Source organism: Lynx rufus, unplaced genomic scaffold (assembly GCF_022079265.1).
Source record: "Lynx rufus isolate CCGP_SWC_20201006 ecotype Redwood Valley unplaced genomic scaffold, mLynRuf1.p SCAF_3, whole genome shotgun sequence".
NCBI lineage: Eukaryota > Metazoa > Chordata > Mammalia > Carnivora > Felidae > Lynx > Lynx rufus.
In genome coordinates this window covers 127,225,584-127,369,762 of record NW_025814845.1, presented here as the reverse complement: position 1 = coordinate 127,369,762, position 144,179 = coordinate 127,225,584, and positions in this window count along the sequence as shown.

Genomic DNA, 144,179 nt, shown 5'->3' with positions numbered 1-144,179 from the left:
GCTCTGGAAAAGAAGGGAGAGTTTGCCTTTGGGCTGGGAAAAAACGGTTTTTCCACTCTTTAGATTCAGTAGAGCTAGTCGCTGTTATGGGCCCAGGGACATGGACTCTTGGAGAAACAAAACATGGAAATGTCAATAAGCTTCCTGTGGGCAACTGCATATGTGCTTAGTATCTCCTCACACAGCCTCTGAGACTCAGAGATACTCAATGCTTGTCAACTGAATGAGTGATTTGAAATATCATTAGTGTTAGAAGAATTCTGTTACGGAAGATAAGTGTTTACTGCTCATCCACACCACAGGAAATACTCAGGCAAGCCAACAGCCCTCCTCTTCTTGGACCCTCCAGCTTTGCCTACACTAGAGGAACTGCTTCCTTGACTTTTCAGTCCTGGAGAGGAAAGACCTTAAGAGAAAGGAAAGCCTGGGAAGCAGACGTGCCTGAAAGGTTGTAAGGGAACAGGTTGTAAGCAGACTCTAGGTATGGTGGGGAGATCTGGGGTAGAAGTCAAGCCTCAAATGTAACCTCCTCTTTGACGTTTCTCATGTTTTTGGACAATATTAAATCTTCTTTCTGTTTGCTTCTACAGTATTTTGTATATAACTTTATTAGCTCTGGATATTTGTCTCCAGGTATCTCTCTTCTCCATGAGACTATGTACTCTGAAGGGTGAATTTTATTTATCTTGATTTGTCTTATGCCTGGCACATAGTAGATATTTTAAAGGGTTCTGCTAAATGACAATGATGGCACCAAGCATCGAGAACGCACGGTGGAAAGAGTGCTGGCAGGGCCGCTCTGTACAATTGTGTGGGTTGTGCACTGTACATCTGCATGCATGACTCATTTCTGGATCCCTGACAGCTGGGTGGAGAGATGGGGAACTTTGAGCTTAGGAAATGGATCATCTCAGAGCCTTTTCTGTCCCTTTTCACCTAGTTCACAGGGCTCTAAAATGATGTAAGTTCTGAAGTATAACAAGTTTTCCAGACAAGAGGACTTCCTTATTTCCCCTCAAATCTTCCCAATCTGTGACTCATGTCTCAGTTTCCCTCAGTAGATATCTTACTCTTTCATTTCTCCGATAAATAAATACCTAGGAGTAGTTTGGTATCTTTTAAATTGAGAGTCATATTGAGACCGGATCCTTTCTGCTGGGATCGTTTGAAGAGACTGGAAAAGAGGAAATCATTATGCTGGGTGGGAACGGAGGTGGGGGTGGGATGCAGATGGGAAAAATTGCGGAGAGGACCTGCCCTATTAACTGTGTTTGAGTAGAAAATAAATTAACATATGCAGGAGAACCGGAGGGGCAGCCAAGTTTTAACCACAGAGGGAAGGAGGCTGAGGTTGTGGGTGGTTGAGTTTAGAGGGTAAAGCTATGCTTTGCAGGATGGCTTTGCCCTTTGAGAACCTTTTTTACTTGTCCCATGGTCTGGCTGTAAGCTAATTATCTCATAGTTCACACTGCTTTCTCTGAGATTGGTTTATCCTATTAACAACCATCAAAGCAACACATCACCTTAAGACCTCTTACCATCTTTAATGAAGACTGTTGGAAAAACTCCCTTTTTGGAGAAGGTACTCAGAGGGACAGCAGTCACCCCAGCCTGGTCTTTCTGTGTGGCACTTGAAGAATGGCACTTGCTGGTCTTCTCTGGGCATCCAAAGCCTCTGGAGTGTGACTGTTCTCCTGGAACCAAGGAGCCCTTTGACAGTGAAGGAGGTCAAGTTCCTTCCACAGGGGAGGCTGCATTCTTGGTGGCTCTTCCCAAAGCCAGGCCTTGCCCATCTGAACATGGGGACTCCTGGAGGTAAATGAAAAAGTCTATCTCACCAGGCGGAGAGTCAGTGGTAGTAAAAAAAAAAAAAAAAAAAAAAAAAAAAAAAAAAAAAAAGAAGAAGAAAAGAAGAGAAAAGAAAAGAAAATCTCCTGTAAGAATCAGGACAGAGGGTGGGCCTGGGCACATTGACAATGGCAAGAGCTGGTGAGAGGGGTTCAGGAAGAGAAGAGGCGCTCAGAGGCAAGGGCAGGTGGGAAGCATGCCCCCCAGTATGCTCTGGTGTTGCTCTTAATAATGCAAAGCCAGGAAAACACTAATCAGATTTAGTAAGCAGATACAGCTGATTTACCTTATAATGATCAGTGAATCAGGCAAGTCTGAGTCTACTTATTCACGGGCTCCTTCCTCCCTGTCAGTCCAATTCTCCAATAAGGACACAGCCAGGCAGGGCCCTGCCACCACCGGCACCCCACATTGTCATTAGATGCTACCCGTGGGGAAAATGATCTTGTTTAATCAGATAATAGGACCAGCCTATGGGCTACATGCCGTTATCATCCCCATCATACAGATGAAGAAACTGATGCAGAATCAAGGTCGCACAGGCCGTAAGAGACAGAACAGGAATCTGAATCCAGGGAGTGTGACTTCAGAGCCTGAGCTCTTGTTGACAGCACTAGCCCACCTCGCCATTTTCAAGGAAACCTTGCCTTCCCCCCCCCACCCCCGCCCGCCACCGACTTCCATTGAGATATAATTGACGTGTAGTATTCTATTCATTTTAGTCACACGAAATATGTACATAGTGCAAAATGATTGCCACAATAAGTCTAGGTAACAACCATCCCTTCATATAGGTACAATGTCTTTTTTCCTGTGATGAGAGCTTTCAAGATCTACTGTCTTAGCAACTTTTCAAATACACAATACAGTACTGACTAGAGTCACCATGCTGTACATTCCGTCCCCAGGACTTACTCGTCTCGTAATTGGCAGTTTGTACCTTCACCCAATCTAAACCTAAACCTGTTTGATGAGAGTCCATCTGGATTCTGGGGTCTTTTCACTGACCCTCAGGTCTGGGTGCCTGTGCCCTGACTTACTGAGGAGGAAGAAAAGGGCTTCAGCCTTCTGTCTGGGGTGGCGCTGGTGGTGGGAACCAGGGGTGAAGCCCCTCGGCGGGGGCTATGCCTCTGCCACTAGGAAGCACGAGTCCTCCTAGCCTTGTCTATTCCCCCACCGGGGTCTGTCTCCCAAGTGCCTACTTCTCATTTCGCATACCGACCATCTGCTGGCTATTGATTTCTCTGACAATCTAAAAAAATGCCCAGTGCTAAAAGGAATGCTGGGCCTTTCAATCTGCTCTCTCCTTCCCTATTTTCTTTACTGTCTTCTCCTCTTACTTTCTTGAGAAAAAAGTATTCCATTGCAAAAATACTAGTAACGGTTAGTTCTTCTCATCTCCTGAGCATCTGTCAAAGAAGAACACATCAAACCGTCCCAGCCCTGTCAGCAGGACCATGACCACGTGAGTGATGAAACGCCTGAGTTAAGTGAGGGGGAATGCCACCAAGAGGGGGGGGGGGAGCACTGGAGGAACAGGTCATGCCACACCCTCGGCAGCATGACACGCACCTGAGAGATTTTGAGGCTCCCCGAGCCCAGGCTACTCTCAGGCCTATGACAGCAGAATCTCTGGGCAACCAAGTTGCCCATGTGATTTCATCTCAGGCTTCTGACGGCTGCGTCATATTATTTACGCAAAAGACGCGTGCAACCCCAGCCCAGCACTTCTTTTTTTTTTTTTTTTTTTTAATTTTTTTTTTTCAATGTTTATTTATTTTTGGGACAGAGAGAGACAGAGCATGAACGGGGGAGGGGCAGAGAGAGAGGGAGTCACAGAGTCGGAAACAGGCTCCAGGCTCTGAGCCATCAGCCCAGAGCCCGACGCGGGGCTCGAACTCACGGACCGCGAGATCGTGACCTGGCTGAAGTCGGACGCTTAACCGACTGCGCCACCCAGGCGCCCCCCAGCCCAGCACTTCTTACGGGAGTGGCCTCGTATAGGAAAATGGTCTTGCCAGCCAGCTCACACACGCACTCCCAGAGAAGGTGCCTTGAGGCCTCTACCTCAGGTTCCAGTGACATCTGATACCCACGGGATATTAGTTATCTATCCCTGCATAACAAAGTATCCCCTACTTATCCCCTTAAAACAACCAACATTTATTATCCCATAGTTTCCGTGGGTCAGCAATGTGAAAGTAGCGTCACTGGGTGATTCTGGCTGAGAATCGCCCGTGCGTTTGTGGCCAAGATGTTGGCTGGGGCTGCAGTGCCCTGAAGGCTTGACTCAGGCTGGAAGATCCACTGGCGAGCTGACTCCTTCACATGACTGTTGGCAGGAGGCCTCAGTTCTTACCAGGTGGCTCCCTCAGAAGGCTGCGTGAGCGTCCTCATGACAAGGCACGGGGTGATTCAAGCGAGAGAACAAGGAGGAGGCCACAATGCCTTTTACTCCCTAATCTCGACTGTCTTGTACCTTCCCTTCTACCACCTTCTATGTGCTAGAAGTCACTACATACAGCCCACCGGTAAGGAGAGGGGAATTCGATTCCACCTGCTACAGGGAGACAGAGGAAAGAATTCATGGACGTATTTTAAAACCATCACAATGAGTATTGGGAATTAGTGTCTCTTCTCATTTTATTCATCTTTTTCCCAGGCAGAGGCCTTAATTCTGGATTCCAGAGATGCATCAGGTAGCCAAATGCACAGCTGGCACAGAGATGTGTCCCCTGGGCCAACTCTTCTTCTCTTTCATTCTGGTCCTTGACTCATTTGGTCTAGCAACCCCACAGTCACCTGCTCAGCTCTTGCTCTGTCTTGTCTGGCTCAGTGTGGACCCTCAGTTTCCGCTCCGTGAGGGTCTGCTGCTGGGGGTGGACATGGCGGGTAAGGAATGCTTTGGACTGGGAGGGCGGGGGTGGAGGGAAAGAGATGCCCTCTGTGTGGTCTGCTCCCCCAGTCAGCACTTTCCCTGCATGAGTCATAGTCTCCCAGGAGCACATCTCCTATTATGCTAACGGAGTGTTTGTCTTATTGCCAGACCTGAATGATGTTAGGCCGGGTCTGGCTTTGAGCTCTTGGAAACTGGAGTCAGAGCAGGAGGGAAGGATCTTGTCTACCACATTTGAAACCTGGATTTTAAGCTAATTATACATAACTAGCATAACTGAATTACACTTAGGACAGACGTGTTCAAAGCGTGTTCTGAGGAACCTAGGATTCCGTGGAGATCTTTGGGGAATTTTGCAAATATTCTATTTGCAATCTATTTAAAAATTTAAAATGCCATATGTTTTTAATTGTAAACAAGTAATATGTACCAACTTTTAACAATCAGCCCATTGGCTTGTGCCAGCCAAGCTAACTTTGTGTGTTTGCGCCTGTATTGGAGTAAAGCTTTTCCTGCTATCTCTTTTAACAGAGAAGTGTCTTGAGTTTGCAAAGCCAATGATTTTTTTTTCTTTCCCAAAAACCATTACCATTTGCAGCTACTCATTTGGGGGAATCAGACTCTCCTCACTATTATACAATCAAAACAAAGTCCTAAAATAAATTGGATGCTTAGACTGATATGACATCAGTTTACATCCCTAACTCCCCATTTTAAATTGTCTGCTACAAAGATTCCTTTCACCATTATCTCCTTGATTGACTTCTAATACATAAAAGTTATTAGTGAAATTTAGCCTATAAAACATATGTTTCACAATAATTTGTCAATTTTGATCTTTGTATACATTAGTGTATTTGAATGCTTGTTGTTGCAAATTACAGAAAACCCTTGTCAAAATGGCTTAAGCAATAAGAGGGTTTATCATCTTACATAAAAAGAAATTCCAGGGTTGGTCAAGTTGATGCTTCGGTGACATCACTGAAGGCCCAGGTTCCTCTCCTTTTCTGTTTTGCTTTCCTTGGGGTGTTGTCTTTGGACTAACTCCGCTCAAGATAGCAAGATGGTTGCCAGAGTCCTAAACATCTCGTGTGCACATGGGACATACCCAGTGAGAGAAAAGGGCGAAATGTCTCTTCTTAGGAGCCAGTGATTTTTTTCCAGAGGCCGCTAAACAGGCCTTCCCTGGCATTTCATTGTGCAGGACTTGTTTACAGCAGTCATGGCAAGGCAAGGCCCACCATAATTGGCCCTTCCCGAATTGTGAAAGGGACCCTGAATAAAACCTCACCTGAGCCATCATGAGAAGAAGAGGGAACAGCTCTTGGGACTCTACTAACAGTATCTGCTAGAATTTGGGTTCCTTATATGAGTCATTCGATAAAACTATTTCAGTACTAAAAATAAATTGGTTGGAAAAACTTCTGGGTGCATTGAGAACTCTTCGTGGGCCAGGCCTTGGGATTGCTTTTACTGCCAGCCAGTTTTCTTGGGAGGGAAGCGAGAGGCCCTGCCTACACTAACCTTAGGGCTAAGCCTGCTTTTAAGCACACTTCCTCTCCTCAGTGACACTGGCTGATCTTTGCATGGAGATCCACAGTTTACAAGGTGCTTTTTTTTTTTTTTTCAACGTTTATTTATTTTTGGGACAGAGAGAGACAGAGCATGAACAGGGGAGGGGCAGAGAGAGAGGGAGACACAGAATCGGAAACAGGCTCCAGGCTCCGAGCCATCAGCCCAGAGCCTGACGCGGGGCTCGAACTCACGGACCGCGAGATCGTGACCTGGCTGAAGTCGGACGCTTAACCGACTGCGCCACCCAGGCGCCCCTACAAGGTGCTTTTCTATATTGACCTCATTTATCCTCAAGCTATGATGTTGGCTAAGGACTCCAAAAATCTAGTTGGCCCTCCGACCACCCCCATCGTCTGGGAGCATCTTGAACAAAGGAGAGTCAGAGGTCTCACCTTGGACCCACCTTGAACCTCCTAATGTATTTTTACCCCCCAAGCTCTTTGGGTGTTTCTGCTATCATGGGAAACTGAGAGGTTTGACATGTCTGGAGAGTTGGTGTAGCTGGACAAGAGGCTGCAGACGTGGGCAGCGGTCAGGTGAAGCTGGGGCTCCGAGTTAGGGCTGGGACTTTGGCCTGTGGGACACAATCAGATGAGCACGTTGCAATTACCAGGTGGGTCATGGCTGACAGGTGATGGACATTAAGCCAAAGCAACGGGGACAGAAGATAGGAAAGGGCATGCGTGCGAGAGGCCAAGAACAGTCTACGGGACTTAGTTTCTAATTAAACTGAGAGACGGAAAGACCCGAAGTGGCTCCCGGGTGTCTAGCTAGACTCTTTCTCTCTCAGCAGGTTGCTTTTCTCTGTCACTGGTTTTCTAGCTGAGGAAGACAACCATGCCTGAAAGACCCTCAACTCTTTCACCTCGGTCGAAATTTTCTTGACCTCCCTTTTCTTCCACCCCCAACTTGTTCCTCTGAAAGCTGAACCTCCAGCACTGCCCGCGCTCAGGGCTTCGGAATCCTCCTACATAAACCAACCTGACCATTCATCTTTCATCACCAAAGAACAGTCATAAACAACCAGGCTTCCACCAAACTGATACGTGATAGATTTTGTCCACAGGAAAAAACAAATAAATCCACTCCAGCTAAGCTGGAAAGGAGAAATCCCTATACACCCTAAGTGAGGAGAGGGGCAGTGTGGGGGCTAATTTTGGTTTAAATAAAATGTTAATGTTCAAATGAGGAGAACAGTGAAAAGTGTATTCTGAGAAATCTGGACCAAGCCCAAAGATACTTGAAATCTTGAATTGTGTTATTGATAACTTGTATTCATTCTTTCGCCTTGTGTTCTAAATAAAATAAATTCTAATGTTTTGCTGAAACGCTAATGGAAAATATGAGAGACCAGTGGGAGGGTTAAAATGAAAATCCTTGAATTTCCTGAATGCTAGGAGTTTAAGAAGTTTTCTAAAACCACTCGTGAAAAGCTCTGGCAAATTTCCTTTTTTTCCCCCCAGGAAATGTTTTAGGAGCATTATCTCCCTCCACACGACCACTTCTGTTCTCCTAAGATCTCTAGGCTAACGCATGCTCGGTTCCTCTCATCTGCATACAAAAATCCCTACATATCCCTCTCATTGCTCTATTCCCTAAAAACCTCACTTGTGGCTCAGCTGCTGACAAGTCTTGGATGGACACCAGAAACCCATTTCTTTGCCACTGAAACAAAACACGTTAAAGGGAGCCATTTCACCTATAAGAGGGTGAAGAACTCTCATGATGGCATACTCCACCATTCATTCGCTTAAGAGCAGGTGGCAACAATGTTTAAAAAAGAAACATGTTTGGACGAGTTAATAAAAAAATAGTGGTAGATCTGTCCAGTGGAATTTTCTTCAACTACAACAAAAATCAGCCAATATATTGATGTGTGCAAATACATGGATGAATTGCAAGATAATTTTGTTAGGTAGAAGAAGCCAGACCCCGCCCCCCCCCAAAAAATGGATGCATATAGCACATGATTCCATTTTTATAAAATTTTATAAAATCCAAATTAATCTGTAATGACACAACAACAACAACAACAACAACCCATATTGTGGTTGCCTAGGGATGATGGATGGGAAGCCCAAAGCACAAAGGAGTATCAGGGAACTTCCGGAGTGCGTAGACACGTGGCTCATCTTGATGGTGGTGAGAGTCTCGCAAGCATGTCAAATGTCAAATCTCATCAAATACGCACTCTACGTACGTGCGGTTTGCTGTGCCTCAATGCTACGTAAATAAAGCTGTACAAAAAACCAGGGAGACAAAAAGATGAAACCTTCCCAACTGAAAATTTTCCGTACGGAAATCCTAGCCATCTTTCTGTAAGGTAATTTTTCTTTGTCATTGTACAGTTGATTTGCAGATTTATGTTTCCACACTAACCCTGCAAGTCATGTCGGGAGGTCCTTTCTATTTACCAGACACGCGGGCATAATGAGGCTTCCAGAGGCACAGGCTGGCGAAGATGCACAACGCGTCGTTTCTGTGTCACTCTGTGCCACTTGCAGCTCTTGGTTGTTTCAAGGGTTCCAACTCCCAGCTAGCGCTCAGGCAGGAGCTCCCTCAGCGCCTGTGCAGGGCCCCTCACTAGCTGCCCTTTCTCCTCTCTCCGGCACTGGAAGCTCCATGGAAGTGAGTGGCAGCTGTGTATGTGGAGAAGGTGAGCAAGAGTTCAGGTGGTGGGGAGGAGACTGGCTCCCTTGGGGAGAAGCTGCATACAGAGACCTAATGCCTTAGCTGAAGAGAAGCATGAAAGAGAAATCTGAGCAGGGAGGGGGTGAAACTGAGGGCACCCTGCGGGGAGAAGGGGCTGTTGCAGCCGGTTTTGGGTCCCTGAAAGGGAGGGCTTATGGAGGTGAGGTCCCAAAGGCCCTCTTTCTTCCACATCTTTCCCTGTCTGCCTTTGCCATTAACAGACGTCACTGTGGCACTTGTAGCAATGGTGTCTCAGATCTCCAGGAACAAGCCTGCTCCACGCAGACCCCAGAACTGATGTACTTAGAATGTGGGCTAAGGCTTATCAGTTGATACCTTAATGGTAGGCTGACATTTGTGCTCAAGGAGATGCGAATTAACAGCCAGAATCACTTCTCCCATTGGCCATGACTCCAGTGTTATTGTATGTATTGAAAATAGTTGCGATAATTCATGGAGGGGCTACTAATAAACAGACACTGCAACAAGTGCTTATACACATTGTCTATTTAAATTCATACAATAACCCTGCAAGGGAGTTATTGTGATCCGTGTTCTTATTTTATTTTATTTTTATTTATTCTGAGAGATAGAGAGCAAGCAGGGGAGAGGTAGAGAGAGAGAATCCCAGGCAGGCTCGCTGCTGTCAGCCCAGAGCCCAAAGCCGGCTCAAACTCACAAACCATGAGATCATGACCTGAGCCGAAATCAAGAGTTGGACGCTTAAGCAACTGAGCCACCGAGGTGCCCCGTGATCCACATTCTACAGATGAGAACCCTGAAGCTCAAAGCAATAGTGACTTCCCCAATACCATGTACTTATTAAATAGAGCTGCTGGGACTCAAACCTCGGTAAGCCTAGCTCTAAACCCAGCTCCTTTTCTTCCTTACCGCATTTTTCGTTTTTTGTTTCTTAACTTTTTAATGTTTATTTTTGAGAGAGAGACAGAGACAGAGAGCAAGTGGGGGAGGAACAGAGAAAGACAGAGAGACAGACAGACAGAATCTGAAGCAGGCTTCAGGCTCTTAGCCTGACGTGGGGCTTGAACTCACAAACTGTGAGATCATGACCTGAGCCGCAGTCGGACTCTTAATGGACTGAGCCACCCAGGCGCCCCCCCCCACCCTGCCCCAACCGTGTTTTGTTGGACACAATTGCCCCCAATCACATCTCTTCTTTCTGCGTTCTACTCTGAGTTTCGCATGCCCTCACATTCCAGCCTCTGAACAGGTTGTAAAAGGAGTTCAGCTTACATATAACACCCCATTCTCAGGACAGAAGCGAGGAGATAAAAAAGTAGTCTGGAGATCGGTGAATGAATCAGGAAGACTCTGGGGTCAATGGTACACAGCACGGCTGCATTTCCGTGCGCATCCTAAATCTCTTCTTCTGATCCTGGGAGATACCACTGACCTCTGAGCTTCTTCTCAAAGCAGTCCTAAGCGATCTCACCGTCAAGGGGACAGTTTTGAGGTGGGAGGGGCATGGGTGGGCTCCCGAGTAGGATGTCTCAGGGTTACACAGGTGGACGCTGATGCCAGGCCTCCCCTCTGTTCGTGGAGCCAGACATATCTGCCCCGAGGGGCTTGTGGCGTTATTTGCTTCCCTTCCCTGGTCTGCCAGGGCCTCATAAAAAAGCAAGGGCCAAGGGAGTGCAGAACAGAGAAACAAGAGGAAATGAAAGCTCTTTGGGGAAAGGCAACTGTGACAAATTGAAAGAGTGGAGAAAATACTAACACAAACAAAAGAAGGGAGAATAGGCTGTGGGAGAGTAAGCAAAAGAGGTCTGTGTCTGTAGCCCTGGGACCAGCAGAGTGCTGATTTGTTTTCTATAAAAAGAGATGTGTTATTCCCTCCCTCCCACCGCCCCCCCCCCCCCCGCCTCTTGGCAAATAATGACAAGGAAGAATGGTTGTGGAGTTTACTGAAATGGAATAGTCTGCGGGGTATTCTGAGTGAATGAAATGTGCTCTCAGATATCTTATCATGTTCCCCACCAACTTGTTTTTATTTCAAATTGCCTACAACAGGTGCCAGAGTCTGGGCAAAGTATAATACCGTACCTTGCAACAGCTGTGCGTAGAGCGCACATAGAAATAGTCAAGAAAGGTTACACAATGTGACTGGTCTCATATGGCTCAGAGCAGCTCTAGAATTTAAAACATTTCCTTGTCCTCTAGTTAAATTGGGCCCCCGTGATATATGTTCTGTAACTTAATATGAAAGGCTGCTGATGGATGGGTTGATAGCATGGCCACCAAAGCCGGTGGTAGGCACCTGCAGGGAACATGCGTGCTCTTGAGTGGACCCGGTTCTGCAAATACAGGCTCTCTGAAATGGTGTCTGCTCAGTTGTGTGCAAGTGAGCACTCCCCCCACGCATGGGAAAGATGCTACGTAGTTTAATGCAGATATCACCTGCCCCCGGGACACTTCTTCAGCTGCTGCCCAAATAGAATGAGCTGTAGTTTATATTAAAAAAAAATTCAGCACCCAAGTTCTATTCTTTTTCTCCCACTCAAGAAAGCACTTGCGAAGGGAGTGACAGTGGTGCCACTAAACTTGTTCTGATTTGAGAGAAAAACAAAATTCCTAAGCTTCAGTTCATAGAGAGGCACCACCTATAGTTGATGATACTGTATGAATCAGTACTGCAGCTGAGAACCACTGGTTAAGGGGATCTTCTTCATTTGGGAAAATATGTAAGGGCCATAGAGGACATCATCCAGTTTTTCTCCAGGTATTTTTCTGTGATTTGAAATCGAAGAGAACGCTCTCAGAGGGCAGAAGTCGAACTATGTGTATCAGTCAGGATTCGGAGTTGCGAGCAACAGAAACAGATGCTGTTTAAGCAGAATTTAAGGCCAACTTAAGCAGAGAAGGAACGTACTAAAGCTATAATGTTTAGCTCAGAGCTGCTGAAGCTCCACAGGGCCTGCAGATTCAGAATAATGTGCCCAGTCACGCTACAGAGCTGAGCCCTAGATGCTGCGGCCGGGCCTCCCCAGACCACCAGCTCCAGCACTGCCAATCCAGCAGCTCTCTCTATCTTTTTGCAAACCCTGCCACTACCAGAGGGCATGCCTCATGGTCCCTGAGCCCATGAGGAGGAAGCCCCAGATGACTGGCCAAGTGGAAGGCATGGATTGGGATCCCAGAAAGGATTTTGGGGTTGATGTATTATGAAGGAAATCAGCGGATAATCTTCATGCTGACATCTTGCTAGACCGTGAGCAGGACCATCATGTGTCTTGTTTACATCTCTATTCCCAGGCCCTAGCATATTACCTGGCATGTAGAAAGGGCTCAATAAGCCTCTGTTGAAATGAATTAAAATTGAATTTAAATTTAGAATCACCCTTTCCAAGGGCCGACTGCCAGTCACTATTGCAAATTAGTTCTGGTAAATCAGAGTAAATTAGAAAAGCAATCAAAAATAGGCTCTCTGAGCCCAGCAGTTGTATACACTTAAGTACCACAGAATTTCCCTTAAACCTATGGGTTAGCAGTTGGTTGGTTGGTTTGTTTGTTTGTACGCTCAATGTCAGCTTTACTTTTTCTAGTACTAACTGTATTTGCCTGTGTCTGTTCATCCATGTGAGCATATTGACTAAAGGTTATTCTGCTATCAAGAAATGAAACTATCATCAACCTCTATCTGAAGGCCAGAGTATTTCCAGAGTATTTGCTCCTGTTTTGTGAGACTCCTTTCTTGGATGGGGGAGGAAAGGAGGAAGGATGTTTCTCTCTAGGCAAAAAAAAAAAAAAAAAAATATATATATATATATATATATGTGTGTGTGTGTGTGTATAATATGTATATATATATATATATTTTTCAAAGACTTATTTGCAGTGCCTGGACCATTACATGGTCCACACATTATGTTCCTATTAAATTACCCCAGATGTTTTGCCCTGTTCATTTCTTCCTAGTCTTTTGCAGAATTCCCAGGTACAAGACTGGAGAGTAGAAAGCACTGTAGAAGATTATTCTTCAAGTAGATTCAAGGAGATGTTCAGTATTAACACACAATGATACAATTAGTGTTGGGGCTGTGCTAGAAGACAAAAATATGGGCGCGTCTGGGTGGCTTGGTCAGTGAAGCGTCCAACTCTTGATTTCTGCTCAGGTCATGATCTCATGGTCGTAAGATCAAACCTTGTATTGGGCTCCCAGCTGCGTGTGGAGCTTGCTTGAGATTCTCTCCCTCTCTTCTTCTGCCCCTTTCCCACTCTCTCTCTCTTTCTCTCTCAAAAAAAATCATAAAAAAATATACCAATATGGATTACTTCCCATAGTATACATGCCAAAAAAAATTTATTTTATTTTTAAAAAAATTTTTTTTAACATTTATTTTTGAGAGAGAGAAAGAGACAGAGCATGAGTGGGGGACGGGCAGAGAAAGAAGGAGACACAGAACCCAAAGCAGGCTCCAGGCTCTGAACTGTCAGCACAGAGCCTGATGCGGGGCTCGAACCCAGGAACCCGAGATCATGACCTGAGCCGAAGTTGGATGCTTAACCGACTGAGCCACCCAGGTGCCCCCATGCCAAGAAAATTTTAATTGATTCTGGATGAATCATAAATTTTCATGCCCTTGATTCAGAAAAATGCCTTTAAAGTTTAAAGGCCTAAAATCTCATTGGGTTTGAAAAATTGAGAAGTGCTTAAAAATAATCATGAACTAGAGTCCATCTGTTTTAACTTCAGTTGGATTAAAGTATTGACATGCTTATTCTCTCCCATAAAGAGTTATTTTCTTGGGGTAGGAGGGTTATTTTTGGGCACACGTGTGTGTGTGTGTGTGTGTGTGTGTGTGTGTGTGTGTGTGTAAGTTTCTCTACATGTATTCTCTCCCTCATTGGTGCAGAATTTTTTTTTTAAATGGTTTTCATTGTCCAGTTTTGAAAAATGTAGCATCATAATTCCAATTATGCTTAAAATAAATATATGTGAATTGAAAATGATCTCTGAATGAGATAGTTATTGGTTATTGAAGTTTTTTCCTTTTCCTTTTCTGCAGTTTCAACTTTTCGATAATGGGCATGTATTGCTTTCATGATTAGAAAAAAAACATACAACAGGCATTTTTTGTGGTACTACCATACTTGAAATATAAAAACTATCCTCCTGTAAAATCATGTATCAAAAATAACAGAGCTTATGGGGAAAAATAACATTGGGATAGATCACTCAAACCTATGGAAGTTTGAAACAAGATTATTAATAAAAATCAAAAGCAATTCTAATAAAAATAGTGGCATAAGCAAATATACAGGAATATGAAGCCTGGAACTCATCTTCCTCTCTTGAAATATATGTCATGGAGGACATTCATTTCTGATAGAGAACATTTCATCAATATTAAAACTTGGATTTGGGGTATAGCCTTCTTCATTAATCCATTGTCTTAACACAGAGCATAATAGCTTTGCAGCTGCTTTGTCTTCACGCTCAGTTTGCCCAGAATAACTTAAGATAGTGGAAACATAGGGTCCTGGATGCCACTAAACCATATAATACATGTATGACATAAAAATTAAGACTATAAATTTTTAGTTTTTTCTGAAGTTTGGCAAACATTTGTAAGGCTTAACTTTTAATTTTGAGAAAGCTTATCTCGGATTGTTTCAAAGTGTTAACATGTTGGTGGAAATTATATAAGAACCATCACAACTTCTGCATTATACTGACCTCATCCCCTACTTGCTGGTCACTTGTAAGCTAACATATATTAGAGAAATATGTATTGTCACAGAACAGTATTAAAATTTTTAGGTCTGGTAAATGTGGTATCTAGACTGTAGATAGGTGGAAAGAGAAACAAGAAGAAAAATCTGGACAAACTGCTAAATTAAAACTTTTCTTGAACCATGGGCAGCTGAGGTTACAGAACATCCAAAAGCCTAAAATCTATGGAAAGATGGGCTTCTTCTAAAGAGGAGCATGACTGGGTCACCTATGGCAGAGCATGGGAGAAAAATTTGTTACATGCTGTACTCATGGGTAAGAAGAGTTGCTGAAATTTTTTGAATTGCCAAAAATGAGGTGGAGGGCTGGTGTGAGAACATAGAATCCAAAGAACCATAAACATGAGACATTGCATCCACTTCTAGGATTTTTGAAACTTTTCTGGATGCTCACGAGTAAGATTGTGGGCAGGGTGGGAGAGACAGAGAGCAGTCCTGGAGGAAGGAGCAACTGCTACTGCAGGAGAGGGACAAATCCTACAGGAGAGGGACGATCCTACTGCAGGAGAGGGATGATTCTACACCAATACCTTGAGAGAGCTCCTACAGCTGGGCAAGGGCAGGAAGCTTCTTCTTCACAAGAGCCACCAAAGATACAGGCAGAATTTGGCTGCCATTTGGGGGAAGGCAAGAATCACAGAGAAAACCCAAGACTGATACTGAGGACATAGACCCTGGGTAAGACTGGGTGAGCCAGAACAACAAAGACACCACCCCCTCTCACTATCCACCACCACAGTAGCAAACCCCAAGTAATAAGCAACAGCTGTCTCCTATTGGATGAGAAGGAAGAACAATGAAATATACCCTCTTTGAGTTCCAGGTACATAAGGAAAGCTGAAAAATGAGGGTAGAGTTCCCAACACCCTAAACATAAGGCAAAGTTCTCAACCTTGTCACTACTGACATTTTGGACCATGTAATTCTTTGCTGTGGGGGATTGTTCTGTGCACTGCAGGATATTTAGTAGAATTTTTGACCTCTACCCACTGAATTCCAGTGTGATCCCCTTCCCCAGGTTGTGACAATCAGAAACATTTCCAGACATTGGTATATGTCTTCTGGGGGAAAAAAATCACCCCTGGTTGAGAACTACTGCATTAGGGAAATCTGAAGCTAGTAGTGCACCAAAGGTGACTATCAGAACAAGACTCAAATCCACCTCACCTTCTGACTAGATTGACTCAACCTCAACACTAAAGACCTAACATAAGAAAAGGTACGTCCATTTCCAGACATAAATAATATTTACCTCAGTCTCTACTAGTGTACCCTTGATGTCTAGCATTCAACAAACATTGTGAGATAGACAAAAAAGTAAGAAAAATCACTTCATTTTTAAGAGACAGAATTATCACCAGAATCAAACTGAGAGATGACCTGAATGTTGTTACTATAGCACAGAAAATAACTCTGATTAATATTTAAGAGCTCTGGTGAGCTAATGGACAACATGCATGAACAGATGGAGAATTTGAGCAGAGGGATGGAAACTATATGAAAAAGTCAAATGAAAATGCCAAAAGTCAAAAATAAGGTAATAGTGATGAAGCATTCCTTTCAGGGCTCACAAATAGAATTGACACAGCTGAGGATCAGTGAACTTGAAAACAGGTCAAAGGAAATTTCCCAAACTGAAATACCAAAAAGAAAAAAAAGAGAGAGAGAGAAACAGAATAGAATTGTGGGGCAATATACAATGGTCTGATGTAATTGTAATTGAAATTCCAAGTGAAAAAGAGAACAGGGCAGACAAACAAAACAAAACAACAACAAAAACAAAAATTAAACAAACAAACAAAACCTAAAGAGATAATGGCAGAGTTTTCCAAAAATTAAAAAACAAAAAATAAAAAACAAAAGAACACACATAAATTGACAGATCTAAGAAGCTCAGAGTACCCTAAGCAGGAGGAATACAAGGAGGAGAGTGGGGAGCAAGAGGAGTAGGAAGAAAAGGAGAAGGAAAAGGAAACAAATACACCTGACACATCATATGAAAACTCCTGAAAACTGAAGATAAAGAAAAAAGATAAGATTTACAACTGATTTCTATTCTAAAACTACACAATCTAGAAGGCAATAGAATTAAAATTTTTAATTAAAAATTAAAGTAATAGAATTAAAAATTTAAAGAAGAAAAACCCTGTCAACTCAGAATTCTATACCTAGCAAGATGATCTTTCAAAATGAAGATGAAACAAATACTTATTTAGAAAAGCAAATGCTGAGAGAACTTATTACCAGTAACTTTGCACTTCAAGAAACATTAAAGAAATCTCTTCCAGGAGAATAAATATGATCCCCAACAAAAACATAGACCTACTCCTTCCTGAATTAAAGATCTCTGGAAATGGTTAAAATGAAAGGAAAATTATTTTTTCCTATGTTTAATCATTCCCTACAACAAAAGATATTGACTTTCTAAAACAAAACTAGTAGGAACATATTATGGGTTTACTGTACCTGTAAAACTAAAATATATGACAATAATAGAATGAAACACAGGAGGTAGGAATTGGAAGTTTACTGTTATAAGGTCCTTACACTATACATGAAGCCTTATAATGTTATTTGGAAGTAGAATGTAATTAATGAAGGTGTATATTATAAACCTTAGGGCATCCATTTAAGTTTTTTTTTTAAAAGAGATATAAATTATAAGCCAATATTAGAGATAAAATGTATTCAATGTAAAAGCAAGCAGAAAGGGGCACCTGGGTGGCTCAATCGGTTGAGCATCTGACTCTTGATTTTGGCTCAGGTCATGATCCCAAGGTCAATGGATCAAGTCCCACATCAGCCTCTGTGCTGAGCATGGGGCCTGCTTAAGATTCTCTCTCTCTCTCTCTCTCTCTCTCTCTCTCTCTCTCCCTCTATGCTCCTCTCTCCTGTTTGCATTCTCTCTCTCTCAAATTAAAAAAATAATACTAATAGCTTTTAAAAAAATAAATGAAAGCAAGCAGAAAAAAAAGGAGCCAAGAGACAAAAAATGGAATGAATAAAAAACAAGTAGCAAAATGATAGATTTAAGCTCAACCATATCAATAATTACATTAAGCATAAATGACTAAACACATCAATTAAAAGATAGAAATTGTTGGATTGGATAAAAAGCAATATCCAACTAGTAGTCTTTATAAGAAACCCACTTTTAATATGAAAATGTCTTATTAAGGAAATTTAACCTATAGTAAAAGCCTTCCTATAAAAAACCCTCAAGCCTAAGAGGTTTTATTGCAAAATTGTACTAGATGATTTTGAAAAACAACAATACCAATATTATACAATTTTTCCCTAGAAAATAGAAAAGGAGCAGTCATTTCTTAACTTTTTATGCTAGCATCACTCTGATACCAAAAACAAAGATCCTGCATGAAAAGAAAATTACACACATACCCCTCATGAACATAAATGCAAAATTCATCAACTGAATATTAGAAAATTGAACCCAACAATATATAAAAGGGATAATACATCACAATCAAACTGGGTTTATTCCAGGAATGCAAGATTCATTTAACATTTTAAAAACTGGTCAATGTAACTCACCATATAAACAGATTAAAGAAGAAAAACTATATGATCTCTTCTTAATATATTCAGAAAAGGCATTTGATGAAATTGGAAGTCTCTACATGATTTTTAAAAAAATCTTAGAAAATAAGTCATAATAGGAGGTAACATTCTTAATCTGATAAATGGCATTTATAAAAAAAAATCAAAGCTAACATTATACTTAATGATGAGTGACTAGTCTTCCCCTAAGATTGGAAAAAAGGTAAGGATGTCCATTCTCACCACTTTTATTAAAAGTTATTCTGGAAGTCTTGACTGTGTAACAAGGCAAGAAAAAAAAATTAAAAACATACAGGTTAGAAAAGAAGAAATAAAACTGTCTCCATTTATAAATAGCAAAATAGTCTATATAGAAAATCTTAAGAATCTATGAAGAAAATCTACTATAATTAGTGAGCACGGATGAAGGATACAAGATCAATATACCAAAAGCAATTGTACTTCTTTACATTAGCAATAAAAATTTGTGAATTGAAATTCAATAAACACCATTTAAAATAAAGTGCCATTATTTAGGTTAAAATCTAACAAAATTTATGCAAAATCTATACTCTGAAAACAAGAAACTTTGATGAAAAAAATTGAGTAAGACCTAAATAAGTGGAGAAGTATACTGTGTTTATAAATTGGAAGTATCAGTATTGTTAAGATGATAAATCTCCCTAAACTGATCTATAGATTCAATGCAATCTCAAATAAAATCTCAAATAAAAACCTAACAAGATTTATTAAATAAAAATCAATAAGCAAATTCCACATATGATGAAATCATATTATATCTGTCTTTCTCTGACTGACTTATTTCACTTAGCATAATATTCTCTAGTTCCATTGTGGAATGGGAGAAGTTCAACATGTGAACATAGGGGAAGGGAAGGAAAAATAAGATAAAAAAGGGAGGGAGGCAAATCATAAAAGACCGTTAAGTACAGAGAACAACCTGAGGGTTGTTGGAGTGGAGGTGGGCGAGGAGACGAGTTAAATGGGTGGTAGGCAGTAAGGAGGGCACTTTTTGGGATGAGCATTGGGTGTCATATGTACAAGATGAATCACTGGGTTCTACTCCTGAAGCCATAAGAAACTTCCAAACTGTCTTCCTGAAATGGCTGTACCATTTTGTTCCCACCAACAAATGTAGTAGTAGCCAAGTGTAGCCAAGACTACACTATATGTTAACTAACTTGAATTAAAAAAAAAAATCAATAAGGAGATTCTAAAATGTAAATAGAAACTAGAATAGCCAAACCAATTTTTTAAAAAAAGTTTAAGAGCCCAGTGCTACCTTCTTTAAAGCTCATTATAAGTTACCATAATCGGGGCAACTGGGTGGCTCAGTTGGTTAAGCATCTGACTTTGTCTCAGGTCATGATCTCACATCTCATGGGTCGAGCCCCACATTGGGCTCTGTGCCAACAGCTTGAAGTCTGAAGCCTGCCTGCTTCAGATTCTGCGTCTCCCTCTCTCTCTCTGCCCCTCCACTACTCACATTCTCTCTCTCTCTCTTTCTCTCTCTCTCAAAAATGAATAAACATTAAAAAAAACTTAAAGCTACAATAATCAAGGTAGTCTTTTGTTGGTGAAAGGATAAACACATAGACCAACTGAACATGATAGAGCATTAAGTCCAAAAATATAACCATATATCACCAATTTAGTTTCAACAAAGATGGAAAGGCAATCCAATGGAGAAAGGATAGGCTTTTAATGAAGGGTGCTGGAAGATTTAGACTCTTACATAACAACAATAACAACAGCAGCACTGATAACATTCATCCATACGTCTGTAACACTTCAAAGAAAACACAGAGAAAAATCTCTGATCTTGAGTTAAGCAATGAGTTCTTAATGCCCAAACCAAATAATAAGTTAATGCCCAACCAAAAACACAATCCAACTGATAAGCTGGACTTTACAAAAATCAAAAACTTTTACCCTTTGGAAGACTGTGTTATCAAATGCAAAAAACAAACCACAGATTGGGAGAAAATATTTGCAAAGCACATAGCTGATAAATGGCTTATATGAAGAATATATAGAAATAGAAATCTCACAACTCCATTATAAGAAAACAAACAACCTCATAAAATATGGGCAAAAAATTTTAACAGACATGTCACCGAAGAAGCTACACAGATGGCAAATAAGCACATGAAAAGATATTCAATATCATTAATCACTATAGAAATGCAAACTAGAACCATAATGAGATACAACTGTGTACCTATTAGAATGGCTAAAACAAAACAAGACATAACAAAATAATAAAATAAAATAAAATAAAATAAAATAAAATAAAGTCTGACAACAACGAGTGCTGATGTGGATGTGAAACAACTGGAAGTCTCATACATTGTTGGTGGGAACAAAATGGTACAGCCATTTCAGGAAGACAGTTTGGAAGTTTCTTATGAAGTTAAGTATCCACTTCCCAGATGACCCAACAATCTCAGTCTTAGGTACTTACCAGAGAGAAACAAAAACTCATGGTCACACAAAAATCTGCATTTGAGTGTTTACAGCAACCTTATTAATAATAACAAAAAATGGAAATAATCTAGATGTCCATCAACTGGTTAATGGGTAATAAACTGTGGTATATTCATACATTGGAATCGTTCCCAGCAATACAAAGGAACAAGCTACAGATACGTGCAGCGGCACTGCTGTATCTATCTGAAGTGAATCATGCTAAGCGAAAGAAGTCAGAATATAAGGCTACATGCTGTATAATTCCAACTCTACGACATTCTGGAAAAGGCAAAACTATTGGGACAGAAACCAGCTCAGTGGTTGCCAGGGGCCAGAGCTGAGCCATCGGGATGGACAGCAATGGGGCCTGAGGGAACTTTTAGGGATGATAGAAGTGCTTTATATTTTTATTGTGATGAGAGTTACTTGACTGTATGTGTTTGTTTAAACTGATAGAAATGTACATTAAAGAGGGTAACTTTACTGTTTATAAATTACACCCCAAATAAGATGTAAATCTGGAAATAACTAAAATGTTTATAATCAACAGTGAAAACCCAAACTCGTCCCCCAGTGCCCCAAGTGATCTGACATCTACATCTGATGAAGAGTGTGTGCTGTTTCCTGGGTGGGAAAATGTTTGGCATCCAAAGGGCTCAGGGTCAGACAGCCTTTCTCCAAAGCAGACACAGGATGGGCTTTTTTTGGGCTCAGACTCTGGGGCAGGCAGTTTTCTGGGCTCTGACTCTGCTTCCCTCACCAATGTCTTCAGACCAAGGCCCAGTGGGAGCGGAGTTCCCTCCTGACCGATTTCTCCAGCTATCCCTGATACGGGGGATTCTCAGCAGCCTTCTGGTGCGCCTGTGAGGTGCCCGTGGTGAACCTGTCATCGGTCTCCAAACCCAGGAGTGCAGCTCTGGTTGACCCCTCGTTGTTCCTCGAGGCAAAGGCTCTGTGTATGTGAAAGGGTCCCCGGGGCAGCCAGAGGGGTGTCGGGTGACAGCTTAAACCGTTTTTGCAGCCTGGACTTTCAGGGACCCAGGCCAGGAGTTAAGACTCCTGTTGTTAACAGTCACTTTATCCTCTCCGCCCACTCGGTGGAGCCTGGCAGGAAGGCAGTCAGAGCAGCGGGTCAACAGATGTACACAGGCTGCTGAGTAGAGGCCCAGCAGGGAGGATGAAGGCGGTGGAAAAGGCCACTCTGCCCAGAACTCTGAATTTCCCGGCCTCCTCGGGGCTAAGCCTCACCCTGCTTGCTCTGTGGAGCCCTTCTTCCTCTGCATTTATAAACCTTTATTCATGCATTGATTCCATTTAACTGCCAGGTAACTAGCTAGAACTGAAAATGTAACCTTTAATTTGAAGGCCTATACTTTAAGAAATTGCCTGTCTGTGTTGCTGAGGTTCCAGGAAGGTAGCAATGGGGAGGAGGGGAAGAGAAAAAAAAGAATGGAGCAGTCCCAGATTAAAAGAAGGGAGTCTCGGGGCGCCTGGGTGGCGCAGTCGGTTGGGCGTCCGACTTCAGCCAGGTCACGATCTTGCGGTCCGTGAGTTCGAGCCCCGCGTCGGGCTCTGGGCTGATGGCTCAGAGCCTGGAGCCTGTTTCCGATTCTGTGTCTCCCTCTCTCTCTGCCCCTCCCCCGTTCATGCTCTGTCTCTCTCTGTCCCAAAAATAAATAAACGTTGAAAAAAAAAAATTAAAAAAAAAATAAATAAATAAAAAAAAAATAAATAAAAGAAGGGAGTCTCAGCTAAAGAACCGGATCCAGTTCTGCGCCCTCTAATGTGTAATCTTGGCTTTCCAGCTGCCCCCAGGCCCTGACTTGGCTAAAATTATTTGGCCCTTCCCAGCCACCCTTCGAAATGTTTGGCTGGGACGTCTTGATTGGACTGAGGGGCAACGGGTAATTTAAGAGACCTGCACTCCAGGAATGAGGTGTGTGTTCAAAGCTCACAGCTCCCCCGTTCTTCCATTTCCACCCCATCCGATGACAGAGGGAAGGCTTCCCAAGCTTTCGACAGAAGAAACCTGTTGGCGAGGCAAAGATCAGCTGGCCCCCGGCCAAGCCGAGCCGAGATGCTGCTCGGGAGAGACAAGTCGGTGAGCATTTGTGCAGGCTCCGGTACCTGGAACAAAAAATATGCTGAGCCGCAAATTATGGCTTTCAGATGTCACCGCTGCCATCTGACATTGCGTTTCAGCTGTTCACGTCTTCATTACGGTGCTGCAGCCTCCCGTTTAGGCTGTGACTGTGCGTGAGACAGATTTATGTTACGTGGGTTACTGTGCACCAGGAGCAACAATGCTCACCGAGGGGTGTCAGGCCGACTGCCAGAACCCTAGGGTGGAGAAGCCCGGCGCCTATCGGTTGCATCGTCGGTGTCTGTGTGTGCGCGCGCCTGTGCCCGTGCACATGCCCGTACGTGCACAGCCCTCCTCCGGGCCCCACCTTGCAACAGCTGAAAGGAATCGGCCTCCCCGTGACAGGAACTTGTTCCCGGTGTGGTTTTCTCATCTCCCTTTGCTTCCGTAGGCCTCTCTCCTGGCCCATCTGCCAGATCCTTCCTCTCCCCCTCTCTCCTGCTCCTCTTTGAGGTGGTAACTAGACCAACACGGCAATGCCCTTGCGGCTCCCTTTTCAGACTCTCAGCCTCTCTCAGATTAATGGAACAGAAACATGTGCTTGCATCTGATGCCAGTAATCATATCCTGAGTGACCACAGAGAGGGGGATTAAGCAGAGGTACTGGCCTGGCCCCGGGGGATACGGTTACAGGAAGAAAGCGTTTCTTGACGGCGGCAGCCCTGGCTGCTTCTCACTTGCCCCTCCTCCTTTGCCAGCGACCCGTTAAGTCCCTTGAATATTTTCCATAAGATTCATTAAGGTCTATGCAGCCATGGTCTGAGTCACTCAAGAACGGGATTTTGATCTACTTTTTGATTTGCACCCATGGCTGTGAATGGAGCATATTTCCATATTCCTGACTTTGAGGTAGTGATGTTCTACTCTGAGCATGTATTTTCAAATAGTGAAAGTAAACAAGTGTATGGGTATCTAGCCCGATGACTTAATTCGACAAATATCAACCCTGAGAAAATCACTCATCGAGTAGGACAAAATCCCTCCTCAAGTGGCCCTAGTGGTGGCCCTAGTGGAGGCGATGATGCATGTACTCAAAATGCAGTGACGTGAATTCAAATATGGTGAGCGTGGTGAGAGAAGCACAGTGAACCCAGGGAGCAGAGGGAAGCGAAAGCACTCCTGGCTGGCGAAATCCAGGGAGGCTGCAGGGAGGAAGTGGCATTTCAGATGAACCTTGAAAAGAAGGTAGGATTTTGATAGAAACAAGTAAAAAGGAAAGGCATTAGATGAGAAAGATCCAGCTTGAGCAAAAGCCCCGAGATGAAAAGGCACCAAGTAAGTATTCAGAGAAGAGTGGGAATCTGAGCTAAAATGCAGAAATGTGTACTTAGAGAAGAAGTGACAAGATGTGGATCTGGAGAGCCTTGAGTTATGAAGACTTTAATGTCAGGCTTAAGAGTTGGGAATTTATCCTCTCAGCAATGGGAGCCATTGGAGGTTTTAGAGCAGGGGAGTGACAAGATCATACCTTCTCGATTGAACTTTAGGAAGAGTGTTTTGAAGAAGCACAGAATGTAGGAGTGTGGGAGGAGAAGGTAAAGATGCATCAGTTAGGCAGGCATTGCAACACTCTGAGAAAGAGTGGGAAAGAAGCACGTGACGGGACTAGAAAGGTGATGACGTAGAGGGTGCAAGAGGGAATCTGGCAAACGGTTAAATTTGGGAGGCGAGGCAGATGGGGAGGCCAGAAGCGATGCTTGGATTTGAGACGGATACTGGAAAGGTGGTGGTGCCATGGAGAGAGGGGGATATGAAGGGAGGAACAGATTTGGAGCAGTGAATGCCCAGTTCTTTTTGGGATATTCAGACGTCCAGGAGAGGCACCCAGACGCCCTGCAGGTGTTGACGGGAGAGACTGGATGTGAGACCATCTGCAAAGAGGTGCCAGGTGAGGCCCCAGGGCGGGGCATATGGCAGAGGAGACACCACAGAGAGTTAGCGCAGCTCCTTGGGGAATGGCACATTAAGAGGATAGGAAACAGGCAGAGTTTCCTGTCACAGAAACCAAGAGGGGAGGGGTTTCCTGTTAGATGCTGAACCCCCGAGGATGATGAGGAGGTCCCTGGGGTCCTTCCTGAGGCTCCATCAGGAGCGAGGTGGGGGGAAGCCAGATCAGAAGCCAGTGAAGAGCGAGTGGGTGGAGGGGAAGTGTAGGCAGCAAGTGTATTTCCTGGAGGGCTTTTAAAAATAGGAATGGGGGCCATTATTTGGGGATGGTTTAAGGGCCTCCTGCCTGGTATCCAGGAGACAGATCGTACAGGCTTCAAGGAGCCAAAAGCTGAGATCTCTGTGGGTACTTATCTCTTTCCCTCTGAAGCCAGAAACCTGGTGTGTGTCCTTACTGTAGCAGGTGAGGAGTTGGTTGTATTTGTGTGTCAGGGGGCACTTGGGAGTCAGAAACCAGGCCCCTCCTTCAGCAAGGCCCGGGGCAAGTTACCCCACGGAGCCGAGCCCTGACTTGGTGGCTTCTAAGTCTGGAAGTCTTGTGTTCTCTTCTTCTTTTTTTTTTTTTTTTTTAATTTTTTTTAATGTTTATTTTTGGAGAGAGGGAGAGCACACAAGTGGGTGAGGGGCAGAGAGAGCAGAGACACAGAATCCGAAGCAAACTCCAGGCTCCCAGCTGTCAGCATAGAGCCTGACGTGGGGCTTGAACTCAGGAACTGTGAGATTATGACCTGAGCCGAAGTCGGATGCTTAACTGACTGAGCCACCCAGTCGGCCCCCCCTTTCTAAAAATATTTATTTACTTTTGAGAGAGAGCATGAGGGAGGGAGGGGCAGAGAGAGAGGAGGACAGAGGATCTGAAGCAGGCTCTGTACTGACAGCAGAGAGCCTGATGCGGGGCTCGAACCCACGTACCATGAGATCATGACCTGAGCCAAAGTCAGATGCTTAACCAACTGAGCCACCCAGGTGCCCCTGGAAGTCTTGTGTCTTCTTGAGTCCAGTTTCAGGGACCACCCTGGGGTGACTGTAAGGAAGCATCGCTTCTCCAGGACCCTGATAGAGGAGAATGAAGAATAAACAAAGGGAAATGTCAGCTCCAGGGTCTCTTTTCCATTCCTCAGAAGAAAAAAGAGTCTTTCCTTTTAAAGACAGGCTTGAGGTTAATTGATCTTTCCTCAGGAGAGGCTACAAAGAGAAAAAAAATCCTGTCCATGATGTGACAGTGCCCTAGGGAGGCAGCCAATTATCTTGGTTCGGGAAGAGCTGGGACTCGACTGCCTGCCATGGAAATGTCTCCCCTGGCTCCTCACGGGTGACCCCGGCTGGCACAGCTTCACCATCCCAGGCTGCTCTACTCCATCCCTTATGATAGCCACGCCTCCAAGATGTTTCTAGATCTGCCCATGTATGGTTTTAAAACATGTGCCCTGGCTTTGACCGGCTCCTGGCCTGAGGAGAAACTTCCAGAGTCCAGATTTTAGGTGTGTGGGTAAGTTACCTGTTACCAAGGGAGGTGAGTGAGTTTCTGCCACTATTTTGGGAATGAGGCCACCCTACACTGATATATGTTGCAGCTATTTATAGAGTTTCTGATTTCTGGCATCCAGTCCTTTCAATCAGGAATAATTCTTCAGTGAGTACTATCTGAAAGGGTCTCGATGTCCTGCCTCCCACTCTGGAAGCCAAAGCTGAGGTGAGGGAAGTGGGGTGGGCCCGTGACTCAGGCTGAATCAACCACACAAGACTCTGAATTTTGCAAAAGAGGCAGAAGGAAAGAGGTATGGTTTACAAATTGTTGGCATTTATTGAGGGTCTGGGGCAGCAGCACTGAATGTCCAGTGTAGAGACATCTTACTGTGGTGCCCTGGCCACTTCTTCCCACAGTGACCGGGGCTCTGGCTCCAGCTCCCTGGCCTCCTTTGCTTTCTGTGTTTCCTGGGCTGAGCCTGGCCCCCCAGGCATTTTGTCTTCCAATGAATTGGCCTTTCACTCAAGTTAGTCTGACTAGGTTTCTGTTGCTCACAACCAAGAACCTCAACACAATGTAGAAGAGCTATGCTAGCAGGGCCTTGGAAATGGGCTTATCCGGATCTGAGGGGCAAACAACCTCCAGCAAGAACTCAGAATGTCACTCTTTTAGTGGGACAGAGAATAAACAAACAAGCAAATATTTGCACACACGACATGCATACACATTTGAGATGGTGATGAGAGAAAAAGCACAGTAAGGGAGTAGAGAGTTGAGTGGGCTCTATATTAGGTAGGATGGTCAAGGAAGACTGCTTGGAGGAGACAGCATTGAGCAGAGGTCTGAATGTAGTGAGAGAGCAGCTGAGAAAGACATTTAGGAGAAAAGCCTTCCAGGTCAAGGGAACCCCAAGCACAGAGAGCTTGAGGAAAACAAAAAAATCATCACCTCTTTATCTCTCCCACTGGCATAGCTTCCTGAGAGCAGGGATTCTGTCTTATTGGTTCACTCCTGAATCCATCACGTCTAGAACATTTTTGGGCACATAATTATTTGTAAGGAATGGGAAGATGAATGAATGCCCAAGTGGCAAACAGGGCTCACTTTTTCACATCATTTGCAGTCCTTCCCTATGTGCCTCCCCCCGGGGGCAGGGGGTAGGGTTGGAAGGGATGAGTCAGGAGCAGGTTTAGGATGTGGGGCCTTGGGCGGGGCAGGACAGGTTACCTTACTCCTGATGTCTCCTGATGTCAGAGGATTAAATTGCTTGATATCTGTAAAGCTCTTAGCGTCAAGGGCATAGAGTACACTTAAAAGTTGGCGATTATTAATATTAATACTTTCCTCAATCAAAAAATAAACTATAAATCTATATATTCCCACTTGGACTTGGCCTATTATTCTCTGGACTAAATTTAAATCACCTATCAAATATTCATGTTTTTTATTTGCCAAGGCACAAATATAAGCAGCCTCGTTCATAATTATATTACCCTTTAGTTTATTTGGTGGGACCCTAGAACCTCAAACCTCTTTTCTTTTTTTAAAAATTTTATTTATTTATTTTGAGGGAGAGAGAGAGAGAGCACAAGCAGGGGAGGGTCAGAGAGAGGGACAGAGAGAGAATCCCAAGCAGACTCTGCACTATAAGCACAGATCCCGATGCAGGCTCGATTTCATGAACCATGAGATCATGACCTGAGCTGAAATCCAGAGTCAGATGTTTAACCAACTGAGCCATCTAGGCACTCCTCGAACCTCTTTTCCTTTTTTAAAAAATTTAATGTTTATTTATTTTTTAAGAGAGAGAGATAGAGACAGAGTGTGAGCAGGGGAGGGGCAGAGAGAGAGAGACACACACACACAGACACAGAATCCGAAGCAGGCTCCAGGCTATGAGCTGTTTGTTTGCACAGAGCCTGACGCGGGCTCAAACTCACAAATCATGAGATCGTGACCTGAGCCGAAGTCGGATGCTAAACCGACCGAACCAGGCAGGCGCCCCTCAAACCTCTTTTCTTGATGCACAAAGGAGATGGCAGTGTCTGGACCTTGGGTACTTGTTTATTTCCTTGAAGGAAGGAAAATAGAATCCAGCACGGTGCTTCCTCAGTGAGGGATCCCTGCTCCCTTCCCCACGGTCCTTTCTCCTTCACCCTGTCCATTAAAGTTCAGGCCACAGATTGGGGGCTATAACCATGGGAGAGGAGTTTCACGGGCCCACAGCCACAGCTCCGGGTTCACCCTCTGCCCCGTCTTCCTTTCTCCTCCCCCTCCTCTTTCTCCTCTTCCTCCTCCTCCTCTTCTCCCCTCTCCCTTATCTAACCCTGCTGTCCTAACTTGACCTGGCTTCTCATTTGCACCTCAGCAGTCCTGCCTTGACCCTGGCTTGGCTGGGTGAAACTACTCCCGAAAGAAATAACCTCATAAAGAGCCTTATATGACCATCCGCTGTTGTTTACTATACACTTGGCCTTAGGTAAATGAGGTCAAATGAAACAAAATTCCAACTCAGCGGCCCTCGCCTCACTTCCCATTGTCAGACACTCCCACTGACCCCCAAATGAACTGACTCTGAAGCTTTCTTCTGTCTTGAAAACAGGTCAGTTTTCAGGGCTCAGGAGGTGTGACCTTTCATGCACATGGGTCTCCAGGGCAGGCCTGGAGAGGCTGCTTTTTCCTTCGAGAATCTTCTCCAACCCAGGCAGCTATCACCAGGTCTCCAGGAGAAGGTAGTGCTTTCAGAAACTACATCCTAGATTAACTAACAGGTCCTCCCAGATTAGAGATTCTGTGTGCATTGCCTGTAGGCATTTAAATTGGTATAATAGCCTTTTGGAGGGCTATTTGGCAGTATACATCAAGAGCCTTGAAAATGTAGATTCCCCTGACTCAGTAATTCCACCGCTGGGAATTTATCCAGAGAAAATAATCAGAGATGTAGCCTAAAAACGTATGTATAAGAATATTAACTGCAGTGCTAGTTATAGTGGTAAAAAAAAAAAATCAAAAGAATCCACAGGGATTTGGTTAAATAATGCATGGTACTTTCCTCTAAAGGAATACTAGGGAATACTAGGCAGTCCTGTTCTTTTAAAGTGTATTTAAAGCATATATGATGATACACATGATAGATGTTCTGCTTTTGCTCTCCAGATCCACTCTGCATCATCTAGGCTTCCCGTCCTTGATCCCTCTCTGGATCTGTGCAGGGGCAGATGCAGCAGGAGGAGTGTGAGGGCAGGGTTCTTGATTCCTGGGCTGCTTCTCCTCTTAAAGCCTTAGACCGTGTCAGGCAGTACCTCTCCTTGCCTATCTATCCCTCACCCTGCAGGCTTAGCAGGGGGATGTCTTCAAGGTGCTGTTCGGCACCCCTCCTGGTTCCTTCACCTGTCTTCAGGAGGTTGGAGGGAAACTTATTTCCTGGAAGACCCTAACTGAATGCAAGGCAGAAAATAAAATGCTTGTAACGTTGGGGTACATGTGCCCCTATGCATCAGCACTTTCAACAATAGCCAAATTATGGAGATAACCTAAATGTCCATCAACTGACGAATGGATAAAGAGTTGTGGTTTATATATACAATGGAATACTACTTGGCAATGAGAAAGAACGAAATCTGGCCTTTTGCAGCAACGTGGATGGAACTGGAGAGTGTTATGCTAAGTGAAATAAGTCATATAGAGAAAGACAGATACCATATGTTTTCACTCTTATGTGGATCCTGAGAAACTTAACAGAAGTCCATGGGGGAGGGGAAGGGGGAAAAAAAAGTTACAGAGAGGGAAGGAGGCAAATGATAAGAGACTCTTAAATACTGAGAACAACCTGAGGGTTGATGGGAACTGGGGGAGAGGGGAAAGTGGGTGATGGCCATTGAGGAGGCCACTTGTTGGGATGAGCACTGGGTGTTGTATGGAAACCAATTCGACAATAAATTATATTTATAAAAATAAAATGCTAAAAATAAATAAATAAAATAAAATAAAATGCTTGTAACATAAAGTTAAGTGGCTGAATCAGGCCACAAGACAGTATAATCCCAACTCTGTACTTAAATAAATATATTTAGAAAAGGAGAACATATCTACCCATGAAAGCAGGGAGAGACTGGAAGGAAATACACCAAATGATTGGCTGCTGTTGCTTCTGGGTTGTGAGATTGTAAGTGCATTTTCTGGTCATCTTTATGCAATGCTGCATTTTGCACATTCTCAAAAGTAATCATGGATCATCTTTAAGTGAACAAATGTTTAAATTCCTCTATATTTTAAAACAAAACTTATAAAATAGAAGAATTAACTACTCAATACCAGTGTAATGGCAGACCAGTCACCCACGAGTACAGTGCAGCTAATAGATTTTAGACGAATATATTATGATGTAATTGGAAAGGAAATATAAACATCTCAGGGCGAACTGTAACCAGGCCTTGACTGTTCCCAATCATAACTTATCTAAATGCTGAGACACCTTTCTAAGACTTGGTCCTGCTTCATAGAAGTCCTTGCTGGGGCTGGACTCTTTCACAGGTGCACTTGTTCAGGCTCCAGCCTTGGCCTTGCTTCCAGCTGTGCTCAGGGTAGGAAGGAAGGGGCAGGGGGTCTGAGGATCAAACCTACCGATTAAGCCTGAACAAGCCAATACTTTGGCACCCTCCCAAATGTATCCTTAAATATTGTTCCACATTTATTCTGTGGGGATAGGGAAATTCTATTAGTAAAACTCCTGTGCCTCCATGCTCAAAGTTATTACAAATACCAAGCACAGCATAACATTTTGACTTACTTTTTAAAAATTTCTTTATTTATTTTGAGAGAGAGAGAAAGCAGGTGAGGGGCAGAGAGAGAGGGAGAGAGAGAGAATCCCAAGCAAGCTCTGTGCCGCCAGCACAGAGCCCGATGAGGGACTTGAACTCACAAACTGCGAGAACATGACCTGAGCCGAAATCTAGAGTCGGTCACTTAACCGACTGAGGCATCCAGGAACCCCCACATTTTGAATTAACTTAAAATGGTCTTTCTTTCCCAGTTTCTCTAGCGCTCTTACCTGGAGAGAATTCAGCTACTTGCCCACTTAGGATAGAAGTAATACAGACAGGGATGTGATTACAAAGTCTTGCTCAACATTTCCAAAAGTTATTTAGCTTTTTGGGGGGGGGGGTGGAGAGGGATTCCATATGGGCAAAACTTTTCTGTAATACTTGACTTTGTTCGTATTTCTTTTGTATTCTCTAAATCAGATGGTTCCTTTAGAACCATACCAAGGGATTTAAATTCCTAAGAGAGTAAAATTAATTACTGGTATATAATAAATGCTTCCGATGCAGGACTTCCAGAGTTTCAGGAAAGAGAGCCTGCATCTCTGGAAACATTCAGCTGGCTGGTCTCTGATAGATGTGCAGACTCAAAAAGCACTAGGCAACTTGCTTGAGCTAGTCACAAAAATGATAGGGAATAGCTAACCTTCAAATAGTGACTGCTATGTGCCAGGCCGTGTCCTAAGTGCTTCATGTCTGCCTATTTAATCCCCCACACTCGCACTATGGTAATCCTCACATTATAGCTGAGAAAGCAGGAACACAGGAAGGTAAAATATCTTGCCCAGAATCACACATGAGTAAGCAGAGGAACCTGGGTTTGAACCTCGGCTTGAAAGCTACCACAACCCACCAGCAGTGCATTTTAGGTTTTACTCAAGGATGGGATGTTGTTTGGCTGAAGTTTCTGTTTGGCCAATTACATCAGGAGTCATGCATGGAAATCTGAGTTAACTGGCTCTGTGTATCTGATTTTTTTTTTTTTTTAACGTGATCTTTTAGCGCCTTTCGTAGATTGGTAACTGGGACAGCTGCCCGGCTCCTCTGCCTCTAAATCTGGCTCTGCTGGGCGTCCAAGTGTCCCTGATCACGGCATGTCAGGGAGGAAACATCAGACATGATCTCTCAGTATCAGAGCCAAGAAAGGCTGCATCCCGTGGTCCCATGAGCTTTTAGTTCCTACACACACTCTGCCTCCTTGATCGCTGCAAGAGAAAATAGTACCTGAATCTTAGGCATCCTTTGTGATGCCCAGTTGTCTCCTGAATCAGGAGGTGGTTACTCCAGCAACCCAGTGCCCTCACACCCCCTCCAACTGCAGAGGTGAAGGTGTTCACTAATTACCTTCATCTGCAAAGACGGCATCTCTCTGAGCAGTGTGCCCTCAGCAGGACTTTTTTTTTTAAACCTGCAGCAGGTTAAAAAGCAGACTTGCTTTTAATTTATTAAAAGACTTGGCATTTTTTTCCCCACTGAGCATTTTAAAATGCAATTAGACAAAATGGAATAATAATCAGGCAAAAGTACTGAGGAGTTTTCACAGAGGGGGTAGTCCTTTGTCATGTTGCATTCTGGGCCTTTATGCTGGGACAGTGTGCGTGTGGGACTAACACCAATGCCCCCCCTCACCCCAGCTCCACATCCCTGCAGACCTGGGCTCTCAGGAAGCCACAGCTGGATCTTCACACAACCCTTGCTAGAAGGCAGGGGGCGCATGACTCTAACAGCTTCACGTGGTGCACCGATCTGTCTCCTCCTCTGAGACATTTTTATCAAAGTATCTTCAAGGTCAGACCAAGCATCGACATCTTTAAACAAGTTCCACAGGAAGTTGTTGTGCGTGGCTGAGTTTGAGAGCCTCGGTAAACTCCCAAGAAGTAGGCTCATGCCTGCATTTCCCATTGTTGTATCTTTTGCACCAACGGTGTCTGGAATATGCAAGCATCAGGTGAATATTTATGGAATGAATGAATGAAATTTCATGAGACATGTTAAATGTTTTTAGAGCAACAAAAAGGAAGGGGGTGCCTGAATGGCTTAGCTGGTTAAGCATCTGACTCTTTTTTTATATATAGCTAAAAAAAAATATTTTTAACGTTTATTCATTTTTGAGAGAGAGAACAGTGTGAGCTGGAGCAGGGGGAGGAGGGCAGAGAGAGAGAGGGAGACAGAATCCGAAGCAGGCTCCAGGCTTTGAGCTATCAGCACAGAGACTGACACGGGGCTTGAACTCACTGACCTCGAGATCATGACCTGAGCCAAAGTCAGATACTTAACCGACTAAGCCACCCAGGCACCCCGACTAACTCTTGATTTCAAGCCCAGGTCATTGATTTTGGCTCAGGTCATGATTTCATCGTTTGCAGAACCCCATGTCAGGTTCTGCACTGTCAGCCCTGAGCCTACTTGGGATTCTCTCTCTCCCTCTCTCTGCCACCCCCCCCACCTCAAAATAAATAAATAAACTTAAAAAAAAAGGAAGAACAATCGTACCTCCCTCACTGATGACTGGAACAGAGAAATGGAACGTGAGATATTGGAACTCCATATTGTAAATTATTTTGTTATCGTAGTCAAGTATGTATCGTGTCCAGGATATTGTACTGTATGAAACATGCCATGTAAAGGGAAACCCATTAAATAGTCACTGTTGGCCTATTACCACTGGTATAACCAGAACAGAAGGACAAATGGCAGACGTGGCCAGAAAAGGCAGGTTGCTGCTGTGGCATTGGCATCTTTGTGGAAACTCTAAGGAGGTGAAGGAACATGCATTCTTTGATATGTAAAAGCCTTCAGATTCTATCACAGCCCCCTCACCCCCACCTATCCTTAGGCTCCTTGGTGCCCCTTCATGTGCCTATAGAGTAGTCCCTGTGCACAGCCAAACATGTTGATTTATTAAATGTGCCAATGTGCCCCTCTGGGGCGAGAGGGCTCTACAGCATTCGCCCTTGTGTAGCATGGTGGTCACACCTAATAGGCATTCTACAAATGCTTGCTGAATCCCTTCAGCCATCAGTCAATGTGGATTTCAGTAATTAAAACTGTTTCTGATGCACTGGGATTTGTTAACAGAACAGTGAGTTCAAAGCGCACTGGAGCCTCAGAAGGGAAGCTATTCTCATTTTACCAGTTTCTAAGTGTCCTACTCGCTCCCTCACCCCAGCCCTTTCCTTGTGATTTAATGGGCAACTAATCAAATGCACCCTTGTCCTCTGAAAGGAAAGTAGCCTGTGTGAAGGGGCTTGCACTGAATTCCTTATCCAATCAGGGCACTTCATGCTGAGAGGAAGGAACCAGGTTTGGAAATAGGTCAGATTAAATTTCCAAATTCTTTCTCCTGCCTATCCTTCTTTCTTTTTTCTCCCTTCCCTCCTTCCTTCCTTCCTTTCTTCCTTCCTTCCTTCCTTCCTTCCTCCCAAATGGTTGTCTTCCACATGTGCATTACATCTGAAGCAGGATGATATTCTCTGTCATGGATAGCAGGCACCACATCCATGGCTCCAAGTTCAACTTTTAAAATATTAAAAGAGAAATTATCACCTAGACAGTATGCTTGGATTTCAAACCTCCAGGGTTTGATTGGCCCAGCACCGTTTTCTACTGGAGATGGACCGGTTCATTCTTTCTGGCCTATGAGAAAAGTCTTGGACGTTGGGTTTACCAACCAGACCCCCCTCCAGCTACGCTGACACTGATACGTCCCTGCAGACCTTATTTAGCTATGAACAAGGCCAGCTTCCCACACTGAGCGTTCTCACACTCTAGCTCATGGCCCTATAGGGAATGTAGCCTCCACGTCTCTAAGCCAGGCTCGTGGCACTCAGCAGGCAGACAATTCCAATTAAAGTGGGGATAAGACAGACCCTCCGGGGTTGAACCCCAGACTTTTTATCTCCTAGGAGGAGAGAGTGGCTAGACTTCCTTGTGTGGGTGACCCTCCGTTGTCTGACAAAAGTTCGCTGACCACTCACATGACCACACGTGCCAGGCAGGAGGCAGGGTGTGGAGTCAATTGCAGGCTGCCCAGCTTCAGGCCCAGGCAAGTCTGGGCACCCCATGCAACGCACCGATACAGCTCTTACCAGAAATGTCACAAATTTCAGAACAATACACATTCACATCAACATGTGAGTCCAGAAGGTGGTTCAAAAACTGTGTCTTACAGAGACCCGTAGCTTCACGGAGTCAGCTGTGGATGGCTGCCCAGGTGCCCCCTTCGTTCTGGCCTTGGTCTCTTTTTTTCTTTCTGGCTTTTTGCACACCCCCAGGCAGGACCCCCATATTGCCACAGCTCGTAAGGCTGCCCTTGTCATCCTTGCCAGTGGATCCTCACAAGGTGGAGTCTTAACCTTCTCCACAGTTGGAGGCAGGGGCCGTTCCTCCAGAAGGGGTCGTCCACGAGACAACCCAGCTTGTCTCTTGCTAATATGTCATCCCACACACCTTAACCTTCATATTGTTATGCCAAAGGACCACACCCACTCCGCTAGGGATAAGGGAGAGAATGGACGTGGAAGATGAATGAGGGGGACATGGTAGGCTTCCAGAAAAAAAATATAGGCGTCTCTTAAAACAAATATTGGGGAAACACACTTAAAAATTATTCATCATTCACCGGAAGTTCAAATTTGATTGAACATTCTGTATTTTCATTGGCCAAATCCGGCAACCCTACCAAAAAGCCCATTATCACTTTGGGAAAAAGCCTCCTTGCTTCCTGCCATCACCTACGGCCCCAGTTCAGCTGGCAGGGCTCCCCTGTGAGCTGGGGCAGGGAAGCACTCTTCAAAAGAGGAAGCCCTTTGAAAAATGACTTTTATATGGGCCTCCACTTGGTTGAGCAAATGTTATCCATACCCAAGGAATGACTCAGACTCCTTCTTCTGCATCCATTCCCGTGGAGTCTTTTATGATGAGGTGGGACCACTTTCTCTTCCCTCAGGGCACTAGGGTTTTCCTGTAGGTATTCGTTTGCTAGAGCTGCTCTAACAAGTGACACAGGCAAGTGGATTAAACAGTAGAAATTTATTGTCTTGTGGCTCTGGAGCCTGGAAGTCTGAGATCAAAATGTCAGCAGGACTGGTTCCTTCAAGGGCTGTGAGGGAGAACCTGCCAGGCCCTTTCCCCAGCTTCTGGTGTTTGCTGGCAATTCCTGGCATTCCATAACCTGGGCAAGTATCACTCCCCTCTCTGCCTTCGTCTTCACATGGTGTTCCTGCGTGTGTCTCTGTGTCCAGATTTCCCTGATTCATAAGGACACCAATCCTATTAGATTAGGGTCCACCCTGAGGACCTCATTTTAATTTGATTACCTCCATAAAAACCTGCTTTCCAAATAAGGTTATATTCTGAAATAGTGGGAGTTAGGACTTCAACATATCTCTTTTAGGGGGAGATACAATTCAACCCATAAAAATGTACCTTAATGTCGTGTATATTTGCATTCGCCAGGAAGATAAGGGACCATCCTAATTGGAGTCAGTGATTTGGTTCCTTTGCTGGCTTTGGTTGATAATGATTTAAGGCCTTGGAGTAATGGAAGATAAACTGCTTGTCACTGCCCACTCCGTGTTCCAGGAGATTGCATTTCTGTGTGAGGCCAGCCCCAGCATTGCCCTGCAAAGGGCTTTTCCATTATGCTAAGAGCCAGTGATGATAGCCACCATTAATATTCAGCCCTTTGGCCTCCACCCTCTCCCATTCCCTCAGCCCTAAGCACTTCCCTCTGACCCTCCATGAGGTAACATCAGGACTATTTTCCCCAAGAGACCTCTGTAATTGTTTGCCTGCAGCGGGGAGCCTGGTGATGCTTTGGGTAGACTGTGTTCAAGGAGGGGAGTATGAGAGGGAGAAAGGGAGCCTTTCTTACAGGTCTTCGCCCTCCCCCTTCTGAGCTAATATTAGAATAAAGTCTCTGCTTGCTTCCCCTCCTCCACGCAGATGCTGGGAGAACAAGATAAAATTCCTTGTCAGTTTTGGCCCTAAATTCTCATTTATTTATTAAGAAATGATACCATTTCTCCAAGGAGTCATCTATCCTGTTTTCCTAGGCGCTGTCCATTACTACAGAAATGAAGGGAGGGAAAGATCCACGTTTAAGCCGTGGGGTTTTTGGTGGTTCTTAATGTCTCTTTCACCCGCGAGACTGATGTTTGAAGGTGGTCCAGGAAATTTGGTTCTAAGAAGAGCCTGCTAATTTGAGCCTCTTCAGAGCTGACTCTGGGTGATGAAGTGGCATGATGTCCACAAGAGTGGTACCATGGCAGTGAGAAGTGCCTGTGTTAGCCTGCTCAGGGGCTGTAACAAAGTGCCCCAGGCTCGGTGACTTCAACAATGGAAAAGTATTGCCTCGCAGATCTGGAGCCTAGAAGTCTAAGATCAAGGTGTTTGCAGGGCTGGCTCCATTTGAGGACTCTCTCCTTCTCCTCACATGGTCTTCCCCTGTGCATGACTGTGTCCTAATTGTCTCCTCATATTGGGTTACGACCCACCCAGTGACTTCATTTAACCTGAATTACCTGTCTCCAAATACATTATGAGATATTGGGGGTTAGACTTTGACATACGGATTTGGGGGGACAAAACTCCGCCCATAACACTGCCCTTGTATAAGATGTAGAGGGGACTTGGGTCTCAGGTTTATCTCTGCCTCTGGGTAAGTCACTTTGGGGAGTGTGTCAGTTGGAGGTTTTGGTTGTCAGCAGCAGAAATGATCCAGGCTCAATTGAGCACCAAGGACTTGAATTAGGATGCTGTTGAGCACACACCGACCTGATGGGAAGGCTGCGGAACCAGACAGAAACCCTGGCACTTTGGGGTTTCTGGGGCACTGGGGGAAGAAGGAGCCCCAGGAACTGCCCTGTGGTGGAAACACTTGGATCGGGGGTTGTAGCCAACATGAGTGAGCTCAAGAGTGCCAAAGGACAGTTCCCTCCTGGGTCCACAACTGTGGACAGGAGGGCAGGAGGGCAGGAGGATAAGGGACCCCGAGCCTTGGCCTCAGTGGTGGGAGTCGGACACCAGGGTTCACAGCTTTGCAAGACCACCCCTAGGTGGAGGGAGTGATTCCCCAAGAGAAAATTAGCAACTGTCAAAAGAGGAAATGGATGTTGGGAAGCCAAAACAATGGCAAAGAACTGTCACATGACTTATTGCTTTGTTTGAGGAAAGGGGGCTGGACTGGACAACCTCTACGTCTGTCTTCATTAAACATTTACTAAAGCTCCCTACCACTTCTTTCTTGAGTTCGTCCCCTTTCTTTGTCAGGTGGGTGTTGAGACTTCCACTTCTGGATTCTTTATTACCCATGGTGCCTCCCTGGCCTTTGACAGCTCCCAGTGTTTCCCCCAGTGGAGGTATTGGCCTCTGTTTGTTCGGTAAGGTCACCAGGCTTGTACTGCTATAAAAAAAAGCCGAGTGAACAGCTTTCTGGTATAGATCAGTTTATTAATGTCTTCTTTGTGATTTGTACTGGTAGTAAATATTATATTCATTATAAACAATAATTCATCCTGCCATTCTTTCTCTGGTCCTCAGTTACCTTGTCCATAAAACAAGAAGGTTGAATTAAATGATTATTAAGGTCTCTTTCAGCTCTAGCTCTGTTGGATTCCATGAAAATTAAACTCCTCAGGGTAGGTAGTCTGTGGGGGTTGACTGTGAGGCATCCCCCTAGAACTTGGAAATGGAAAATGTAATTTCCCTCTAAGAGAAAAATTATAAAACCAGCTGGCACCAGATCAAAGAAGATATATTCAAAGTCTCCTTAAATGGACAGGATGGATTTCAGACCGGAGAAGTCTGACAACACAAACATTCCCAGGGACAGAATGGCCTGTCAGAACGGGATGGAGTATCGCAGACATGGTGCAAAGGGAGGCTGGAGAGCTCGTCAGGATTTATTCAAGATTTGACCAAGACAGGGCTGGAGCAAGGCAGTGGGCAAGGTGCCCACATATTAGAAGACTCTGGCCCCTCCCTTGGCTGCATCAATGTAGTGAAGATGGGAGGAGCTTCGAGCTGTTAGGACTGGGATGAGAGTCCACATAGGTAACAACCCATTTGGTACAGCTGCCAACCAAACAGGAAGGTCTTTAGCTACAGCTGGAACAGGGACCTACGATCCTACCATATCCAGCATTTACTCATTCACTCTTTAATGGCTGGGACATCCGTGGGTCTTTGGTATGGGAAGGGCAGTAAGTAGGAGAATATAGGAGGCTCAGAGCAGAAGCTATGTATCAATCAGCCCAGAATTATTTTAATGTTTTCATAATTTGCATGTTTGAAGCATTCAACTCCTTCTCTTTCTCTGATTCCAGCTCACCAAGCAATCCTTTCATTTGACCGTGGTTTCCCATGTTTCTACCTCTATGGGAAGAATGGGCATGATAGGCTTATATGATTGTAAGATGACTGTATTTTTCAAAGTAAACAGACTTTCTGTGTTATCAATCTCTTGGGAGCCTGATCACATAGATCATGTGACTCCATCCTATGAGAGAAATCCATTCTTGGCTTACAGACAAAGTCAACTGCCCCAATTAAAAAAAAATAAACAAACAAAAAGGCCCAAACGTGCTGCATGGAAATGCTTCTTAGAAGTAACCAGCCAGCTCCTCTTTCAAACTTCAAATCAGTGACCCAAGGGTTTCTTCACTATTTTTCCACAGGATCTCTGGCTGAATTTCCACAGCACGTAACAATTCAACTGTAGACAGGTCAGCATATTACAGTGGTTTTCTCTCTCTCTCTCTCTCTCTCTCAACTCTGGTATGTGTGTTTAACAAATTTTGAGTAACACATTTATTTTCAAACAAAATCGCACAAAGGACCTCAAGCTCCAGAGAAGCATCTTCAGATGCCAGGCATCTCTGTTTGGGTGTATAATGGGCACCTCAAATACGAAGTATCCAAATAGAATTCTTGACGACCTTCCCTCCTCCATACCTGCTCCTCCTCTTCCACCCAAAACCCTAAACTAATCCTCAGGTCCTCTCTCCCAAATTCTTGCTTCCACATACATAACATATTTAGAGTCCCATCCCTTCCAGGCCCCGGCCCCCATTCATGGAACCTTGTTACCAGCCACCATCCCCTCTTGCCTGCTGGATCACCGCAATGGCCTTATAATAGGTCTTCCCGCTTCCATCTCTGCTCCTATACATTCAATCTCTGTGTAGTGAAGTCCTACGTTCAAAAATGTGGATTAGATCATGATATTCCCCTTTTCAAAGTGCTCCAATGTTTCTCATCATACTTAGAACAAACATCCAACTCTTACTGTGGTCTGCAAGGCCCTGCACCATCTGGTCTCCTGGTATGTTGGTGATTAAACCACTCTCCCCCTCATTCTCTTGGCTCCAGACACACTGGACTTATTGTTGTTCCTCAACTGTGCCAAGTTTGTTCTCTGCTTTGCATTCCCCGTCGTGCCTGCTTAGAACCGCTGGTGCCCTTGACTTTGAACAGCTCCTTTCCTCACACCAGTCAGGTCTTTGCCCAAATGACACCTCACAGAGGGCTTCCCTCATCACCTTGTTAAAATAACCATGCTGACTCATTCCTACCTTCTGGCTCGTTGGTTAGCTCCTGCCACCCCCACGGCATTTCGTAGTGGATAGTGTGGTATGCCGCCCAGCTCCCCCTTCAGGACTGAGAGGCCCTTGTTGCTTTAGCTGCTGGGAGTGTTCGTTGCCGACAGTTCACACCTGAGATACTTTCCAGGCATTGGCCTTTGCCCAAAGAAGCTGCTTTACCCGTGTTTATGCCCACTCCCTGGAGGCAGCCTATATGCAATGGCTACTAGTCACACAAGGGTACAAATGCTCAATCCCCTGGTCTCAAAGGAGACAACTCTGTTAGCCAAGCTCCAGAGCTTCCAGTAGGATTGGGTGGGGCTTCTGTTCCCAGTGCTTCACAGCTCAACTTTTCCCTCTGCCCATCCTGCAGAACCCTGCCCAACGCCTCACCCTCACATGTTTTGTTCCTGAGAGCACTCCTGTAAATCTCTTGGAGTCTAGTTCCCATAGAACCTGCCTATGGGTCACTACCTAAAATTATTGGTTTGTTCACTTATTTCCTGGCTCCCCAACTAAGACTGAAGTTCAATGAAGGCAGTGATACTGTCTGTCTTCTTCACCTCTGTAGACTATCTCAGATGTTTGCATGGTGCCTGGAACACAGTAGGAATTCAATAAATGATTACTGAACGAATGAGCGAATATATCTGCAGTATATTTCATAGATAAAAGTGAAACTGTTGGGTAGGGGGACAGGCAAAATAGGTGAAGGCGATTAAGAAGTACAACCACGGGGCGCCTGGGTGGCTCCGTGGGTTAAGCATCCGACTTCGGCTCAGGTCATGATCTCACAGTTCGTGAGTTCGAGCCCTGCGTTGGGCTCTGTGCTGACAGCTCAGAGCCTGGAGCCTGCTTCACATTCTGTGTCTCCCTCTCTCTCTGCCCCTTCCCTGCTCATGCTCTGTCTCTCTCTGTCTCAAAAATAAATAAACATTAAAAAAAATTAAAAAAAAAAGTACAACCTTCCAGTTATAAAGTAAATAAGTCATGGGGATGTAAAGTACAGCATTGGAAATATAGTCAATAATATTATAATGATTTTGAATCATGACAGATGGCAACTAGACTTACCATGGTGATCATTTCATAATGTATACAAATGTTCAATCACTGTGTTATACACTAAACAATAGTGTATGTCAACTATACTTCTGTTAAAAAAAAGTCTGATATATTTGACTGATAAAAAGAAAAACCCTGATACGTTGGACCTCATCAAAATTAAAAACTTTCCTATGTGATAAAGAACTCGTATCTATAACATATACAAAACTAGCAAATCAATAGTAAAAAAGAACTGTTAAAAATAGGCAGAAGACTTGAATAAGCAATTAACAAAGAAGAGGTATGAGAAGCCAACAAGTGCGTGAAAAGGTCCCCATCATCACTAATCACACAAAAATTTGAGTTAAAAGCACAATAAGGTAACGTTTTACACCAACGAAAATGCTCATAACACAAATGTTGGCTAGGATGTAGAGCAACGGGAATTCCAATACACTGTTGGTGAAAGTAGACAAAAGGGTGTAACTATTTTGGAAGCCGTTTGGCAGTTTTGATAAAGTTAAACATACATTTATCGTGCGACCTAGGAATTTCACTTTTATCCAATATAAATGAAAACATTTATCTACATAGAAAAAAGAAAACGAGTCGTAGAAGAATGCTCTAGTCTAACTTACTCATACGACTGCAAACTGGAAACACTCTGGATGCCCATCAACAGGAAAATGCAAAACCAAATTGGAATACATTCACCCATTGAAATACCACTCCTCGTAACAGAGAACAAACTACTGATACTCAAAACAATGTGAGGGTGTTGCCAAAACATCCTGTTGAGTGAAAGAAGCCAAATTGGAAGTACATATTGTGGGAGTCCATGAAAATGGAAGAAAACTAATCTATGGTGATACATGTCAGAAGTGGTTGCCCGGAGAGGGAAGGGTACCTTCTGGGAGAGTCTTGTGCTAAAGAGGCGTCTGGGGGACAGCCCTCAACTGGACAGAAAGCTCCTGCTTCACCTCCTTTTTATCCAGATTTTTGGTAACTCTTGGGTGAGGGTTACCCAATGTCCTCCTGCAATACTGGCTGTACAGGGGAATTTCTTTGGGAAGGAATATGGAATGCAGAATGTGTACCCATGTATAAAATGTTACCTGTGCTGTGGAAGTAAATAAAGAACAACCAAGAAAAAAAAAGGAAGCTGCCTTTTTGAAGTTGTTGGCGGGAGGGGGGCGGGTAAGGGTACTTTGCGTCCGAAGGTACTCCTCCCTCTGTCACCCCTACTACTGTTGGAGAAATGAATAAAGTAGTGTGCCAAAGATGGCCGATGGGACTAAAACAAGCTCTGGTCTCTGGCTTGGAGACCCCTCTTTCGGGTTCTTCTTGCCCTGTTTGCCACGCGCGCGAAAACCGCCCCCTCAAATATGGAGGCTGACAACTATTGATTACCCTTCCCGCTTGCATTCAGCACTCAGATCTTTGGAGAAACGGTCTCCTCTGAGACCACCCATGTTAAGTAAATCTCCGATCCACCAAGATCTTCGAGTGCCGTTTGGTTTTTCCTCCACCGTTCCAGCCTGGTTCCCTAACACTACCACACCGCTTGAGAAGTGCCTGAGGGACCACGCAATGGCTTAGGGCAGAGCCGATTCTGGAGTCAGGAAATTGAGATTCGTGGCCAGGTTCCTAAGAAGGCATTCATTGTACTTCCTCAAGTTAAGACTTGGCTTTACAGGTGCATTAGCCCATTCAGAAGCGATACTGAGCCCCAAACTCTGCTCTGAGAAAAGATGGGAAATGGGGAAAAAAAAGTGGTCTGTCCCTCTGAAGTCAGTGATAAATCCTAGGAATCTGGAGAAGGTCCTAGGGGATTTAGTACCTCCAGTAAGATTTGGGATTGGAGGGATGACCTGAGGCTCTGGAACCCCAAGTCAGGAGGTTTTTGTGTGACACTGCCTAGAAGGGGGACTACTTGGAACCGTCCTGGGGACCAGTCCATTATTCCAGTAGAATGCCCAGGAGGCCACTGACCCCGGTGACAATTCATTTTTTCCTGAGCCTTTATAGTAACTCTCCTCTATTTCCAGTATTGGGACTCCCTGGAATGTTTAATGTGCCAGCACCGCAAGGATGCAAAAGCCATTTCTGGGTCAAAGAAGGTGACATTGCCTATTTGTTCTCTCTCGGTTTCCTCCCCAGTTGCTCCCACGTCTGACTGATATTTTTCATTCTACTCTGCATTTTGGACAGAGACAGGAAACCAAGGCTGTCTGCCAGTTTCAGATGTCCTGACTTCTTGCCTGGTGGAAACATGCTGAGTTGGAATTAGATAATGCCGGGGAAACCTTCTCCCGAAACTGGGAGGGAAGTGTGCCCAGGTGTGCAGGCAGACTCCTGTCGGGTGAAGCCCCTGGAGCCCCAAAGTGGGTTAGCCAACCTCTGTTCTCCCCTATCCCAGGAGAGAGGCAGCTCCCGGGGCAGCCTGAGCCCGAAGTAGCAGTTAGAGTAGCGGCAGCTTGTTTCATCTCCTCCAGAAGGCAGCTGGACCGAAGTCCACTGTTTGGTCCCTAGGAGGAGGTTCCAGGATTATCCGGCCACTTTTTTTCTCCCCTGAAGCCTTTTCACAAAGCAAAAATGAAAGGAGTCCACCCAGCAAATGTCCGACAGCCTTCCAGATCGTCTGGACCTATCCATAGCAGCCTGCGCTGGCTCATTTCACACCCTGAGAAGACCAGTCCTGGGTCCCTAAGCACGTTGATGTTGGCCCAGAGGCAGGAATGTTCGTGAAGGACACGGATGAAGAGGAGCTTGAGCTGGACGGAGCGCATCAGTGTCCTGGGCCCCACCAGAGAAGACAAATCCCTTCCTCAGCACCACTGAGGCCACACATTCAGCCTCGGGAAATGCCTTTAAAGACCTTGGGGATACACGTCATTGGCCTAAGTACAAGCAGTGTTGGACACCAGGAATAGCAATTGAGGAGCAAACATCCTCACGGAAAAGCAGCTAATGTCTCATCCCTGCCATGGCTAAATTGTTTTCTAACGTTCTCATCACTATTCCAAAGAATAAAACATTACTAGCATCGAATGTCTTCATCCGGGTTCAGGACAGGCTCCATTCTTGGCCCTGGCACTCATTTATTGGGGGAATTTAGTGATCTTGAGCAGGTCCTCCCACCTTTTTCTTTTTAATTAATTTTTTTTTTTTAATTTCTAGGCTTTGAAATCTGGTAGTAATAATGTAACAATTAATACCATTACCCTCAAATGCCCACTAGGGGTTAGGCACTGTTCTAGGAGCTAGAAAAAATAGAGGTCGGTAAGCAAGCAGATGAAATGTACCCCCTTCAAGGAATTGGTAGCCAGTGATCTTCAGAGGATTGTGTTTTCCCCACTGTATAGCTGCAGCCAGTTAGATTTACAGGATTTAGGTTTTGACGTGGAAAGTACTTGCCACAACGTGTCTGTTGTTAAGTCATGGCGTCTTAGTTCAAGAATTCCCCCTTCAGTCCTGCACTTGGTGATGTTGGGGCGGCACTGAGTTGGCCACGTTTATTTTGCCCCAGCCACCTGCAGGCCTGGTAGGTTCTCAGACAGGAGGCTGGGAGGCTGGGAGGAGGGAGGGATTGCACCCTCCCGGGTGTTCTCTGAGAATCTCCTGGCTGCTTCTGTCCAGCGGTCGCCACCATGTGTTCTCGCAGTGGCGGATGAGTCCAGTTTGGAGTTCTGCCAACACTGCGGAAGTAGCCTTGGAGCACCCCTTCTGGGACTCCAGCACCAGTCCAGCAGCAAGCATCCCCTTCTCAGAAGTCTGTGCACCAGCCCCATGGTGCCCTCCTCCAAGATTCCATGTTTTCCTAATTACAACTTTTCCTTATATTTAACAACTCTTTCTATAAAATCATCCCAGTCAACAAAACTGGTGTGGTTCCTGTTTCGCTACTGGTGCTTTATGACCTGCGGGCATGTAGCTGAGAAAGTGGCAGAGCCGGGGCTCAGATGGTTGCCTAGCTGACTCTAGACCTTTGCTCTACTCACTGTCTCCCCCGTGGCGTGTGTCCGGCTGCAGGTCTGTGGGAGAGGACGCTTAGCTCTGACCACTGAGCCCCCCAGGAAGACCGGGTTCACCTTTTGTGATAAAGAAGGGAGACAAGTGCTCAGGTGATCACTCTCCAGGGAGGGGGCAGGACACTTGTTGCTAAAAACAATGAGGTCAGTCTGCAACAGCACCTTTGCCTGTCCACACGCCTCCTAAGGGCAGCTTGTCCACCACTCTATTCAGTGCCTGTCCTACAGCCATCATCTTGCCTCTTTCCTGCCAAAGGGACCTGGAATTTGGGTCAGACCAGAGGTCTCTTATCCTTGGACTAAGTAGACCCTTTCTCCAAGCCCAGGGATGAGTCATAATTGGTCTAAACCAACCATACTTAGCTCCCTTGCTTCTGCCAATGATTGGACATATCACTTGGTCATGGCCAATGAGACAGAAAGACAGAAAGAAACGAGACAGAAATCTACAAGGGCTTCCTATGGATGAGCAGCAGGTACTAAGCCTACTCTTTCCAGCTGGACTTCCAGCAGCCAACTTGGGACCATGAGACGGCACTACTGAGGATGAGAAGTGAACAGCTAAGGACAACAAAGCAAAGAATTAGAGAGAGCCAAGATCCTGCATGGGATGCCACAGTCCGGACTTCTGGCTCCGTGCTTCTCGTATGGGAATAAATGAATTGCTTATGCCACTGGTAGTACTTGGGTATTCTGTTGTTTGTGACCCAAAGCCTTCCCATCTGATAGAACATAACAATTCTGAGTCAACACGGCACCACTGTCACCTCCACTGATGCCCGCTCAACCCTCGCACCTGCTGCTGCAAGCTGCACCCCGGAAAAGGCAGGCCCCGTCCTGACAGCTGTGGCCATTGGCTTGCTCTGCAGTGGTGGCCCCCAGCACTCCACGCGTGCTGTGTTGTCCTTTGCTAGGCTCCAGCACAACCTTCAGAGCAGGAGGGCATATAAATAAAAGGCCTTATGTTTTATATGCTAGTCAATATTTATTCAGCCCCACCAGAGCAGTAGACTGGAAGGAACAGAGAGACTATAAAATGTCTTCTGTGCTGAAGCTTGAAATCGTGCTGGAGGAAAGGGGCTTCTCCGTGCTCTCACTGCAAAACAGTCTTCAGCCCAGCAGAGCTCGGGAGGAGCCCTCGGGAAGCAGAGTGGCTGGGGCAATCTGGCGAATGAGGACAGAGACGGCCCAGGGCTGTGGGCACCTGGCAGCAGCCACACTCTCGGTGCAGCTCTGACCTGTGGCCTCGAGCGGCTTATCTCAAATGCAGACGGCCGTGTGTCCCCAGGGACCACTCTTCTCTCCTCCCTTAGAGTATTTCACGGGAAAGCCCTCACTTTTCAGGGCGGCAACTGTGGGGTCTTTCTAAAGCCCTTTGGAGGGCTGTTTTTGTGTTCGATGGGAGGCACCCTCACACCCCAGACGTCTTGGACCCCTGCTGACCCTTTCTTTTGCATGACTCGTACCATTGCATGTGTTTGTTGATTTCGCCACTCTTGTGCTCTCTTATCTGTACTGTTCATCCCCTCTGTTCATCTCTCTCCCTCCCCAACCTTCATACAACGTCTGCTATTTCCTCCTGGCAGGGTAGATGATTCTCTCTACTCCAAACTTTCAAGGCTCCCTCCGGACTACTGACTCAGATCCCAAATCTGTTGCCTGATATTTTAGAACCTTCCCCTCTCTGCCCTCACGTTTCAGCCTTATCTTCATCTCTCCCTTACATACACATTGTGTGCTCGTCAGAAAAGATTCTCCAGACCTGCTCCGTGACCCCTTTCCTCTGTGCCTTTTCTTAGGCTGCTCTTGTTCCTGAGATGACTTTCCTCTTCACCACCGTGAAGAATCTAATCAAATCCACCCAGGCTTAGCTTAGATGCCTCCTCAGTTTCCTTCAATCTTTGCTTTTCTCACTGGGAGAGAGTTTTTCTGCATCTGGATCACTAACAATTCATACTCATTGCACTGGAGTCAGTAGAATTCTCTGTTTCGTGTATGATCTCCCCCCACTTTCTCTTACATAATAGATCAGTAGTTCTCGACCAGGGGGGTGACTCCTCATCTCTACTCCAGGGCATATTTGACAATGTCTGGAGACATGCTTCGTTGTCACACTGTGGGGGTGCTCCTGATATCTGGTGAGTAAGAGGTCAGAGATGCTGCTATAAACATCCCACAATGCACAGGGCAGCCCCCCACCACAGCAAAGAATTATCCAGCCCAAGATGTCATTACTGTCAAAACTGAGAAACCCTGCATTAGAAGATAAACTTCCTGAAAGCAGAAACCACACTTCCTATTTCTCCACAGTACACAGCTTTGAAATTTTGCTCAATTAGTTTCAATGAAGGACTATAAATATTTAATATACATTTACATATTCTGTTTTGGACGTGTATATAGATGCCCACTGCACAAGGAGAGGTAATACTTTCGTTAGCCACCACACATAATATACAGGAGGGCTCGCGGTGTGGTAACCCTTCATCATTGATATTCCCCGAGTCTCTCCCTGCATTGCTGGATCCCATAAAGCAAAATCCTAGCTCATATTCACTCAGCTCCTTATAGAAATTCCTTCGCTAAGCTATGCTTTAGTATATTATGTCTTCTGTCTTTATGGAGGGTCAATAAAAGTAGCACTTTGTTGTACAGAGTTTCTGTTCTATGGAGCTTTGTTAGCACTATTTTGTATACTATCCACCCTTGAAGGTGACTGAAAGCAGCCCCTTTATATTACAAATAAGGAGAGTAAGTTTCTCTGTGTTATTCAGTGTCCTTGATCCAAGGACCTATGTGATAAATTCCTACCTAACTTTAATTCCTGGAAAACACTTTGTCTCTGTAGATGCATATATTGTCAAGAAAACAAAAATCTAGGCACCCTGACACGCTGTCAGAAAAGTTAGATTCAAATTAGATGTTCAAGTGTTAGAATCTGCTCCACTCGGGTATCTGAAACCATCTATTTATTTACTTACTTTTTAACGTTTATTCATTTTTGAGAGACAGAGACGAAGCACGAGTGGGGGAGGGGCAGAGAGAGAGGGAGACACAGAATCCGAAGCAGGCTCCAGGCTCTGAGCTGTGAGTACAGAGCCCGACATGGGGCTCGAACCCATGAACCATGAGGTCATGACCTGAGCTGAAGTCGGACGCTTAACCAACTGAGCCAACCAGCTGCCCTTTCTTCTGCTTTCTTCAGCAGGAGTGTTACCCTTAAATACCTGCTCTTGTGCTGTGTTTTAATCTTTAAGCTGCCTCAAGTCTTTTGGAAGTAAGTAGGTACAAATCTTAAGTGAAACAAATAAAAACTACTCCGTGTTATTGCCAGCCACCTTCTGTTGCTGAGGACCAAGCGCCGGAGCGCTGGGGCGGAGGCAGTCCATTTAGAATTTCAGCTCTGCCACTTTGTCATCTGTGTAACCTTGGGCTTGTTACCTAACCGATCTCACAGGGTTGGTGAAAGGATCAAATGAGAAGAGGGTACGTTGATGAGAGCACCTTTCCGAGCCCGCCCCACGACAGAGGCTACCCGCGCATACTTCTAGCTTCCCCGTCCAGCCGGTTTCTGAAGCCCACGGTTCTGTAGTGCTCGGCCACTTTTCAGTAACAGTAACAAATTTTCACATTAACATGGATTCTTACAGTTATCATTTACCTCCCCCTTTCCGGATAACGTAACCGATACAAAGTTACCGCTCTCCGTTCCTGGGGTTTTATTTGGGAAGGTAAGTTATGTAAACAACAGCACCACACTCTACTTTGGGTCCTTTGATTAGCTGTGGTGGCAGCTATTTTCAGAGCTTGGCACTGTTTATGCGTCTGTCACTTAGGCTTACGGCTGGCCTTGAGGTTTCACGTTGTCAATAGAGGGAATATGGCCAAAAAAGGCTACTTGTTTTTCTTCTTGCCTAAGAGGGGATGAATTTAGAAACCAATGAAGAATACCAACTATTCTGCACGTCTTGATCATTAAATGGTTTCCCATGTACTTGGAAGGCCAGAGGCCCTGGGCAAAGTTAAAGCGACAGTACAATTTCTTCGAAAAAAATCACTTCATTCTTTAGAGTACTTTGATTCTCACAACTCCTTGTGACGAAGTGAAGAACGGAGGCTCAGAGAGACACCAGGGCACGGCTGGGTCCTATAGCTGGGGACGGCTGCTCCTGCTTCTCCAGGGTTGTTGCCATCCTCATGGAGCCATGTGACATGTACTCCCACGCTCCCTAGCCTACTAAGACCCCAAACCCAGAGATGCTTCTATTCTTTAGAGGTGAGAGGAGGAGATTCGGGATTAAAGTTTGCGAATCTTCCAAAGCTGCGTTATCCAAATATGGTAATCACTAGCCTTGTGTGCCCCCTTTAAATTTACATTTCAGGTCATTAAAAGGAAATGAGGTTAAAAACCCAGTTCCTCAGTCTCCCGAGCCACATTTCAGAAGCTCAGTGGCCACACGTGGCTAGGGCTACCCATCCTGGGAGGCTCAGGTGTAGATCATTTCCATCGTCACAGACAGAGCTATTCAACGGTGCTGTTCCATTTTCTACCTACAGGGGGCTGGTGCAAAAGAGAGGCATAGTTGCACATGAACCATTTCTTACAGTTCTGAAGTAAGTGTTCTTTTCAGAGGAGGGGCTTTGCGACAGGGGCTCTCAGTGGTGACCCAACCCCGGGGTCTCCCTTTATTGATGCCTGCTTGTTTTGCACCCCGAGACTCTCTTGGCAATTACGGAGAGCCACCCAGGCAACAACGAGTCTGGGAAGCACGTGTGTGTACATTCAGGGGTGTGACCCAGTCAGTGACCAAGGGGCAGTCTCAAGAACCTCAAAAACATGTTGCCCTGAAAGCATTCTCTGTCTCAGGCAGGGTTCCCCTTCCAGCATGGCCAGTGGCAAGAAGTCCTGGTATCTACCCCAAAGAGAAAGGGCGAGGGATCATTTGGTTTCTGAAAGGCCAAACTTGCTTTACATTTGCTCCTTTTATATTGATTTTAGAGAAATAAAGTGTCCAAGTATGGTATTAGATGCTAATGCAGTTTCCAATTTCCCGGGGAAGTTTCTCTTTAATATATTTCAGCACATAAAAATATACACACTGAATGCTATCACTATTGTCTCTCTGTGTCCCTGAATCCAGCTGACCTTGACTTTTCTTAATTCTCTGTTTCTCTGGAGGCTTTGGCATGGGGACAGATCCCTCACTGTAGTACCCGCATGGTGCCTTTGAAGCTTAGAACAATCTTTTTTCCTGGTCCCAAAATAGTGCTTCTGTGATTACCCCTGATGCCCCGGCTGTCATTATCCCAGGTTTCTGGCTCTGCCTTCTCCTTATCCAGATAACGTCTGGCACATGGAACGTTGTGTCTTTTTTGCCCCTAATTTCACACTTTTCCTCACACACTTTGTTAGTAATAAAAACCACATGGCCATCTACTGAGCTCTTACCGTGTGCCAGAAACAGTGGTGGGTGCTTTACAGGTATCATCTAAATTTAATCTCACCCCCTCAGCAGCTACCACCTTGTTCCGAGCCACCATTCTCGCTCACTTGGACCATTACAAATGCTCCCTAACACGTGTCCTTTCCTCTGTCCTTGTCCCCTTTGGTCTATGCTCAATAGAGCAGTCAGAAAGAGCCTGTTAAAATGTGAGTTAGATCACATTATTCCCCACTGCTCCGGCATCATCCCTTCTGACTCAGGGCCAAAGTCAAATGGCCTATAATACCCTAAGTGATATGTGCTCTGCACCCTGTCACTGCCTTGACTGCATCTCCTACCCCTTGCCCCTCTTTATTCTGATCCAGCCACACTGGCCTCAGGGCCTTTGCACCTGGTTTTCTCTCTACCAGATGCCACGTGGCTTGCTCCCTTGCCTTCGTCAAGTCTTTCTTTATTCAAGTACTGCTTTCCCAGTGAGGGCTTCCCTGGCCACCCTATTTAAAATCGTACACACACATACACACACACACACACTTCATCTCTATAGCACTTACCACCATTAACAGGTCATATGTTGAACTTACTTGTTTATTGTCAGTTGCCCTGAACAATGAATCCAAGCTCATGAGAATAGGGGCTTTTGTCTGTTTCATTTCCTGGCATATTCTCAGCACCTGGCACATTATAAGGTACTCAGTTTTTTGAATAAGTGAATGAATTTTCATTCATCCTGAGATTGTAGTCGATTCCGATTTTGTAGGTGGGAAAACCGAAGCTTACGGTTAAGGTCTGGTCCCTCAGACCCCAGAGCTCACGTGCTTCAGCCCAGTACATGCTTTCACCCATGACAATGACTGACATTCCAGTAGCCTCTGGAGGGGCCCCTCCAGCCAGCACCTTGCACCTGCTGCCCTGCCCACTCGTGTGTTCAGGCAGAGGACTTCTGCAGTGCACCAGCCTCCACAAAAGCAAATTCAGCAAATTCCTCAGATGCCCACAGCTATCGTCAGGCAGGACTTCCAGAAATGGCAGCATCTCCTTCCCATCTGAGCCAGAAAAGCTCAAAAAATGCACATTCTCCACAAAGACTCAGGGGTGAGCTCGCTGTCCTCTCGGGTAGCCAGATAGTAGGCAAGCCACCTGTCGGCCAGACAGAGCCGGGAATAATGAGGGACACCTTTTATTTTGACCTGGAACAGAAGGTGGAGGGTTCAGCAAATAAAGCTTGGACTGTTAGCAGATTTCTCATTGTTATGGTGAAGAGGTTAGGTTTTAAATTCAATTTTGATAAGCCATGGAGAAGAGAGAGAAAGTGCTTTACCTATTAGCTGGTGAACAGATATAAAAAAACAAACTTGTTTTCAAAGAATGGGTTTGAACTACTGGTACACTTTTTTTTTTAGTTCTGTTTTTTAATTGTGGTAAAATACACATAAAATTGACCACGTTAGTCATGTTTAAGTGAATAGTTCTGTAGTATTAGATATATACACACGGTTGTGCAAACGATTTCCAGACCTTTCTCATCTTGTGGAGCCACTGAACAGCTCTCCATTCTCCCTCCCCCCAGCCCCTGGTAACCATCATTCCACTCTTAGTTTCTAGAACTGTACTACTCTAGACACCTCATGCTGTGGAATAATGCAGTCTGAGTCTTTTTGTGCCTTGCGGGTTTCACTTAACGTAATGTCCTCAAGGTTCACCCATGTTGTAGCATGGGTGCACTTTTTTAAACCAATTTTTGTGCCTGCCTCCTTTGACTGGGCTGGATATAAAGTCCAGAGGCTATTTTTAGAGATGCTTATTTTTTCATGAGCCTTTTGTCTGCATTTATGATGCGTAAAAAATAACGCCTTGTTTACAACCGCCCTGTTCAAACAGTTGAGGCTTGCCACAGAGCAGTACATTTCCATTTAATTTTACTTTTTCCAATAAAATGAAATCATTTATTAAAACACTCATCAATAAATAGAGAGCATTATTTAAATAAGATATACAGTTTAATGCATCATTTAGAGCAGAGGTTGTCAGACTGTCCCCAAGAATCCTGGGTCCTCTGACATGTGTCAGGGCCACTGAGGAGGGGTCTGGGAGGACTGAACTCTGACCTCAGCCCTCTAGTTTTGTTCAGAGCAGCTCTAATTGCATATCTCATGTTGTGGGGTTCTGCATAATATTTTATTTGAAAAAAAAAAAAAGGTTTGTGTGGTAACATTATTATTGTCCACCAAATATTTTGGTCCTCCCCCCACCCCCACCTTCTAGGCATTTGGTAGAGTTGTAGTTCTTGACTTTCTGATGACTGGGTAAGGTCATAGGACTAGTTTTGGCCAATGAGGGTATCATTCTGGTCTGGAGCATTTAATACCCCATGGGAGACCCTCCAGACCACCCCCACTTCTGCCTTTTCCCTCTCCCATGGTGTTATGGATTGCATGTTGGTGTCCTCCCAAAATTCAGATATTGAATCCCCAATCGTCAAGATGATGCTGTTTGGTGATGGGGCCTATGGGCAATAACTGGATCATGAGGGTGGAGCCTTCTGGGTGGATCGATGCTCTTATAAAAGGAGATAAGAGAGAGCTTGCTTCTCTCTGCTCTAGACCATGTGAGGGTGCAGTAAGAAGACATCACCTATGAACCAGGGAGAGAGCTCTCATTAGACATTGGATCTTCTAGCACCATGATCTTGAACTCCTTGTCTTTCAGAACTGTGAGAAATAAAAATCTGTTGTTTAAGCCACTCAGTTTATGATACAGCAGCCTGGGCAGCAGCCTGGGCAGACTGAGACAAATGGCTACTGACAATGTGGTGGCTACTCTATCAGCATGGGTTCAAGGGTGAGGATGACAAGGATAACATAGAGAAGAGCATTCAGCCAACTCAAAATATTCAGCGTGAGCTAGAAATAATTATTTGTTGACTTAAGCCACTAACATTTCAGGGTTGATTTGTTACTGCAGCATAACCCAGTCTGTCCTGACTGACACACAGAGTTTTTGGAAATGTAATACCACCATGTTGGAGATATCTAAATGCTGATGTCGATTTGGATACCTCTTCACTAACATAAATTTTTTAAAAACATTGCTTAATCCAGTCACATTTGTGGTTTTAGGTTGGACTAAGGTTTATTTATGTTTTCTACCTCTTAGATGTTCACCCTCTACACCTGACTGGGACTCTAGGAACTTTAGGAGTTTCACCAAATAGTTAAATTTTGTAACTTTTCTGCTGCTGCAGATTTTAGCTTTTTCCAAGAAAGGAATTTTTTGATTACCCCAGGTTTTCTCATTCAGCAGTGCCGCTAATACTTCTTCCTAATGCTCTACTCCCACCTCAGCTGTTTACATGAGGGAAGCAATTACATATCCATTTCTTCTCCTGCCTCATGACTGAGTCATATTGAGAGAGAGACAGAGACAGACAGAAAGAGGAGGAAGATGGAGAGAAGAAAGGAGGTAAATGAGAAGAAGGAGGCAAGAAATATTTTTTTGGCATTTGGTTTATGTTGCTGATCTCTTTTTCTAATCATGAACTTCTGAGCTAGTGTTTATCAAAGTGGTTCTCCTACCTCAGAATCACGTGGTGACCTTGTCAAAAATGCAAGTTGCTGTTCAGCACCCACTGGGAATATCAGGGTAATTCCCATGTACACTAAACTTTGACAAACATTGTTAAAAATCATTCTGATATCCCCTGTTGGCCATATATATAGCATCCAAAGCAGTCTTTTCTTTGTAATAATAGATGATCTACCTTTTTTTCAGCCCTGGCTCGGTATCCAAATTAGTTTCTGTTAAAAGAGAGATGTTGTAGTCATAAGTTCTTAGCCCACTCCAGAACTCGCCTTTTCAAATATATAGTTAAACAGAGTACGGCAATGTTTTAAAATGGAGAAATAAAGTGATATGTTCATATTTTGTGTACTTATCTTTTATATACTTTAAACCGCTGCATTATTAATTTAAGGGCAATGCACACACACACACACACACACACACACACACATACAACACACACACACACACACACAAGACAACCTCAACAATTGATTATGATGAAGCCAAGTGAGCTTGAGGTAACCAAGTCCTAGACCCAGAATTACCATAGAAGCAAGACGTTGGTACTTGACATTGATCATCAATTTCATATCCAAAATTTGACATGTATTATCTCATGTAATCCTTACAGCCACCCTTTGAGGGAGGAAATATTTTGTTTAACTTACATGGAGGAGAGTTAGACTCAGAGAGGTAAAGTAAGTTGCCCAAGGTCACACAGCTGGTATATGGCAGAGCCTGACTAATATAACTCATAGCCCAAAGCCACTGGCCTTCAAAAATTCATATCGTCTGCACCAAGCCATTCTCCCTCGTAAGGAATGGAGGCAGCTAAGGAAGAACACTGAACAGTGGAGGGAGACTTCAGGCAGAATGGGGAAGAATGTCCCACAAGGTATGTCCATCAAAACCAAATAATCTTTAATTTACAAGAATGACCACAGGCTATAGCATTAAAATATGGAAGGACTATGGTGCAGATTAGCATCATCTGTGAAGAGAATTTGCCTGGTCAGGGGAAATAAAAAACACTTCAAATATGGATGCTATTTCATTTGGTCAAAGTAGGTCAGAGAGTTGGGCAGAATGATAGGTGGTTCTTTATCAGCAGCTCTGTTTGAAGGAATTAAAGTAAGATGGAAAGAATGCAACGATGCCACAGTGTTTCTGTTCACCTGGGTAATATCCAGAGTCTGTACTGAAACGGGGGCCTTTGCAGTTTCTATATGAAATGTCACCAAGACAGGTTGGCCGACAGAGACCATCCTAGAAATAACTGCCTATGTGGAAAAGAATTCTATATGCAGTTGCATTTCTAATTCTATTTCTGCAGGACTAGGATGTGAAGAAAATAAGCTAGGAGGGTAATGTCCTCTTGTCACTGTCATTATGAACCCAAGGTACACATTCTAGTTCATTCTCCCTTTACCCACCAGAAAGCCCACTGCATTTTCATAACCAGAGCTTGCTCTGTATACCCATACAACCAGCCTCGTGCATAATTTTTGTTAATATTCCTTTATTTAGATTTTAATTTAGTTGGGTGTAGAGTCCCTCACTATGTCTATATCCTCTTTGGCAAGTCGCATGCTGTGGGGATGTAATAAATGCTCATTAATAATAATGATATTTCTCTGTTGTGAGTTTTCTATCCATATAATGAATTGTCATTGGAGGAGAAGCGCTCTGCAATAATATGTGTCAACTTTTTAATGAAAACTACTATATTGAGTGCCTGCAAAGAGCTATTCCAATGTAAGTTATTAGAATACCATAGCGTTAATTTTTAGGAATTGATATATACTTGTGTGGAGTGGCTCGAAAGTACCTGAGCTCTTGGCACAGGTGGAATTGCAACTTAGATATTTTGCTACTTGACATGCAGGGGGGCTTCTCCATTAGCTTCAAAAGCTTCTCATGGTGTGGTTGCTTTGCTGATTGAGTCATGTAGATCACTCAAATTCGTTGTGATGGCTTACACTTTAATCATTCTCTCACGGTAATATAATGGTAATTGGTGTCGTTTAATCTACTGTGCTGTTTAATGCCCTGAGACTTCTGGGGATTCCACACGACCTGTCAAACATTAACCTACACTATTTATTTACCTCGTGCAAGAAAAAGCTCCCTTTTCCTCAGGCACCTCAGCTTTTAAAGAAGCTGCCTGAGGAAAACTGGGTGTGTCCCCAAACTGGAGAGAGGTTTCCCCTGTCTAAATCCTTCTGAGCTGGGTGGCTTATGCACTTTTCCCCCAGAAATTCTGCAGGTCACTGACCTGATTCACTTATGGGCCTTCCTGTGTGAATTTTCTCTCATTTCAGATGCTAATGTTGAAGGGCTAGGTGAACCAAGCACAGAAGTGAGCCAAGTTCCTCTCTAAATTAGGCACTCCTAGGTTGGGCAGGGGGGGGACTGAGTGACTCAATCAATTGAGCATCCATCCAACTCTTGATTTTGGCTCAGGTCATGATCTCACAGTTCCTGGGATCAAGGTCCCTGTCGGGCTCTGCACTGACAGCATGGAGCCTACTTTGGATTCTCTCTCCCTCTCTCTCTGCCCCTCCCCTGCCCACACATGCATGCTCTCTCTCTCTCTTGCAAAATAAATAAATTAAAAATAAATAGATAAATAAATTAATAAATAAATAAGGCACTCCTGGGACCCCAGTCCGGGAAAGGAACAATTAAAAAAACAAAATAACGGGCACCTGGGTGGCTGGATGGCTCAGTCAGTAAGCACCCGGCTTCAACTCACATCATAATCTCATGGTTCCAGAGTTTGAGCCCCTCATCAGTTGGTCTGCTGTAAGCACAGCGCCCACTTTGGATCCTCTGTCCCCCTCTTTCTGCCCCGCCCCTGCTCATGCGTGGTCTCCTCTATCTCTCTCTCAAATATAAACAAAACATTTTAAAAAATGATGAAAACAATGCTTAGAATTTTCCAGAACGACCACGACAACAACAACAAAAACACCCCAACTTGAGGAGAGGGCATGGCTGAAAGGAAGAGAAGAAAGTTCAGACTGCTCAGCTCTGATGCATTTCTAAGCTGGATACCCTTGAACTTGGCCTCCCCAAGCCCCCATCGCTCCTGCAATGCAAACATGTCAGTGCAGCACTTCGTGGAAGCCAATATTGTACTATCACCCTCCCGTGGAAATAAACGACCCCAGGAGAATGGGGGACATAAACTCACCAAGCACATAAATAACCATTATGGGCAGCCCTGCACGACTGCAAGGTATTGGATCCAGAACCTGACAAAACATTAGAAAGATTTGTAAACGGTTGTGGCTGTAGAAGTGGGAACCAACACACCACATATCTCCAGCATTTTCAAATTTATTTTATGTTTGTCAAAATGGGGTACTTAACCTTGATCTTCGCTTTTTGAATGGAAAAGAAATAAGATTTTAGTGGGCATCCGTACCATCGTAGCTACAGATGGGATCCTCGCATGGATCCAGGTCCTGGTAGGATTGTTGACTTTGAAGGTGCTCCCTTTGGATGGGGACATGGAAGAAAAGGGGGACGGAGAGCAAATACTTTAGTCAGACCTGCTTCTCGGCTTTCCGTGTATGGGGAAAGCAACTTGGAAAAACAGCAGCATTGGGGTGGGGGTGGGAACAGGACAAAGGCTGGCTCTCTCTTAGGCAAAGGTGGGTTATTTCTCACCCAGGTTAAGCAGATTTTTTGCTCTTTTTCTTTTGCTCCTTCCCTGTTTGTTCTTTTGTTTTGCTTTTTGTTTTGGTTTTGTTTTGTTTTGTTTCGTTTCATTTTGTTTTGTTTCCACGATCTGAACACCAACTGGGAGCAGTCAATCTTCAGGGCATTTGCTGCCATTTTGCCTACCTACAGTCATAGCAGATAATAGTTGATCATGGCACTCTTTCTCCCAAGCTCATACGTAGTCCCAGAACGTTTCTTCCACATGTTCTGCAGTAACCTTTGACCAGCAGAGGAAGCTGGTTTTCAGGATGGAACTTATTATCTACCCTGAGGACACCCCAGAAAGACTGTGTGTTTCTTAGCCACAGTTTCTCTCTAGTTCACCCCACATAGTAAATACTCAAACAATATTTGTTGCGAGAATGAGGGCCATGACTAGTAATGGAAGCATGGTAAATTCGACTGGAAACTTACAAATAATCTTGGAGGATGGAGGGCAGAATTTTACAAAATTTCTGATTTCTTAATGTGCTTTATTTTACCTGTTTCATTATTTTCCCCATTTATTAGCAAAATCAAAATCAGCTATAGTTAGAAAATAAACTGACGATCCATATCTACGTTATTATAAGAAACCAACACATAAGGTTTTTAGAAATTGTATAAGAGATTAGTTAATGTCAACTAAAATAACATTTTTAATAACATTAAAGAAATACTTGTTCATTATAGAAAATCTGAAAAGTACAGTAAAAGAAATTAAAAATCACAAACAGATCTGCCCTCAATAAATACTATAGTGATTGTTACTGTTCAAAATGTTTAGTCCTTTTTGGAAACGGATAAATATATCTTTAAAATTTTTTCTTCCTCTTCCTTCCATCCTTCCTTCCTTCCCTCCCTCCCTTCCTCCCTCTTTTCTTCTTTCTTTCTTTCTTTCTTTCTTTCTTTCTTTCTTTCTTTCTTCTATTTAGGCAAAATTAATATCATCCTATGCACAATTTTGTAACCCACATTTTTCACTTAAAAATACATGCTGAGCATCTTTCCAGATAAATGTCTACAATATAGTGCTCGGAAATGAATTTCTAGTTTTCCATCAGGATGCAATTTTCTCTTGGGGTCTGATGCTGGGTAGTAACAAACGAACATCTTTCAGAAAATGCTTTTATGTAAGGCATTTAAAAAAGAACCATCAAATTTTCTACTCCTCTTTTCCCACCCCCCTGCCTTCAAATAACTAAGAAGTTAAAAATTTCTGCTACCATTGAGATGACATTTAAATCTTGATAGATCCATTGGAAGTTTGTGGTTGTGTAAAAAAGGGGGGCTTTCAGCTGTTCCACAAAGGAAACGAATGCTTATTTTTCTCGGAGGCCTTTTCTAAATTGGAGAGGAAAAGAGCAAAGAACAGTGTCCTTTCCTCACAGGAGCAGCAGACTTGGGATCCACCAGCCTCTCACAATGGGGATTGGCACTGAATTTTAGAAAGTCCATCCCTAGTTAAACTAGTGCTACCCGGAGCATCAAAACAGACCCAGAGCCCTCAGAGTCTGTGTGTACTGTAGCAGAGCTGACAAAGCTTTACCCAGGCTCAATCTCCCCTGCAAGTGACAAGAGTCAGATCTCAAAATCTTAGGCAACTTCTTCAATAAGGCAGAAAAGAGGAATCCTGCAATTGGAGGATTTTGTGGAGAAGATGTTTCCAAGAAACCAGAACTAATAAATGCCAATGGGCCGACTCCATTCTACGTCGTTAAGCAGAGCACTGAATGAAGCCCGTGGACGTAGAATACGAACAGAAGGACCACACCCAGTGCTCCCTTCAGCTTGGTGATTTCTCCTTTGAAGCCTCCCCAGAGTGCAGAGAGCCAAGAGATGTCTTTAACTCGTTGCTTGACCCAGCTGTTTGATTTCACAAAGGCACTGCATCTCACACATGAAAGGTCAGGGCTTTGATGCCCTTGCCTACAGGGAGGGCCATACCTAACTAACCCAGCCCCTAAAGGCAGCTGCCTTATCTTGCTCAAATGATTTCCAAGAAAGGAGGTTGTTCAAAGACCCCTGGCAACCTTTCCAGTGGCTCATGACCTAAGCCGTTCATAGTCTTAAACTCTTGAGCTCCTGAAAAATGGTCTCTGGCCTTGTCATCAGTGAAAGAGAACACTGTCTTTGCAAATTTTTCCCTTTGTATCCTTAGTTCAACCACCCTTGTCTTGGCAAGGGGTTGCTTAATTTCTGGCAGCAGAAACTTATACCAGCTAGGTGAAGACAAGAAATTTAAAAATTTAAGATACACGGGTATCTCACAGAATCCAAGGGCAGAAACGTAGCTGGGTCTCATGAGGGCCAGGAATTTGTAACTTGTAAGACACAAATGTGTTTGATGTGAGTAACCGAAACAAACAAACAGCAACAAAAAATCAACAAAATAATAACAAAAAGCAAAACAACCATAATATTGGCTTAAACAATCGAAAGGCTTACCTTTCTCATGAAACAGTTTCAAAGTAGGCAGTCATTCATGTCCTTAGGAAACCAGAGGTGGGACATTTGTCCTCATGGTTGCAAGGTGGCTGTCGCCCATCCAAACATAGCATCTATATTCCAGTCTGGAAGAAGGGAGAGGGTAGAGGGGCAAAGGGCTTCAAAGGCAAAGGAATGCTGGATACATCTAACCTTTTGGAAAGCTCTCCTGGAGTTTCCACATGGTGGCTTCTTGTTGGCCAGAATTTAGTCACATGGTCACTTGAGAGAAAAGTAAGAAAGGTCAGCTGAAAGAAAGAGGAAGACTTTTTTTTTTTTAAGTAGACATATTGATACCTAGAGTACAATCTGATTCCTGCTGGTAAAGATGAGAGAGGAAGGGATATTGGGTAGCAGTTATCTCCTGCTGTGTAACAAACTACCCCAAACCCAGTGAACTTAAACAATACCATTTTATTTTCCCATGATTTTGTGGGTCAAGGCTTAAGATGGATGGTTTATCTCTGTTCCACAACGTAAGGGGCTTTAGTTGGTATGGCTCAGACCTGGGCAGGCCAGTGTGGCTCACCCTCTCCCTTCTCAGGGTATCAGCTGAGGTGGCTGGACCGGGGCTGGAGGATTCAAGACAGCCTCACTCACAGGTCTGAGGCCCTAGTGCTGGCTATTTGCTGGGGCCCCTCCATTCCCCTTCACGTAAACTGTCTCCAGTTCAAGAGCTTTTATCACGCAGTAACCTAGTCCAAGCATCTTTCCATGGGGATTGACTTCCAAGGGGATTGAAATAGAAACCGCAAGGCCTCCGAGGGCTTGTTCTGGAAGTCATATAGCATCGCTCTCAACACACGCTACTTGTCAAAGCAAGTCAGAAGGCCAGCTCGACTTCGAGGGGAGAACAGAAAGACCCCCACCTCCTGACGGGGAAAGCAGCGTGTACACACAAGATGGGAGGAATTGTTGACACCACCGTTGCTGAGAATCTTCCTAGCTGGCCACAGCCACTGAGGCTACCCTCTCTTCTTCCCTGTCCATCTGGCACTTGCCTCTGGTTTTCTCTGTAGATATGCTCATTCTTCCTCAGCACCCAGTTCAAGGACAGTTGCCCTAGAATGACGTCATCAGCCTGGGAGCCCCCTTACCTCTATGAGTTCTGACTCTATAGCCAAGTAAGTGGAGTTGCTAAATCCCTGTTCCTCTACAAACTAGAAAACACTGGGCAGTCCCTTTCTCTAGACCAGATATCCCAGCCCCTTTAGGTATTTCACGAATGTTTTTCTATAGCTCACTTGGGAACTAAACTTCAAGAAAAAGGCACAATCCTTTGGAGGTATTCGACAGTGTGGGTGGATGTGGATGATGCTGACTAATGGTATAAAACCTTTTGGAGAGCTTTGAAGAAGGAGTTCGTGAAATTACAGTTTATATTTTTTTATTTTTAAAGCCCACATCAAAAGAAAAACCAATTTCCATCGGATTTCATTGTTATCTGGCAAGTGAGAGGAGTGGGTTTTTTTTATCCCAATATCTCCCTACACACACACACATTCTACGATCTGGATCCATTCACTTATAGGTGAGGCTCCTATTACCAGTAAAAGCACTGTTTCCACAAAGAGCAAAGAGACAAGCATCAAAGAGGTCATTCACCCTGCCCAAGCCGAGAGTGTTGAGTCTGTAGGTAATCGCCGCCTTTACCAAAATGCTGCACAAATGTCCTCCTGGTCCAAGGACAAGTGACAGAGATGTAGGTATCTCCCTAAGTTTGAAAATAACTCAAGTTAGAGTTCTCAATCTGAAGTTCAAGAATGCGTGAATCCCCTGAAATTATATACAAATTTTAGCCTGTGTGTTCATTTTTCTGAAGCCGGAATCTTTAGCTTTCATCAGATTCCCAGAAGGGTCTATGAACAATGCCCCTGCCCAACAGATGCCCCACCACCAAAAGCCAAGACCTACTGAGTGAGCTGTGATGACTGAACAATGACATGGGATTTCCTGGGGACCCCTTTTTCCATAAAGGTCTGCTTGGGCTGGGGTGTTAATTTCTGGTGTGCAAGGGACCCAGCTAAAACTGGCCACCATCAAAAGGGTAGTTGGGAAGGGATCTAGAGTCCAGTGAGATCATGAGGCCAGGACTGATGGCTCAACATTCCTTTGCTGCTGAAACAGAGAGGATAGTACAGCCTTTTAAGCCTGGGAATCGCAGAGAAGCATGTCTGCTTCACTGCTTCCCTGAGGAGAAACTGAGGGGTCTCAACCAGGAGCCCTGAAGCCCCGCCTTATCCCAGACGTGTTTGGACTCAGCCAGTCAGTCTCCAAGAGGGACCCCAGAGTCTTGCTGAGTTGTTGGGTCCTCCTATGAGCCAGGATGGGGCTGTGAGAAGCAGGGGGTTGCTGGACCATTCCAAGGGCTTTCCTCCAACCCTAGTGATTTCGCTTCCTTCTCTGCCAAGTGTGGCTGGGAAAATGCCCTGATACAAGCAGCGGGGATCTGTCCTGCCAACAGTCATCACTAAGCCCTTCTGCTCAAGGTACATTCATGCTGTTCTCAGATTTCAGTTTCTCAGGAGAGATCTGGGTCTCTGCTGGGTGTCCCTTGCCCTCCTTTGTTAATCCTTCTGTTATTTTAGGCTCTGCATTGGTGGTTAGAGCAGCTTTACTAAGGTAACCAGCACAGACCCAGGAAGCCAACTCTCGGAAGGGATGTACCAGGGGGGGATACGAATGACAAAGGGGAAAACTCCTTCAGTGGACCTCATTTTCTCCCTTCACCCACCTGCCCCTCCACCCCTTTGGCTAAGGCTGATCTTCAAGAACTAATTTCTGCTAGGTAAACAGCAATGGGGACATCAATTTCCTGTCAGCCACAGCAGCTTCGACAGCTACTGTCCTTCATTCAAACACGTGAATGCTTTGCCTAAATTGCACATTTCTCATTTAGCGCACCTTGAAAGCCTGCTCTGTCACTTGCTCCTAATCTCGGAGCTGACTGCACAAACCGTGGATGGCATCAAAGCAGCGAACAGGAGACTTTGGAGCATGCTCAGCTTGCTTCAGACAGAGGAGTCAGCTTCAAAAATTAGGCTTTTAAAATCTGAGGAAGAAAGGTAGACACTTACCTGAACATATGTTAAAAAGTTATTGTTTTAAGATACACAAAAGGAGTTTGTGCCATTTTCTAAAGGAAAGGACCAAAAGATGGCCACATCCTATATGGTGAGCGTTTCGGCTCTGGGCCGCTCTGGAGTTTTCACCTGACCTCTGGCGTAACTTCTTAACTGTACCTGGGGACCCTGAAGGAAGCCTCAGCAAGTCCCTGGCCTCTTTGGGGCCCATGTGACTCAACGGGTACAAAGATTTCTACAGCACTTTCACGTAACTTCCTACAGATAATTCTTCCAGCAACTCTATACAAAAGGTATTAAAAGCTCCATTCTTCAGATGTAGACACTGAGGCACAAAGAATTTAGGATACTTGCCCAAAGTCACACCGCTCTGAAGAGGCAGAACCTGGCTTGAGTTCGGGATTGAGTCCGAACTGAATTGAGTCCGGGATACAGCCCGCTCCACGCAAGGCAGCCCTGCTCTCAGACGCCTACAAAATCCGGACTCCAGTCTTTCCTGAGAAGACTGGAGGTGCTGAGTCCTAGGGCTGGAGGAGTTTCCTTCCCCGCTGTCTTGTCCTTTGGCCTCGGCCGGATGTACCTATTCTTTGGTCTCTTGGCCTGGAGAGGAAATAGACAATGATGAGAGTGTTCAGAGACTTAATTAACTAATCTCTTTAACATTTGGCTGCCTTGGGCAAAAGGGTCTACGCTACAATATTCTCAGAAAATTCTATGGAATCTGGCTTGTCAATTGCAAAGATCCTTTAGTAAAAAGGAGGATGGGGGAGGGGTCTTCCCCTAGGCAGCCGGGCAGGAGGAAAGATGGGCATCGGGGAGCAGAAAGCCTGGCCCTGTGCGAGGGAAGCAAGCTCGCTGGGCTGTGGGCCCCCGGAGCCTGGAAGGAGTGACCCGAGGAAGGAGGAAGCCTTCCGCAGCCCCCAGAAGCCGGCTGTGGCGGTGCCACGTGACTGAAGGGTGACCTTGGTCAGGACGGCTTGTTTCCTCATTGTGCACAACACCGCGGTGGGGGGAGTACCGCCCCCCGAGATTCGACGTCTCAGCCTCTGTGATAAACAAGGCTAAACGAATTAGCCAGGGGAAAAAAATTAATTGAATTTTATAGAGGGAATGTTTTGCTTATCTTGTCTTTGCTAACAAAACCGAGATAATCCTGGGGTTGTCGTGGCTCTTCCTTCTCTTTTACAAGTGGCCCTCGGTGCGCGTGACGGGCGATGCGGGCGGGCAGGAGCGTGTCCTCAGGGTCACATCCGGAGCCTCGCCGCTGCACGGCCTCCTCATAGACCAATTTTTATTTGCCATCGAAGCCTGGGGACTACTTGGAGACGTTGGCCAAGTGGCTTCACAGCGTTTCTCACCGGAATCATAATCCGGTTCCCTGATGAAGAAGAGGGGGATGGTGAGGGGGGGCAGGGATCTGGGGGTCACCAGGGTCAGGTCCAGGATGAGTGTTCAGGTGAGAGGGCTACCCCTTGAGCACCCAAAATGCCACCTGTAATCTCAGGCCTAGAACAAGCACCACTTTCAAAGTGGGGGAGAACAGGAGGCAGCAGCCTCAGGAGTTTGGGGCTGTTTCTGTGAGGCTGAAATTTCCTATGAGGAAGGTGAAGTGAGCCAAGGTTGAAGACAGCAAGGTGTGTGTTTCCAGTGGGACAGGGGGGCCTGGGCGTTCAGGGGCCCTGAGATGTGCTGGCTGCTGTTACCATCAGTGTCTGTGATGATTGACCACACTGACCACACAGGCCACGGATGCCTCTGCCAGACACTGAGAAGTGCGGTCCAGAGCTCTGTCTCCTCAGCCTGTGGATCGGCGCCCACTGAGGTGGGACTGCAGGCCTTGGGGGCAGGATAAGACCATTCTCAGCTATCCACAGAAAGAGGCAGCCTAGATCCCACTGCAGGAGCTGAAGCTGAGAGAGGTGGGGAGTTGAGGGAGGGACCTGGAACAGCAGAATTGCTTGAAATTAGGCGGCTCTGGTGATGAGGTCTGCGGCTTCCCCTTTAGAAAAACCCAGCTCAGTGGCCACTTGAGACCTCTTTTATGATTTGGGCAAGTAGGCTAAGCCCACCCAACCTGCCTTGGCAAGTATCGAGTTCAGGTCCCAGGAGAAGCTAACTGACCCAGCTTACCTCTAATGCCTTTCCTCTTCTCATTATCGAGTAAGGTTTAAGAGCGTTTGTGGAAGCGTTTTTCCCTTTCCTCCATATACCCTTTTCCCCCCTTGTTCTTTGCAGTGAGGGAGGATTCTGGGCTGGTAGGGAGTTCTGTGGACTCCACTGCAGTTTTTTGACTGCAGTATATTTTATCTGTGACAAGTCAAAACAAGGTGAGGTCCTGGGGAGTCCAGCATGGAATTCTAGATCCAAGCTCATCACGATGTGCAGGGTTGAAAGTGTGAGGGGAGACCTGTGTGTGTGGAGTGGGGCTCACAGAAACAGCTCCTAGGTCCCACGCAGGGCCCGGGGCTATTTTTGTCACTCAGCACACAAGGGGAAAGACCCAGGGTTCACTCTCTTTGGGTCTCCATTTTATCGTCCATCAGAAATTACTGCTACTCCTGGCCTGTCATCCTCATGAAGTCGTTTTAGATTGATTTTGTAAAGCTGGCTGGCAGGATTGGGTTGTGCCACTCAGCGGAATTGCTAGGGAAAGGTTGCTAGAAATGCTAAAGATTGTTTGGGTTATGGGTCAGACATGGCCCATGCAACATAACATGTTAGCAGAGCTGTAGTCTAGGGAGTGCTGAGTTTCTCATGTTCTGGATGTGAAGGCAGACTTAGCCTGTCTCTCACGTGCTTGGGTTGCTAAGCACACTTTACACTTACTGGGGGCTTTCTATGAACCAGAGACTGTTCCAGGCCATCCTCTTCAAAACTGCGTGAGGTGCAGGCTACCGTTCTCCCCATTTTGCAGACAAGGACACGTTGGGGCATGTTGAGGCTAAGGATCCTTCCTGTGACTAGACTGTTAATAATAGGCAAAGACAGTATTTGAATCCAGGAAGTTCACCTTCAGAACCGGAGGGTTGTAGGGAAAGCCCTATGGAAGGGCTGGGCGGCAGGAAGAATATTGGAGTAGAAGCCCCAGTTCCATGGCTGACCTCATCAAATCACTGAGGCACCCCCTTTCACCTCTCTGGGCCACAGGTCCCTCACTTGTACAGTGAGAGGGTTCACAAAGGTCCTTCTAACTTTAAAAATCTAGAAAGTTGTATTTCAGCTATAGTTGAGGGCAAGGTCTTCCTGTAGAGCAGCTGGACGGCCACCAAAAACAGAAGCAGAGAAAATCCAGATGTTATAATCACAAGCATGATTACCACCACAACTAACATTTATTGACGCTTGCTGGGTGCCAGGCGCTAAGCCCTTTCCAGTCCTTGTCTCTTTTAATCCTTACAACAGACTTACCAGCTAAGTACTAATGTCATCCCTATTTTTCAGATATAACAACTAAGGCCCAGAGAGATTAATTAACACACTCAAGGTCACAGAGCTCACAAGTGATAGACGTCTGGGGCATTTCTCCCTGCCCTCTCTGCCCACCAAGAACATTCCCTTCCACCTTATGTCTGATGCTGCAGCCTACCTGAGACCTCCAGTGAAGGTACTGTTTGGGGTTAACACACAAGCACAACCTTCCCAAGTGCAATTTCTGCCACCAGTTGGGCCTAGATATTTGGCCCGTGGAGACTCCTTTCAGGCCCTGGGGACTAAAGATGGGTTCAGGGAAGGACAGGACAACCCTGGGACACTGTTACAAACAGGTCAGCTTCAATGGGCAGACTTTCATCTGGCTTCTTCCTTTAGACACCTGGGGGAACCAGATCTTGAAAACTCATGTTGGAGGGATGTGTCCCCACTTTCTTCCCTTTTGATTAAATACTGAGTTTAAATGTCAGTGGAGAGGTGAAAAATAAATAGACTTTGCACTGATGGTTAATTGCGTTCAACATTTTCCAGGCAAAATTTAACTGCAGACTATAAAACTAGCGAGGGGGCAGGGGAAGAACCTGGTTTCTAAGTGCTGAGAGGGATGGCACAGAGAGTGAGCAGAAAACAGTACATATGTATTCTTTAGGTCACGAGACTGCCCCCGGGAAGCTGGGAAGAGGGAGGAGGATGAAACCCTGGAGGGTCTATCCATGCTGGTCAGGGTGGCAGTCTGCTGTGACAAACACCGGAAGCTTGGTGGTGACTTAGCCCCACATTTTTTTTCTCTAACATCACTGACATCACAGCCCAATGTGAGTTGGAGGCTGGGGGTTGAGAGGAAGGTGGTAGGATCTGCCCCCGGTAGTGATTAGGGACCCAGACTCTTTCACCTTGTGTCTCTGGTGTTCTCCTCCAGCCTGGGGGCTCTTCACTGGGTCCTCTGCCTCCAGCATGAAGAAAGAGAGATCTCGTGAATAAGACAGCCTTGCTCTCACCACTTGGACAGTTTACCACATGCCCTCTCGTATTTCAGAGAGGGAACTAGTCCCATGGACCCATCTACATGCAAGGAGACTGGGAGTCAGCCTACTGGTGCTGCCAGGGAGAGGAGAAATGGGCTTGGCGAGCCTGTGGCATTGTTCTGCCACATTAAACTTCTGGGTTCCCCAAAAGCCGATCCCCGAGACTTTCCTCAAATGCAGATAAAACCTATGAAGCAAAGGGCTTAAGAAAGTCCTAGGGGATTTCATCCTTTTTTTTTCCCCTTGGCATGTATCTAAGGGCAGACAGAAAATCCACTTACTGGTTTTTGTGGTGGCAAACAGTGCCGTAATAAAAGCCTTTTTGGTCCTTCTGATTACCATACTCCTGTAGACAAAAACCCAGATTCAATCTGTGCATTCCAAATGCAATGGTACATTTAATATGATCTATAGCTGATGGCTGCACGTTAGCATTCTGAGTCTGGCTACTGTGTTATCAAAGCTGATCACGGTCATGTGTGCTCATCTGAAGACAGGTTGGTTCAACCAGTGGGTCTCAAACGTTGGTATCCTTTAGGATCAGCTGAAAACCCTGTTAACATGCAGATGTTTTCCCGTCCCGCCACCTCCAAAGATTTTGACCCGTCTGAGGGGAGACCCAGAACCTGCATTTTTAAAAAGCCTCCGAGATAAATCTGATGAATACCAAAGAATGAAACCATTGAATAAGGCCATAGTTCAGTTCATCTGCAAGGAGACCATTTTGGAATATACTTGAATTCAGAGAACTTGATACAGCTGATGTCACCTTAAAAAATAAACAAGTGACATGTAACTTGACATAGTCCACTCCGGTGGAGAGCACAGTCGGTTTTGGCCACAAGTCTGACAACATGCAGCCAAGTCCTAACTGCCACTAAGTATGTAAACTCAGCCCAGCAAAACACCTACAAAACATACTTCCTGTTTCTTCTGAGAGTGACAGTAAAACCAGCCCCGCACTTATCCTACAGTCTTTTGGGTGATCAAGTATATTTAAGTGTGGTAGTGCTTTGAAAAACTAAGTTTCTATAATAGCAGCAGGTAATATCAATATTAGATAAACTGAGGGAGTTATTTACACTACAAAGGAGTCATTTGCTTTACAAAGAGATTCCATAACATTCTTTAACATTTAAATGCTTGCTTACAGAAAATTAATTGGGGAATAAGGCCGGAGGAATGCACTATCAATGCATTGTTAAAATATTAGGGTAATAAATTAGAACTCAAGTTTTCTGAAATGATCATCCAAGCCAATAGGTTGATTTTAAAAATTCAGCTCACATCTATCCATTGCTAAAAGCAAGGTACAACTTTAAATACATCGTCTTCAAAATTGTTACAAACGAAAACAGACGTTTCCCTGTTATTTTTGTATATAGTTATCTTATTCTTCCTTTCTCCCCAAATCTGTTCAATGCCTGCTTCTCAAGAACAATTATTCAGAAAATAGCAGATGGGCTCATCCCCTGACACTTGCCTTTGTTCCCACTAATCCTCATCCTGGGTCCTAAATCCAAATCTCTGAGAAGCAAGCCTGTTCCCTGGGGAAGAAGTTGGAGAAACAACATTAAAGGTTTCCAGTCTTTCCACTCTGCCTTCTTACACCAAGGCCAGTGATGCAAAGAGTAGAATTGTGGGTTTCTAGCTCTGTTATTGCAGGTAGAGATGGTGTGAGAAACAGGCATTTTTAGGGGAAATGGTAAAATAGGTATAAATCAATAGAACGGAATACAGATACGAATGACTGCTGAGTTCCATCCAGTCTGTTGATATGGCTATTTGAACAGTTGTGCTAAGAATTCTGAAACTTTGCCTGGGCACATCAGGAAAGAATGCCTTCACTGATTAGTGACTTCTGCCGCGGGCAAGGAGTGAGAAGGAAGAACACAGTGCCATCCTTGACTAAAAGGATGGCCAAAGAGTAGGAAGGGCTGGAAGAAACGGATGAATAGATTTCTAGGAGTTCCTGGGAGAAATACAACTGGCAGTATATGCTATTTTTATACTGATATTTCCCAGACTTTCATCCTCCACACCCCACTTCCCATATTCCTCGTCAAAACAACAACACATCATGCATGTTTTTTTTTTATTTTTTTTAACATTTATTTATTTTTGAGACAGAGAGAGACAGAGCATGAATGGGAGAGGGTCAGAGAGAGGGAGACACAGAATCTGAAACAGGCTCCAGGCTCTGAGCTGTCAGCACAGAGCCTGACGCGGGACTTGAACTCATGGACCGTGAGATCATGATCTGAGCTGAAGTCAGCCGCTTAACTGACTGAGCCACCCAGGCGCCCCACATCATGCATGTTTATAACTTGTTTCCTTGTCCTTCTCCGTGTGCTCCTAGCTCCCTTCCACTGTTACTTTTATCTTATGAACCCTTGAAAAATTCCCTCTGGCCCTTGGAAGTATCTTCTTTTCTTTTCTTTCTTTTTTTTTTCTTTTTTCAAATTTCACAGTATGTGATAGTATGTAAGATATTTGTTAACTTGCTTGATTTTTATTTCATTTGTATGCATGGACTATTGGTGATTTTCCACTTTTCCCAGGCCAGATTTTGTTGTCCTTGGGTAGTGAGGCCCAAGAGGGAAGGAATCTTGCTGAGTGGTGTTTTTGGGGCAGCCCTTCACTATGGCTCTCTGTCCAGCTCCCCGGTTCAGTACTGAGGCACTCATTTTCCCAGATGTTTCCCAGTGTTGGCAGCTGACAGGTCTTAGCTCCCTGACGAAGGGTGCCAGCTTCTCAACACACCCACTGGCTAAGATGGCGGCTTGGATAGAGAGACTGACATGGATTCCAGCCCATCCTCTTGGGCTCCAGCTCAGCCTCGTAGGTTCCAGTTTGTCCCACTTCCCCCACCTCACTTCCGTCTTTTTTTCTGACCACCTGTCCTGCAGACTTCAGGCTCCAGCACGAGACACAGAAAGAACAGTCTCATGGAAACATCATAACCAGCTCCCATGATAGCATAAAGCCAGACCCCTTTAATAAATGAAGAAACACCGTATCATATTTTATCTCTGTTTTTATCATAATTAAATCAGCTACAAATGCTATCATCCGTCCGTCCATCCTGCCATCCACCTATTTCTCCTGGTGGTAGTTTTCCTTCTTGATCAAACTCCAGTTGAATTAGTTATCTTCCAGGAATTGCCCTCAGCTGAAGGGAGTTGCTGGGCCCAGGGTAGCCACTCACCCACATCCAATGACTAGTTAATATGGGGATATAAAGGCCCAGCCCTCTTGCTTCAAGGTGAGACAACTCTAAAGGGTCTTTTCAGTTCTTGCACTCACTGTGGGGTTGGCTGAGGTCTATTATGACTGTGACACAGTTCAACGCCTCTCTCTACCCAACCTTGCTTTCTTCACTCCCCCCAGTCACCCCTTGCTCCCTTGCACAGACTGATCCCCAAGGCACTTCTAATAAACTGCCTGCATGCAAACACTGCCTCAGAGTCTGATTCCTGGAGAATCCAACTAAAGACATGCTTAGTTCAACCCCATTCCTTTCAGTTTAACAAATTTTTAGTTAGCGTGTATTTAGGGCCAGGTACTGTGCTAGGCACTGAAAATACAAAAGTGAAGTTGTTGCTGCTCCAAGAGAACATGTATCTAATGGCATAGGTGGAAATATGAGCATGTTATTTCAAGATCTAGACATGCCTTGGAAAGCTGCAATGGTAGCAATAGCCCCTAAGGCTCAAGAAGGGCTTCCAGGTACACCCGAACTGAGTCTAGAAGGACGAGAAGAAGTCAGCCAGGCGAGGAGGAAAGTGCATACTGGCCAGAGGGCACGGTAGGGACAAAGGCATGGTGTCCTACAAGAGCACAGAGAATGCACTCTGGTACTCTTAGTCAGTGTGAATGGCTGATGGGTATGGTGGAAGAGAAGTCAGGTCAAGGAATTTGGACTTTATGAGCAATGAAGAACCATTGAAAGGATCCAGCAGAAGAGCAATGTGGTCAGATTTTTGTTTCAGATATATCACTCTGGTGGGCCATAAGGGCAATATGGTAGATGTAGTGGGCTTGCACCTTTATTCTAATCTTCTCCTGGAGGGCCTTCCTATACTGCAGCTGTACAGTGGCTAGAAAGCTCGAAGCACACTTGTAGGACTCCATTGCGGCTAGGGTTCTGGGTATGACTTAGGTTTTATCAAGTATTTGCCCAAGTTCCGGAAGGTGGAAATGAGGCAGAGGCTGAGCCTCCACTGGTTGTACTGGCCAGCTCACTCGTGGAGGTGTTGGGGTTTTCGGCAGTGGTTTCCTGATCATGGTTGCTTCTAATCATGGCTGTTTCCTAATTGTCATGGCTTCCTGATTATGCTGGAATCCTGATTCTGGCAGGGGAGACCCTGGTTTTAGAGCTGGCAGCGGAAGCACGGGCTTCTGTGTTTGGCGAACCACTTCCTGATTGTAAAAGAGGCAGCGGTAGTTCCCTTGGTACCCGGGTTTTACAATGTGGCTGTCAAAGCCTTTTTAAAAGCTCAACCTGTTTCTTCAGCTTTCCAACAGTTCTGCAAGGTATTTAATGCCCTCTAACCAACCATCCTCCGTCCAGACTGGATGGAGTGGATGCTCTCCTCTGTACCTGGATTCTGATCAATATCGGGGCCAGACTAAACTTGTCACAGCGTTGTTAGAAGTGTCCAGGCTGATGAGAAGGAGGGTTGTGAGGACAGAGAGGAAGGGATACATTAGAAAAACATTGGGGGGGGGGAAGTAACAGTAGTTGGTGATTAATTGGGTGTCAGGGGTGGGAAGTGAGAAAGAAGCAATTGCTAAGATGACTATTTCCTGACTTGGGGAACTGGTTGGATAGAAATCCAGATAATAAGATGAGGACTTCTGGGGAGAAGCCAAGCTTGGGCGTAGGAGGCAAAGATTGATGAGTTCAGGTGCCCATGGGGTATTCACATAATTCCTGTCTTTTTTCATAATTAAATCAGCTATAAATGCATACATAATTGCATAATTATTTATTAATACCCATTTCTTCCCTGAATCCGTGAACTTTGTGACAATAGGAACTACATCTTCTTGTTCACATCTGGCACCGTCTGGTACAGAGTAGGTTCTTGATAGACATTTGTTGAATGTTGAATAAGTGCTCTGGATAATAAAAATTGTAATGATCGTACCCAGCACTATCAAGATAAGCAGTCTCAGGCACTACTGCTATGAATAGTAATCAGACATGAAGCAAAGTTGTTGATGATGATGAGGACGATGTGCTTGACCAGGAACATCTCTATGGTTAGAAAATCAAGCCAGCGGTGGAGACTCTCATCAATGTTCCTCCCAAACCCAGAAAAATAGGCCAGAATCTCCTACTTCAATCAAATTGTACTTCTGTTACATATTCATCAAGTGCCAATCGTGTCGTAGGCCTATTAGGAGGTTTTCCCAGGTGCTTTGCAAATGGAAAGACTTCTGTTGATCTGTCATATACTTAGTGTGATTGCCAGCTCTTGTGAATCAAAGCCAAGTTGACTCCAGCAACCCAGGGTAAAGCATGCCTTCAGCCAGACTGATTTCCTGCAGCTGCTCACAGGGTATGGCAGCAACCTGATCATTATCTGCAACGTGGTAATTAAGCCGGGCTGTGATTGGGGCAGGCTTTGTCCCTGTTTAGCTCCTTCACTACGGGCCGTGGGTTCGCTGTGTATGCCCCGCCTCCTTCCACGTGGGTGCTTGAGAGGCGATTCTCTGATCCATCAGTCCTGATGATGCTTTTTAAAACAACCACTTATTATGCCCCTTATCTTCCTGAAGTGAAATCCATAGATAATATAGCCTATGTGCATGCATAATTTCAAATAAATCAGTATCCTGTGTAATGGTAATATCCAGGCACTCAGAAAAATTGTTTGATGATGATGATGATGATGATGATGATGATGATGTGTTCAACCAGGAATATCTTTGTGGTTGGAAAGTCAAGCCAGAGATGTAGAATTTCATCAACATTCTCCCAAAACCCACAAAATGGGCCAGACTACCTAAGGAAGGTAACTGACAATAAAATGATGTGTATCTCAACATGCAAATGATCTACTACTAGTTCTGAGGAAGGGCTCTATGCCTGCACCATGTGAAATCCTCACGAATGTGCTTGCATTTGTCTCCAAATACAGACTGGGGATACATTACATTGATGACCGGAAACTATGGTATCCCAGTCAGTGATGTGTTTGCGGGAATATTCAATAATTTTCTGGTAAAGTTCCAAACGAAATGAAGGACAGTCTTTCCTTGATTGGCTTAGTGGTTGCATTCTTTGGAAATTAAGTGTACATTATACTATAAACAAAATAAAACCTCCCTAAACCTCAAAACTTCAAAACTTTGTGGTAAGTTTCTAGGTTCAGATGATTAAAAAAACAGGTTTTTCACCTATATAATTGTCCAGGAGGACAAAGTTATGTGGGACACAGACAATTCTTCACTGTGACAGCAGTCGCAGGCTGTGGTCCGCTAAGTGCCAGTAGGGTCACCCAATCATCGTGACTACCCAGAAAACTGCCACCCCATTGGAAACCATAATGTTCCAGTCAGATCTCTCCACTCAGTAAGCTGCCCACTTGCGAGCTCATGACCTGAGCCAAAATCAAGACTCAATACTTAACCGACTAAACCACCCAGATGCCCCTATCACCCATTTTTTAAAAAGTTTATTTATTTGAGGGGGGGTGCAGAGAGAGAGAATCCCAAACAGGTTCTGCACTGTCAGCATGGAGCCTGATGTGGGGCTTAAATTCATGAACCATGAGATTATGACCTGAGCGGGAGTCAAGAGTCAGATGCTTCACCGACTGAGCCACCCAGTGCCCCCCTAACATCCATTTTTCTTTAACTTAGCTTTTATTTAGAGTTGGGCAGGACAAATTTTGGTCCTTTTAAAGTAATGAAGTGGTAGAAATTTCAGGACACTAAGAGATTTAGATCAGTGAAGAGTTATTCTTTTTCCTTTTATTCTCTATTCACAAGCAATATTTTTTAAAAATTCAGATGTTACCTACACAGTTTGGGGCTTCTACTGGTGAGATTTGTTCTTCTCTATTGGCAGAAGTTTGAGTAATTCTAGATGTCCCACTTTTTGAGGGAGTCATTCACAGAGAGTTTTGCCCACAGAGAGGAGGATGTATGGACTCCTTTGCTATAACTTCTCTAGTGGCAGAAATAAGGGGCCATGGCAAAAAGTCAATTCCATGTTCTTTACCAGCAACATTCGGTTGTCACTTTACATAATTTGGAGGCAGAGTTTCTCATCTCTCATACTCCCTTATAAGTCCTTAAAGTCAGAACACACATGTATGTATATGCACACACACTTATGAATGCATGCATCTCTCACATCAGTGAGGATCCATGAATGAGGACCTCCCAAGTCCCCAGAGGGCAGGATGCACTTGAGGCCAGGGGACAGGTTTCTGCTCTGCCTCGGTCTCTAGGCCTCTTCTGACCACTTCCCCTCTCCTTCCCAAGCCCTGGGTGGCCCAGGCTGGTCCCCCCGAGCAACTCAGTGGGACCCGTCTCTCCTCCGGATGGCTACTGCACTCATCGAAATGGCTTGTGATACCTCCATTGCTGTGTCAATTACTGTATCATTGATCTGTCACCCTTTTTATTATTTGTATTACCTCAGTGATTCAAAAATGTTTTGTAAGAATGGGACATTTTCATTGTCTTCGAAAACATACATACCGGTGACCCTTGAACTGTACACAGGGGTTAAGGGGCCTGACCCCCCACCAAGCAATAGAAAATCTATGTATAACTTTTGACCCCCCCCAAAACCTAACTACTAATAGCCTACTGTTGACTGGAAGCCTTACTGATAATATACAATAATGACACCAATGACAGTTCATTAATACATATTTTGTATGTTATGTATGTATTATACACAGTATTCTTACAGTACAGTAAGCTGGAGAAAAGAAAACATTACTTAGAAAATCACACGAAAGAGAAACTACATTGATGATACTGTACTGTAGTTCAAAAACTTCATGTATAAGTGGACCTACAAAATTCAACCTGTGTTGTCAAAGGGTCAGCTGTATTTAGCTATTTTCCATGCACATATGTAGTACTATGTATACCAGGAACTATTCTATGCACTCTACAAACATGAACCCACGGAATTCTCATAACAGCCCTATGTGTATTCAAAAAAACATAACAAGGGCACTATTGCTATCACTGAGGCACAGAGACATTGCCTAACTCATCCTTTACATATTCTAGGGTGCACAGAGGAGTGGGAAGAACTCGTGGCTGGCAGTCAGCCAACTGTAGAAAAATCTGGCTCTGCTGTAATAATTGCGTGACCTCGGTCAAGTCACTAAACCTTTCTGGGATTCATTTCATTTATCTGCAAAATGAGAGGATTGGAACAAGCAGACCCCTAGGTCCTGACCAATTTGAATAGTCTGCGATTCTGTAAGCGTGAAACATACAATCAAGTTAGTTCAATAAATGTGTTTGTATGTCTACAAATTCTAGTGGGGCCTATAGTCCTTTAGACATTGGCTATATTTTAGGAAATTATAATTTTTTTTTAAACCTTAGCACTGGTTTATTTTTAATTATATTTTCTTTTTTTCCCCCCAGTGAGCATTTCAGTTGCATGAATCAAAAACAAAACCAAGAAGCCTCACTTCTTATCATGATGAGCACTGAGTAATGTGTAGAATTATTGAATCACTATATTGTACAATTGAAACTAATATTAACAGTATATGTTAACTCTACTGGAATTTTAAAAAGTCTCGCTTCTATCCCTGTTTCTCTCCATTCAATTAGGTAACTATTTTTATTGGTGTCTTATCCATCCTTACAAATGTTCTTTATGCTACCAATTAATACCTTGAATTCTCTCTTTTCTTACATAAAAGATAACATTATATATATGTGTTCATTCCTTCTTTGCTTTTCTCACCTCAGAAAACATCCTGGGAATCTTCCCATATTAAAACACAGAGAGGTGCGCCTGGGTGGCGCAGTCGGTTAAGCGTCCGACTTCAGCCAGGTCACGATCTCGCGGTCTGGGAGTTCGAGCCCCGCGTCAGGCTCTGGGCCGATGGCTCGGAGCCTGAAGCCTGTTTCTGATTCTGTGTCTCCCTCTCTCTCTGCCCCTCCCCCGTTCATGCTCTGTCTCTCTCTGTCCCAAAAATAAATAAAAAACATTGAAAAAAAAAATTTAAAACACAGAGGGCTTCCTCATTTTTTGTTGCTGCATATTATTCCATTGTATTATGGACTATAATTTATTTAAACAGCTCCCCAACAATAAATATTTGGAGTGTTTCCAATATTTTATATTTATATTTTATATTTCATTTCTGTAATATATATATGTATATATACATATATATGTATATATACATATATATACATATATATGTATATATACATATATATATATACACACATATATATATATATATATATATATATATATACATAGAGCATGTAGAAGAAATTTCTAGAAGTAGGATTGCTGAGTGGATGCATAAATGCTGCTATGTTGCAGTAGCTATGGACAGATCCCCTGTCATAGAGTAGCTCCATGCTGCATTCGCACCAAATGTAGGACATGTCTGCTCCCCCACGGCCTCACCAACAGAGGATGGGCCCATACTTGGACTTTTGCTAATCTGATGGGTGAGAAATGGTATTTTTTGAGTAGTTTTTCATGTATATTATCTTGTCAGTGAAGTTGAGCACCTTTTCATATATTTCAGGGCACTTCGCAATTTGTCTTTAGTGTCATATCCTAGGCTTGTTTTTCTGTTGAGTTTTTGGCCTTCTGTTTTTTTAGAAGCTCTTTATTCATTAGAAAGATGAATGAACTAAAAACATTTTTACACTTCTTCTTTTGTCTTTTTATGGCTTTGAAATTATTTTAAAGAACTAATGACTGTTGAATAATTTATTTGATAAATAAAAATCATGAATTCTACTGGAGGTCTCACCAGACACTGAATTTGTTGGCATCTTGATCTTGGACTCCCCAGCCTCTAGAACTATGAGAAATAAATGCTTGTTGTTTAAGCTACCCAGTCTGTAGTATGACTAAGACTATCACCCTACACCTGAAATATCTGAATAGGTATAGCATATGTAAATGAAACAGGATGCCAAGAAAAAGAACAATCAGAAACCAAGATAGAATTCTCAGAAATGAAAACATTTGATTGTAAAACATTAAAGTTTAATAGCAATGATAGAATTTAAAGTTGAGAAAATCTAGAACATAGAGGAAAAAGAGAATAATGTGGAAAATACGAAGGGAAAAGGCACAGAATATCAATTCCAAAGTTCTGACATCTGCTTTTATTTAAGAGTTCAAAACCGAGAACAATGAAAAAACAAAGGAAAAATAATAAAGGAAATAATAGAAGAAATGGTTCAGAATTTTCCAAACTAAAGGGCTACCAAATGCCTAGGTGGATGAAGAAGAAAAAATGGGGGGAGAAGGAGAGGGAGGAGGAGGAGGAGGAGGAGGAGGAAGAAGAGGAGAAGGAGGAGAAGGAGAAGAAAGAAATAATGTTTCTAGAACACCAAGGATCAGGAGACTCTAAGAGATACCAAAGAGAACAAAATAAGTCCCTTATTTTTCCAATCCAACTGTCATCAGGTTTTGAATCCAAACCCACAGATGCCAAAATGCCTTAGAATAAAATTGTTTAAAGTTCTCAGAGCCAAATTATTTTAAAACTAGAATTCTATATCAAACCAAATATTTAAATGTGAATGTCTAATGAACTCTGTTTCAGATATTCAAGAATGAAAGAAGTTACTCCCACATATGCTTACTGAGGGAGTTACTTAGTGTGTCAACTCCAGCAAAACTAAAGCAAAACTCCCAGAAAATGGGACATTTTCAAATAGAAGAAATAATACAGTTTTCTAAAAAAATTCCTGAAAACAATTGTCAGTGACCTAGCAAGCAATTAGTCTAAATTCAAAGAGTATCAATGGACCCTAAAGAAAAATGTTTTCAAGAAGAATGGAATGGGTTAAAATTAAAAAGTAAAGTGAGTAAAGGCTGGATATGATAAAGAAGGCATATGTTTCTTCTACCAAAAAAGATTACCAAAAAAAAAAAAAAAAAAACCCCACTCAGAAACTCCAGGAAAAACAAAACAAAAAAATGTACAAATAGAAACTAAGGTGTAGTATTATTTTGAGCAATTGGATGAGTGTGAGAAAGAAAACTCTATTTGTTCTTGACACATTTTTCTCTGAGTGGTAGTGGGGTCACGACACTGGAACCATAGAAAAGAAATGTAATCATGGCGCACTATTTAGCTAGGTAACAATATTTACACAGCCATACTGTAAGCAGTGTTTTCTGGTTTTCAGTTTTTAGAATTGACTATAAACAAAGCAGGGGAAACTTCATTGTGGTTACAGAATAGACAGAATTGGGGAGGGAGAAGAGGGTAGGGAGGTGGAAGAAAGAGACGTTTGACTTCCATCTTCATTTTACTGAATGAGCAGTCAAAGGTATCATTGACTGTCGATGGAGCAAGAATTAGAGGTTTGTCTATAGTTACAAGAGTAACAGGGAAACCAAAATAGCTAAGACTTTCAAAACTTAGGAGGGAGTGGAGCGACATAAATTAAAACCTTATCTACCCTAAAAGGAAGTGGATAGATAATGTCTACTAAGGCTGTTGATCAAGGCACAGCAGTGTAAACATATTATTTGAAGATTCAGAAGAAACCACAAGCAGAACTGAAAATGGAAACCGGTTAAAGTCTGTCATCTATGGGAAGTGAATGAGGGTGAAGAGAGGTGGGTCAGGGTACCGTTTCTTCACATTTACAAAATCTTTTGGACCACGTGATGTTTGAGTCGTGTGCATGAATCATTCTGATAAAATTTGAATGCGAGTCCTGGAGACCTGTTTCACTGCCACATCATTAAAATACTAAAATTGATTATGAAATAAATGAAATATTCACAATAAAGTGAGAGAAAGCAGAGAAACTCAGACAGGTTAAGTGATTTTTCCAACTCACACTGGCCCGTGGCTGATAAGTAGAAGAGCTGGAATTTGAAAAGTGACTGTATGCCCACTGGGCAAGCCACCACTGGGCCTGTATGAGAAAGATGCCGTCTCTGCCATCCAAGAATATAGAGTCTAAGTGAGGTATTACCAGCCCTTCGAGGACCTTCCTTTTCTACACATCTGGTCCAGCTAAGCCCCCAGGCTCAGTCCTGAGCCTTGCACAGATTGAACCTCTTGTCTCCTTCCTCCTCCTGGACAAGATAGGCAGTCGCCAGTAGAAGTTGATCCTTCCTCCATCCTTTGGTGGTTTTGCCTATTAAAAGGGATCATTCTCATCCTGGACCCAGCCTCTCATCTGCGTTTATTGCTTCCTTGTTAAGCAAGAAGAATTAGAATATTGAGAATTTTTACTTCCAATGGGGAGCTTGACAGAACGCCTTAAGGACTATAATCTAGAAACATAAATCAAATATGTATTTAACTAGCTAGGAGGCCATTAGAGAAGAAATCCAAGTTCTTAGGAGGTAACATACAGCCACCTAGTTGAGCCCTAAGAAAGAAAATATAGACTGACAACGTCAGAGTTTGGAGGGAGGGAGCCTCTTTCCTGAATGTTGGAAAGACTTGATGAAGTTTTTGAATGTTGGGTTTAATGTAGATCAGACGGGCCTGGAGGTAAATAAGCTTTGCCAGGTGGCAGGAATGTGGTCGCACTTCTGGGCGGGAGACTCATGTACGGTCATTAGCTGATAGGTGTTTTGGGCTCTGGGCAGGAGGGAGGTGACCTGGCCTTCCCTGAGTGTTGATGTGAAGCCTGATTGGAAAACCATCTGTTTTTCTTTAAGATCTCTCCTGAGGAGCCCTGCACATTGCCAGTAGATCCAATGGGAGACGAGGGGTACTCTGGTAGAGTGGTCCTCAGTCTCCTGCGAGGTTGCAGAATTTGTAGGATGCCAGGTGTCCGTGTACACATTCACGTGCAAAGCAGGCATGGATTCTGTCTTAGACAAACTACCTTTTCCCACATGTATGTACATGCTCTTGTGATTAGTAAGATACAATAGTTTTATTTATTTATTTTTAAACACCAATATTTTTTTACTGTTTATTTTTGAGAGAGAGAGACAAGAGACAGAGAGTGAGTGGAACCGGGGGCGGGGGGAGCAGAGAGAGGGAGACACAGAATCCGAAGCAGGCTCCAGGCTCCGAGCTGTCAGCACAGAGGCCTGACACAGGGCTAGAACTCATGAGCCACGAGATCATGACCTGAGCTGAAGTTGGGTGCTTAATTGACTGAGCCACCCAGGGGTCCTTAAATACAAATAATTTTAAAGAATTATTCAATGGACAGCAATGTTTTACATTATGTGGTTTCACAAAGGACATTAAAAATACAACCATAGGTCTTTTCTCTGCTTCCCCTGCCCCTTATTAGTTTTCCACGTCACGCTCAGATGGCTATGCTTTCTTTTAAAGCACTTAACACAATTTCTAATTGTATTTTTATTTTCATGGCCATTTATTTTATGTCAGTCTCCTACTAGACTATAAGCTTCATGAGGGCAAAGAATGCATCCGTTTTTCTCACAAATTGTATTCCTAATTCCTAGTAGAATGCCCGGCACGTAGTAAGTGCTCAGTAAATATTTGTTAAGCAAATGAATGAGGTGACAGGGCTGGGGAAGGGTGTTCAAAAAATTTTTTGTTTGATTACTAAAAAGTTTGGAGAGCAACAATCTGGTTATTTTATAAATATAACCAAGACCCAGAGGAGCCAGGAGACTCACCAAAGAGACATGTTGTTTCATTGCAAATATGGAGGCAAGCCCAGCGTAGTGATCTGTCCAACATCATTGCCAATTTCTGATAACATTTATTTTTGAGCTTATTTGCAAGTAATGTGATGCTGGACATGATTCAAAGCACATCAAGCAGAGGCTCAGCCTCTTTAGTGATTATAATCAAAAGAGTGTCCGGTGGATATTTTGGGTTGACAGTTTCTCAGAAGGTTTACCATAAACTGTATACTTAGTCTCCCTGACCCCAGGATGTATAATGGTGTCAGTTACAAACAATCGTTTGCTAAAAGAGGGGACTCCATTTTTTGCGGCCCCCTCCCCACTCCATTTACCCCTGAGTCCCTTCTTGAACCCGAAATTAGACTGTGCTATTTATGGAATAACTAACACTAGAGAGAATTATTCTAGGTGCTGTGGGGAAATACACAGGACTTACCAGGCATGATACCTGCTTTAGAGGTGAAAACAAGCAAGTCTACATTTATTTTCCTTTGTAGCTGGTGTTCTTTCTCTCCAAAAATCTATTCTGGGTACTCAGCAGCTGCAGAATTGACCTGCAAATAAATTCAACCACACTCACAGTTCCTAAAAATGACTGTGACCAGTTCACTCACAGAGGTGAGATGAGAAGAAAATGTTTTCAGAGAGAGCAGAGGTACATAAGAAAAAGTTGCATAAAATAAGTAAAAAAAAAAAGAAAAAAAAAGTCTCGAGATTGCATTGCCTAAACCCAACACAAATTCTTGGAGAAAAATCTCAACAGGCATCCTACATGGGGCCCTGGCAGCAGCCTGCAGGGTGTATCATTCCCCTTCTCCATTTATGGCCATCTGCTGCCATTGCTTGACAAGGAAAGTAGGTGGGAATACTTAAAGACTCAACACTCTGGTCCCCATGAACTGGGCCTCCCAGCTCTGGAGTCAAGGCTGAGAAATAGGGTGACCAAAACAAATTTTTTAAAGACAAAATCTCCTTCCACTTTGATAATTGACAGCAGTATCTGAATTTCCCTTTTTTTAATGTTTATTTATTTTGAGAGACAGAGAGAGAGCATGCAAATGAGTGGGGAAGGGACAGAAAGGGACGGAGAGAGAGAATCCCAAGTAGACTACACATTGTCAGCGCAGAGCCCGACACAGGGCTTGAACCCATGAACCGTGAGATCGTGACCTGAGCCGAAATCAAGAGTCGGATGCTTAACTGACTGAGCCAGACAGGGCTCCCCTGGGTTTCTAAAATACCTTTCCTCAGGTCATTTAGGTTGGCGTACTCAGAGAAGACGTCAGGGCAGAGAGTGGTATAAATAGCTAGGTTACTGGTGATGGCAAGGGGCCTGCAGCTTGCTTGGGTATGGGCTACAAGACCGTGCATTTTGGCTACCTTTCATGTCCCCACACCCTGAGGACCCTGGCAGATGACACTGTAGAGGAGGAAGAATAATTTCAAAAGGAATTTTTCCTCTACCATTCTAAATTCTTAGCTGAGACCCCCTATCATAAAAAGGCCGATTAACAAATATAATTACATACATATATACATACATACATATGCCCCACAAAGATATGAGATTCAAAGGCGGCCTGGCAATTGAGGCTTATATACCATCCTGAGATGAGGAAAGGCATAGGGGGTCAACCTCTCTCTTTCTGTCTTCTTGGCTATTTGGGAGGGAAACAAGGTTCGTGGGAGATCTGCCACGTGCCAGGAGCTGTCCTGGGCATTTTACGTATAATAAGCCACTTAATCTACGCAACCACTCAGTGAGGGGTTTAACATTCTCTTCGTCTCACAGATATTAAGAATAAACAAGTTCAGAAACATTAAGTTCCTTGCCCAAGGTCACACAGCTAATACATGGTGGAGGCAAGATTGGAAGCCATAATTTTTTTTATCACAAAGCTAAGATTTACTTACAGGCAGGAACTGTGTTTACATCTACAAAGAAGCCCTCCAGACACCGTGGACACAGTAGCATTGTGACAGACTTTAGGGAGAACTGGGACCTTCGTGGACCCCCCTCTTTTGCACTTGAGGATTTGCTGCTTCCTGTCTTGCAGGGTAAGAGGGCAGAGCCCTGCTTTGGTTCCTCTGCAGAAACAAGCAGGTGCATGACAGATACAGCAAGTTCACTCTTCAGACCTTTCTGTGAAACTGCAGTATGTTCTGTTTCATGTTTCCTAAATTATTTGCAACAGGCAGCTGTGCTTGGTCAAAATCTCAGAGGTGCTGTGGGATTCCAGACAGGGTGGGGGCTGCTGCCCTGCTCCCTCTGGCTGGGAATAATACAATTCACAAATGTGGAGCATCTGGGGAATTTAGGGGCTAAAAAGAGAAGCTCCTGGCTGGAAGTGGCTAAGATTCCTGGACCTTCGTGGTGTCGGGGAATCGTTTCAGGGATGTTTTGCTTCTGCCGTGGAGCTAATAATAAAGCAGCCACGTATTGACAGTCACTGTACGCAGGCATTGTACTAAAGGACCTTTTCCAGGTACTATCTGCACCCATTCCATCCATCCTGATTGCATTCAGCCTCTCAACTACCTTGAGAGGTAGACGTTAGCAAGGACACATTGCAGATAAGTAAATGGAGGCTTGGAGATCATCAAGAACTCGTTCAAGTTTTCACAGCTTTAAGGCCAAGTTGGGATTCAAACCCAGGCTGCTTGACCTGAATGTTCGTATATTTTTTAAATTTTTTAACGTTGATTTATCTTGAGAGAGAGATGGTGGAGGAGCAGAGAGAGAGAGAGAGGGAGAGAGAGAATCCCAAGCAGGCTCTGTGCTGTCAGCAGAGTTCCCCCGCACCACCCCCCACCATGGGGCTCGATCCCAGGAACCGGGAGATCATGACCTGAGCCAAAACCAAGAGTTGGACGCTTAACCAACTGAACCTCCCAGGCACCCTCTGAATGTTCGCATTTTTAACAACAGTAAATTGCTGCCAATGAATTTATTGTGAAGTTAACAAATACATCAGACAGGCTTTTCTCTATTTCATACTCTACCCAGCGAATGTTTGGGCAATTAAGATAGTTTGAGTTCACTTATGAGGAGAATGGAAAAACAACACTTGGGCTTGTCCCAGTTACATGAATTAATTCTGTCTTGGGGTTCTGATGGCAGCATAAACCAAAGAGCCCAGAATCCCATGATGAAATTATATCGTTAAAGTCCTTGGCAGCCTAGCTATTATTTTATGTAAAATATATGCATGGCTTCTGAGAATTCCTCTCCACCAGCAGACAGGATGAAAAAAATATTAGCAATGATAGGATTCTTTGCTATCGTGCCGGTATTTATGTGCCATTATTGATAGGAATGTTGCTTGTTTGGAATCTGGAAGGTAAACAGAGTTTCAAATTCCAACCCTCTATTGTGGAAAGTAATAACCCTGCAGCATGGCCATGCAAATTAAGGAACTCTGAAACCCCAAACCTCCAATCATAGCACCGGCACACCAACATTCCAAACACGCCTCTCTCCCCAAAGAGAGCCTGGCTCATGCCACGGAATCTTTTCAGAGCCAGCATCAAAGGCTGTGTGAGGCTCAGTATTTGGGACATCTCGTTGCAGCAGCAGTCCCAACGTGGGGTGAGGTCAGTGAGGGCAAATAACTAAATAGTTTTCTCCAAAACGCCATAGTTGGAATTCCCTCTCCTGGCTTGGGTTCCCTTGCCCCCCCCCGCCCCCCCCTCCCCCGCCCTTGCTCTCACACATCTCTGAGCCTTACAAAGTCTTTCGGGCACAGTGCCTGGCTGGTCCCCCACCCCACCCACCTGCCACACAGGGCATTGCCCAGCCCAGGCATAAAAGCACTTTCCTCCCACAGCGAGGGACCAAGCTCAGTGCTCAAGACACGCCCAGGCTATCTATAGAAAATCCCTCTGGGGGTTCTGCTGACAAGTCACTCGAGATCCCTCCTTGGGCTTTATTATGTCACAGGAACCCTGAATGGAATGCAGAGGATTAAATTCCAAGCCCTTCCCAGTCGGCTGGGTCTCCAAGGAGGGGAGCCAGCAGCTTTTAGCCTGGTTTAGTGGCCATCTGGGCTCTCAGGTGCCCCCTACTGAATGTTTTCGTACCTCTGGTCCTGACGACTGCAGAGGCTCAGTGCAATAGTCCAGGGCTCCTGAAGGAAAGCCTGGGGTCTGCCAGCAGCTAGACCCTCTGCTGTCTTGCAGCCTCCCACATACATGGGCAGTAGGATAAGAATGTAGTTTTCACCCTCAGAGCTCACTGAGTGGGTTTGAGCAAGTCGCTACTCTCGCCCGAGCTTTGTTTTTCAAAAGAACCCCTGGCCCATGAAACTGTCAACATCACGACCTTGTGGAAGTTGGGGAGTGTATGCAGGCAAAGGGGAGATCTCAGCAAGTGCGGAGAGGGAGTTTGGAGACCCCAGTGTCAGGTACAGGTCCACACGCATTGAAAGATGACAAGAAAGATGCCAGAGCAAGGAAACGCTTTAAGTTTGGGCTAATTCTTTTAAAAGGCAAGGGTATTGGTAGGTTACTTAAATCTAACAGCCCTGTGTATTCCTCAACTGTAATATGGGAGTACTAATGATACCTGCTAGATAGGTCTGTGGTGATGAATATATGAGTTAATTCATCAAAAGTGCTTCAAATGGGTGCCTGGCATGTACTAAGACACCTGTTCTTCTTATTATTCTATAAGTGATTTATTATTGTTGTTGTTATTATTACAAGATCCCAGAGCTTTTATAGACTACAATACTTTGGAAAGTTCGCTAGTTTTGGTAACTTTTATTGCACAATTATGGCATGTCAGTCATTCTGCTGAGCATTTAAAATAATCTACCATTCCAGAACAGCCCCGTCCAGTAAATACTATCATTTCCATTTTTTAACTGTGAAGAACCTGAGGTGTTAGTGACTTGCCCTAGGTCAGAGAGCTGGGAAGTGACTGGGCAAATGCAGTCATTCCTGTCCCATCAGAGCTTGCCCAGGATGGATTCCTCTCTGGCTGTTTGAACTTGAACACTCCCCTGACCTTGCTGGGTCTCCTATGCAGATAACAGGTCAGACATTAATACCTGCTTTCTTGCCTTCACACGGTTGTCTCCAGGAAAGTACTGCACAAACACACGTTCTGCCCAAGAGTGGGAGGAATTTAATCTTCATACAAGAAGGTAAGTCAAAGGAGGAAGGAGAGAACTTGAACAGTCACAGGGGGCCTGTATTTTCATAGGATTGTCCTGTTTCTTCTCAGAGAACAAAAAAAGAAACTAAGGGGACATAGTGCACATTTGATCGAAGCCAGAAGCCCAGGGAGACTCCTGTAGTCCTGGGGAGGCCACTTGTGCTATGAAAACTAGATGGTTCATCACTTTCAGAATCTGTCAGATCTTGAATCTTTCGATGTGTGCGCACGCACACAGGCACACACACACGCCAACGTTCTCGGTAATAATGCATCACTGGCTTCCACCTTTAGCAGAGTATATGAAACATGTAAACAAATAATAAATTATGCCTGTGCCAACGGGGCATAGAAGCAGTAACTATAAAATACTACCCAGGGGAGAGAAAGTTTATTGAGACTGTGATAGAACACCCCAATCTCATTGCCAATGGCATTATTTCACACCCAGAGTAAGCTGGCAGGGTTGTTACTTCTTGAAGGAGAGCTTTGTCTTTTTCTTAAACATCAGATTTTTTTTTCCCCTTTAAACAATGCAAATCTTTCCTTCTGAAGGGATCTTGAAGAACAGATTCCTTCCATTGTTATAAAAGGGATGCAGGTTGCAAAGGATGGAGAAATTCCTGAGAGGAAGTTTTTAAGTACTGCTAATTTGGCAAGGTGGGTGTTGTGTCTTTCTTGTACATTAAAGGCAGACCTTGCTTGGTTCTTAGGGGGAAAAGAAAAGACCATGTCCCTGTTGGACCCTGGGTTGAGAGATGATGCCACATAGACTAGAGCAATGGATTCCACGGTGGGGTGTCATACCCAGAGGTGTGCTATCCCCAAATAATCCATTTGAAGTAAAGAAAGCATTGAATTTTTTAGATTTATTTGTATGCTATCAATACAAAACCATTTTGGGGGGGTGCTGTTTAGGTTTAAATATATATAAAGCATAGGGCACCTGGGTGGTTCAGTTGGTTAAGCGTGTGACTTCAGCTCAGTTCGTGATCTCGCAGTTTGTGAGTTCAAGCCCCGCGTCAGGCTCCATGCTGACAGCTCGGGGCCTGGAGCCAGCTTCTGATTCTGCGTCCCCCTCTCTCTCTCTGCCCCTCCACAGCTCACGCTCTGTCTCTCTTTCTCAAAAATAAATAAACATTAAAAATTTTTCTTAAATAATAAATAAATAAATACATATAAAGCATAATGAACTTCCCATGTACCCATATAACCATCATCCAATTTCAAAAATTATCAATTCGTGGCTAGTCTGTTTTCCTCTATTCATCCACTTACCTGTTCCATCCCCTTCTCCACCCACATTATTTGAAGCAAATGCCACCCGATAGGTTGGGAAAGGCAGTCTTGCACATGCAGTCATTGGGCACCCCTCACCACCTCCCAGAACACTTCTTTATCAACAGATAAAGTGCCCACCCAGCCTATGCTGGGGTTATTGCCTTGTGTGGGAGTATCTTTCCCTATTTTAGGCTCAGTGAACGTTCCTTTGTTCTAAGCATGCACATCAATGGCCCTCAGGCCTCCAGTCTTCAGTATTTCAGACCTCATGGGGGAGAAGTTAGGGTCCTTCCACAGGATCTATGTGATCTATGATCACAGCTCAGAGCCTGGAGACTGCTTTGGATTCTTTGTCTCCCTCTCTCTCTCTGCCCCTCCCCACCTCACGCTCTGTCTCTCTCTCAAAAATAAATAAACATTAAAAAATTAAAAAAAAATTCTTCCCTCTTTAAAAATGTAACCACAATACCATATTTATATTCTAGAAGGATCAATGATAATTTCTCCATATAATTTAATATCTAGTCAGTGTTTACATTTCTTCAGTCGTCCTATATATATTTTTTACAGTTTGAATTGGGATCCAAACCAAGACTGTATGTTGTGATGGAGAAAATATGTTCCTTATATCCCTTTTAATCCCAATCCCTATTGGTTCTTCGCTCAACCTCTTATTCTCTAATTTTGCAAATTTTTGTTGAAAAACTTGGATTGTTTTTCCTGGTTAACCTTCCAGAGGCTGGATTCTGCTGATTATACTTCCATGGTATCACTTACCATGTGCTTTTATCCCTTGTATTTCCTATAAATGAAAAATCAAGAGACTCCCTCAGGTTCAAATTAAATATTTCTGGCAAGAACACTTTGTTGAGGGTGCTATGGACAACTGTTGGGAGAACATAATATTTGCTTGTCGTGTGTGTGTGTGTGTGTGTGTGTGTGTGTGTGTGTGATATCAGCAATCTGTGATGCTCATTGCCAAATCCTGTAATTCACTAGGGATTACAAAATGTGGTATTCTAATTCTATCTAGCTGTCCTCATTTATTAGCTGGAATACTTCGTAAGGAGAATCTTCTCATTAGCTTTTTGTTAACCCTGAGGCACAGTTCTGATAGGAAAGGCAGGACAAATGGTTCTTTTGCTTTACCAGTTTTCAAAATAATTAGTTCCTTACCTAGTATTTTCTAAAAGTGATTACCACGGTTTTTTTTAAGTATTGCTATAAACGTATGAATTTACATATATATAATGTGGTCTAAGCCATTGTGGTCCCTGCAAGTGTCCTAATTTTTGGCCAGTGGAAACCTATTCAAGTTGGCTCCTGAGTCCTTTTGGCATGACCCCAATAATAATTGACATCTTCCTTGCTTTCTCGTATGACAAGATGCTCCAGGAGCACTTCCCAGACTTTTCCAAGGAGCAGATTCCTTTTAATGGGAGATGGTATTTAGAAACCACAGTCTGTACTTAGAGTTAGATTGTCCTTTTATTTTAAATTCGAATGTACATAATATATTAATACTATGGTAGATACATATAATTTATAAATGACAAAGAAACACATATACCCAGTAGAGAGAGTTTAGAAACTACTTGTTTCATGTATATCTCTGGTAAAAGTGCTTGAATTCTGATACTGAGCTCTCTTCCTTTCTAGCTGTTTAGACTTAGTCAAGTTCATTTTTCTTTCTGAATCAATTTCTTCAAGTGTAAAATGAACAACATAGTCATAGCCACTTCAGAGGATATTGTGATGACCAAATAAGATAGATAGTAGATAAAGATAGAGAGATAAGCAGATGACAGGTTAATAGATAGATGATAGATAGATAGATAGATAGATAGATATAGATACATACATACATACATACATGCCCTGACCTCACTCAACAAATGAAAGCTATTCATAATGTATCAACTAAGACCAATATTGATAGAGCCCCTCTATTACAGAAGGAGCTTGCAAACCAGAGGACTAGAGAAGCACTACACACAAGGAAACTCATGCAGCATCCATTCTCCCAAAGACATATTGAGTAATATGAAGGTTAAGTCTTTTGGAAGGTCAGAGGAGAAACCCCTGGCACCTGGAGAGGTCTGGAAGTCTTTGTGAGAAACATAGGGTTTTAGCTGTGTCCTGAAGGCTCACCTGAAAAGGTGGGAGTGGGATGAGGTTGCAGGGAGGGCATGCTGGGGTGGGGGAGATGGTCAGGTGCAGAAAGAAGGGGAGGCAACGAAACAGCAGTAGGTAGAGAAGCTGTGGGAAGAAATAGTCCCAGGAAGGAATGAGTGCTCCAAGGTCCCAACCCTCCACAGAGGTGAGCCAGGGGAGGACAGGAAACAGGACCCTGTTGGCTATAAGAGCACATTTTATCTCTCAGTGATGGAGGGAAGCCAGGCTGCATCTAAGAGGTAGAAAGGGGACATGGTGTGCACAGAAGGGTTCCTGGTGGTCGGTCTGTAGAAGGACAAAGCAGCCCATGCACAAGACAGCCACAGTGCCATCTAGAATCACATACACTGCCCTGGTATGTGGCAGGCATCCCCCGCCAGAAAGGAGATGCTGCAGGAAAATAGAGGCTTTCAAAGTGGCTTTGATGACCCTAGCCCCAGGAACACCAAAGACGAGGCTCTCATCAGCAAAACCAACACCAGGAACAACTGAAACACAGCGCCTGCCTTTAAAAACCCTGGTAGGAATCTGGCTCCCATCTGCTGGGCCATGTCAGGAGCTCACATTCTCACGATTTCCTGCCAGGCACTGTGTTAAGCACTTAATGTACGTTCTCCCATTTAGTCCTCATCGTCAGCCTCCAAGATAGATAAAGTGTTCCCATCTAACAGATGAAAACACTGAGGGTACCAGAAGTCCAGCAATTTATTGCAAGTTAAGTACAAACTGAAGGTTGGATTCAAAATCAAGTCTGCCTCTAAAACCCTTTCCCCTACACTTTCCACTTTCCACTATTACTGACTGGCCCTTAAAATGATGATCCAATTCATTCAGTACAGAATCTATGGTCCCTCATGTTATAAGCTGCTGTTTATTGAGCATGTGCCCGGCCCAATCCACATATCTTGCATATCTTAACTCTTTCGGTTCTCTCACGCCTTATGAGAGACTCTTCTGTTAGTCTTATATTGGGAATTGAGGCCCAGAGAGGTTAAATAACCTATCCCAGGTCACATAGTGTGTGCGGACAGCGCAAGGATTCAAACCCATCCGGATCCAGAGCCTGCATACGTGACCTTGTGCTGTACTCTGCCACACAGTGGGCGCCCATGTGGGCCAGGTGTCTTCTCCATCCCATGTTTCCTTTCTAATGCAATCATGTGCCCACCCAGGAAGCACCGTGGGTGAGTAAGCAGGAAGGCTGGCTTCACTGAAATAGCCTGGGAACAAGATGTCAGAGGTGGCAGGTGGCGGTTCTATGCTAACGACATCTGTTTCCTTGCAGTGTCAGCTCCGATGCTAACGTGAGGTTAGTTCCATTCCTTTTGGCACTTGGTTTTGGGAATCTGAAAAGTCTGAGTATTCGGGGTAACAGTGCACATACCAGGGAGAGGGCCCATCCAACTACTCTGGCCTCAGAATTTTCTTTTTTTAATTAAAAATTCTTCTTGGGAAATTTCATAGGGAGAGTACGAGCAGGTGGTTAAGAGTGGGGGGAGAAAAATCTTCTTTGTCCCTTGGGGACTAAGAGCAACGCCTGTTCTACTGAGATTTGCCGTCCAATTTATCTTCCTTAAATGACCACATAGGAAAATGATGACAGCAGCGAAGCGACATTAGAAATGTGAAATGGATAAATAAAACGTGGGTGAGCACTCTGGCTGTTGAACCCACTTGAAAAATGGAGCTCTAAAGAGCACACAAACCAAACTAGAAGAGGCCTTTAGAAGGAAGGCACTGGAACAAATGTCAAATGTTTATCGGAACAAAAAGAGAAACTGATGTGCACAAGCCCTCAGGCCCCTTGCAGGGTCCTTTCTTCTTGAGCAAGGCTGAACATTTCCACAGGTCATTTCCCCGCAGTAGTTCTAGCTGCTTCTAGTAATGACGGAGCAGCGCGTAGCGATCGGAGCGGAAGGGGCCTTCGAGGTCACACTTTATAGTCCGACCACTTCACGCTGCAAATGAGAAGCCAGGCCCAGAGAGATGAAGTGACATGGCCTGATATTTGATGTGTGTTTTCTTGGGGGATGTTTACAGAAATCAAATCATCTCCCAGATCGGCGTGCGGGCTGAAGCAGCGGCAACCACCGACATCCGCGAACCCTACTTCGGTCCGGACACCGGAGAGGGGCCAACATGATGTCATCCAGTCTTCACAGCAGCCGGTGAGACTGGTACAGCACAGCCCGCACTTTCAGAGGGCACTGAGGCCTGGAGGGAGATTAAGGGTCTTGCCCACGGTCACAAATGCTAGAAAGTGTCAAAGCCGCATCTCAACCCGGCCCTGGAGCCCAATCCCCTGCTCCGGCTCTATTGCCTTCTGAGAAGAATAGGCAAATAGTAGAATAAGCCACGACATACCTCCTGGGATATTATTTTACAATTAAAAGTTATTATGAACTTTATGTTGTAACATGGTAAATGCTCATTATATGGTGTTTAGTGAAAACTGTAATACTCAGTGTAAAAACATGCAGAAGAAAAGTGGAAGTAGAATGTTTAAATGCTAACAGTGGCTGAGTAGTACGATAGGCTTCTTCTTTTCCCTGCTTTTTACCCATTCTAATTTTTTGTGATGTGGTAGAGATCCTTTGTAACGAAAGAAAGAATATAACGCTTTTTTTCTCAAAGAACTAGTATTATACTCTTAGAGTCGATAAGGAAAAGGCTAAAATGAATAGTAATATATTTTTCTTTCCTTGGCAATAAAAGTTAATAAGTAATTGATTTGCAGTGTGAGATAGAAGGCCATTGTACAAAGTCCATACATAACACAATTCTCTTTGCACATTTCATCGGATGCAACAAAAACTAGAACTCGAAGAACTTAAAATGTGGAGCTACCCTATTTTTATGGCGTGCGTAGCCTAGTCTATTAATAAAACGAGATGATAACCTTCCTATGTTTACTGGGGTGGTGACTAATCATTCTTTCCTCTGTCTGTAATTGTGTTCCAGCCAACAGCGAGACTCATGGACACGCTGGGGGAGAAGATTCCTTCCCGTCCACTCCTTCCTTCCACATGTGGAAGCTCAGGCAGAGAGAAGTCAAGTCGCTTGCCCAAGGTCTGTGAGTCTTAATATTTAAATGCTGAAGATAAACTCCAAGCCCTTCGAAGCACGGCCCTTTTGATTTTGTGCCAACCCCCGGTGCAGCCAGTGAAGAACTTGTCCTTCACTCGATGAGTTAGAGCTTTACTCAGGGCACAGGTTGAAAAGTCCAGTTTAGTAAACACGGGCATTAGCAGTAACCCAATTCCCTGCGTGCTTCCTGGGTTCCAAGCACTATGCTGAATGCTTTACAGGGGCGATTTAGCCTCTACCGTAAGCCTGCGGTACAGGTAATAGCATCAATCTTATTTCTGTTCTAAGGAATAGGAGCTCCAGAGGACTGAGCCTCGTGCCCCTAGATGCACAGCCAGCTGGCAAGCGGCTGAGTCTTAGCACTGGAAAGGACTCACAGCGCCAACTCACCCACAGGCAGAATTTTATTCCCAGAGAGTCAAGAAACTTGCCTGAGGTAAGAAGGGAGAGCCAAACTATAACAGACTCTTAAAAACTGAGAACAAACGGAGGGTTGATGGGGGGTGGGAGGGGGGGGGTGGGTTGATGGGCATTGAGAAGGGCACCTGTTGGGATGAGCACTGGGTGTTGTATGGAAACCAATCTGACAATAAATTTCATATTAAAAAAAAAAAAAAAAGAAGCGGAACTCAAATGAAAGCCAAAAGTCTGTAGTCCTGAAACATGGCCAAAGCCATTTTGTAGCAATCCGGTAAAAGCTTTGAAATGACCATCTCATAAAGCAACCAGCCAGACCCTCCTTCCTCCCACCCGAGGGTGCCTCCTGGTCACCTGGCCCTGACTTACTCAGCATGCACCCCCATTTTTAATAGAAAGCATCATCAAATGCAAACTTGTCAACTCATTCAACATTCATTCAACAAACACATGTCAGGTCTCAGGCCTCTGCAAGGCACGAGGTGAGGGTGGAGGTGCAAAGATCCGTGGCGTGGAACGTGCCCTCCGGGTCCCTCAAGTGCACCAGCACTCTTACTTCACCAGACAGACATGGAGGAGCCTGAGAGGTGATGGCTTTTGCTGTTCCTCTTTAACAGTAAGCGGTGCGAGCTCATGTTTGCCAGAAGAACTATGCAAACATTTATATATCCTAATACCCATCAAGGCCGCCCCAAAGCAACCTGCCCTGAATGGCTTGAGTTCTATTTCCTCTGTTAAAATTAAGTGTCCCTGGCTGCATTCAGGGTACACTGTGTTAACCAGTCAATGAGCAGAGCCAGGAAACTCAGTTTCGAAGGAAAGGAGAAAAAAGGAATGAGCAGACATTTAAGGTGAGCAACTGGAAAGCACATACTTGGAAAGCAAATGCATCAAGAATGGCCTTTGGAGCCAGTTTTGTCTGATTTGGATCTTGGCTCCCACCAATCACAGGCTGTGTGACGTTGATTAGTCCTGTAGTTGTTCTCAGGTTCCGCTCAAAATCACGAAACGATGTACTAACACCCACCTTGCAGGGTTATTAGATTCATGATAATGTGTGCAAAATGCCTAGCACAGTGTCTGCTATCTTGCATTGTCCAATGCATGGCAACTGCCATTATTATTCACAATCACTGGAGATTTCCACTAACACTTGATTTGTCCCAGTTGTCAATTAAGTTGAAGACTTCCAAAAGTGCGGAAAAATAATTTCTTAAGGCAAAATTTAATAATCAGCTGAGTAAGTATCTGCTCTGGACTTCAGTGGGGGGTGAGGAAAGCAGGGAGCACTGACTTTTCAATGACCCTGAGAAAATAAAAACACAAATCACAATGAAAACCGAGCTAAGAAAACTTATTTTCAAAACACTAGGATAAGCCTCTGTGTAGACAGCGAATGAACTCAACAATTTGTTTCAGATCAAAAGGCAAACTATAAATGAACATGGATATCCCTTTGTCACCAGGGTTGACCATCTAAGTCTGTGCCAGAACCAGGTGAGGTGGATCAGGTAATAGTAGCTGCAATAACAGATAAACCCCAAAAGAAAATCTTGCTTTCTCATTTGCATAAAGTCCAACAAAGTGGGGATAGGAGAGATGTGAAAGGGGTCCTTCAGGCTAATCTTCAACATGAGGCTCCCAAGTCTGCCCTGGCATCAACATCCAGCCTACAGACGGAAAAACAGGAAGGCACCTATCACCTCTGCATCCACACTCCATTGGCTAGAATTTAGTCACATGGTCATACCTAACTGCAAAGGAGGCTGGGAAAACTCAGCCTGTTGGCTATTTGCTCAGCAGGAACTGGGAATGGGTTTTCAGAATAGCAATCAGTTTCTGCTACACGGCACCTGCAAACACCAGGGGTTCCATGTTTGGGAAATCTAAGACCCATTCTTTCTTGTTTTCATTCTTGCAACCCAACCCAAGTATTTAGTCCCCACATTCATAGTACTACAGGCAAATTTCACACAACACAGTGACAAAATAGGAGAATAAAAGAGAGGGTGGTAGATTATAAGGGCTCTAAAAGGGGAAAGTCAAATGAAATTTACATTCAGAGGCAAAATTCAACATTCACCCTCTCTGCTTATACAAGACCCTGAAGGTGAAGGCCCTAAGAAACTATAGCAGCATTCACAGAGCTGCATCAGCAGATTCTGCTGTGTTTTGACAGAGCTAAATTTAAGCTAGAACTTGAGTCTTTCTCAAAATGAGAGCCTTTGATTGATTGTTTGAGTGTTATGACTCCTGGATATTGTGACTCAAATCTACATCCCCAAATAATACCATCTGTAATGATCACACCTTGTTCTGGAGAGTTCACCTCTTAGAGCTTCCAGACTTTGGAGAAATGGCTTCCTTTATTGGCACGTCCAAACCAAGTACTCACAACTTGGGCAGGTCTATCTCTGGATCACTGCCCATTTTCCCGGACTCCATGTGGCTCTTTCCCAGGCCACAAGATGCTCAGGCTGAAGCTTCCTGTCTCTTCTTCCACACCCTTCCACCTTCTTGCAAAAACTGTGTTTTGGAGCTTGTATCATCTCAGCTTTAATTTTTGTATCATGACCCACAACAATAAATAAATTTTATATTTTGACCGAGTACACATACACACACACACACACACACACACACACACACACACAATTAAATAAAAAATTTCTTGAAACATTCGTATTTTATTAAGAATGATGCACTCTGGGGCGCCTGGGTGGCGCAGTCGGTTAAGCGTCCGACTTCAGCCAGGTCACGATCTCGCGGTCCGGGAGTTCGGGCCCCGCGTCAGGCTCTGGGCTGATGGCTCAGAGCCTGGAGCCTGTTTCCGATTCTGTGTCTCCCTCTCTCTCTGCCCCTCGCCCGTTCATGCTCTGTCTCTCTCTGTCCCAAAAATAAATAAACGTTGAAAAAAAAAATTAAAAAAAAAAAAAGAATGATGCACTCTGATACTTTTTGTTCACTTCTGTTTCAATCCATTAAAAAATGCTTCTTGGGACTCACTAAATGGTTTAGACAAGCCATCTTCTGTAGATTGTCATGTCTGTAATCTACTAGCCTACAGTCAGCTGGCCTACATTAGCAGAACTATTTTTTCTCTCCTTGAGGCCAATGAACTTCATCTCTGCTGCACTTTTCCCATATTCTCCTAGAACCACACTCTCAGCTTTTCCCCTCATCACCTTTAAAATCTTTACCTCCAGTATCTCCTTGGACTTCCACCCTTGGACTTCCTGTTATGCCCACTTTACCTACATTTCAAGCTTAATCAGGACCTTTAGACCCTTACTCTTTCATTGACTCTTCTTTATCAGAATCTTCCTGGTTTTATATTTTCTGCAATCTACACAGACTCCATGATTACAACCTCCTGATTTGTCCACCAGTCTACTACTTGGCATGAGATATTTCGGTTCTGTCCTCCTGATAACCAAGCCTACAGCTTGGCCATCAGCCCAATGCACATGGCCAAGAAAATGTAGGCACTAAAGTATCTGAGCCAGGCCCATCAATTGGGGTTGATGTCTACATGGAGTCACCACTGCTTATTTATTTATTCCTTAGCCCACTATAATTTTTCCACCTCCAATCCTTCTGTACTGTTATATAGACTGAGGAATGCAGAGCATACTCTTTGGGCCTTATTTTACTCTCTCTGCAGCATCTGAGACTATCAACCTTCAAAATCTCTCCCCATCACTTTGAGAGCTCCCTCTTTCCAAATTTTTTACATTCTCTTTTGCCACTCCTTTTCAAGCTTCTTTATAAATTCTTTCTCCTCTCTCTACCCCTTAACTGCTGGTGTTCTCAAGTTCCTCCCCTTTCAGCACACTCCACAACATTCCAAGGCAAAGCCATCCACACCCATGATTTCCACTTCCATCTGTATAATGATGATTCTCACAAATATTCTAAATCTTCAGCCCTCTGTGGCTTCATATCCAATGTCTACCGCATCCCTTCACCTGGATGTCTCACAGAGCCTTTCAAATTCAACATGTCCCAAACTGAAGTTGGATGTTTCTTCCTACTTAGTATTTTCCAATGGTTTTCCATTGCACTTAGAAGAAAAATCCATGAGGAGCGCCTGGGTGGCTCAATCGGTTAAGCATCCAACTTCAGCTCTGGTCATGATCTCACAGTTTGTGAGTTCAAGCCCCACGTTGGGCTCTGTGCTGACAGCTCAGAGCCTGGAGCCTGCTTTGGATTCTGTGTCTTCCTCTCTCTCTCTTTTCTTCCCCCACTCATGCTCTGTCTCTCTTTCCTTCAAAAATAAACATTAAAAAAATTTTTTTTAAGAAAGAAAGAAAAAAAATCCATGATTATTGCCATGATCTTTCAAGTCCAGGGGTCTAAATGGTCTAACTTCTAGCTCCCTTGTCTACCTCATTATTTAGACTTTTTTCATGACTTACTCCGCTCAAGTCAAACTGGCTTCATTGCTGTTCCTCCAATAACCAAGGATACACTTATCATAGGGCATTTGTCCTGTTACTCTTTCTGCCTGAAATGCTATTGCCCCAGAGCAGATAGCCACGAAACTCTCTTCCTCATCTCACTCAAGCTTCTGCTGAAATACCAGCTGCTCATAGAATCCTCTCTGACTAATCTATCAAAATAGCATCCTCATCACTCTTGATGCCCTTACCCAGCTTTATTTCTCTTCAGAGAAGCTACCATCATATTACATGAATGTGTTTATTGTCTGTTTACCCAGTTCACTAGAATATAAGTTTCTTTATTTAGCTGAATCCTCACCACCTAGAACAGGACTTGAGACAATGTAAGAACTCAATAAATAATTGATGAGTAAATGATTAATTTATCTCCTTCTCCTCTCTTACTTCATGCCCCCAAACTGTGTTTTCTCTGGGATTCTAGGTAAAAGGTACATGATTTTCCCAATCCTAGCCTAACGCAGAAGCTTGATCTTTAGCCTCAACCTCTTCCTCTTCTTTCCACCCACATCCCATTTGTCATGCATCTTAGTGTATCTTTCTAAGTCTCTCTCCTATCACATCTGATTTCTCTATCTTTGCTGCTGTGGCCTTGTTTTCAGTGTAATGGATCCCTTTGTAAATTTGATAAAACCTAGGGGTCTTCTCAGGAAAATATTCATGGAAACATCATATTCTTCATAAAAGGGTTTCTAGATTTTCCAAAGCCCAGTGTGGACTTCCCTCCTCAGGTGCCACAATGTCCAAGGGTAAAAATCTCTGCCTTAAAGATTCCTTATTTCTTATCTGAATAACTGTGATGTCTGCTATGCTCTGAATGTTTGTACCCCGCCACACCACACCAGAAAATGCGTATGTTCAAATTCCAATGTGCTTCTATTATGAGGTAGTCTTTGGGGGGTGATTAGGTCATGAGAGGAGAGCCCATATGAATGGGATTAGTGACATAGATAGACTCACCTCTTTATCCACGCGAGGTTACGTGGAGAAGGCAGTGGTCAATGAAGGAGCAAGCTGTCGTCAGACACTAAATCTGCTGGCACCTTGGTCTTGGACATCCAGCCTCCAGACCTGTAAGAAATAAATGTTTGTTATTTGTAAACCATCCTGTTTGCGGTATTCTGTTATAGTAGCCCAAATGGACTAAAACAATGTCCTCTGACAGGTGTCCCTGCCACCAATCCTACCCTTCCTTTCATCCACTTTCCACAAGAGCCGCCTAAGTAATCTTTTCACAGTGTAGCTTGGTCCATGGCCTCCTATGTGTCCCCTGTAACACCTGTTAATGGTCCTCCATCACCTTAAGAGCAATCTCCTCCATGTGGGTGCATGCTGCTCCTTATTCCTCCAGCCTCAGCCCTTTAGTGTTCCACACCCACCCTCAGCTGGAACTATCCTGAAAAACTCCTCTCTCATACCTCTGTGCCTTTGCATGTGAAGGTTCTTTGCCCTACCTGGCCCCTCACTTCCATCTGCTTGGTTACCTGCTACTCATCTTCTCCCAAACAGTTCAAGGATTATCATGAAGGCACTCTCTCATCTCCTGGGGCTTAACTAGAGGCTCTGTCCTCATATCAGACTGTTGTGTGATCATCTTGTCCATTTCCCCTGTCAGATGGTGCAACATTGAGAACAGGAGCCGTTTTGTTAATCTCTGTGCACATAGTGGGTGCTCGATGAAGGTGTATTGAATGACCAGATGGAATAATCAGGTAAAAGAAGGGAGAGGAGGAAGCAGCACATTTTAGATTCATATAAATGGGGCAGGTGTAGCCAACACGGCTTCCAAAATAGGAAAATCCATATTTACAGAGGAGATAAAGCTGATAGTTCTTCCATTTACAAAAAGGATTCACCACAAGGGGCCTCTAAATAGCGGGCACTTTAACCACCCTATGTAAGTGTTTGTTTACAGATCATTAATCATTTCACAAAGAAGCCAAAAGCTCAAGTGCAGCCAATCAGAGCCTTTAGAACTGGATCACAAGGCTTCTGAAATTACAAGTTAATGATTCAATGTTAAGCTATACAATTAACACATGACTTTTCAGGAACAAGCCAGAGAGAGAGAGAGAGAAGGAGAGGGAGGGAGGGAGGGATAAAGAAGAACCATAGCAACAGGAGAAATAATTTTGAGAAGTCTGAAAGACCCAAGAATTGTCTTAAAGCAGGACATCTCCCCTCTTGTGTGGCAGGTGGATGGTTGAGGGTAGGTGGGGGGGGGGGGTTCCAAAATGATTAGACACCTACAAGTAGGCCTTCATAGTAGTCAGTAAAGACAAATTTCTCAACTTCTAGTGAAGACTAGGATACAGAGAGATATTGTCTTGGCCGTCAGTGTGCACTTAACAAGTCAAATAGATTTACTCTGGCACAAACCCTAAAGTTCACTCATCTATTCACCAAATATCAGTTGAACATCAGTTGAGCACTTGTCACATGTCAGGCCGTGTGAGATAAAATGCTGACCAAGATCTAGGCAATCCCTCGCTCTCAAGGAACTTGCATTTTAGAAGGAGGAACAAGTGATCAATTAACACACGAGGTAATTTACTGCAGTGAAAGTAGTAGCAAAGGAGTAAGAAAGTGATGTGACACTGAGGGTGGGGATACCATGAGATTCTCTAGACAAGGAAGGCTCTCTGGGAGCACATTATCAAGGCTGAGCCTGATGGACGAGAAGGAGGCAGCCACAGAAAAATCTGGAGAAAGGCACTTCTGGAAAAGGGACCATCAAAGTCCAAAGCCTCAGATGGGAAAGATCTAAGGGCCAAAAAGCCCTTAAACCAAAAGAGGCCACTGTAACTGCAGTTCAATGAAGGAACAAGGCTTGGATGAGGTTTGGAGGCAGACTTTGCAGAGCTTTGTAAAATGAATAAGGACTATGGAATTATTCTAAATGCAATGGGAGACCATTATTTCATCAGGAGATGATGTACTTAAAAATAATCACTCTGGTGGCTATGTGGAGAATAGGGAAGAAGGAATAAACTAGAACACTAGTTAGGGGCTGTTGCAGCAGTACAGATAGAAGACGACAGTGGCATGGAGCAGGGTAGTGGTAGAAGCAGACAGATGTGGACAGATTGCAGATCTAGCTCATATGGGGCACAGAAATATTGTGAGCAATGACAGGTGGGGCCTCTCTAAGTTCCTTTGCCACTCAAACATTCTGTGACTATTACTTGGCTACCATGGCCATCAAAATGGAGCTCCTTGTTGAGGAAATCTGCCTGTCATGAAAGCTGGGCAGAGCCATAGTTGGGTCACACTGTGATCATCACAGGCCCATGACTTTGGGGTAAGAATTCCTATAAACCCATCACTTGAGAAACCCAGAAGAAATCCATTCTTTGCATTCTAGAAGTTCTTCGTCCTGGAGCTAGCACTGCTGCATCTTCCTTCTTGCCCTGAGCCACTTACACTGTCTTGGGAATTCTGTATTTCAGGGAATGGTGTCACCCATCCAACCAGAAGACAGCAAACCATTTTTGACAATTCTGTTGCAAACTGACCAAAGTCAGGATGGTTGGTCACAATTACTCTGCATTGGGTAGCTAATGGCATCTCTCAAATATTAGAATATAGAGGCTATAGGTCTCTTCCCCAACAACCTCACAATCAGAGCATGCCTCAGACCAGATTCTGCCTCACGGACAGACATTTATTAGCAGACAAGCACAAAAATGAGCACACAGCTAGGTTTGTGATCTCAAGCTAACCCAGCTTCCTATCATCTAAGCACTCAAAAGCACTTTGCATTAAAAGTTCACCTTGAGACAAATGCGACCATACCCCATTGCAGGATTCAGTTAACTGGGACTAGTTAACTGGACATCTGGGTTCTCAACCAGAGCAGATTTTGTCCCTCAGTTTTTTCTTCCAGGAAATTTATGGAGATATTTTTATCTTTAACAACTGGGGAAATGCTCCTAGCATCTAATCAGTAGAGGACAGGGATGCGGCTAACCATCCTATAATGCATTCCATCTATCCCCAGGGTCTATATGTATACCTTTCTAAATAGGTATAGAATCCATCTCTCGCCTCTGCCTTCTACTGCCCTAGTTTGGATCTTCAGCATTTCAGACAAAGACTTCCTCCCACCTGCTTCCCAGCCCCCCTGTTTCTTCTGGCCCAATCTCCCACCCTGCTGTCAGACCGATCTTCCCAAACTAGGACTGGTATCCTCCTTTTTTTTAATTTTCCAGTGTCTCTTCCATGTACAATAAACTAACTCTTTGCTTTCTTTCCTGCCTCTTCTCCCCTGGGCATTTTATTTCAACCTGCTACAGTTGCTTTAGTATACCAAATTCTTCCAAATCTCTGTGCCTTTGTACATGCTATTCCTCTGCCTGGAAGGCCTTCCTGTCTCTCTTTCTTACTCCCTTCCACCTTTCTATGTACCCACAGCTTGAGCCTAAACTCAAATACTGCCTCATCCTTTGGCAACTCCAGGCCAACCCTGGGCCTCCTTACTGACCTTGCCTTATTCTGTACAAATCTCTACTGAAGCCAATGTCCTAGTTGTCTTTCTGTACTGCAACTATTTGCCTGTCTACTCCCCTCCTAACTCTGAACTCCTATATGATTAATTCATTGGGCCCAGCATGCCTACACAGTAGGCAGCAGCTAAATATGTGTTCAATAAATGATCACTTTCTATGCCCTGGGTAGTGTGGTTTTTGCTTTTTGTTTTGTTCTTTAACAGATTTTAAATTCTTCAAATTTTCAGAAGATGAAGTGATACAAATGAGGTACTGTGGTTTTCAAATCTCAGTGTGCCTAAGAATCCTCCTAAAGACTTGTTTCAAAAGCAGATTCAGGGGCCCCAAATACCCAGGTAGTTTTTAAAATTAATAAATTTTTAAAAAGTGAGATTTAATTTACATATCATGAAATTCATCCTTTAAAACTATACAATCCAGTGATTTCGTAGTATATTCACAAAGTTGTGCAATTGTCACCACTATCAAATTCTAAAACATTTTTATCTTTCTAGAGAGAAAACCGTATTTATTAGCTGTCACCCTTTGTTTACCCCTCCCCCCAACCCCAACCCCTGGCAATCACTAAATTCCTTTCTGGTCTCTGTGGATTTGCCTAGTCTGAATATTTCCTATATTCCTATTTCCTATATTGGGTTGTTTTGGTATATTTGTTGTTGTTGAATGGTAGGGGTTCTTAATATGTTTTCGGTATTAACTCCTTAATAGATATTTGATTTGCAAATATTTTCTCTCATTCTGTGTGTTATGTTTTCATCTCTTGACAGTCTTTTGATGTGTAAGTGTTTTTTAATTTGAAGAAGTCCAATGTATCTATTTTTCTTTTATTTCTTGAGCATCTGATATCGTATCTAAGAAACCATCACCTCATCCAAGGTCACAAAAATTTATGCCTATGTTTTCCTCTAAGTTTTATTAGCTCTTATATTTAAATCATTGACCCATTTGAATTAACTTTCATATGGGGTGTGAAGTAAGGGTCCAATCTCATTCTTTTGTATGTAGATATCCAGTTGTCCCAGCACCATTCCTTAAAAAAGGCTAATCTTTTCCCCATTGAAGGGTAGAAAGTCAACTGATGAGAAATGTAAAAGGTTTGTTTTTTTTTGATTCTCAACCATATCCCTTTGATATACATGTACTTATTTCTATGCCTGTACCACACACTCAAATAGCCAAGGAGCCACATTTGGAAGAACCTTTGTCTAACTTACAGTTGTTATAAATAAGAGCTAATCCAAAACAATGGTTCCCAACCAGACTGAACATGACAATCATTACAAGGGTTTCAAAAAGAAAAAACTCCTGATCTCCAGGTGTTCCTCTGTCCCATCTCCCTCTCATCCCCTAGGGTTTGGATTCAGCAGATGGCTCTGAGGCTCAGGAACTGCTGTTTTTAAAATGCCACTCTCGTGATCATCCAGAATTGGGAATCGCTGGTCCAGGTGATCATTTAAAGTCCTTTCCAACACAAGGGACCTATAACGTTAGGAAAAGAGAAAATTTAAGGTAGAAGTTTGACCCCAAAACACGTTAAATGATCATCCTATGTGTATTTGACCTACAGAAGGCATTTCTCTGATGAAATAAATTTGGATATGATTTTACGAAAAACAATTGAAGTCAAAGGACCAGTATTACTCAAGATGTTTAGATTAGGAGGAGCTATTTCATAGTATTAATGCAGATGTGGGAACTCGCCCTAAGGCCAGGCACAGTGCCTTCCTTGGGCTCCCACGGCCCCATGCTCTGTCGATGAAGTGTCTGTCTCCCTCACTAATCTCTGGAACTTCTTGAGCAGAAACAGGATTTTTTCCATTTTGGATTTCCAACGTCCATCGCTGTGCCTAGAAAATTGCAGGTACTCAATAAAATGTCAAATTAAACTAAACATAGTTTCTATATTTAATCAAGTGCACAGATAAGGTCAAATAGCAGGCTTTATGTAAAAATGCTAGGTATGTGATGCTTTGAAAACAGAACTGGAAAGGAATTAAGCAATGGGATTAAAAAGATTATTTTTTTAAAAAACCAAGCAATTATTTTTGCATCATGTTTATCATCTTAGTCCTTACCCGCCTGCTTACTGACTGTATTTATTCCTCTGGGTCCCAGCAGGAAACAGATGGCTCACCAGAGTTGAATGGAGAAACTATTTCCAGGGGAGTGGGCAGAATTAAGGGGACAAGAAATGAAGCCCGTGGGACTAGCGACAGTGAGATGTCCTAACCTTCTCTAGGCCTGAAGGGACCAGGGAACAGAGCAGAGTGGCTAGAACCTAGTGAGAGCTGGAACCCAGACAGAGGGCCGCACAGCAAGACCTGCAGCCATTGGCACGAAATGGGCAGAAAAGAGCACAACATTCCTCAGGAAGGTCGACTGGAGAATCGCCAGCATACTCACCCATGAGGAACAGAAAGCCATGGACATCAACAATAATCCATTGGAAAAAACCAGAAATGTAAGGAGCTGAGGTGCAGAAATCAGTTAATCTTCTTAGTCTTCAGCTATTTTGACCTTTCTGGAACGTTGCACTTTCATTAATTCATTTATCAAATACTTGAGTTTTTTTATGTTGTCAGCACTGTTTTTGGCCCTGGGGATACAAAGAAGAATAAGACACGTTTCCTGCCCTCACAAAGTTTTCATTGGGGACTGAGGGACACAGGCAAACAATGACAATACAATATGATAGTACAATGGTGGGCGTATTTGTTGCCTAGGGCCGTTGTGACTTGCCCAGTAACAAAGTACCACAAACTGGGTGGCTTACACAATGGGAATTTACTGTCTCACTGTTGCGGAGGCTGGAAGTGTGAGATCAGGGTGTCAGCAGGGTTGATTCCTGCTGAGGTCTGTGAAGGAGAATCTGTTCCAGGCCTCTCCCTTAGTTTCTGATGGTCTGCTGGCAATCTTTGGCATCCCTTGGCTTGTAGAAGCATCTTCCCAATCTCTGCCTTCATCTCTACATAGCATTCCCCCTGTGTGTGTGTCTATATCCAAATTTCCCCTTTTTATAAGGATACACTAGTTATATTGGATTAGTGGCCCACCTTACTCTAGTATAACCTCATCTTAACTAAATACACCTGTAACGACCCTATTTCCAAATAAGATCCCCTCTGAGGAACTGGGGTTTAGGACTTCAACTTTCAATTTTGGGCACAGAATTCAACCTGTACAGTGGGGATAGGCTCAGGGTATTGTGAGAACACATACAAAATGGTTATGGAGGAGGAAAGAAGAGAAGGCAACTTTGTTCGTCTTAAGGGGATGGGTAAGAGTCAGCCAAGTGAAGAGATGAGCAGAGGAGGAAGAGGAAGGGGACAAGGTACATGGGGAAAGAAGAGACTGCCCTGGTGATTTGGTGCTGGAGCAGAGAACTCAAGGCTGCAGAGAAGGAGCAGCCCCTCTGGTCACACAGGACCTTTATGACCCACAGAGGGTCCAGACCAGGGAGAAACAATGGAAGGCCTTTAAGCAGGGACTTGACAGGTGCAGTTTTGCCTTCCAAAGGGGCCACTCTGGCAGATAGGTGGAAGATGGTAAGGATTGCAAATGGGGCAAACATCTGGGAGGCTGTGGTGTTGGACCAGGGGAGAGAGTGGTAGCAGGGAGAGCAGGAAGAGAAGGGATAGGTTTGATGAATACTGGGAGGGACTTGGTGATTACAATGCCTGAGCATAGGGGAGTAGGGGAGCAACATCCCCACCCCTGCAATGAGGCCACAGTGTCATCAGCAAAGTGCAGAAGAGGTCGTTTTTTTACAGGAAAATTGTCCTTGATTGTGGCTCTGGTAATACTGGATTAGTGGTGCCTATGGGAGAAGATAAGGGTAAAGATCTTGATTAGAAAGAGGGACTTAGCAGTCAGAGAAAGACAAATATCACATGACTTCACTCAAATGAGGACTTTAAGACACAGAACAGATGAACACAAGGGAAGGGAAGCAAAAATAATACAAAAACAGGGAGGGGGACAAAACAGAAGAGCCTCATAAATATGGAGAACAAACTGAGGGTTACAGGAGGGGTTGTGGGATGGGGGGATGGGCTAAATGGGTAAGGGGCACTAAGGAATCTACTCCTGAAATCATTGTTACACTGTATGCTAACTAATTTGGATATAAATTTTTTAAAAATTTAAAGAAAAAAAAAAAGAGGGACTTAGGAGTTCTTTGCAGGTCCCACAAAAGAGAATGAGCTTCACCAGGGTGTGTGTGTGGCAGAGGAAGACGTGCTCTGAGTCAGAACAGAATCCTGGAGAATACCCCATGTGCCTACCCCACATGCCTGTGATAGGCAGAAGAAAGGAGGAGGCCTTTCTGAGGGATGGTGAAGAATAGAGAATGTAACATGGAAGTTAAAGAATTGGGACACTTCAAAGAAAGGCAATCCATATTCTTTTTTCTTAAATTTATTTATTTTGAGAGAGTGCGAGCGAGTGAGGGAGGGGCAGAGAGTGAGGGGAGAGAGAGAATCCCAAGCAGGCTCCTTGCTGTCAGCATAGAACCTGGCATAGAGCTCCAACTCATGAACCGTGAGATCATGACTTAAGCCAAAATCAGAAGTCAGATGCTTAACCAACTGAGCCACCCAGGCACCCCGGGGTCATCCATATTCTTAAATGCTTCAGGAAGTTCTAGTAAGAAAAGGACTGCAACTAATCTATTAATTTGCTGCCAGGGAAGTCGTGGACCACCTCGGCAACAGCAATGTTAGTATTGTGGCGGGTTGGAGCGGAAACCAGAGGACAAAGAGCTGAGGATGAATGGATGTGTAGACAGCAAGACGTCTGGAAGAGAGTGGAAGACAGGAAGTTTTGAAGTGACTAGAGGAAGACGTGGGGCGTGAAACTTGAGTATAATTAGAGGCTTAAAGGGAGATGGAAGAGATTTCATCAAAATGAAATAGGGTAACCATCAAAGTGTGTCAGTAGGCATCAAGGGGGAGAGTAAAGGGCACAGAAAGAGGAGCACGCCTTTGAGTCTGAAGGTGCAGAGGGGTATGCATGTGTAAGTGTTTGTAGAAAGTGGGCGGGATGTTGTGGGAGAATGAGCCTGATGACCTTGAAGTTGGGGACAAGTGTGTCTGCAGAGTATGAGAGAATCAAGGTCGAGCAGGAGCCTTGGTGAGAGTGTTGGAAGACGTGAAGTGGTCACCCAGGGGCACAGAGAAGCGAACTCTCCGAGGACAGGGGAAGGCGACATGGGCAGCATGAGGACCTGCGGAGGCTGGGGACCATGAACTTGTGGTGGCCTAGCCGCTGCAGGAGTGTACATTTCCCCAGGAGTGTTCAGTCTCTAAGACAGAGGAAAGACAATGAGATGAGGGCTTCTGTGCATCCACGTATGGATTTTGCTTGGTGACAGTTGTGGGCCCCTCAGGGATCTGGTGAGATCTGTGAGCCACTGGGTGCAGGTAGGGGATGAAGGAAGAAAGGGTAGGAGAAGCCTGATGAATGGGGAGAAGATGGAGGCGTCAGAGGAAGTACGGATGCAAGAAAGCTGGAAGGACACACAGATGTGATCCGAAGGGACATACGTATCCTGCTTATGGTTTTACTGAGTGTGGTGTACGAGTGAACAGCAAATCTTCACACGAACGAATCCGTGATCCCTTTGCAAATTGGTCATGTAAAACCGTTGAAGCTGGATTAAAGGGGAAACTACATGAGATGCATCTCAGCTACTTTGGTCAGGGCCCTTTAGGCTAGGTCCCGCCATGATGTCATGAATTATTGTTCTTGGGGTGGGGATTGTTTAGAAAATGAAAGAAGGGGCCATCTGGTTGGGTTTTTTTTTTTTTCTCTTTATCAGAATCTGGTGAAGTAGTTTAGCCCTCTTTCAAGACAGTGTCTTTCAACAGATACTGGTGTCTTCACGAATAATGAGTCCCCACTTTACAGGAAGAGTGTGGATGAAGGGTAATAAGTTGAGGGCTCTAGCGGAGTCTCCAGCTGCATTTTGTGAGCTGGGCGAGTGACATCAATGGCAGAGAACGCTGCAGTTGACCAGATGCAGTCATCCCATGCTGGGTGCACGGAGACCCGAGTTCTGATATGCAAAGAGAGTCTGGGACTCTTGTCAAATCACCAAACAGGATGTTGGCCATGCAGCCAACAGGCCTGCAAGCTGTTGACAGCCGAATGTCAGGCTGCCAGAGCCGAGCCCCCCCGCGTGGTGGGCATTGCCCCAAAGGCTGGGCAGCAATCTGTATTCCGACACATACCCTCCGCCACGCTGCTGGCGCTCCAGCCCGACGCATCAAGCGATGCCCATGCTCTGGGCCCAGAGACACTGTTGTTGCAGCATATACACAGGCCCCTTTGTTCAGAAACACCACGGGCATGAATGGAGGCAGCTTCCTTTGGTTCCTTCCTCAAGGCCAAGAAAGAAAACCCTCATAGTCCAGCTGCCTGACTCGTCAGCTTCGGGAGTGGAGGGGGCTCCCTGCTGAAAGCTAGTTGGTTTTAGCACATCCAAGCACAGAGCTTCAAGACGCTTAGCCAGAATCGTGGCAAAACCCCGCTCAGGTGTCCCCAGGCCTACGTGGGACTGGCCGGGAGCCCTTGGCAGCCCCTGCTCGTTAAATGGGTTAAGAAAGTGTCTCTGGCAGAGAAGGCTCAGTCAACACCGATGCTCTGGTGCGATCTTTTCCAATGACAGAGCCCCCCCCCCTCGCTTTGTGTGTGGAAAAAGCTGGAGAGCAGGATAGATTCAATATGGGGCCCAGGAGCAGTAGAGTCATTACCATTTTCTCCTTCTGTGGCTGCTTCATCTCCCCTGAAGCGATCTTCTATCCGCTGAAGGACACTTGGTGATCCAGTGCAGGGCTGTTCTCTCTCTGCCTCCACTGTGCCACCGGACACATAGATGCGGGAAGCAGCCAGCGGGGAAGATGCGTTCTGAAGACCAGTTTTCTCTGACCCTAGAAAAGTACCTACATCATCACCTCCCAGGTGTTGGCTAGTGCTGACAAACAGGCTCCATCCGGGGGGAAGGGAGACCTAGTTTCAGTTCACAGTGAAAAACCATTCCCCTTTTAAAAAAGAAAAAAAATCTTTGGGCCCCTGAAGGAATGATTTCCTTATTTTTTGCCTCCGGAAAAGACCCGCTGCAGAAAGCGTTCGAGTAATTCCAAAAGCTTTCTGCGTGGCCAACATCCTGTTTGGTGATGTACCATTTCCCAGCAAGGAGGAAGGCCCAAGGGAGTCCCCGGAGTTCCCGGCACGAGGTACCTTGGCACCCACAGGCCAGAGGTGATACCAGAGCAGTGGAGAGAAAGGTGGCGGTATGAGTTTTGCCAGGTGGCAGGGGCTGCGTTCTTCCCCTGCCAGGGTCTGCGACATTGCGCCCTCCTCCGTGGGTTTTCCTGATGAAAGAGAAGTCATACTCCACCCCTGCTTGGGCTGGTGAGCTCAGGGTATGATTCATTTCCTGTCACTCCAACACCTAGTGCAGCACACAGCAGGGACTTCGCAGATATTCGACGGATGGACAGATGTTTTAGGGACTGAGAAGGCATGTTTCTTTGTATTTTAGCTCTAACAGCTTTGTTTGGAGACATGTATCTCTTGAAAGTCTCCCGCATCTTGAAAGCTGGGCATTCTTATACCACACTTCCCGGTACCTCAGCAGGGCCCCCCCCAAGGAGAGACCCATGCAGCTGAATCGAGCCTAGATAAAGAGCACCTCCTTCCCTCCCCAACCCCATCCCTGAAGCTGGCTCAGGTCCAGGAGAGTTCTAGGACTTGGGATAGGAGCCACAGGAGTTAGAAGGCGTACCGTAATTTGGCTCTTCTACTTGTTCTCTCTGACTTCTAAGAAAATGTAAACTTCTCTAGGGAGCTAGCCCACCCCTCCACTACTGACCTTCATACCTTTCTCCTCCTTGCTTCCCACCTTACATTCATTCAACACACATTTATGCAAAGCCTACCGGGTGTTGAACATTGTTGGTGACTAGGAATGTAAGATGATTCAGACCCATCTGTGAGTTTACAAACCACTGGAATAGGGAGAGATGCAAATATGCAGCATTAGTCTTAAAGTTGCTGACACATGTCCACATGGAGGCACTACACTGGTGGGGGCACCTCACGACAAAAAAATCCCAGACCTTATTTTTGTATTTGGGAGATTTGGTTTAGTGGTTCCCCCAGATCGCCTTGAATTGATATTTGCACCTTATAATAATTTGCACATTACCTCCTCTATTCCTCACAATAATCCTGAGATCAGAGATTTAGTCTGGTTTACAAATGAAGAAACTGAGTCACAAACTAAGTGTTAGTTCGGCCTCAGGACTAACAGAGGCTTTGAACTCAGGATGCCTGAGAGCAGTGCTGGCTCCTCCTACTCCACAGAGCTGCCTTCCCAGTGGGCTAGCAGCCCAGCTCCTTCAGATGGGGAACCTGGTCAATCCTTTCATTTTTTATTTTTTTAGATTTTTTTAAATTTTATTTTTTATGTTTTAAAATTTACATCAAAATTAGTTGGCATATAGTGCTGGTCAATCCTTTTAAAGGGGATGAGAAGAGAACTCCAAAGCCAGAGTGTAGCCCCCACTTTTCTTTTTTTGGCCTCAGCTGCTTGTCTGTTTTTCAGTTTCCAAACTATGAAAAAGAAATAAAAATAGGGATAAGAGTGTTCTGTTGCTTCCTTAATGAACCCACCTGCTGGCTATTGCCAAAAATTCCTTTAAAGAAGCACAAATCCCTTCATTCTGCACGTATAAATAAAAAGCTTAAGATGCAAATGCCTGGAAGCCTTAACACACAGATATAAATAAGTTCCACTCAAGTCCAAATGATAATAGAATATTCTGTCCTTCTTGTTCTGAGCTAGAAAGCAGAAATAAAAAATCACCAGTGGTCCCAAGGCTTTGCAGTATTTCTAAAGGCAAAAAGTATATAGATATAATGTTTTTCAGCATCTACTCAGTGCCAGGCACTGTGCTGGGTGCTAAAGATTCAATGGTCACCCAAATAGACATGGTACCTTCTTCCATGGCACTGAGAGTTGAGAGAGAAATGCAAAACTTAGGCGAGCAAACAAGAGCAAGCTTATTGTGAAGGGGACTAGAGAGAGGTCTTCCCAGGCAGAGTGAACAACATTCAGAGGCTCCAGGCTCAGTGTGGAGCATGTAAAGGGACCCAGGAGTGGAGAGCCGGGATGGGCAGGTAAGGGTGGCAGCAAGGTATGAGAAAGGTCTTTGGCGAGGGACCTTGAGACTTGAACGCAAACTTACAGGGCACTGAAGGAGAGCTCAAAGGGCAATGGGAAGACAGTCAAGGGCTTTATAGCAGGAAGGATAATAATATGATTTGCATTTTTTTTTCAATTTAATTTGCTGCAGCATCAGGAATGGGTAGGACTATAGTAAGAACAATGCAGTCATTTGCAGTCATTTGGGATGCTATGATGGAAAAGTGGAGATGGGGGCATAGATGCCCCAGAGATGTTAGCATTTTAGAGTCTTGGAAAAAGAAATCAATGAGATGTGGTGATGGGATGTGGGGATAATGAAGAGAGGAGTCCAGGATGATCCAAGTTCCTGAGGTTAGGTTGAAATGGGCAGGGGACAAGGCTGCAGGTTGACAGAAGGGCCACCACAGAAGAAGGAACAGGCCTTGGAGGGAAGATGATGAACTCAGTTTGTGGCATGTTGGGTTTAAGTCCACGTGAGCATGGAGACACGTGGTGTTCACGTGGCATTTTGGCCTTTTAGTGGCTAAAACTGCCTTCCCTGGGCCATGTGGCTGGATCACCTCCACACCCAGTCATTCTAGTCTGGTCCTTCCTTCTGTCTTCCCTGAATCCATAAAACACAGCATCTACAGACAGTGGAACAGAAACGAACGTTCCTCATGCATTCTGTGTTCTCTGTGCGGTCTTCGTTCCCCGGGCAGAAGAGCAGAGGGAGAAGCCAGTTTCTGCAATTTGCACATTGGAGATGTTCTTCTTTACCAGATACCCGCTGCAGAGCAGATCACTGCCTCTCAGCAGCCTGTCACAGGCACTCGTGCCAAATGTAGGATTCCAGAGAGCCAAGGGCAGGAGGGGAAAGACTGCCTGCCTCCGTCGCCATGTACCTTTGTGAGCTCTGCATGTGGGCCCGGCCGATGGAGTGACGGGCTGCTATTGACACGGCCCCATTTTTCAAAAGGCAAATAAAATTAAACCACCACGAGAGAAGCAATGCAGATAAAAAGTCCATCTCAAGACTCCTTATGCACTCTGCAGTTCATTTTTTTCTAAATCCTTTCATTGACTATGAGAGAGAGAGAACAGAAGTCCTTCACAGTGGCTAAACTGTGCCTGCTATGATGCCTCCTTTCTGAGCAAGTTTTTAGTCAATGGACAGAAAGGAGCCTTTTCCGATCTCCTCCCAGCCTGGAAAAAGCTTGCCAAACTGTTCTCTCTAAATCCTACCCCCATGAAGATTTCTGTGCTCCAGGCCTGGTCTGTTTCTAAAAAGCTGGGAACATTGTATATAGACAAACAGCAGAATTCCCCTCCCGGAATGGGCTTTTAGGAGCAAGTGAGAGACCCTCTGTCTCTCCTCTTCCCCTGCCTCAGAGCTTCTCTTCCTCCCTCACACCCTTCTTAAGTGAACAACAAATGTAAAGGCCACAGTTAGAGATGTCTGAAATCCCTGTGAGGAGAAGTAGACAGGTGTGCCTGGATCTCACAGGTTTCACCCACAGATCTCACCCAAATGTTTGGGCCCTGGTCCTCTAGAAAAGCAGAGACTGGGGCACAAAAGTGAGAGGTCAGGGGGTGAAGTGAGAGGTCAGGGGGTGAAGGTCAAAGGCGGGTAAGGTAAGTCAGGGTGAGGATGGATTTCATACGATGTGCTTCTACTCTGGCCGGTGCTAGCTGAGAAAAAGAGCCAGGTGCTTAACAGAAGCTCTTTACTCGACACAAGGGACTTCTCTGGAAAGAGCACAAGGAGAAAGGCATCTCATACTCAGAATGGTGCACAGGAAAGAGAAAGGAGAGAGAACACCCCACCTATGTCTCACTTCCCATTTGTCAAGTTTCACCCCAGAAGAAGCTTCTCCCCCCCCCACCCCCCAGACTTCCAGATTATGTCATTCAGATCCTTATCTTAGGAGTGGAATGCCATACCTTCCAAGGTGGTGCTTCCATCAACTGCGAAAGTCGGGGGGGGGGGGGGAGTGCAAAGTGGGATATATGGGGCACTGAGAGGGAGAGAGAGAAGAAGGAGAGGAGAAGGAGAAGGAGGTCGAGGAGGAGGAGAAAGAGAAGAGGGAGGAGGAAGATGAGAAGGGAGAGGTGGGGAGAGGTGGGGAGGGGAGGGGAGGGGAGGGGAGGGGAGAGGAGGGGAGGGGGGGGAGGAGAGGGAAAGGAGGGAGTGGCAGCAGCTGTAGCTAAGGAAATCAGAGAAGGAGCCTAATGTGTCTGTCCTAGTACAATGGGTACAATGGGTGATACCCTTTTTTTCCCATGGAATAGGTTTTAGTAGAAATGGAAGGGAAAACACAAAGGAGGACCTGGGAGGGGTGTTTATAACAAAGGTCTGAAGGATATACTGAGTGTGCCTAGAAGGAAAGGATTGAAGGAATAAGGCTGGTTATGCCTGTGCATTTTGTATCAGGAACCCAGGGACAGAGAGCTGTGAGGGGGCCTGATGGAGGGAACCCCGGAGCCAGGATCTGCATTGTGGAGGATTAAGTACTCAAAGAGGCACATAGGTGCTTGCCCACAGAAGAGAGTGCTTATAAAACCAATCACAATGATTGGCGATGAGAAATGCTGCTCTACACCCCAACCTGCCTGCCCCAGAAAAGGCCCAAGGGGATCTAGAATGGTATAGAAGGAGTCACTGTCTCTCCAGCTCATCCTAAGGATAGATTGCACATTGATATGGGGGAGGGGAGGGAGGCAAATGGAAGAGGTCAAACTGAGTGCCCCTATTTCCTGGACAAGGGCAGGACTGGACCCCTTTCCTTGGCAGAGAGGGAAAGAACCAGGGCCCCCTTTAAAGATGTTCCATGGCCCATTCCACTTACCTGGCCAGAGGAACAAGAGCACACCCTGCCTTGTCTTTTCCAGGCCCCATGCCTGAGTGGGATTTGCTGACAAAGCACTCATTTCGGGGGCAAAGTTTTTGGGGTCCCTCTGTTGGCCACATGTTGCTCTCTTGGGAGTAAGTTTATTGGCTTTTTCCTGGCAGAGCCCCAGCCAAGCCTCCTAGAAGGTGTGCTGGATCCCTGCGAAGTCAGTTACAAGGGAGCCAGGGCTTGGGCAAGATCGGGGTATCCATTGAAACAGACCCATAATGTTTTGGACCGCTCAAGGCTAAACCTCGGTGACAATAAGTATTATTCGTCTAGCACCCCACAGAGTGCAAAATGCCTTCACCTTCACTTTCTCCTGTCTTTTTATAATAACAAAACTGAAGTTGATGATGAACAATCCAGGCTCATGAGGTTATTAAGAGTTCCCAAGGCCACACAGCTGATAAAGACTTGAGCCCAGGTCTTTTATTCCTAATTCTCCTCCGATTCTGTGTTGGAAACCTAAAGAGGAGCCTGAGACATGACACTTGTGCACTTTGATTATTCTAATTCAGAAACATGGTTCTAAATTCCTGCATCTAAGGTGGCAAGGGAAAGTCTTGTAGGCCTAGGTCTTTAGATGGCACCTACCCCACACTATCGTGGGCAACACCCCTGAAATCCTCCCTATCAGGCATTTTCAGTCCTCACTGCCCCCCCCCACCCTGCCTGAACTATTTCAAGAGGAAATCAACAAGCATTTCCCAGGCTGCTTGTCTCTAGCTGGCTTGCTAGCAAGCTCTCTCTCTCTCTCTCTCTCTCTCTCTCTCTCTCACACACACACACACCCCTCCTGCTTCCCCCCCCAACACCCCCCTCCAAGTGCTGCCAGCAGAGAGGCTCCCTGGGAATTTTAATAGCATCAATCAGCCTCACAGCTGGGGGCAGAGATAAGGGTGCAGCAGTCCCTCCCTTAAAACCCTTCCCCTGGATTTGTGAGTCTAACTCTCACTTCTTCAATTTGGGAGCCCTTCACACAAAGACAAACATGTACAATTACCAGTCTCAATGTGGAGAGAGGGGAGGAGAAATCAGCCCAGCTCCCAGCCCGCCCGTTTATCTCCTTATCACAAGGATCCCTCCGTTTCCTCCAGGCAGCCTTCAGGTCCTGGTCTGGGGGAGCCAAGCTAGGGGAGGAGGTCTGGCGGGGTGGGGGGGGGGTATTCCTGGAACCCAGGGAAGCCCTCTTTGAGGATCTGGGTCACTCCTGGACTTGAGGCTATGGTGAACCCAGAGCAGCAAACTGGGCCTGCTTCCTGACCTTCCTCTTCCCTTGGATGTCCTTCAGACCAAGCAAGCAGAGGTGCTAACCTTCTTCCTGAAAATACTTGTTTGGTCCTTTCTTGTCCCTTCTTTATACAATAGGCATTCCTGGACTATCTTCCTCCATCTCCCAGATTTTACATGGCTTGAGGGAGAAGACACTGGCTTTTTCATTATTATATAGTCCAACCTTTCCAATGGGCTAAGTGGCCCCATGATGTAATATAAGGAGATGATCAGAGGAACTATATTAAAATATGGGGGTTTATTTTCCCCTCACTGGTGTGTGTCTAGGGCCCACTGCTTAACCGCTTTCTGCCTCAGTTTTCCATCTATAAAATGTGAATAATTACTATGTGGAAGAGTCATGGTAAGGACTCAATGAGATAGTGCTTGGGGAAGTCATTGGCCCCCTGAAGGAGTCAGGCATAGCTCCCTTCCCTGACACAGGGTTCTCGAGCAAGTTCCCAGTGTCTTTATGCTTAATTGAAAACCAAAGAAGAACACCACCCTTCACTCTGAAAATCACTTTGTCCTTATGGTTCTTCATTTCTTCTCTTAAAAACATACTGTCAGGGCACCTGGGTGGTTCAGTCGGTTAAGTGTCCAACTCTTGATTTCGGCTCAGGTCATGATTTCACGTTTTGTGAGATTGGGCCCCGGGTCAGGCTCTGTGCTGACAGCAAGGAGCCTGCTTGTGACTCTCTCTCTCTCTCTCTCTCTCTCTCTCTCTCTGCTCCTCCCCTGCTTGAGTTCTCTCTCTCTCTCTCTCTCAAAATAAATAAAAATAAACATTTATAAAAAACATACTGTCATAAACACTGAAGACTCTTAATTCTTTTTTACTGTTATTCATCCCATTTCACTTAAACTCCAGGTAAAAAAAATCCACCTCTTTTCTAACTCCAAGTCACCAGGGAGGGCAATTCTGGTTTTCCCTTCTTCCCATACCTCCCTCCCCTACACACACGTGCACATACAATTGGGAGAGAAAGAGGTGAGGGAATGATCAGCTCATTCATTCATGTATTTGTAACCACTCTACCTCCAATAGGGTTTCAAGGAAATCAACGAGTGCCTCTACAATAAGATACATATTTACCCTGGGTTAAAAGTAAGCAGGTGAGGACTCCGGGGCAGGGGGAAGAGAGTGGTTGGAGGGGTAGGAGGAAGGGGCAGTGTGATGTCAGCCCACAAAAGCAACTCAGTTCCAGAAGCAGCTCTCAGAAGAACTGGAGAGTTGACAATAAGCCACAGGCTTCTACTCCCTGCCCAGACTGACGCTTTTGGGGGGAAACGATTGAAAAAGAAAGCCCCCGAAAGTGACGATCTTGGCAACATCCTCTCCATGGGGAGATTCTTCATGGGGAGGAAAGTGTGTCGGAACCACGGAGGTATCTGTGTGGAGTTAGGAGGAGGTAAAACCGTGGCTGCTTTCTGGATAATCTTCTGTCAGAGGTGGGTCACATGTTGGACATCTAGGGAGCAGATACTCCCAGTTTAAATCACCAAATCGAGATAACCTGGGGCTTCACTTGGAAAATGCAGTTCTACCCCAAATTCAAGCAGGCCCTGCCTTTATGACATGGGACTGCTGTAGAGTCATAGTGGCCCAATAAATTAAACAACAAACTGTTATCAAGTTGTCCTCAGAATTCAAAAACTATGGCGGCTAAAGACAGGCACACCTACGTACACACTCAGGCATCGTGCAGGTCCACTTGGAGTCCAATGAACTGGGTCGGGGGAAGGCATCGAGAAGTATCTGTTGTAAGGGAGGATAAAGTTTTGTTCGGCCCTCTGAGTCTGGGTCTGAAAATTAAACTGAGAAAGACAGATTCATAAGAGAAAAGCATCAATTTTATTGAGTTTGTCTACGAAAGTGGGAGCCGTCACAAGAGAATGAAGACCCAAAGAAATGGCCAGAGCAGGGAGGGCTTTTATACCTTTAAGTCCAAAAAAACAATATATTTGTGAAGAATTGGCAAGACAAAGGGGTTTGGGTGGGGGTGGGGGTAGTCCAGCTGGGTCTAGGTAGACTTTACCTTCCTTAATTAGGAAGATAAGGGTTAGTTTAACAAGGTTTGTTTGTAAATTCCTCTGGTGCTTTTTGTCTGTTGAGAGTCTCTCTCTCTCCAGCAAAAGGAGAATTTATTTCCTGCCTTTGGGAAGAAAAGGGGGAGCTTTTTACACATTTCCTGCTTTTAGATTACCTTCAGCTCGGGGTGCCCTGGTGGCTTAGTCAGTTGAGCATCTGACTTCAGGTCATAATCTCATGGTTTTGTGGGTTTGAGCCCTGGGTCGGGCTTTGTGCTGATAGCTCAGAGCCTGGAGCCTGCTTCGGACTCTGTGTGTATCTCTCTACCCCTCCCTTGTTTGCCCTCTGTCTCTCTCTCTCTATCCCTCAAAAATAAAAATAAACGTTAAAAAAAATTTTAATTGCCTTCGGCTCAAAATAATTTTTGTGTGAAAAAGGCATCTTTGGGAGGTGACATATACTGGTTTCCTTCACTGCCCTCCTTGCGGGGATGAAGTCCCCAAGGTTGCTGGTTTGAGCTGTCATGAAGACTAGGAAGCAGCGTGGAGACTGGCAGAGCTCATGATGCCCATTCCAATATGTGTCTCTCCCACATTTCTTTACCTTATTTCTTGACTCAGGCTTTTGGCTCTGCCCATCCCACCCTCAAATTCCGATCCTCACCTTCCCATCTTCCCTCCTCTCCCCCACTGACCCGGCCCTGCAGCGAAGCCACTGCTGGTATTTTGACTGCTCCTTTGTGGGAATGCGACAGTGGGGCCCTCAGAGGCCACAGCACCAGGGGTTTGATTCTCCCCTATGTCTAAGGTGATACCTGGATTATTGGCAATACAGGTGTTTACAACACATACCCAGCATTCACGTTGCTTGTTTCTGTTAAACTATTGATTCTTTCTCTTGGCAGCTGACGGGAGGCTTTGATGTGGGGCTATGTTGTAGTTTCTAAAAGGAGGGAGAAGTTGGTGGGAGGATTTACAGCTGTTTGAAGCATTCCTCCGCCCTGGCAATTGTTCTGGAGGGAGGAGCCCCGTTGATTTTCCCTGCTGGGGGCAGCTTTCCTGAACCCTGTTTCTCTCTGAGAAGGAGAGAAGGGAAATTCAAGTGCTTCCAAATAAAGATCTGAGTAATGAGATTTGATCTGAAGGGATTTGTTCTTAAACTCCCAAGAATTTCCAGATGCGATCCGTAGCACCAGCAGATTCTGTTCCTTCCAGACGGGGCAAAGGGCAGGCTGTGCTGGAGATGGGGCCAGAGGGGAGGGTATTTATCAACCCCTTCACCACCCTATTCCCCTTTTAAATTTTTCTGCCTAAGAGAAGTCCCCTGTCTTGTTGCAGCAACTCTCAGCAAGTGAACAGTGCTTTCTGGGGACCTCGTCTTTGTTAAGCAGATCTGCAGTGATACAGTAGAGATTTTAATGTGCAGTGCTGTGTTTTAATAGACTATTAAACTACAGCATTACACATTAGCTGGCTACAGCACAATTGCAGAAATATCGAAGATGTGCTCTCAGGAAAGCACTCTTTACTTTAATGGCAAGATGCTGCAATAGACTGAAAATCTCTGCAAAGAGAGCAAAGGGGGAGGCAGGGGGAGGGAGGACTTGGGGCCTGTCACCTGGGCTGATACAAACCCTCTTCTTACTCTAGGACCGGAGTCTGGGAGGGCGATCCTCATCTATCTGTAACCAACCCAGGACCTTTCTTCTTGTAACGGAAAGATTGTCTTCTTGTAATGGAAAGGTTTTTGCCAAGTTGTGAGTTTCAAGGTCATTGGGTGCTCCGGGTCCCTTCTTACTGGTCTCAAGGTTGGAGGGACTTTGAGGCATGTGGTCATTTGTCTTCGTTTATCGGGGGCTGGAGCTTTCATTTTTGTGGTTTGCTCTGTTCTCCGTGGCCTGAATGACAGGAGTATGAGGTGGATAATGTTCTTCTTTGGAAAAGTCATACTGCTCCAGGATTTTCTTCTCCCAAGCGCTCCCCTCCTCCCTCACACACCCTCACAAGTACCTGCACCCACACCAACCTCCTGTCTCAGCAGTAAATAAGGAAGTCAGAAATACGAGTCGGTTCCCCCTCATCATTTCAGAGGAGGCTGGGCCAAGTCTGTCCCCAGGAGAAAACGAGCAGATTTCTCATCAGCCCTATTTTCAGAGATGGACTCAGTAGCTAGAGGACCCTCTCCAGCCATTATGCAAAGTAAAAGTCTAGGCAGGTTGCTCTCCACCTGTGTTATTGTGCAGCAGAAATAAACCTTGAGAGCAGAGCCATCCAAGCCTTACCAGATGAGAGCTATGAACAGCATTTTCCAAAAAATCTATCTTATCTTATAAGCCTTTTCCTACTGTGCCTTCCTGCTGTACAGCAACATTTAAAAACCAAATTGCAAATTCCAAAAAGAGGCCGGTGCCTTCCCAAGATTTGCACCCCCAAAACACACTCTTTATGCAAACGTAGGCCCACAGGAAGCCTGGAGGAGGCAGGAAGAAATGGAAAGACAAGGGAAATAACCCCCAAATCAGTAGTACAACAGGACTTCCCCCATCTGCCTAAATAGTTTGCTCATTCAGCCTTGGAAGTAATCGCTTTCTTACTCACTCAGTGACATTTTATTCTAGGTGAGCAGACGAGAATGTTAATTTCATTCATGCTGTCTCCTATGTATTATTATGAGGACGGGTGAATTGCATCCTTTTTCTCTTTTTAAATGGAAGCCTTGTGAATAGGGTAGGCAAGCCACCGTCCACAGGGTAGGATTTGCCTTCTCCAGCCGATCCCTGTCATGCCACCTTTATAGCTTCATCTCTCTGGGGCTTGAAAGTGCACACGCACACACACACATGCACACACACGCAAGAATGGAGTTTCACACACTGCATATTTAAGCCTTCAAAAATATATTCTACAAACAACATGCATGTGCCTGAACTTTTCCCCCAACAACACAGGGAGGTATAAAATATAAAAGAAATACCTTTTTCATCTACTTACCTCTAGACTAACTCCTCAAAGGCCACTAACAGTTTGTTTTTAATTCTTTTGATACTCATTATAATTTTATTTAAATTTTTCTTAATGTTTATTGATTTTTGAGTGAGAGGCGGGGTGGGGAGGGGCAGAGAGAGAGGGAGACACAGAATCCAAAGCAGGCTTCAGGCTCCAAGATGTCAGTGCAGAGCCTGACGCAGGACTCAAACCCACGAACTGCGAGATCATGACCTGAGCCGAAGTTAGACACTTAACTGACTGAGCCACACAGGCACCACTGATAGTCATTATAATTTTAAATTATATATATTGTTTATTTCAATTCGAGAAGCTCTATACCCATTTCCTAAGAGGAAAGGAGACAGAGATATACCTCTCCACCTTGGTTGTCCTTCTACTTAAATTGGCTCAACATCTCAGGCAACACTTAGAAATCGCTTGCAATCTTAGCAACAATTAATTAAGAGTGAGCTAAAAAACACTTAGGCTAGGTGCTGGGAGGGGCTCCCGGGGAAGGCTTAGGGGAAAGGAGGGAACTCCAGGAGGGGGGAGAGAAGGAACCATAGATGAATTTCTTTGACTACATGGCCTTGTCAGATCATGTAGCTGCTTTCTCCGCATTAGTTAAAGGATTACAGGTATGGGAAGGAGAGCCTTGATGGGCAATGTGTGCACTTGCTTTAAGAAACCCAGCTCTCTCTGGGGCGCCTGGGTGGCGCAGTCGGTTAAGCGTCCGACTTCAGCCAGGTCACGATCTCGCGGTCCGTGAGTTCGAGCCCTGCGTCGGGCTCTGGGCTGATGGCTCAGAGCCTGGAGCCTGTTTCCGATTCTGTGTCTCCCTCTCTCTCTGCCCCTCCCCCGTTCATGCTCTGTCTCTCTCTGTCCCAAAAATAAAATAAACGTTGAAAAAAAAATAAATAAAATAAAAGAAACCCAGCTCTCTCTACATCTATCTTCATTCACTCAAAAAACAGGTATATTCGTGTCAGCAATAAAGAATTTCCCCCTGTGGTAGATTGCATTAATGGCCCAATTTGATACCTCTCCCTCTCTCCATGTCCTTTGCCATGTAACTTTGTAGTCAGAGTGAAATTTCCATCCTGGGTTTAGCCATGGTCTTTTTCCACTGGCCAATGGGATATTAGTAGACAAAGCGCAGGCATACTGGTATTGCTCCTTCTTGTGCTTCTGCTATCACCATGAGAAGGATGAGCCCAGTCTAGTGTTTAGTCTCCAGTGGTGGATGAGAAGAAACCCATGGAGTAGCGCCGTCCCAGCTAATCTGCCCCAGCTGAGGGCAGAGACATGAGCCAGCCAGCCCAGGGGACATCAGCCGTGGCCAGCCTAGATCAGCTAGACCCTGCAGACTTGTGAAAAATAAACATTGCTGGTGATAAGCCACTGCCATTTTCTAATTTGTGTTATGCCACAATTTTGTGGCAACAATCATGGACCCATACCCCTGCAGTCTTCCAGGAACTGTACAGCCAAACTCTGGAGGAAGCAGCAGGGAACAGAACAGCCAAACTCTCATGGAAGTTATACTCCAGCCAAGCACTTTACAGTTTACACCCACATCTTACCCGTTTCGTCCTTTTGACAGTGAGTAGCAGTCCGATTTTTGAGATGGGGAAACTGAGGCTCAAGAAGACTAAATAACTTACTCGTGGTAATAACATAGTAAGTGCCAAGGCTGGAATTTGAACTCATGTCTTCTGACTCCCAGTGCTTCACTCTTTCTACTACTCCAGAGCAACCTGCACCTCCTGTGGAGGTCGGCGCCTCTCACTGGAGATCCAGAGGGACCTGATTTTGGTGGGAAGACAGATGGGAACAGCAAGTCTGACCCAAGGAGTACTGCTCTGTTATCGACAAAATGAGAAACAACTCTCATTTTTATCCCCTGAAATTGTTCCTCCTTGCAATTAAACCAATCTCTGTTTACAAGTATTTAGCATGATTCTAGAAATTACATTTTGAAATTATGCGAACAGAGAGAGAAAGCAGCCCACACAGTGAGCGATTTCTTGTGGGTAATTGGCTGCTGGTTCTGGCTCCAATGATGCCTTCTCTTTTAGAGCATAATTAGTGATTTCAAAAGAAACTGTTAGAAATGGCCTAAGTCTCCAAAGAAAGGCTTTTCTAGCTCCTCACATTAGGAGATCTACTCAAAAACATGCTGACAAATTTCCCTTTTTGTTTTTCTCCTTTTTATAATGACCTCCCAAGCTATTTTTCAAAGGTTGAAAAGGTTGTGGGTGTATAGAACTCTTCCAGACATGGGAGAAATCCCAGACTCCCATCAGAAAACACAGAATCTCTTTCTCCTTTCTTTCTGTCTCCCCATCCTTCTTCCTGGGAAATACGCAGAGTATTTGGAATTTAACAAGGTGCATTCATTAGGATTAGATTCAAAAGTTTAAACGAAATAAAAGCTTACCTCTCTCTCCTATAAGAAAACATTTAGGCACTCATGAACTGCTATCGTGGTTCCATGTTCAGCAAAGATGAGCTTCTGGAGGGATCTTTCATCCTCAAGGTCCCCTCGTGATCTGAGATAACTGAAAGATAGCTGGAGATTCAACCTTGACATCCACATTCAAGCACCAAGAAGGGGGGAGTGTTAGCTCCTCCCAGTTGAGTCACTTTTAGGGACGATTGTCCGAAGTCCCGCAAAAAATTCGACTTACAATTCATTGGCCAGAACAGAGGCCAATGGCCATATCTAGCTAGCTGCAAGAGAGGCTGGGATCAGCGCAGCTAAATAGAAGGTCCTGTTACTAAGGAGGAAGAAAAGAATGAATACTGGGGCAGGAAACTAGTTTCTGCCACAAAAGTAACAGTGGAGAGATGGGGACGTGTAAACTGAATGAAGGCATGGCTTGGTTGGTTTGCAACTAATATTAAAACTAAAAAGATATGCTTGATTTGTCAGCATCATGCTAGGAGCTGGGGATGTAAGAGGGCTTTATCTTTTGCCCTGTTCTGTTCAACAATGTTATCCATGTTTTGGGTGAAGACCTTGAGAGCTCTCCCTCTCTGCGGATGGCATGGACCAGCAAGTTTAGCTACCATGTAGGATAACAGATAGGATCAGGATCCGGAGCTCTGGGAAGACTGAAGTGTCAGGCAGGAAATAACAAGAGAAAATTTAAGAAGGAAAGATATAAAATGCAGTATTTAGATCTAAAAACGAACTGCACAAGTGCAGGATGAAAGAGACCTGCCTTAGCTGTAGACTTAATCTCCATGTATTAAAAGTGAGATGTGGCTATCAAAGGACATAATTGGTTCTGGCCTTTGGCAGAAAGGAACAGGAAGCTAATATTTACAGAACATCTACAAATGCCACACCCTTTGATGGGTCCTTACAATGATTCTGGAAGGTAAGTGTTTCTATCCCCTGAATCACAGACCAAATAATGGCCCAAGTTCACACAACTAGGAAGGGCAGAGCTCTGTTCTTTCCTCTCTCCACAGACACAGTCCCTCTTGGGGAGGACTGGAGGGACTGAGAAGCCCTGTTGTTTACTACTGGCCCTATCTGAAATTCCCTTTGTAAGGACTGCTCCTCAGAGGACAATTCTAACTGGCTTGGAGAGCACTTTAGCCAGGTAGTGTTAACAGCAATTAGTTCATCTGATTAAGCAATTAGCAGTCTTTGTCACTTAGCAGAGATCAGGAGCCCAGAGGAACCAAAGCAAAACATAAACTATGTAGGGAAAAGATGGGAGGGAGACAAGCCAGGGAGCAACTGAGAATTGCGGGGAGAACCAGATGCCTGTGAAGAGGTGAGGGACCACAGAAGCGTAGCCACACTGAAGACCCACATCACCTCCACAGTATCCTTCAGATGAGGAAATTGAGACACAATGGCGAACAAGAATTTCCCAACTGGTGGGTTCCAGCTGGCAGGTTGAAATGGTTCTCCGCTCTTGCTACACATTACCTGAGAACTCTTAAAATATCCATGCTGGGGCTCCCCTCCAGACTAATTAAATGAGAATATTGGGGAAGGGGCCAGGCACTGGTGTTTGTAAAAGCTCCCAGGTGATTCTATTGTGCAACAAGAATAGGTAGGTTTGGAGACCCATGTGGTGGGCTGGTCAGGCAGGAAGTACAGCTCCAGCCAAGGATTTCCCAGGGCAGGGTGTGTAGGGCCCTCCCCCTGGTTTGTTTGGGAATGTCATCGCTATCACACAACCTGCTCTCTGCTTGGGAATGAAAGCACTGCTTTATCAAAGGCTGAGAATTCCAGGGGAGCAAAGGATCACAGACCCTGGAGCCATTCACTCTGGCCTCATCCCAGGAAAAAAAAAAAAAAAAAGTGGTCTCTTCTTAATCCCTCCCTGGCTTCATTTCTGCCTAGAATGCCCCACTCCTCCATGAGCCCTCTTCTGAAATACCCATTCTTCCCCAAATTGTTCCCCAATTTCAAGAAACGGAGGCTTTCTCTGCTTCTCTTACTTTGCAGGATTATGCAAAGACCTCAGTACACTTTTTGCCATTGTGATCTATCCCAGTTTTTACACCTGGGCCGAGCAAAGCACCAAAGTCACCTAGACATAAAGACTCTTCGGGCTTACCCCCAAAATCCAGGTCCAGGGTGGGCTCAGGAATCTGTATTACCAAAAACACTGCCCACTTTAGCTGGCTTTGCTCTTTGGCTTTTATAACATGGTTCAAAATGTTGAGGAGGAATCCCTCCTAGACTACTGTGGTTTTGTGCAGCTATTTGTGTATGTTTTGGGGGTGGGGGGTGTCCAATTGTGTTACCTGGGAATCACCGGGTATTCATATTTCTGCCCCAAGAGGAGGGGAAGTTGAGGAAATTAATTTTGATTTTATACCCAAGTGGGAAGTGACGTTTTCCACCAAAAAAAAAAGTGAAACTTCTCTTCCATCCTCACAGTGTGGAAAGCGCTGAGTGTAGCAGAGGGTGAAAAGAGAATACAGACCCTGAGAAAGGGAGAGAAAGGGGTGAGCTGTGGACAAGCAGAATTTTGTAGAGGTTTTAGAAAGACTAACCTTTAAAACAATTAGTTGATAGTGATTGTAAGGTGAAACTCAAGATTTCGTGCTAATAAGAAAGAGATACTCCAGCTGAGATCTCTACAAGATAACCATATCATAGGATGTGTGAAAGGGGGGATTGGCAAAATCTCCATGAAGAGGACTGTAGATCAGACAGAAAAGACACTATTCTCTGACTCACCAACTACAGGTCTGTGTATGTTCCCTGAGGAAGAATAATTAGAGACTGATATCAGATCTTCAAGATACGGTCTACATAACTGTATGTGAACAAACACTGGAGTAATATGTGTTTCTAAAATGTTCTCATTCATGGGATGCTTGGGTGGCTCAGTTGGTTAAGCAACCCACTTGGGCTCAGGTCACGATCTCGCGGTCTGTGAATTCAAGCCCCACATCAGGCTCCGTGCTGACAGCTCAGATCCTGGATTTTGCTTCAGATTCTGTGTTTCCCTTTCTCTCTGCCTCTCCCTCACTTGAGCTCTCCCTCAAAAATAAATAAACATTAAAAAAAATTTTAAATATAACAACTGGGAAGCAAGCCAAAAATACAGAGAACAAACTGAGGGTAGCTGGAGGGGAAGTGGTGGGGGGATGGGCTAAGTGGGTGATAGCATTAAGGAGGACACTTGGGATGAGCACTGGGTATTGTATGTAAGAGACGAATCACTGGGTTCTACTCCTGAAACCAATACTACACTCTATGTTAACTAACTTGAGTTTAAATAAATAAATGTTTAAAAAAATAGTAAAACTGAAAAAAAAAATTAGAGACCTGAAAAAAATTTTTTTTTCTCATTCTAGAATGTGGGCTCAGTGGTTGTCTTTTTGTCTTAGAGTAAAAAATCTCAAGATTAAACAACAACTCCAGGCACTGATTATAAATATGAAGATTGGGGTGCCTGGGTGGCTTAATTGGATAAGTGTCAGACTCTTGATTTCAGTTCAAGTCATGATCTCACAGTTTGTGAGTTCGAGCCCCACATAGGTTTCAGCGCTGACAGTGCAGAGCCTGCTTAGGATTCTCTGTCTTCCTCTCTCTCTCTCTTTCTCTCTCTCAAAAATAAATAAATAAACTTTAAAAATAAATAAATATGAAGATTAAGATATTAACTTCATTATTACTGTCAAGATGTAGTGCCCAGGAAAGTAGAAAAACAGCAGTCCTTCCAGACCATATTCCCAACAGGGCTTATTTATATATGGACCCTGCTACATGTTTGATGCATGGAGCAAACGCTTTATCTAAGAGGACATTGGATGGCACTTAGCCATTGTTTTGCCCATGTATTTCTGTCAGTAGAAACTTAAACTGAAAGTTCTTTGAGGACAGGAATTATGCTCAGCTCAGGCTTTTCTCTGGTACCATGCATGGGCTAGATGCTAATCAGGTTTAGAAAAATGTTCCCCCACCCTCAGTCAGCTGTTTATGCCTGGGACTCAAGCAGCCCTTCTCCACTTCATCTAGATCTCTTTTACGGGTAGTAATCTTCCTCCTTTTCACTTGAATTTTTTATGAGAAATGGAAGATTAAACAAATATAGCCAATTGGGAGAAATAAAGCCTATGGCTAAAATTGGATTGATCTGCATTCTTTTGGGTTTGGTGGCTCATTCCCCACATTTCTCTAAGAGTTGAATCTTGCCTAATTATTTCTCTGGGAGGATTATGATCAAGAGTGAGTATAGGGGTGCTGGGTGGCTCAGCTGGTTAGGCGTCCAACTCTTGATTTTGACTCAGGGCATGATCCCAGGGGAGTGGGACCGAGCCCCACTTTGGGCTCTGTACTGAGCATGGAGCTTGCTTAAGGTCCTCTCTCTTTCCCTCTGCCCCTCTCCCCCACTCACATGCACTCTATCTATCTAAAATAAGAAAGAAAAAAAAAAAAGGCGGAGCGCCTGAGTGGCTCAGTCGGTTGGGCTGTGATGGCTCTGACTGACTCAGGTCATGATCTCATGCTTCATGAGTTCAAGCCCCACATTGGGCTCTCTGCTGTCACCTTGGAGCCTGCTTTGGATCCTCTGTCTCCCTCTCTATGCCCCTCTCCCACTCACACGTATGCACACACACTGTCTCTCTCTCAAGAATAAAAATAAAGAAACATTAAAATAAATAAGTAAAATGAGAAGAAAAAAGAGTGAGCATGTTTGGAGGCACAAATAGTCAAACAAATGTTTTATTTGTTGCGTACAGAAAACCAGATAACCAAAGGAAATCCAAAGTGGAGAAGGGAGGCCCAGGAGAAACACATCAGTAGAGGGCTGGAGCCTGTTTCAGATAGGATTTGAATTCTTGTTTTGGAGGGTGGAGTGGTTAGAAGATATTCCTAAATTCAAGAGTTGAATGTGCTGGTCTGCAAGCTCTGAGCTGAGCCTTTTGCCACTGAAGCCCTGTGGAAAGCAATCAGAACCATTTAAATTTGACATTTCACTAGCTAAAAGCAACCGCTTCATGCTCCTGTGTAAGTACCTAGTGGCTTTGCCCAGAAGTTTTCTACCAGAGAGAGGAATCACTGCAGAGGATGTTTGCATCTATTTTGAAGTTCCTAGGTGTGCAAGGACTCGAGGTCCCCATGATGGGTCTCCTCTCCTTCTGGCACTTGGGGAGGCCCAACACTCTGGAGAGGTCCTTGAACATTTTCCCCCAATGTCAACTGTTGGTTTTCCCAGAAAAGATCTTGAACTTCCACCTTCCTCACTTTTCCCCTCGAGAGACTTTGTAATATCCTGTTGCTAAATGTACTGTCCTTCATCACAAGCTTTCTGAAGATAGGTAGATTCTACTGTCCTTGGCATCTCTCTCGGCAAACCTCTCACCCCTCCTCAGTCATCTCAGTGTATAGTGTGTAGAAGTACCGGTATCATCTTTCTGGGTCTGAAATCAGGTGTGAGGTCAGAGCGATCCAAGAGAACAATTGGGTGTTCTCACCCACTTGGGTGGGTGGAGTGGGGGAGACTGCAGTGCTGGGAAGGGGCTGGGTTACTGATGCTGAGCTGGTATGACATTCACCCTAACATTTGGGGTCATGAGGAGGTCATGACTATCCAGGGTGGACAATGGGGTGTTGCATAAAGAGCTCCCCAGGCAAAGGTTTACAGGGAGGGAGAGTCAAGATAATAATTTGATGGTAGAAATCATTTGAAACATTTACCTAGATCAGATATTTATAAATGCAGTATACAGGAGTGTTCTTAACCTGAGGAGGAATCGACAGGGCTCCATGATAGACTTTAGGTAGTCTATAAAACCTCTGAAACCATAGTCAAAATTGTGTGTGGGGAGGGGGGGAGGTCCATAGCTTTTATCAGAATCCCAAAGAGGTATAGCACATGAATAGTTAAGAATCAATCAGTGACTGGTGCTTCCAGCATCTCTAACCAGCCCTCTAGCAGCAGGAGACTTCTGGGAGAGCAGAAACCATTCCTCATCAGTGTATCATTGTTAGAAACATTGCATAGCCCAGCCTAACCCTCAATGGGAAAGACTTCTAAGCAAGACAAGAAACACAGGAACCAGAAAAGAAAATATGGACAGAAACTTTTTTAAAAATTTAATTTATTTATTTTGAGAGAGAGAGAGGGCATGAGTGGGTGGAGGGAGCAGAGAGAGAGGAGAGGAAAAATCCCAGGCGGGCTCTACACTGTCAGTGCAGAGCCCAGTGCGGGGCTCAGTCTCTCAAACCATGAGATCGTGACCAGAGCCGAGATCAAGAGTCTGATGCTTAACCCACTGAGTCACCCAGGCACCCCCAGAAAAGTTTTTATACAGGAAAAAAAAAAACAATTTGTAAATAAAATGAAAAGCAAATGATAAGGTTTGCTATAAAAATATTTGTAATCTACATAATAATAAAAAGTTAAGTCTTAAAATACAAAAAAAAAAAAGGTTTAAAAATGGGGAAATGACCTGGAGAATTCATTTATAGATGAAGATATTCAAATAGCAATAAGTATTTTAAGAAGACCCACAAACCTCCCTAATGATCAGATATGTACAAACCAAAACAGAGACACATTTCTCACCAGTTAGTTTGGAAAAATGGAGATCAATGGTGTCTCATGTGGTCATAAACTGTTGTGGGAATATAAACTGGTGAAATATTTTCAGAGAGAAATTCAATAGTTTCTAATTAAATTTAAAATGCATATAATTTTTGTTTCAGAAATTTCACTTATAGGAATTTTGTCCTCAGAAAAGTCATGCAAGCATGTACAATGTTTACTGAATCAACGTATTAGGAAATATCTGACAGCAACATAAATATTAATTGATAGTAGAATAATTTACAATACATTATGGTTGATCTATACTGTGGGATATTATGCAACCATCAAAAAAAAATGGTGTTGCTTTCATGTCATGACACGGAAGAAGGTCCATGTTATATTACCATATATTACCAAAAAATAAATTTATACCATAGTAGGATCCTATTTTATCTTTATTATAAACTACAAAACAATACATATATGCGTGAGTAATGTGCACGTTCATGGGTACACATTTCTTATGGGCATAGCCAAAGTTCTGGAAAAATACATATTTATCTATTAAATTTATCTCCCTGTGATATTTGGGACTCACTGTTAAAATCTGTTTACATGGGTGCCTGGGTGGCTCAGTTGGTTAAGCGTCTGACTTTGGTTTGGGTCACGATCTCACAGTTCGTGAGTTCGAGCCTCACGTCAGGCTCTGTGCTGACAGTTTGGAGCCTGGAGCCTGCTTTGGATTCTGTGTCTCCCTCTCTGCTCCTCCCCACTCACGCTCTGTCTCTGTCTCTGTCTCTCTCTCTCAAAAATAAAATAAACATTAAAAAATTTTAAATAAATAAAATCCATTTTCAGTGTGTTGAATTCTCAACCTCTGTGTACTACTTTTGTAATTATAAAACCGAAAACTCTCCTTCAGAGTTCATCTCAACACAGTTGTGATATGGTTTGTACAGAGGCTGTTCTGACCCAGTTTTGAGGGCCTGGATAGAGTTTTGTCAGGTCCCCTTCTTAAGCAGACAATTTCACAACCCCAACCACCTCATTTATGGGGCTCTTCACTCCAGACCGTTATACACTTGTGCTAATCACCCCAGAGCAGGGACCAGATGATCACGGATAGCACCGACGCCCCAGAGCTTGGTTTCTCAACTAGGCAATCCTAGACTGGTTGACCTCGTTTCACATATTCCTTCCCACAGAAACCACAAGAATGTGGAACTTTCCCACAGTTCTGTTTTCTCTCTCTGCCTTGTGACTGACCCTGGTGCTTCCCCAAGTGGTCCTGAGTGGTGCACTATGCTCTTCCCAGGAAACTGTGAGTATAACTATCAAAGACTCTCCAGCTTCTCTCTCTTGATGTGAATCTGGCCTTACTATATCTCATCCGAGGTAATATGGTTAAAACATTAGTAAAACGTGCTTGGCTGTGCTTTCAAGGGACATCCCATGGGTAGATGCCCAGTGGTCATAGAGTTAACACCAGAACTACCCCTATTTTATCTGCCTTTGCCTGGCATCTCCCCTTGGCTTTCACCATACTGACCCTTGCCCGGGTTCTGATGCTTCTTCTCTCCTGAGCTTGCACCTGATGCACCTTTGGCTCCATTTCCTGGCTCTGACTTTACCTCTCCCATCTGGTCCAACATCTCAATGGAGCAGTTATTGGCTAATGACCTGCTGTCTGGCCCAGCTCCCAGCAAACGTGACCCAGCTTCATGGACAGTCCTATAGCAAACATGGCCAGTGAAGCCCAGAGACAGAGCAAAACTCTGAGACTATTAGACCTGGTGCAGGCTGAACCTTGGGTCAGAGAACAGGCAGATTGTCACAAGTTTGGAAACTTGGGAAACCAGCACTTACCAGCAACGTCTCTGAAGCCATTCCTATAAATAGAAACGTGAGCACATTGTGGACACTGGAGCTGAAGCAAGCAGGGTTTTAGGAGCCAGATGGACACAATGAAGGGCAAAGCAAGGGAGAGGCCGAATGGGTGAGTTGACTAGAAACCAGCACACCCATAGATGAGGCAGTGCAGGTAATAAAGTGAGAGGGATTTTTAATAGCTCAGGTTTGAAACCTGGTTCTCCATAGGAGACTCTTAAAAACTGAGAATAAACTGAGGGCTGATGGGGGGTGGGAGGGAGGGGAAAGTGGGTCATGGGCATTTTGAGGAGGCACCTGTTGGGATGAGCACTGGGTGTTGTATGGAAACCAATTTGACAATAAATTTCATATATAAAGAAAAGAGACATGGTTCTGCTGCTTCTGTGCTACCTGCACAGATGTGGACACTTAAACCTTTCAAGCCCTAATTTCTTCATCTGTTAAGCTGGACGTAATGATGCCCACCCATGCCCACCTCACAGGTTGTTGTGAATTCCATGCCCTGTGTCTCTCCTCACCAGAGACCAGAGATCTAGAAGGCGTGAGAACTGCCAGTGGGAAAACAATTGACAGGCTCCTTGTGGGGGACACCTCGATTAAGATCCAACTAGCTTCTTACATGTCTCTGCTCTGGCCCTTCTAAGGCCCTCTGAACAGGAGCTGTCATGATGTGGTGGCCATTGCTGAGCCATGGAGAACCTGAGAGGGAGGGTCCTGATACTTGGTTGGGCATGAATTCTATCCCTTTCGTTTCTCCTCATGTTGCAAGTCTAGCCTCCACAGACCTTCAAATCCCATGCCCTTCCCCTCAACACCCCCTGCCCCACACACATACCAACTTTCCTCGCATCCCTCATTGGGGCTGATGAGTTAAGAGTTACACATCTGTGTCCAAAATCTCAAGCCAAGACGTGAACTCCCAAAGCTACCTCTGCAACCCCATCTTGTTCACCAATTCCTCAGGAATCTCAAGCAATTTCCATTATTGGCAGACACGGTGTTTCCTTGTTGCGTTCCACTTTCATACAACTGGAGTTTGTAGACAAGAAAAATACAGCTGTTACGCAGCACTAACTGGGCTTTTATGTCGCGTCACAGGCAGGAGACTGGCTGTGGAGTGCCACACACCTCCTTATCACGGCTTGCGTGCTGGGACCTCTATTCATTTTATGCATTGTGTATCTCGGAATTTTCCAGGATGTGGTGAAGTCGTGTTGCTTGCTCTCAGAATTATGCAAAAAGCTATTCTTTTTCTTGAGCAAGAAATCGTAGGCACTCCAGAACCCTTTTGACTCAGGCAGAGCTATGGGGTGGGTTTTCCACAAAAGGCAGAAGGAATGAATTGACACTGACTATGTTAACTAGCCCTCCCAAGGGGAGTGGGGGCCCCTGCTCCAAGCCGAGTATGAGGGCCATTCTGAGGCAGGAAGCCTTTAAAAATTCACAGTGGAGTTCAGCTCCTTTAGCTTTGGGGGTCCATTATGTATTGGCTGGGAGAGCTGTAATCATCAGTTGCCTATTTTTTAAATTAAAATAATTAGGCCAATGTAATGTTCAGGAGAAGGCCAGAATTGACAGCCTCTGTTTGTCAGCAACAGGGTCCAGGAGGAACTGGAGCTGTGTAGGCCCTTTGGGACTAGCATCCTGTGAGCTGAGAGTCAGAGAAGATATTACCCCACAGAGGGAGGAGGAGCAGAGGCCTTCGTCCTGGAGGGAGCCCTTGGCCTTCTGCAAAAGGGGGATAAGTCATGCTTGTCCAGCCGTTGGGAGCATCTTGGGAGGTTCATGCTTCTCTCTGCTGCTTTCAGACCTCAGGACCCTTATCAGTGGATACACACACTGATTTGCCTCCACGGGTAACCACTGTAGCTGCAAGTTCCCTGCAGGTGTTAAGGGGTTCTGCTCGTTTCCTCTCTGTAAGTATTCAGGATGTAATAGAAGGAAGGATGAAGCGGAGGAGGAGAAATGAAGCAAAGTGCTTGAGGAGAGAACCTTCTGGGTGATGGCAGAGCACGGCAGCTTCCGAAGGGAAGGCCTCCTTACCTCTGCTAGGGTCACTTTGAGCTTTCACCACTCAGGGGGTTAATATTTCTGCCCCCAGAGTAGGCTACAGGGAGTGGGTGCTGCTTTTGCACTGTGGGTGTCCAGCAGCTCCTCCCCCCCCCCCCGCCTACCACACCCTCCAAAGTTTGGGGTGGAACCGTAGCCTGTGGGGCTTTTGTCCCACAAACTTCATTAGGATACAAGCCCAGTCTCATTACTTGAGCCTAACTTTGCCACGTTAACCTGTAGATCGGACGTTCAGAGACCCTACTGGGCCCACATCTAACTTTCCCCGTCCTCTGTTTGTAGTGGCTCCATCTGAGTCAGACCCTTTTGGACACTGAGTGAAGATCCTCTTGTACCTCTTCTAATATCCGATTTCATGGCTCTGTGGAATCTTATACACAATGTCCCTAAATAAGACCTCAACCTTAGCACAGAGCTCAGCCCTCTATCATCCCATCCCTCTTCACACTGGGATCCACAGTCTCATCGAAACATTGACACATGACCTCCACCCCACTATTAGACGTGTACCCCCAAGAAATGCCATCTTAGACTTCAATTTTCTATTCTTACCCAAAGAGCCTTCCAGAGTGAACTATCTTGCGGCCTGTTGCCTGTCCCCAATATCAACCAGACACTTCCTGGGAAACTGATTCAGGGTCAGACTGTACAAAATGAAGACATACAAAATGGAAAAGAGAATTCTCTCTCCTCCATCTTTCCATTCCACCCCAGAGAAAAGATGTTCATTCTTGTAATTACACCATAACTATAAATAATAGGTTTATTTCTTTATCTGGATTCACCAACTTCCAGCTGCATCTGTTGCTCTAGGTAATGCTTACGACACAAAAAGTTGGGAAAAGTTGGAGACATTGCTCTATCTGTACTTGTAAGTAAATCTTTTTTCTTACAACCGCTCCCTACCTCCTAATGCCCCCTCTTTGATGCCCTGTGTCTTCAAAGCCAGTAGGTGTTTATGAATGTGAGGGTTCACGTTGGGATGGGCTTTGATGATGACTGGCAACGGTGGCCATTTGGGACATGTGTTAAAGGAGAGGACAGACGGCAGAGTGAAGCTGGCATTCCCCTGCAATTTTGCATTCTTCCACTATTTCTCCTGCCCAGACAGCACTGAGCTAGAGCAGGGTCCTAGGCCTGTGGGTAAAAAGCAGATCAAACACCACCTTTGTCCTCCACATCCGGCAATTGCTGCTGGTGCGCCATGGGCTGCCAGCGTCCCTTCCCAGCCCCACCTGTTCTCACACCAGCCAAGGGAACTGATGGGCCACAGACACTTCACAAGCATCAGAGACTTAGAGAAATGAGGCCAACCTGAGAGACGAGATGTGGGGGGAGAAATATCTGGCCTGAGACTCCCTGCTCACCCTCTCTTCGGCCGAACCAACCTCCTGCCTTCCTCTTCCATTGTCCTACAAATCTGATGTCCTCCTCTTCCCTTCTCAGCTCTGCATCGTGCACTGTCATGACCCAGGGAGGAAAACCAAAAGCCTTCAGCCATCCTCCACACAGGCAAATTCTCACTGGCTGTTTTCTTCTAAGACTTCAACTTGAATTTACTGGGGCTTCTCCATCTGGATCTACGCTGTCCAGTAGGATTGTCACTAGTCACATGTGTGACTATTTAAACTTAAATGAATTAAAATTAAATCAAATTAAAAGTGGTCAAGAGCCACTTATGGTTAGTGGCCACAGAACTGAAAAGCAGAGAAATGAAGCAGTTCCATCCTTACAGAAAGTTCTGATCTATACCTGACTCTGAGCTCCCGACTCCCCTTTCCTCATATTTCCATTCCTTTGTAATATACACAAGAAAACACTTTTTTTTTTGTCTAAACCTCTTCCTAGTCAAGGCTCCACTCATCTCTGTGTAAGGAAAGTTTGTTCAAAGATTTTCCCTACGACAAAGGCCCACCATTCCACCTCTGATAAGAATTGCACCTCTCTGCTGGAATGCTGAAACACTGGACTGAGTTCTCTTCTGCTTTCGGGACAGGGATGGGATGCAAGCCAGCCCCCAGGGGGCCCAGCAGGCCAAGGCCAAGGAGGAACCTGAGTGCTGGACTTAGATGGGCAGTCTGGAAGACTCTGTACAGACACTGATGATCAGAGCTGAGCAAATCGGAATCAGGCACTTGGGCAAAGCGTGAAAGACCATATCTAAAGATTAGCAGACCGAGAGAAATAGAAGCGAACAGTGAGGTCAGTGAATTCAATTCTCTTATCTGAAGAGGAGAACCCTGAACTGGTTAAACAACCGGCACAGCTGACGATGAAAGGCCTCAAAATCTGTGTAATGCCGGAATGTAGCAAACAGATCGACTCACAATGAAGTGCAAGCACATTAAAGAAAGTGCGTGGTGCTGCGGGGAGGCCTCACCAATGAAATAAGCACGCTTCAGAAAAAGTTTACTCTAGAATGGAATGGTTTTAAATAGCTCCCACTTTTCTTTTGACTTTTGGCATAAAATGGGAAAGTTACCCTTCACAACACAGCAAGAGTTGAAACTCACGACTCCACGTGAGTGCGTGAGTGTGTTTGTGTGTGTATGTTAACGAGGAAAAAAAATCAAGAACTTTTGTTGCTGTTGTTAAATACCAACAATACTCATGTTGAAAACAATGCATTGGTCTACCCAGAATGAAAGCAGTGAGGGGCACGTAGTAAGCAATCAATGAGTACTTGTTGATTGATTGAAAATAAATCACAAAATAAAAATATAAATTAGGAGTTTGCGCCTCTGCTGACCATCCTTTCCCTAGACTAATGAGTTGTTTATTTCACTGGCGACAGCTTCCCCTTAGGGTTTGTTAGTGCAAAATGGTGTTTACTGAGGCTGGGCATGTGCTAATCAGTGTTAGAGATTAGTCTGTACCTCGAGCAGTGGTAACTCCAGAGACAAGACAGCGGGGACAGAACTTCATTTGTTTTCATCTCACAGTGGGTTCTGATTTAATTCACGAGTCCTATAAACAAGGAATTCTGTGATTGGCATCTCAGTAAGTGGAGGGGCCCTGTACACTTGGGACATGTCCTGTGTTTGAAGGGCTAAGAAAGAAAAGGAATTTCAAACCAGACAGTCAGGTCTGTAAGCAGGAGCTGTGAATACTTGTACTGCATGTGGCTTGTGCATGACGCTCACATTGCCAATAATAGCAACTGAATGGGCATTTGTTGTTTTTACTGCTAAGTGTCCATTTCTCCTTCTTCAGATGAAAGCGATCTTACAGATTGCTTTGGAGGGAGTGATGTTTCTCTTCCTGCCCCTCGTGTTAAAGCGATGGCTTACTAGCCATAAGGAAGACACTCCAAATTGTAACATCTCAAAAAAGACACAAGGTTATTTGTCTCTCATATGACAGACAATCCAGAGCCAGGAAACAGGCTCTGCTCCACGCGGTCAGCCCGGGACCCAGCTTAGCAGGGCAGATCCGCCATCCTCATGGTTGCCAAGATGGCCCCAGTCTTTGCCATTTCCACCCAGCGGGAAGGACAGGAAACACGGAGGAGTGCCAGTCCTGGAGGTGTCTACATATCACTTCAGGTCATATTCCGCTGGCATGAACTTTGTCCTTGACTACATTTGGCTGCAAGGGAGACTGGAACTTAGAGTTTCCAGTCAAGCCCCGTGTGTTGCAGCCATACTCTAGGCAAAAGGCAAGCACATAATCAAAGCTAAGGCAAAGGACGCCGTCCCACAAACACTCTCCCTAGAAATTTGAATCTTGAGCAGCGTGGCAAAAAGCCTGGAAACGGCTGGAGCCGGGCCAGCTCAGTGGCAGCATCCTGAAGAGATCGTCGACTGATTTCTGCCGTCCACACTCCTGGAACCACCCTAATCCTTGTCTGGCCTTTTCACCTCTCCCCATGGCATTGCTGTAGGTAGCCGTTGTTGTTCTGCTAACCCAAGTTGGTGTTCAATGCTTCCAAGAAAGACGCACCCGATCCAGCTCCCTCTCCTCAACCACCTAACGTCTGTCCCAATGACAAAGATTTCCCGCATGTCACCTGTTGCCAGACAACGTTCCAGGCGCCGGGTTACATCATCGCGCCCTCACTGAGCTCTGCTTCACAGCCACATCCTCTGATTTCCTGTGAGCAAACCTCCTGGCATTCAGGGCCCTCTCCTCACTTTCTCCCGGCAGCCTGAGACTCCGGATCGTACTCTGCAAGTTTCCCACAAGGGCAAGCGCGGGTGAGGAGATGATCAACACGGCTTGTGCTTTCCATGGGCATTCTCACTTTTATTCTGCCTGGTTTTTTATGTTTGCAATATGTAAATTAATTGCCAGTGCATCTTGCAAGTAGGTTATGTCCGGGCAGCGATCTGACTATTGCTCTGCAGCCTCAACAGCTCCACCAGCCATAGGCATAATTTTGGTGACAAGCTGGAATTTGCATATTTAGCAGGCATCAGTGCACTGCGTTCCGGTGCACCCAAATGAGAATTCCACCTTCCTTCAGGCTATTATTACCCGCATCCAATACCAACAAGCACATTCAAAAACAGATGCCTTCATTAAGGTCTCCCCTTCACCTCATTGTCATGCAAATAGCCCAAATCAAGGAGTCTGGAAAGTGCCGGAGAGGTGACAGGAGAGCATCTTAAATAAGTAGCAAGTCAGTGTTCAGGGCATTCCTTGATTAATTGGGAGTTATAGCAAAGTGCTACAGGCTTCAGCCAATGGGAGCTTGCTGACACCAAATTATCTTTGAATACCTCCAGTAACTCTGAGAAACTCCCTCTCGCCACTTCTGTCGAGACTTTGTGGGGTTTCTTGTTTTCCCCACCTTCCCTTGAGGCGTGGAGGTGGGATGGAAGCAGGGGTGGGGCTTGGAAGGAGTTGCCTTTTGCAAATATTCCAGCTAATTAGCTGAGCACCTGACCGGTAGCCCAAGGGGCAGGTGTCTGGGCAGTGTCTCCGAGTCTGGAGTCTGATTCGGGTGGACCCTGAGCACTCAGTAATAGCCCTCTAACAGGTTTCAACCCTAAAGATATGTGGTGGCATGACGGCATGAATAATTCAGTGAGCATGAGGTCTTGAACCCACGTTTTTCTCTCATAAAGAGGAAAGCCACGAGCCTCAGGTACCAAGTTTCCAACTTCTCAGAGCTAAATCTCACTCTTTCAGAGCTTGGTTACTAAGTGCTGTGTAGGTGTGAAAAGCCTCATTACCATGTAATTTTGTTGGGAGCAGACTTCCAAGTACCTGCTTTACTTTATATTCACATACACAAAAAAGATCAAAATGCATTTTATTTCCTAACAATAGCCAATTTGGCTATAATTATTGTGGAATACTGAATTTTAAGGCATAGCACCCAAGTGACTCCCCATGTCGCTCCCTTCCGTACGTGAATATATTCTTATTTATTGCCTTCCCCATAATGAACTTTGAGATAAACAACAGAAAAAGTAATTTGTTTTTTGACAATGCTGAACCTTTGAATAGAGAAAATCACACAGTTACACACAGAGCGCAGTCCTGTGTGGTAAGTGGTATCCATGGCAACCAATAGATTTTATGCTAAGTCTGGCCTTTAAAAACATTTCACGTTTACCACTGAGAAAAAGATGGCCTTGATTTAAAAATGATACAACAAGTACCTCGAATGGGCATGCTTTCTGCTCTGAGCTGCAAACACAATTAAGAGGCATCTCCTCAGCCCAGATCACCTCAATAGTATCTGTGTCATCCTTGAGGAACATCACGGCCAGCTGCAAAAAAAAGAAAGAGGTTGAATATTTTGTATTCTGCTGCAGGGGCTGCGAGGCAGTTTGTTTTTTACTTGTTCTCCTTGTATTTAACACCAGGAGTAAAAAATAGGGAGTAAAAATAGCACGTTTCCCTCTTATCTTAGTCTGTGATCATGGCGACAGTGAAAATATTATGGCCTGCTTATCTTGGGAGTAGCTCCAATCACGCCCGCTTATTATAACTTGAAATAATGGATGGAGAAATACCTACCATACCAACTTCAGACTGAGCGACGCTAAATTAGTTTCTGTTCACATTTAGAAAGTTGGGTACCAAAAATGGAATGCAGTTGTGGCAAAGAGAGGATGTTGCCTTAATAATACACTTGAATAAAATGAGAAAGGACAAGCCCCCTTCTTCTTTAAAAGGAAAAAAGAGAGAGATTTGATCGATGATGCATCAAAGGAAGGAAACATAATTAATGTCTTTGGGAGGAGTTTGTTTTGCTGAGCTATTTGTAAATGCTTCGATAGCTCCCTTCAGATGGCATTTCTACGTTTTTTTCCCCAAGATGAGTTGTCCTTTATTCCTCAAAATGGGATTATCTTGACCGTATCAAGAATTAGAGAAACCTCGATATATTTCGTCTGAAGGTATTTTCAGCTGGAAGGCTTTTGCAATTGTCTGGTGTTATGGGCTGAATTGTGTCTCTCCCGAATTCGTGTGTTGAAGCCCTGACCCCCAGTAGCTCAGAATGTGACTTTATTTGGAGATTGGGCCTTTCAACAAGTGATTAAATTACAGTGAGTCTGCTGGTGTGGGTCCTAATCCAATCCGACTGGTGTCCTTATAAGAAAAGAAGATTTGGACACACAGAGACACACAGGGGATGTGCATTCACAGAGGGAAAATGACGTGAGGACGCAGCGAGAAGGCAACCATCTGAGAGCCGAGAGAGGCCTCGGAAAAAACCAAACCTGCCAACACCTTAAGCTTGGACTTCTAGCTTCTAGAACTGTGAGAAAATCCGTTTCTGCCATATAAGCCACCCAATCTGTGGCATTTTGTTATGGTAGCCCTAGCAGATCAATGCATCCAGGGCAGGAGTGAGGCATCCTTTTACAGAAAGAACAGCTTTCCAGAAGGTGTGTTAATCAATACATTGGGGAAGAAGGTCAGGATGGAAGAAAGCCTCAGTTGTTCTATCTTCCCTGAAGCATGGGGGTTTTCTGGGGGACAGTATTTGTCTACTTCACAAATACTTCTCCTACCTCCTCTGACTCAGTCGTTCTTATTTGTCAGTGGCAAAAAAGACAATTTTGTGACACCTTACTGTCACCTTTAATTAAGCAAGGATGCTTTCTGAGCCATCCACATTTCATAAAGACAACAGCTTACACTTCTTTCATATCGCCAAATACCTGAGCAGTGACATAGACCCAGGAGGGTGGTGACGCCAGAAAGGAATGTGTGTGTGCAACGGGTGAGGTGGTTGGGGTGGGGGCGGGGGGTTGCCGTACTTTGTTCCTAACGTTCATAAGCTTTGCTTGGTGCCTGGGCCTCAGGCCCAGGACCACACATCAGCCACCTGCCCAAAGGCATGGGCCATTCATCTTTCTGAGATAATTTTCTTCTTTCAGTCCACAGAGAGCTCTGGGCTATCTTTGGTCAGGGAAAGAATGTTGACTGTTTCACATACTGAAACATAAATCACTCTCTCTAGGCCTTGTTAACTTTTACTTATAAACTGTTTTAATGTAGAACTGTCAGGACCCTGTGAAAATAATGGGTGGTGACAGGTTTAGGATTAAAATCTTCTCAGGTAGTTAGGATGGTGAGTCAGGTTATAAATTGCTTTTAAAGAGCTGAGGCATGGACTATGAGCTTCATATGCTTACTCCAAATGGACACCAATGAGGCAGCTGGGACAAGTATATGCTAGTAATTCATCTTAATTATTTGTCAGCAAAGCCATCATAATAAGAGATGTCTTTCATTTTGATTAAAATGACCCTTGGTAATCTCTAAAGGGTCTTGTCTGAAAAGCACCATTGAAAAAGAGAAGTTGAATCTTCTGGGGCTTGGGATTTTATGTCTCAAGCAAGGAGGCCTGAATCAGAAAAATATACCAACGGATGTGAAGATATAGCTCAAGTGTCCAATTATAGACACATCCATAATTCTCTCAGATGACCTCATTTGCTTCAGTGCCAGGGCATCGGTGGACTCATAATTTCTCTTAAAACACATCATGTCTCAGGGCTTACTGGATAGGGATGGCTGTTTATTCACAGAGAGCTCAGGCTTTGAGGAAGGACCAGGACCTGTCATTATACCCCACAGAGAAGGTATATATTGTCTAATGTAGAAGTTCACTGAGTGGACAAAGCAGACAGCAACCATCTCCAGCCATAGTGAAGCAAACAGTTTTCTTGGGGGGCTCAAAAGAGTGTATGGATGGCCATCAGGGGAATGAAACTTGAATGGGAATCTGGGCAGGAACCAGATTAAACACTGGGTGAGTTGAGAAGAGCAGACCCGCACTGCTTGGGGAACCTACGGGAGGACAATGGCCACACAAAGTCATCTTCAAGGGGTCAGACTATCAGAATCTTCTATTCGTTCATTCAGTAAACAGTTATTGCATGGCTACTATGTGCCAAGACTGCTCCAGGGCCTGTGTACCTCTATGAACAAAACTGACAAAAACCTATCTTCTCGTGGAACTTACATTCTAGGGGAATCTGTTACTCCACAGGAAGCCTCATTCACCAAATGGGACGAAGGCAACTTATGTGGTTTGTTCCTTGTGACAAGAGTTGCCTGGGAAGGACAGCCTCAGGCAGCTGGGAAAACACTTGCCAGGAAATGAGCTGGAGGGGTTGGCTGCCTCAGAATCACACATCCTCTCTGTCCAATGCTTCTGGTGGAGAAGCCTTTCCATATCTTGGAGAAGCTCTACAATTCAATAACAATTCACTAAGATGTTTCTGACTCTTAAAACATGTAACTATAGCTACAGACAAACTGCATTACAGGGCTTCAGAGAACCATCTGCTAGACTTTAATTTGCTTCTTAGGACTGAGAGGATTATAAATCATGCAGTAACACATCTAGGAACATTCTGTCCTCCATATTTCAGCTTTAAAAAATTATACATAGTAGTATCAATTACTGTCCCCTCACCCAGAACCTCTCATCGATGGACAGAAACAAAATCTCATTAATATGATGTTCAGTTTTACTAATATGATATGCTAATGCAAATAGAAAGTAATTTGAAATACTTTTCCATAGGAAATTTTTAACATTTTTTTTCTCTGTTAAATCTATAAGGCTATGTCCATGTCATTCCAAAGAGTCATTAGCAGACTTTGAGACTTAACAATTGAAGGAACATCTAAAACTCATGGATAAAATTATTCAGGAAAGATAAGATTTCCAGCCCACTATCCTTAGGAAATGCACTTACCTTTGTATTTCTAATAATCAAATCTTCCATTTGCAAACATTTGTTGAGCACCTGTATTATGCCAAACCCAGGCCCCTCTTAGGAGCTCTCAACTTAGTGGCAGAGAAAGATGTGAACATGAAATCGCATAAAA